Source organism: Strongylocentrotus purpuratus, unplaced genomic scaffold (genome assembly GCF_000002235.5).
Source record: "Strongylocentrotus purpuratus isolate Spur 01 unplaced genomic scaffold, Spur_5.0 spur5_scaffold_10, whole genome shotgun sequence".
In the NCBI taxonomy this organism is placed as follows: Eukaryota; Metazoa; Echinodermata; class Echinoidea; order Camarodonta; family Strongylocentrotidae; genus Strongylocentrotus; species Strongylocentrotus purpuratus.
This window is the reverse complement of record NW_022145595.1, coordinates 16,764,063-16,890,222: the sequence shown is the minus strand read 5'-3', so window position 1 is coordinate 16,890,222 and position 126,160 is coordinate 16,764,063. Positions and strand designations below refer to the sequence as shown.

General features: G+C 38.5%; 4 protein-coding genes and 4 non-coding genes across 10 annotated transcripts; 7 read left to right on the top strand and 1 right to left on the bottom strand.

Annotated features, from left to right (window-relative positions):
• Positions 1–5,722: 5,722 nt before the first annotated feature.
• LOC579423 (A disintegrin and metalloproteinase with thrombospondin motifs 3) lies at positions 5,723–73,211 on the top strand. Of its 3 annotated transcripts, none has more exons than XM_011679278.2 (23): positions 5,723–6,100; positions 24,795–24,837; positions 25,299–25,732; positions 46,378–46,534; positions 47,250–47,509; positions 53,151–53,234; positions 53,950–54,097; positions 55,820–55,925; positions 56,822–56,965; positions 58,568–58,700; positions 59,571–59,684; positions 62,185–62,321; positions 63,615–63,678; positions 64,063–64,174; positions 64,687–64,820; positions 65,564–65,690; positions 66,185–66,265; positions 66,649–66,812; positions 67,299–67,515; positions 68,144–68,564; positions 69,253–69,463; positions 70,076–70,217; positions 70,824–73,211. In XM_011679278.2, exons 1-23 carry the CDS (start codon positions 6,017–6,019, stop codon positions 70,985–70,987), a joined length of 3,681 nt encoding a protein of 1,226 aa, XP_011677580.2. In that variant the 5' UTR covers positions 5,723–6,016; the 3' UTR covers positions 70,988–73,211. The 3 variants fall into 3 exon arrangements, with proteins under 3 accessions (XP_011677580.2, XP_011677587.2, XP_030835503.1); XM_011679285.2 differs by lacking the exon at positions 56,822–56,965 and adding an exon at positions 57,051–57,194 and having other exon boundaries at positions 5,724–6,100; XM_030979643.1 differs by lacking the exons at positions 56,822–56,965; positions 59,571–59,684 and adding exons at positions 57,051–57,194; positions 59,133–59,240 and having other exon boundaries at positions 5,727–6,100.
• Positions 39,501–39,572, top strand: TRNAQ-CUG. The gene has a single exon. It is a non-coding gene; the product is annotated as a tRNA-Gln (tRNA).
• Positions 40,148–40,219, top strand: TRNAQ-CUG. Its single transcript has one exon. It is a non-coding gene; the product is annotated as a tRNA-Gln (tRNA).
• Positions 41,223–41,294, top strand: TRNAQ-CUG. Its single transcript has one exon. It is a non-coding gene; the product is annotated as a tRNA-Gln (tRNA).
• Positions 45,920–45,991, top strand: TRNAQ-CUG. The gene has a single exon. It is a non-coding gene; the product is annotated as a tRNA-Gln (tRNA).
• Positions 73,212–73,902: 691 nt separating the features above from the next.
• Positions 73,903–86,256, bottom strand: LOC576894 (guanine nucleotide-binding protein subunit beta-2-like 1). The gene is made up of 7 exons (XM_030979644.1): positions 86,022–86,256; positions 82,374–82,545; positions 81,560–81,707; positions 78,754–78,849; positions 77,570–77,680; positions 76,242–76,382; positions 73,903–74,771 (listed from the first exon to the last, which is right to left on the bottom strand). The coding sequence occupies exons 1-7, from the start codon at positions 86,137–86,139 to the stop codon at positions 74,601–74,603; spliced, it is 957 nt and encodes a 318-aa protein (XP_030835504.1). The 5' UTR covers positions 86,140–86,256; the 3' UTR covers positions 73,903–74,600.
• A 4,757-nt stretch (positions 86,257–91,013) lies between these two features.
• On the top strand, positions 91,014–125,390 carry LOC594520 (long-chain-fatty-acid--CoA ligase 5). Its single transcript, XM_030979642.1, has 19 exons — positions 91,014–91,235; positions 96,523–96,752; positions 97,232–97,349; positions 99,430–99,497; positions 99,953–100,048; positions 102,054–102,153; positions 113,909–114,123; positions 114,891–114,942; positions 115,497–115,570; positions 116,598–116,675; positions 118,086–118,220; positions 118,968–119,053; positions 120,260–120,314; positions 121,310–121,405; positions 121,843–122,004; positions 122,833–122,949; positions 123,620–123,763; positions 124,326–124,427; positions 124,958–125,390. Exons 2-19 carry the CDS (start codon positions 96,579–96,581, stop codon positions 125,165–125,167), a joined length of 2,082 nt encoding a protein of 693 aa, XP_030835502.1. The 5' UTR covers positions 91,014–91,235; positions 96,523–96,578; the 3' UTR covers positions 125,168–125,390.
• On the top strand, positions 105,738–112,304 carry LOC584331 (tubulin alpha-1 chain). The gene is made up of 4 exons (XM_784192.5): positions 105,738–105,875; positions 109,682–109,904; positions 110,345–110,493; positions 110,846–112,304. Exons 1-4 carry the CDS (start codon positions 105,873–105,875, stop codon positions 111,824–111,826), a joined length of 1,356 nt encoding a protein of 451 aa, XP_789285.1. The 5' UTR covers positions 105,738–105,872; the 3' UTR covers positions 111,827–112,304.
• Positions 125,391–126,160: the final 770 nt, after the last annotated feature.

Sequence of the window (126,160 nt, the reverse complement as noted above, 5' to 3'; positions counted from 1 at the left end):
GAGTTGTGCCCCTCCCCCGCTCACCCCCCCCCCCCCCCCCCCCCCCCCTGAGCGACTTTTCGGCCGGCACGATTTTCAAATTTTCGGGAGCAAAACAAAAAGCAAAAATGGGCCCCCTCCCCTAACAAATCCTGGATCCTCGTCTGCTCTAGATGACATATCGTCCTTAATGGTTTGCGGTTCCATTAATATTCCATGTAGGGAAGACAATAATTAATGCTTAGCTCCCCATCCATCAACAGATGCTATATAACCATCTGATATCGGCTTCCCACTGTCTGTCTAGCTAAAAAGAGGTCAAACCAGAAATTTCCTATTAATCTACAACGGTTCCACTTTCTCTCCCCAATTTAGAACTGTTTCATCAGGTTCTCTTTAAATCCATTTAAATGGAAATTAAAGATCAATCGGGCTGCTGGTCATACATTGTAAAGGTTGGTCAAGGTTGATTGTGTAGTACATCATTTATGATGCCAGGCTTTAGGAAGATCAAAATGAAAAGAGATTGACTAGTAAAGTCAACCTGAAGATCAGATGCACTGCAATTCGAGTTAGGTATATCATACATATTTTTGGTCCATTAAAAATTTCAGCTATATCTTGTCATATTTCAAATATGAGGGCATTTGAAGACGAATGTTTTCCAGAGAATTTTTTCCTTTTCGATACCGTTACGAACCTTATGCATATTCATGTATCATGATGTATGGTAATATTAATTATGCGCATGGGCAGAGGACTCTCTTGTGAAGCGGAGGATTTTTGATGAAAACTTATGACCTTATTAATTTTGTCACATGTTTTGTATTAATTTGTTTTGTTTTAATAATGTTGCTACTGTTGTGTTGAAAGATACCGAAAGATATACTAGTATAATTTAGTGTCACCTTTTTGTGACAAAATTCTTTCGCACTGTCATAAATAGAATTAAAAAGCTCACAAACTATTTTCACCTTTCCAGAACTCGCATCCATTCACTCAGACAAATATAAATTAAGCCCTTGATCTTTAAAACGTCAAGGTCATACCTGGAAGGATGTTGGAAACCATGCGAATAATTATATCCTTAGACGTATCAAGAAAGGAGTGGGCACATTTGTCTTCGAATTAGACTGGCAAAAAGTGGCATTAATGCGTAAATGGATCCAGTGGGCTGTGGGAGACGCACCAATTTGAGACAAAGATATTGAAATAGTATTCTGCAATGGTATTAAACAAAGTCCGCCCCTCCCCCTTTTCCGTTATCGTCTGAGTGGAGATGAGCCGTTAGAGGTTTGAAAATTGGCCGTGAAACATTCTGAGAGCATTTTTTTTTTTTTTTTTTTTTTTTTGGGGGGGGGGGGGATATTGTCACCTTAAGTTGTCAGAATCGTTTTTCCTACTGATTCCAATTGGAGATGGTCGGTGGGTGTATTCCTTGAGGGAGATCCCACCCCCCCCACCCCTCCCCCCCTCCCTCCCTCGAAACGGATTCACTTTTGTTATTGGATAGGAAGTTGGTACTATCTCTAGGACGTGTCTGACCGCGCATTGTAATGGAAAAGAGTGATCATGGTGATGGAGGTTTTATCGTTTAATTTCGGTCATGACTGATGCTTCGATTTCGCGGAAAGTCTTTTTCATTCGTTCTAGACCTACGAAGAATTCAACTTTTATGCTGAATTCATATATCATAGGTAGAATATTCTCTTGACGATTGATCTATAGCAGCCTTTTTGCTTTCCCTTCCATATTTTGTCACAAAGGCACAAAGAATATTCGTGTAATATTTCTACCCTTTCCATTCCATCCCCTTCCTCTCTCTCTCTCTCTCTCTCTCTCTCTCTCTCTCTCTCTCTCTCCCTTTCCCCTCCTTCACCCTCCCCTCTCTCTTCCTTCCCTTTATCATAAGTTGTCCCAATCAGTGGCTAGATCAGTGGTTTAGGAGCCGAGTGGTCACCGGTTCGAAACTAGGTTGCATGGACAGTGCTTTAAAATTAGAATTCATTCATGATATATTTCCAGTGACCCTAAATTAGTAAAGATAAAGTTGAGTTTTGACCATGCGATTGCACTGTAAGAAGAACTGCCTTGAGGCAACTGGAAAAGGTTGATACGGTAGGGTCTTAAATAAGAAGAAATTATTAGATCATGCTGACATTCAAATGCACTATACACAGAAATATGCTAATGGGATTACACAAATATGTGGAATGAAAATTTGTTCCAAGCATTTTTGATATTTCTTGACATATATCAAATATGAAAGCACTTGAAGATCCACTTTTTTCATGAGACATTTTTGGTATGATTTTCTTCCACACTAGCATAAAAAGAATGCAAAAACTAACGAACTATTTTTGTTTTCACTTTTCCAAATACTCGATCGAAAAAACATCTCTTTAAATCTCTTCATTCTAAATTAGCTCGATGTCAGGGTGGACTTCCCCTTTAATTGTTTAATCAATGCAGAGCTATATGCCTAAAACCTATTAATGCTTGGCACTATATTGATGGCATTGTAATTTGTAGGATGATGGTACATATAGCTTCGAGATGACAAACTTAAAGGGAACAAGATGCGTTGGTGGGGGGGTTTGTTTAGTGGGGTAAACAGTATATGTCTGTCTGTTATATTGTATATAGTAATAGTTTAACGATTTCATTGATAATAATTCATTTTATCTTGTTTGATTTATGTCAGACCTTCGGTAGAAACAACAGCTATCATGTAATGACACGACTGAACAGGGCTATTGTCATTTAGGTCATTATCTATATTTTCATGGGTGATTATGTTCAAATTAAATCAAATCAAAGTTTGGGAAGACTGGAAAGCTCTTCCTTCCATGAGGATTACGGGCTTGAGAGGCCCTTTAACTCCCTGACCCATCAAGAGGATAGTACCATTAGTAGGTCCATGGTAATCCATGTGAAAAGGGGGCTTTCTTACTTCTTGTGAACAAGTCAAGAACCCAAAGATTATGAAGAAGAGAGCGAGAGCCCTTCATTCGATCAAGATCACAGGCTGAAGAGAACCTTTAACCGCATGATCCTTTAAAGGGTTACTACTTGACACTACACTGATGGCATTAACATTTGTATGATATAGCTTCGAGGTAATGTATGTGAACAATAGCATAAAGTGGTGGTGTCGTGGTATTGTGGTTCATTCAATTGACTCTCCTGAATTAAATGGTTGAAAATTCAGTCCCAGCCTGGCACTTACTTAACATCCTTTGGCAAGACACTAATTCATATTAGCCGCTCTCCACCTATGTGTTCGCCGCTCTCTACCTATATGTGAAAATTATTTCCTGGCAATTCCTGGGGTAATAATAATAATTGCAGGGGCCCTCAGGAAGAACGGCTGATGAAGCTTCCCCTGGTATTATTAAAATTATTACCATATATTAAAGTGACTCGGTAACATTGCCTCAGATTCTGAAACAAAATCCTGGATTTAGCTCATGCTGCAATCATAATTATAAACCTTTAGGGCAGTCAGGAATCCCATGACTTTTACAAGCCGATCGCCTGTCTGATTATCAAGATATTTATGATTGGAAATCGAAATCAAATTGAGTTTTCCTAACGGTTTTAAAACACTACAGTCTATTGGGGAAATGAGCATGGTAAAACCGGTCACTCAAATATTTTCTACATTTTTTGAGGCACTTCATGGTAATTTTGAAGCGCGATTTTTACGGGCTTTAGTATTAAACCATATCACAGACACTTATAACAAGTAAGGCCATGCATCTCAGATTTAACAGTGTTAAATGATGCCTTTCTGGCAAGAATGGGAATGGGACCTCTTCCTTCGATCCAGATCATGGGCTGAACTGGACCTTTAACTCCATGATCCATGGTGAGGTTAATACTTGACACTTCATTGATGGCATTGTCATTTGTCTGATACATAGCTTCGAGATGACAAACTTGGCTTGCCGTTGTTAAAGTCGTCACTCGTTTTATTTAAAGAAGTTGTAAGGAAAGTGCCCTATCGGGGAAATTTGATTAGATAGTTCGGTTTGAATTCCAGAGAATTCAATCAGGATAACAACATTATGTCGAACATGTTTTTTTTTTCTTTCCTTTGTTTCTTTCTGTTTTCTTTATTGGGGAGGGGATGTCTTGTTGGTTGATTTGTCTTTGTTGTGTCATTATTGTTAAACATGTAAAAGAAGTGTCAATGTAGTTCAGGGGCAAGATAATGTAGTCACTGTTTGTGGCTTTTCAATGAGAGTTTTAAAGATATTTCTGATAATTGCTGACAAATACTAAATCAATTGATCTATAAATGAAATCAATATATTTTGTTCGAATTTGAGACAACGTTAGTGTTAAATATTATTCAATTGGTAAATTAAGGGCTATGTGATCGTTTTTTATCACAAAACCATTAAAGTGTAATCAAATGTGTCCAATTTAGCCGAAATAAATGAAATGATAACAAAGAAGAAGAAAGAATGATACAGAGATTATAATATATATTATATATATATTAAACATCAAAATGGTTTATTACCCGAATAACCGCTTCTCGAATTTTGTTTCGAAATTTGTATTTATCCAGTTTTACTTACTTTCCGTTGCCATAATATTTTCCCAAAGGTAGTTCTAACTTCTAATCTCATTTAATCAGATATTTATGAAATAAACAATTTAGAATAGGATTTCATTATTTGTCTTTCTTTTTCTCATCAACGATACCATTTTACTGAACTCCATCTCAAGGACAAAGGTTATCGTAATGGGAATGCCAGATTAAAGTTTACGAATTATATTTTGATTGGTGTTTATGCTGATGAAAACGAGATAATCGAATAGACGTGTGAGATGTAAAAAAGTTGGTTAGGGTGTCTTTAAGTGGGGTCATACATGAGGTAGAAACTAGAAAGTCACTTCATAGTTTTAAAACAGGTTGATTATGAGTAAAATACAATAAAATTACACGCAACAAACTCAGCTTTTAAGTAGGCTCATTTTTTTCATTTCCGGATTTAATAATTTAGAGAATCTGCTTTCATGTCATCAATTACTATGATTCAGGATTAAATACTTCCATATAAATTAAAGATTTGTTATTATTTAGCAGAACATATCATGCTTTGTTAATTTTGCATGGGATATGTTTGTTTTTTTTAATCAATATCCCCCCCCCTCCCCTTCCCACACACAAACGTACACACCCACACAAGCACACACAGATTGTACAATCTGTATTTTGTTTGACAGCGAGAGGAGAGAGTCAGAAGGGAGAGAAAGAGAAAGAGGGAGAGAGAGAGAGAGAGAGAGAAAGAGAGAGGAGAGAGAGAGAGAGAGAGAAGGGGTACATGAGATATCGGATGGGCCAGGGAGAGATGAAAGGCAGAGAAAGGAATTTACGAAGAATAAATCAACAGGATTAGAGGGGAGAGGGGTGCAAGAGAACTTTTGGGGAAAACTACCTGTTTTCCCTAATTCTCCACAAATTCTCTCTCAAAGTTATCCTCAAAGTGTACTAGAATGACGGTGGATAAAAGAGGAAAATAGAAAATAGGAACGTACAGGAGAGAGAGAGAGAAAGGAGAGAAGGGGATCATAAGAAAAGATGTTCATGCCGTTGCCATCTGGTCTACTCATGCTGACTCTGCGTGAATTCTAATTCACTTTTTTCCCTTATGCCCTCCAAAAGTTTTTTCCTTCTTTCATCCGATCGCTCACCCTCGCACTGCGGACGAGCGAGCATGGATGGCGGTAACGCATCGGTCTCACGCATATGCGCTCTCCCCGAACGCTGGAACAGTACTCAATAGCGGACTATCGTGAGCGCATCAGTGGTCGAACCGGTGCTGCACCTGACAACATAAAAACCTCTGACATACGGAAGTTAACATCATTATAACAAAATACATCAGACAGGTTCGAGCTCGGGAAATCCTAATTGTGGACTATACCTGCCGGAATCTTTTTCATCTGGATTTTTACTCAATTTTTCACATCAAGGGGAACATAATACGCTGACTATTTTTTTGTTGATCGTGCATTTACCATGCCGGGCACGATGGGAACTTTCGGCCGTCTGTTCATTATATGTATGACTGTGGGATTCACATTAGTGAATGTCAACTCGGTGGTAAGTATTGGCAGATTGTCAACGAACTTCAATATATTGCTCTCGGCTGTATTGCTGAATAGACATGTGGCATAATGTCAGTAGTGATTTGTGTAATCTTTCAATTTCACGTACAGCTAGTGTGATCTTGAGAAAGTGTGCAGAAAGAGTCCTCACTTGTATGGGTCAGTGTCAAATCACATCTCCCTGGAATACATGGCACACACTATTACAAATCCTCTTCTCAAGTTTCTTCCCAGAGTCTCTCTCTGCTCAGTGTCGCTGCTCTGTAGGGTTTCGTCTGCGACTTGTGTATCAAAACTTCGATTTTCATCCTGTTAAAGTTTATGATTGTTGTCTCTCGATTAATATATTCTTTAGGGACATTATCCGACATGCTTCTGTTGAACATGCTTAAGGTATTATTACATGTTATTATTGTTAATGTTATGTTACAGTGTAATTATCCAGAAGCCACATAAACCATGTAGGGCCTAAGCTATGGCTATACCCATCTGAGTCATCTGCAAAGCAAAGCATTTTACCAATAATGAGTACGAATTCCCTGCTCATAGCCATTTGTTATTCAGCAAAATGTCGTGTTTCTACCTTAGACCACAAATAGTAAGTGTAGTGGTAATAAAAATAACTTCAGTGGTGGTTTAGTGTTGCCCCAACCCCGGTCTCACTCAGCCATGTCCCCCCCCCCCCCCCCAGAAAAAAGAGTGGAAAATGAAGAGGTAAAAAAAGAGGAACAAAATCTTTGTGTGTGTGTGTGGGGGGGGGGGGGTGGTATCTTTTAAAGAAAAAGTTGGAACCCCATTTCAGCATCTTCCCTTGAGTCCCTTAGCTCTATGGCCCTGTTCATGTTTATCCTCCATTTAATAATCCACATAATAACGGTGCCCCCCCCCCCTCATCCTCCTCGCATTATATCAGTGTTCCTCGATTTCTGAATCCACGCCACTGTTTGGCACCACGGCTCTCGCCTTGGTTAGTGGTTTAATTTTGTCCTTGGCTTTCATGTTATTTGTTACGGATGTTCAAGTTCATGTGTCTGCCATTTTAACGCATGATACGTGACATTTGTACCAGGGAACAATACTATAAAAAGAATTTCCTGCTTATTCTGTGACATTGCCGGCTATGGTCGGTATATATATATATATATATATATATCAGACCTGTCTGTTGTCATATCCAGCTTAAGTTTCGAACCCGGGACCTCGCGGTAACGAGACGGAGACCACTGAGCCATCGCGCATGTTTAACTCGTGATAAGTCGCGCAGGCCTACTTTCCTTACATGTGTTGAAAAACCCATTTCCACAAAGACACGATAGGTGATGCGACTTGATAATCTGTCATTATGTTTGTTCTGAAATAACAGAATAATTGAGTAATGGCCAGGAAACAGATAATCCTTGCACCCATTATGACAAAACGAAATCTCCTCGCTGAAAGTGTTCCTTGTCAAGAATCGACGGATATCCGTTTACGTAATAAAATTAAGTTCACTCTCTCGAACCGTGGGGCTTTTCATTTCCTTTTCATGATAGTGTTAATTATCAGAACTCACATAGATGGTCAAAATTGGTACCTTGCTCAACAATGTTCGATGACAGATTTTAACACCTGACTGCCCTTTTTAGTTCTTACAATTGACAAAGCAAAGGAAATAGGTACCTCTCGGGTAGAGGGAATGAACTTAAAGTATTGATTTTATTACGTAAACGGATATCCGTCTATTCTTGACTGTAGGCATGTAATTATGTCAACGAATCTGAATGAAACGTAACATCCGAGCGAAAGTTGTTTCATCGAGTCTTAAACCCATGGCAGCAGGTCGTACAGTTTTTACAGCACAATACAAACAAAAAATGAACCTCTATGTGATATACTTTGAAGTTCTGTGACAGTTATTAGGATTAGGACAATGGATTGGGTTCAATTTAGTCAATATGTTTATGCACTGGATGCTTACATGTTGGGTCCTGAAGTCGAATTTCGAAGGTTTGATTCATTTCAAATTCAAAGTGACATTCATTTTATTTTGTTCCAATTCTGTATACAACAGTCAAGTATTAAATTGCACATAAATAATGCCGTACTAAGCAACTTGATAAGAATGTCAGAAAGGTCATACACTTGACATGTATGCAGGATGGTGTTCTGTAGTCTTATTACGGAGGGGAAAAATGTTACTCCAAACACCATAGAATATATGATTGTATTTTATTTTATCTTTACGGTATGCGTTTTATTCAACGTTATGGATGGTGTTGAAATATGATCTTGTTCATGCATTTAGATGATCTAATAGAAGATAAATTATTCCCAAAACTAAAAGAACACAGATGACTGGTTCTTGTTCCAAACAGGCAACTCAGGTCGGGGAGGGGTTGGAAAGTGGATGGGATTAATGGGATCAGAATCACAAAATTGGATCCCTCCATTTCTACAAATTTTACTGACACAATATAGATTGAAGCATAACCTTCAGCAAATGTATACATGTACATTCTCTTTTGTAGTTTAATTAATTATTTGCAACATACATTATATTAAATTACATTGATTTCAGTGATTGATTTCTTGTCATAATCGTAATACTGAACGTTCTGTCGGAATTGAAAATAAGACTGAAACTTTAAAAAAATAAGTTTCAAGTGCAATGCCCGTATACGGGTCCTGTAAAATTTAGACATGACTGTGATTAAATCACCTAAAATAATTCTCGTTCAGCTTGATCAAGGCATATGTCTCACCTCCCTGATCTAGGTGATAATTGAGGGGTCATGCTATTTTGGGTGACACTTGTCAACCGATTATTCTTGGTCATGAGCTCGGGGATTAGATCAATTTTCTCAGCCAGGCGGATAACTACTCAATTGATAAACGTGGTTTTTGTTTTCAGGCTTGGTGCTGAAGTTGATGCACTCTGCGGAGATTTCTGTTGTCTTTTCAAGTTTTCAAGATTATCCAGTTTCTTTTTCTGTTTGTTTGTTGGCTCTGCTGGATGTTGACCAAAGAAATCAGTCAAAAAGCAAACGTGTTTTCATGAATTACATATGTATTAAACTAAATCGAAGTCAAACCATTACCTCCCATATAAATAAAACTGCCTTGCCATAATGACTTCTACCTTGCTCGTTCTACTTTTAATTAAAAGTTTACGCTTTCTCTATTCTTTTATAATCATTTTGACGAGTCCTATAGATCTATTAACTTTGTATTAAGTGTTTGTAATTGTATGCACTTCATAATCAGCCTTGCCACATGGCACAATGACTTCCAGAAAGTTTTCTGTCACAATGCAATCGCATGACCAGAATCCCACTTTCTATGCTTGTGATAAGATTTTGGGTCGCATGGAGATCTGTAAACTATCTGAATAAACTGGGTTTGGAATATATTATTGCTTCGTAAAGTTTAATAATGAATACCTCAACCTGACTTCCCCGGTATTTTAGTGGATTGATTGAAGCATTTCCCGGGCCCCTGTTCTGTTTGATTGGTGATTTTTAATGAAGCTTTTTAAGTTGTAGGAAAAAGAGGCATTTTTTAAGTTCCACCCACTTAGTTCAAGTCATATTTTGAAGGACCTTTTTTAAAGGTGAAGCAGAAGTTTTAAAAAAATGTGAAAAAAAAAACTCTAGCGAGTTGAAATATTAAACTGTTCATTTTATCAATATCCAAGACAATGATGATGGTATATAGTGTAGATGGTAGATATACTAAGTGTAATATATCGACAGTATCATGTGTTTTAGACAGTCAATACATGTATTAACGTTATGCTCTCTGACGTCAGAAAGTATAACTGGTTAGGGTCACCATGTGATTAAAATTCCCTGGAGCGAATGAAAATTGTCTAACTGCTATAAAAAGTCTTGATGTACATGTAGTAACGATTTGACAACAAACGACATACTTCAGCGTGTATACTCTAGGTGATTGGTAGCTTAGCAACGCGTAAAGCGTCTCAATATCGGCGATCGGAAATTTGGCCTAGATTTGAATTAGAAGAATAAACTTCGTTATGCCCATTTCCGTATTACATATTCTCTTCCTCCGTTTTTAGGGGAAAATCCAACCTTAATAGTTAATAGACAACTACTCTAGGTCTAAAAGAGAGCACAGAAGTCAGAGATGCAGACTTTTGTAAAAAAAAATATAGACATGTCAAGCTGTGAACATTCTGTTTTGCTTTTTTTCAACTGTAAGTATAGTTTCAAAAATTATTCGAAACAGATTTAATCTGCTTGACTGTGCGGGGATCATTACAAAAGGGCGTGGGTCTTTAGCTATTATTCGTCATTTCGTCCCACTAAACACAATAAGCCTCTTTATTTTACAGATTGTCTTTTCATCCGTCTTTTAATGTTTGAAAAAAGTAACATGTCAAGTTGTCAACATTTTGATTTTTGCAATTGTTTGTATGCGTATCTAAAACTACATAGTCACTTGAAAAGATTTAAGGATGCTTTATTGTACGGCTTAAAAGGACCATTATATCTAGCATATAAGTATTCGTGTGTATTGCAAGGTTCTGGAATCATCTAAATGATAAACATTCGGCCAAGTCTTGGTAAAGTTACAAACACTGTACACAGACAGATGTATATGGGACTACACGAACACGTGGCGTAAATATCCGTCCCGATTTTTACGATGTTACATGACAATTTAGAATATGAAGGCATTTTGAAGAGTCATGCTTTTCAGGGATCATGTTTTATCTAATGTTCTTCCACACTTGAATAATAACAATGATAACGCTCACAAATTATTTTTCACCTCTTACCTGAACTCAACCCTCTCTTTAAGTAAAGTATATCGTGATTTCTGTATTTTTTTGAAAACTGCAACCGATGAAATTTCACTTTGACGTAATTAAGACAAAGGTATGACCAACCAACAAACAATGAATGATGAGAGGAGTTAATGGGGGTGGAGGATTAACATTTGGGGGATAGTTTGCCTAGCAACGGACCAAACATCCATTCCCACCTTTAGTTACGAGAAATTATCGGAAGTCTGGTCTGAAATTTCAAGTAGTTTTGTGGGCAGTGAGGGACGCAGATTTTGATGATTTCCTGTTATTTTATCATTATGATCATGAATTCCTGATAACTAAATGAAGAAGAAGAAAATTGAGAAACGCATATAGTTTTGGGGGGATTCTTTAGTTTCGAACAGGTATTTTCAAAAGACAATCAGTTAGGTCGCTAAGATAAACAGTGTACATGCGGAATCAATAAATGTGATTACAAAATCTAGATTTTAAGACGCGTAGCATGTCAAGTAGCTGTGACATACCTCAGTTTCCACATATTGTTTTGTATTTAATACAAATTACACGAGTTAATTAGCCAGACGTGACAGCGATAATCCAATATAACCCACTTGTTGATGTGATTTGTAGACATGACATTGCTCAGTTGGGCAATAAAATACCTCAATTCCACAACCTTTGTTAAGTTTGTTTTTATTTCAGCATTTGTTTTGATATCGTTGCTGTTTAGTTGGGGCAATTAAAAATACTTGAACCTTTCTTTCCTTCAAATGTATTATTGGGAGTGTTGTTGTTTAGTTGTGCAATCATAAACGGTATTCATGACTACGGTATCCCGATCGGCACATGACTACACAGATATTTCAAGTTCAATAATTGGCAATTGTGAAAATGTGGAGCGGACAAGTTACTGCTCTATTTTCAAATAGATTAATAAAATTTGCTGCTAAGTTTTAAAAAAAGACTTAACAGAATAGAATGAAGTCATTAAGAAGTTACCTCATAATTATAACAAAACAAAACCTGAAATATTATTTTGTCTTACTGTCATTGCTGGGTAGTGGCATATTGGTTAGAGGGTGCCAAATGCAATTACTTGAATATAAGAAAACAATGAAATCAAAAGAAATTCAATTCTCTTTCAATTTCAGAACGTAATCAGTTCCCCAGAATTTTCAATTAAGGCTTGGGTTTCAAAGCAGTTCAAATTCTTCCTCATTCACCCAATAGCCATTCACGAATCAAATCGGTTTCGGGTAAAATAATATAACTCTATTGCATGGACCCTTTAGCATGTAATTTGTGTAACATGAATATGGCTGTAGATTTTTTTTTTGCCCGTTGTGCAATATAATATAGGCGAATCAGTTTACTTTCCCAAAAATATTTGTATTATTTGTTGTATGTATTAAAATTGATCATGATTGTAAAGCGCATAGAGAAATTTTCAATTTATTATGCGCTTAATAAATATGCTCTATTGTTATTATTATAATCACCCATTAAACCTTCCCATAAAACCCATGGCCATGTTGTTATGGTAGCTTTCAGTGTCCAAATGTATTTTCTTCCATGACCTATATCGCTATCATCTGTACCTCACCGGGAAACGCGCTTTCGATTGATCTCCGGCTCCCAACCGAATGTTTCCGGAAATTCCGTTTTACTTCGGAAATGATCGTGGTCGATAGCACGAGTTCAACCGAAGGTTGAATTTTGTTGCTATATCTGATCATGATCTATGCCTGTAGAACTTGATACTATATTGTAAGCTCACTAATATTTGTGTTTCAGTCAGCAACTATGCTTTGGTACTATATTTAGAACAATCGGAACTGAAGTTACTTTGTTTACCTGTGACAGTTTAACTAAAGAGTAATTAGGCTGAATACTAACACAATAGAGTGAATATATAGGTTAGATTAGAAAGGAAACAAATGAATAATACCAGATATTTCCAGTTATTCCAAATTTTGATTGAAAAATCCTTGTCTCATAGACTCTATATAGACTATATAGAGAGTTAGTGTTACTGTGTCTCGACTTAGGCCTACTAGAACTCTTGTAAGCCTGGTTAGATGACAAAGAAAAAACGACAAGCAAGCACTTTTGAGAAGAGGATCATAAAATCGTTTAGATATCATAATTTCACCACAACGACAGTAACGTTTTGGCTACTAACGCGATGATGAGTACGTGGAACAATGAATAGCTTACCAGTGATGTATCGCGTTATGTGATGGGAACTGATGTGGCCTGCTGTCCCCCTGCCAGGGCCTTGTCACCTCTGGTTACGCTCCTCTTTCTTCCGATGCCCCTTACATCTGGTTCTCTACCAGGGGGTACGTAACCAAGGATGGTTGTCACGGTCTAGGTGTGATCGCGAAATAGGTCATCGTTTTCATGGTTCTATTGGAGTTGTGAATGAATACTATGTCCTCTTTGTGTAGAAATTGTGCTTTTCTGGTTGTTTCACAGCTGTAGAGAGAATAGATCCACTTCTTTGGTTGTCCTGTTTCATAAAGCATGTTGTCAATTACAAGTTACAATATCTGTTATAAGCTACTGAAATTGCGGCATTTGATTTGCTGAGAGCTAATTTGTCATAGAATTTTCGTATTTTTAAATGAAGGAGAGAAACTATTTTTTTTCAGAGAGAAATCAGAGGACTTACTTACAGATGAGAAGAAATGAGAAGAATTGGAAGAAGAAGATAGGGAAATCGAAAGCGAAAGAAAAGGAGGATGAAATTCAAATGAATTAAACAATAAGATCAGTATTGATACATGTATATCAAATACGTGAACAACAGAATCAAGACACAGAGAAACAGGACTAAAGAACTAATAATGACAGTATGAAACCTGAGGGTAAAATAGGTCACTGGAGTGAGGAATGTGTCCTCCTTATTCTAGAGTTTAAAAAATTGTGCTTTATTATAGTTTGTCTCAGAACAGTATATGTAGAAATCTGAGAAGGTTAAGAGTACGATTAAACATTTTCTAGTTGAAATCGCTATTTATTTTACTACAGAAAGGTCAAACTGTGTTTATAATAAAGTTATGATTTGATATGAAATATATTGTATTGGTCACCCAGGGCCAATTAAGGATCACTTTGAACTTGACAGGAATTCTGTGTCGCCGTTATAAAAAAAGAGAAGACAAGAAAATTTACGACACGACAAATTCATTTGTGTTTCTTTTCATACTGCCGTAACTCGTAAATCATTGCGATATAACGCGTTTATTACCCGACTTGTTTTGTGATTTCTTCTCGAATAACTACTCTAGTTCTCTGATGTTCTTTTTTTTTACGGGTTTCATTTAGATGTTCTTGACTTCAGATATATACTAACTAGATTATTTGTGTATTTTTTATTTCCTTCAAAAAATCAACTCAAGATTGATTCCATCATGTCTATTAGCATAGTGTTTACATGTAGGTATGGTATAGGATAGGGCAATACATCGTAATGTCCGCAAATTTCACAGGCTGATGAAAAAGGCTCTTGAAATTGCCTTTGATCGATTTTTCGAAAGTCTTCACGATCGTTCTGTAGCATTTTTTAAGGTACAAATTTAATTGCGTTTGTTTACTTTTAATGTAACAAACTTAAAATGTTATTGTTTACATGGACTTTCAAAAAGTTTAAATTTTCTTTGAAACCATGAGTACTTTTTAGATATAATTTTTAATTTGCTTGGGTCAGGGGAGATTTCAATCAGTTTTCATTTTGATACACTGTCCTTGAAGGAATATTGAGGGTGAACGCTCGGACTGACTTTAAATCACCCACAGATATAACATACATGTAAGTGCAGTACGTGTATAACCATACATTGTACGTCACATGTTCACCGGCAGAACCGTATTTTAGACCAGCCTGTAGGCCTACATGCATGGAGCTGTAAGCTATGAACACAACTGTCAGTGATTGTCGCTTCCAGCATCTGTTCTGATTTGTATATGTATTTACGATGTTCGCTATATGAATAACCAAGGAGTTACTAGCACTAGACATGACACAGAAGAGAGAGAGGGATGTCAGTTCATATTATCTTTTAACGGCCCGGGTCCGTTTACATATGGATAAAAGCTCTAGCTAGAAACGAGTACTGAATTCCCCAGGACCAACATTTTACAGCGTTGGTAATGTTGAATGTCAGGAGCAGACCTACGTTTCTACTTCTAGTTTAAAATTCTATAATTTAAATTTGTGAGGGAATGATTTATTTTATTTTCGTTTTTTTTCTCTCTTTTTTTTCCTTTCTTTTCTTTCAAATACAATATCCTGGATCTTCCCCTTGTGCATTAGTCGCTGGAAACCTTTCATATTTACAGTCGTCCCTGTATTAAATCTGTTTGAAAATTTTACAAAAACAAATCCACAAAGATTGAAACAGGACCTATGTGTGAACTACCCGTTTCATGGAGGAAATAATGATACAGCTGTGAATATAAGTGCCCTCCGTCAGTGATGTGGGTCATGTGAAGCCCATGACGGTGGGTCAGCATGAAGTGGATGGGTTTTACATTCCATTAGTATCACTGTGCATAGGCCTACTGTTTGCACGAAGAAAAAGTATAGCCCTATATCTGCATATACTAGTCATTGCCTACCAATTCAGACAGATTAACAGTGGCGGATCTAGTATTCTTTGACGGTGGGAGTACAGGGCACAGGTATACCTCTCGCAAGCAAAATTAACCCCACATTGGCCCGGCGTTGACTCATGTCCCTATACAATGAAGGTGTTACCCTGGTGTTTATACCTCAGTACCTTTTTTCAGATGCCCCTGCCCTGCCAATACAACCCCCCCCCCCCCCCAATCCCCACACACACGCGCAAGAAAAGTTGCTCCCACCCCTGTACGGTTACCATGGTCGGAAGGGGACAGGGTTGCAATGCCTAACGCCTGTCCACCCCTGCGCGTCCTACCAAAGAGATAACAGCACTTGGTCCTACTAGACATGGTGTATTTGCCATTTGGGACATCTAATCATGGACCTACTAGTCATGATCGAAATAACTAATAAATCGAGTCATATACAACCAGCAATGAATGGTAGGCTTCACCCTTCGTATACCTGGTGTAAGGTATACAGAGTTTACACCTTAATCGGAGGTGTAGAGCAATATTGGAAAGCTCGATGAAGTTAGCCTGTTAGGGGGTTATCTTTCCCCAGCTTCTCGCCCCCCCCCCCCCCTCCTCCTTCACACGGAAAATAGGTTTACAAATCGCTTCCACCCCAATACCAATATAGAGGTGCAATAACTTCACCCCTCTTGCACCTATCTTGTGTACCTGTCGTTTGGCATATAGAATTAACACCTTGATCTGAGTCAAGGTGAGACCGTATTCCTCACATGACCCCGCCCCCTCCTCCCCCCCCCCCTCCTCCTCCAAACGAAAATGGGTTTACAAATCGCTTCCACCCCAATACCAGCAGAGGTGCAGTGACTTCACCCCTCTTGCACCTATCTTGTGTACCTGTCGTTTGGCATATAGAATTAACACCTTGATCTGAGTCAAGGTGAGACCGTATTCCTCACCTGACCCCGCCCCCCCCCCCGCCCCCCCCCCCCCCTCCTCCTCCAAACGAAAATTGGTTTACAAATCGCTTCCACCCCAATACCAGTAGAGGTGCAGTGACTTCACCCCTCTTGCACCTATCTTGTGTACCTGTCGTTTGGCATATAGAATTAACACCTTGATCTGAGTCAAGGTGAGACCGTATTCCTCACATGACCCCGCCCCCCCCTTCCCCTTCCAAACGAAAATGGGTTTACAAATCGCTTCCACCCCAATACCAATATAGAGGTGCAATGACTTCACCCCCCTTGCACTCATCTGGTGTACCTGTCGTTTGGCATATAGAATTAACACCTTAACTACGTGATAAAACCAAATTTAATTTTGCATTGATTACGCCCATATTAAAGTATGAACAATGCTTAATTTTACCTGCGCTGGAAATTTTTGTTTGTCCGAATGCAGGGTTCTACGTTACCTTTTCTTAGGGATGATTACGATCTGATTATTTTCTTTATATTTTCATAATGTTTAATATTATAAGGGCACCGCAAACCGTAGGATGAGCATATATCATGTTACAAACAGACGAATTCTCTTAAACGTTTAGATACTTTTCTTTTCATTACTATCAAAAATTTCACCCCTCAGACAGACTGTCTTCATCATAGATCTGATTTGCTAACTATGTCAAACACGTTACGCCAATTTATTGTCACTATAGGTGTATGTAAACATTAAAGTTCAGTTCAGGGTCTCGTATAGGAAGTATAACCAACTATTCAAACTTTACCTAAACTGCCTAAACAGCTACTTTCGAATGGTGATACAACTATGACTCAAAACGTATAAATAAATTTACTGACTTGGCCACGGCGCATTGTACTACTGTGTCCAATGCCCATCGTATTTCCGGGAAATTGGTGTAATTTCCCAGCATTTGGTGACATAAGCATTGTTAAAATGGAGATATCACATTTAATTCTTTCCTTGTAGAAGACACATTTGTTATGTATTTTTGCAGTACGTGATAATGAAATACGGGCCGAGAAAATACTTTTACGTTTCCAGTTCACATTTTTGATACATTTTTATTTTTTTTATAAGGGGCCACAAGGGTGCAAACTACCTAAAACAATTGCTATTTTACAATGATAACGAAAAATACCAACTTGTAATGCCCCCTCATCCGGTTAAATTTATGATTTGTTTTACCCTTATCAGCAGTTAAAGAGCCAAGTTTCTACTCGCAACAAATGTTGAATCGGCCGATGATTCATGGGGATAGGAACAAAAATCCACTTTTAAGGAGTAAATTAGGGATCACTTCCTCTGGAATTGAATCAAATTCAAATTATAGTGGAATCCCCTCCAGACTCCAGACTTTAACAATTAATGATCTTTTGAGAATCGCTTCTACTATGTTGAGCGTGGATTACCACCTTAAGTGATTACTATATTTCCGTAATTGTTTGCTTAGCTTTTCTCGCGTCAAACCTGATGTTTATCAAGTAATTTCATGTACGAAGCGTTGAATTTGCAGAAAATTAAGTTGATGTGAGTCGTATAGATGTTATAGCTTATAAATGCTGTAGGCCATTTATATTTTCAAATTATGAAAGACTAAGCCTCAATGTTCGTAAAATCTTATATTCAAGAATTCATAGAAACATATCGGAAGTTATTAAAAAGTGCGAGGCACCACATTATAGAGGATGTAGGGAACGCATATCATAAAGGATTTTCCATTATCCGGCTCATACTTTGTCTACATTTAAGTTTTATTCATTTTGCAAGCGCCTATGTTTGACGCCAATAACTCAAAATATGATATCCGGTATATTATATGACAATATAGTGAGATCACATTTCTAAGAACGATCATCGTTTCGTGTCCAACTTATTCTTCGTTTGTTTTTTTCATTAATTATTTTTTAAAGTCCGGATTCTTAGGGTTCAAATCTCAATGAAGAAGGAATATATTGGTTACTTATTTGTTTTGCAACAGGTTGGGCGTCAGGATGATTTGTAGTTTCCATTTTGTACGTACCATGATTTATTTTAAGGTATATACCGAAGTTTCTATTACACTCTATGCTTTCCTTTAATTTAGGATAACTGCGATGGAATCACGAGAAAGTTTAAATCAGTTTTCTATCTTTGACGGATAATCTGAGATGCTAATAAAGAATTACATCATTTTTATTATGAAAGTCCGTCTTTTAGTGCTCAAATCAGTCTCCATTTGAAATAGAAAATATCGTAAATATACTAATGAAACAGGTGGAAAGCAGGATTAAATATTATGTGGGTAATTTCCTTTTGTATGTACTATCACTTATTTTATGTCATATTCCGGTATTTCTAGTTTGGGATCCGATAATAAATTGTGATGGATTCACGAGAAAGTTGAAAACGGTTTGATTTCATCTTTGACGGATAATGCGATTCCGGCGTGACATCATTTTGACTAAGTTTATTAAAAGATTTCGTCCTTTTAGGGATCATTATTTATCACTACTAAGTAAGAATATTGGAAATATATTGGTTACGTTTTATAATGAAACAGGTGGGGAGTCAGGATGTGACATTCTCTGTGATTGTAATTTCCTTTCTTAATGTACCATGACCATTCTTCCTTTTGGTTGGTGGAGGGGGGGGTATTCAGGAATTGCTACCACATTATACGTTATTCTCTAGTTTAGGATCCGATAATTGTGATAGATTCACGAGAAAGTTGAAAATGGTTTTCCGGCATCTTTGACGGATAATGTGATTCCGGCATGACATCATTTTGACTAAGTTTATTATAAGATTCCGTCCTTTTTGGGATCATTTATCTCCATTGAGTAAGAATATAGGAAATATATTGGTTATGTTTTATAATGAAACAGGTGGCGAGTCAGGATGGGGCATTTTCTGGGATTGCAATTTCCTTTTTGATGTTCCATGACTCATTTTTTTATGTGATATTCCGGTTTTTCCACCACATTTAACACGTTTTCTTGTAGCTAAAGATAACCGGGATCAATCCAGAAAAAAAGATGAACATGGTATTCAATCTTAGATGTTTAATGCGAAACCGACATGACATCATTTTCACTTTTAAAGATAATGTTGACGTTTTAGAAAAGGGGAATCATTTGTGGACCAAACTGTCCTGCCACATTTTGTGCAGCCCCTTATAATGTTTATAATACAGTGCATGTAGCTTTCAGGAAGACTGAATCAATGTCTTATCAATTTGAAGGGAAAATTGATTTCAAATTCTCCCAGGATACACCAAGTCATGTGTGCTACATGATCAAGCTTTACCAATGGCTTCTGAACACTTTAAATCGACCGCAAATGTGCGCTACGTGAGACTTTGTCATCTGACGAATCCAATATATCCATGACCTCATTTCGACGTCAGAACATTATATTGGAAGCATGATGTTCTCCCATTGTCATCTTCTCCATTCAAGGAAAGAGAAAAGTGCAAGCACATTTCTTAAAGGGAATCACGGCATGACTTGAGATTTAAATAAAGAAACTGTCGATTGCAGTCAATTAGATTTCACCTTATCTACAGATCGACTTGTAATAATCCTTGTTGCGAAGAAATTGAGTTCTCTTTTAAACCGCTATGAAGTTACTCCGAAATTGTTATTTTATTTCGTTCTTATTGTGGTTTATTATACTCTGATCAATTTATCATCGACGCTTGAGAAAGAAGGATATCAATCAATGCTAACAAGGTTTAGAGTAGAACAGAAAAGATAAGATTATTTGAACAATCCCACTTCTTAATTGATTAAATCTAAATATAGTGTTTTCCTGTTAACACCTGTTTCCTCTATTCGAGGCATGACAGCTTGAGAAGTGCAATAAATGTTGGATTTGAAGAAAATTCACCAAAACCAATCCGCGTCATGATAATGTAATCTTCATATTCTGAAGATGGGTATAATTTCTCTTATTGAGTAAAAGAGACTCGTCGGAAACGAATTATTTCATTCCTGACTTGAGTCGCAATAGTCAAGATGGCAACCGCTTTGCACAACATGATGCCAAATACAATCCGGGTTTCAGATTGTCTCGTCTTAACTTCAGGTGCCGTCTGGTTGACCACATTTCCCAAATCAACATTGATCTCGTTCTTCGCAGTTTACATGTATGAGTAATAGCGGATTTTAACAAGGGTACCTTTTATTTCGGCTAAATCTTCCTAGGGTCGAATTTCTCAGTAAAACCCATATTTTATGAGTTATCAATGAACAAAATTGTCATTTTGGGATAAGGAATGTGGAGTGAGTCAGAAGAAGGATGTGTGGACTCTTGTACAATGAATGAAATCATTATCATTCATGGAAAATAATAAGATAATTCTTGTTTGATATTATCGATGACGTATTTGCGTCATAAGCAAATTTGTAAAGAACCGGAGTTACCGTATTAGTGTCACCGCGAAAGTTAAGCAAGATAATAGTTGCAAATGTTCCGGGGGAACAATTTACCAGTAATTTATTTTCTAGCTATATAAGAATTAGGATGATTTCTTTTATCAAAGAAATGAGGAGTTGTATAATAGGTGCTACATGGAGCTTTCAGAGAACACGTTTTCGTGTCCAAGATTATCGATCACCTTCTTTTTAAAATAAATGTTAACGTTTGTGTTTGAAGAAATTTAGTATGAGCAACTCGCCCCCCCCCCTCCTTTCTCCTCTTTGTATAAAATCAACAAACTTCCAAAGATAATTCGAAAATTTTGCAAGTTACTTAAAAATGAGAAAACGTGATTTCCTTCAGCGAGCATCTGCAAAATTAGTTCAAAATTTGTTTTCTTCTTCTTCATTCGTGACTAAACTCTCGGTGGAGTTATACGGCCTTCAGCGATATCCCTTCTTCCATCTGGTTTTAGGATATTTTACCAAAAGATGTTATTCAAGATTATGTGGGTGGATGGTGTGGGATGCGGTGGTGTGGGAAATAAAGCGAGAGTTGACTCATGATACGTGACGGGGACCACACCCCTTCATTAAAGGGTCTCTCTTTTTTGCTTTTAGGTATGATAATGACGATGATGATGATAATAATAATGATAATGGCAACAATAATAGTAACAATGCTGATGCTAATAATGATCACGATAATGATAACAGCAACAACAGCAATAATAATGGTGGTGACACTGAAAATGGTTTTGTTAATGATGATGATGATGATGATAATGCGAAGAACAATAACTTTCGTGGTGGTATGGTGAGGTAATCTTGTTTGCAATCAACTTTCCGAATGATTTTTCAACAATATTTTCAAGAGTTGTATGTTGGACTTACAATATGAATATTTTTACAAAACAATTGAATACACGTATAGAAGGAATACCCGTATAAAAGCTCACCGCTGCCCATAATTATAGGACAAGGAGCTGTATATTTCATTCGAAATAAAGAAATAGAAGTATTATATATTTTAAAAAAATGAAGTAAAATGACGCCAGGCCACCATGAACAGATCATTTGGAAAGACTTTTTTTTGGGGGGTGGGGGTCTTGTTTTGTATTGTAGCTGATGTGCTTAGACATAGGACAATAAGAAAAGGGATACATTTTCGAAGATTTATTTTTTATTTCAATAGGATACGTGAACGATTTATATTCTCCTGTTCCAATCACATCTTTATAGTCGGTCAATTTCCACCGCTCGCTGGATTACCTTATGAAGAAATTGATGATGACGTGCGCTTGGAGCGATGCCATCGGCTCATCGCGACAGGTTACACAGACAAGTTGAAAATTTATGCAAGGAGTTATTATTGGTATCTCCATGGTTTGCGCATGCATATTGTTGAAGCAGTACCAGTCCTGAGAAGGCAGGAGCGGTGTAAGGGGCTGGGTCACCGGCCTTACAATGATTGTGGATGAAACGCGGTAATTAATTAGGTATTAGGTGTGAGGGGCGAATCGTCATGCCCCCACCCCTTTCGGGCTTCTTGATGAAAATAGATTGAGTTGTCAATGGCAGTTGTGGCGTTCTTGGGGGGGGGGGGGCACCTGATGCTTTCAGCAAAGTTAAAGGGCAATCGGCATATTTCAGGCTCAACGATTGGTAAATATTCGATTCGCCTTAAAAGAAAGATAGTTTCTCAACTTGGTTCAAGTCCGCAAAAAAAGAACTTTGACGTCTAGAGCACCATCCCATTATGGATAGGGTCTGGACTAGGAATGACAAACTTAATTGGACGTCTTGTCCAAAATGTCATGATGATTGTACTGCATGAACCGTGGCGAAGCGTGGGTCCAACCGTGAAGGGGTGTGGGGGTGATGTTGAGCACTAGAGCCGGGCGAACAGGGAGTGTCTGGGAGGGGGCCAGGGTAGAAATATTTATCTTCCTCTCGGATTCCTTTTGTCGTAATTTTGTCGTATTCTACTCTAATTCTCCCACTAACTCTGTCCCTCCTCTGTCTTTCACTTTATCCCCTGCCCTTCCACTTTCTCCTTTCCTTAATCTAAAATTCATTTGGCGGCAGGTACCCCCTTGCCGCCCCTCCACCTAAGCTTTGTCACTGCTCATCAGAAAATCTTCAGACAAGATACGAGAAAGGAGGAGCCTCCCAGTGACCCTCGGTTTGACAACAATACCACTGAGTGGGAATTGAGACGCCACTCGGCCTGAAAATTCAATTTGACGGCACAAACTTACAGGATAAATCTTGTTTAATCGTGTGTTTATCTTGGGTAACAGGCTCCTTTTCACATTCGAGGTTATGCTAATCCACAGGTGCAACATTGATTCGTAACTCGTGCATCACACGTTAAATATAGGCTTATAGATTTGCACTAAACTGTCAAAATGTCCAGTTCTACCCCCTTGGAACCTCAACTACACAGTTTTGTTTAAAACAGTCGAAGCTTATAGCCTCGGGCAATAAATTACAATTTAGAACAAAAAGTTTTCACATAATTTGGTAACATGTTATTAAAGCCAGACAAGAAAAGTTATATTAACAGCAAACTGATTTTTATTGCACGAGGTGTAATTTGCCTTATATAAGACTGCGTCAACGACTGGTGCGACAGTCGCGCTATTTGTTACTGACAGCGTTAACAAGTTATGGCAAACTTGGTAGTGATGGCAATCCAGTTCATAAACCGGCTAATCAGGGCAGTATTTGCATTGTTAATTTTGCATAGAGTATGTGTACGATGTCACCTTTCACATGGTGCGTCAAAGAGCATGTCAGTCACTGACGCAGTGCTACATCAGGGAAGGACTCCTCGTATGCAACAGGCATACAGGTGCTTCTCTGAACTGTGATTTTGTATACCCTGAAACGCACTGACCATGCATTGGGCTCCGTTGTTGCTTTGGCTCTGTTTGCAGGGAAATATTTTCACTAGGGTGAAGGGAAATAAAAATAGACGATGAAGGAAAACTATGGACCAAAATAAACCTAGGGTTTGATTAGAAATGTCCATTGTTTCCCTACTTTCGATGATCCTTCTCGTTGATCAATATCCGATATTGTTTTGCAGGTTCAATGGGCTAATCTTAGGAAATATGACTCACTCTTCTGTACAACAAACGTCATTCTTTGCACCCTCAGTCCCTGATATATAATATTTTGCTGGTGTAAGCATCATTTATACGGGCATAACCGCAGTGAAAATTAATATCGATGTTCCGGTCTAGTGGATTAATGATGATTTTTACGGCAGAGCTGCTAAGAATTGTGTCTTTGATTTTTTTTTTCTTGTTAAAGCTTTGTCATTAAACACTGTAACACTATGTTTGAGGAATAAAAAGTTTGCATTTATCATCAGAAACATTTCATTTGTCAATAAAAAGTTCCTCCCACTCCGTCTTTCTCCCCTATAGTTCTTTCGTTTCTGCTGTCGATCACCTTGATGATGACAATCATGTGCAAATTTTCTTGCAATGTACCTTTCATAATTATGATTAAGAACAAAATGTGTTTTTGATTTAATTTGAATTCATTGTGAGCCTTTACAGTACTGTTGCTCTATACTAGAGATTTGTGTTGTTTAAACAATTAACTTGTTAAGAATTGAGTTAACTCTTTTCTTTCACCTGCTCACTAACTTTTCAAATATAGATTACTCTTTCTTTTTCTCCAAGGTTTTTTCCATACCCTACCCCCCCCCCCCCTCATTATCATGATAATCGGGTTACTTTTGATGAAAGTAGTCATCTAATTTTTGATTTTTTTTCTTTTTCTTTATTCTTCAATCTCCTTTTCTTTTTTGTTTACATTTTTACGTATATTACTTTTCTTCCAATACTCCAGACCACCCACAAGCGTGTTAATCGGGTTATTTCTTAACGAAAGAACTCACATAAATTCATATTTTATTTCTCTTTCCGTTTTCACAGGTTGGTGCTGATATATTGATGCCAAATCTTCATCCAAAACATGGTAATATTTCTTGCTTTTAACATTAACATTTAATTAAATTCAAAGAAATTTTTTTTTTTTTTTTTTTTTTTTAATTGAACCAAGATTTAAAAAAAAAAATTACACTTACGACAAGTTAAACATGTTTTTGTTTTTATGTTAGTGTCGGGCTATTAAAATGATTGAAGATATCAAGAAATGATCCTGAAGGAACAGAGATTATTACTTTCGCGCTACAAATCGAACAACAGTGTGATATATTTTTCTAGAAAATTATTTCTTATAAATTATAGAATGTACTAATGTATAGGTTTCATACACGTCACGATGCCTTCATTGTTTGTTTTTTTCATTCTGTTTAAATTCACATAATGACAGATCCATAGAATTTGTTGAAATTTTAAACATGGACACCCAATGTGTACGGTGGAAATTACTTTTTTTTCTTCAAATTAACATATAATTCTTTTATATCTCTACAGAACATTTATTCTCAAAACTTGACGATTATCACTTAGTCCGACCGTATCGGTCGACCCCGGATGGAGAGTTTATAAGCCACGACCTTTCAACTGAAGCCGAAGAAAACGAACTGGATTATATACGTGTTAAAAGAGCAGACGAACTTCGGCGGCGGCGCAGACGACGTGACGTCGACGGCTTAAATGATGGCGTCGTCAATGACGCTGATGCCGACGTCGACTCGCAGTTTCACTTCGCAGTCGATGCTTTTGGAGCTCATATGATTTTAAATGTAACGAGGGATGCGCGTTTAGTAGCACCTCGGTTTAAAGTGGAACGATACTTGGACGATGGAACGATGGAATCGTTCACTCCGAGGACGAATTGTTTCTACAAAGGCGCGGTCTCACAATACAGCGAGTCACGGGTTGCTATTAGCAACTGCCAGGGAATGGTAAGAGCATTTTTCTTATTTATTTGAGTTTAAGATAATATAGCCTGTGATCACATTGACTGATTTACTAACAAGTAAGATGCAGGCGTTAAATACAGCTGCCCCCCCCCCCCCCCCCCTCGAAGGAAAACAATAATCGATGAGTATCAAAGAATCATTGAAAGAAATTGGGTGCTTCGTTTTGCAGAAAGTTGGCCTGAATATATCTCATTTTCTGGGAGCGGCATGCCCCTAGATCCCCTAGCATTTCTATAATGTCCTAATCCTACTTCTCAGATAGTTGATAACAGTGCAGATGCATATCACCCCCCCCCCCCCCCCCTCAATTCAATTTCAGGACACACCATCTTAATGAATATCGTAAGGCTTTTCTCTAAAACTTCAGCTTACCTTCTGGAACGTACTTAGCTAACATGAAAAAGTGCACACACCTATTATAATAATCAATGACATTAATAAGCGATCCCTCTTTATTTATACATGTACCAGACCAAAAGGTTTATTTTCATTTCTAAATGACACGTTTGTTACCCTTGTCCGAGCATATAAGAGGTCTGCAAAACGTCCTGACGATGTTTGAACGTTGAAGCAAAAAAGATTTACGTCAAAAGAACAGTTTGTGGTCCATTGGGTACGACTAGTACATAACTCATGCACAAACACGTTCTACTCTACAGGACTGAACGTAAAGGAGGGTGAAAATTATTTTTACCCTCAGTATTTTTTTAAACTTCATCCTCTCGGAAGCAATTATAGGGCAATATGTGCGAAGTTCGATCGCTTCCTCCTCTGATGTACAACATGTTGCACGGAAATTGAGAAGGGCAGCAATACAGGGCTTGATCGTCCTGCAGGAAACAAACTGTCAAATTCCATTCAGCCTGATGTAAGTTATGGAACCAAATGACCATAAGCAGGCCTGATAAAACCTGAGGATTGATAGTGAGTTTTGAAACGTAGGGTGGATTATGGTGAGACGGTCTATATGTTATATGCTGTGAATGTTCATTGTATAACGTGTAGACCTATTAGGTCAAATATTGGTCGGCGCGATTTTCAAATTTTGGGATCCTGGATTCGTCACTGGTTCAACCCCCCCCCCCCCCCCCCAGCAAAAAGCTAGATCCGCCCCTGCCTATGTTATGAATTATGAAAGTCCAAACTCCAAAGTGATGATGACGAAGATGGTGATGATGATGGTAATGATGATGACGATGATGCTGGTGATGATGCTGATTATGATGATGATGATGGAGATATTATTAATGATGACGAAGATTACGACGACGTTGAAACTAAAGTAATTCCGATAATCATGTACATTTCCAAGTTTCAGGCAGATTTGTTACCAATAACGATTTAGGGAGGTGAAATGAGAAAAGAAAACTTGTAAACCTCGATATCGAAAAGTCTGTACTGAGCCTACTAGTAGTGACAACAAGGGTACAACTGTTAACAATATTTAACAGAAGTCGATACAACATCATAGTAACTATATAGAAGACTCAATCTGAGTCACTGAAACTCTTGAAGTACAATGATAAAGGAGATATCTGCCGGGATTAATGATGTCAAAATATTATTGTCATCTTCATTACCATTAACTACAAGAACCAGAAGGAAAGGAAAATGTCAATTATATTATGTCACGACTGTTCTTCCCCTGATCCCTTATGTAATAAAGGAAATATATACAATTAGTACCAATTATTCTAGAAAATTAGTGGTTGTGATTCGATTTCGATCTTATCAAGGAAAATGTATGATTGGTAATTCGGTATGAGTACCGCCAATTGACAGTAACCCATATATAGGCGCAATTAAATCATATTTGGCAGCTGTTTTTCTTTATTATTTTGTTCAGTTGTTGTTCAGTTGTTTACATACATATGATATCTAATCGTCATATCTCATCAAAACTCTCAATAAATTTGAAGTTTCAGTTTTGACATGACTTGTCAGGAAACGCAATGAAAATGGGACCCTCGATACTGATTAATATTACATTTGGTTTATTCAATCATTTCTCAATTTTCACCAGTCGAATGTCTTGATTATGGTCGTATAACAGTTCTGTAACAGCAAGTATGTAATTGAGACTTTGATGTTTCCATAATAATTGTGTTTCGATTGAGATGTTTTTCTTCGGCTCCATTGTTTGACAGTGTATGAGTGACAGAAGCAGGTTAATGAGACAGAAATTTCCTGTTCGGCTTATGTTCCACCAAACAACATGACAGAAGTTCCGTTAGGTTATTTTAGCTGATGTTTGCATGACTGATGGCAATTAAAGATAAACTCCAGTACTGGTAAAAAAAAAAAAAATTCTCACAGAATCAAACAAAACTTACACTGAATGTTCAAGATTACAAATAAATGACATGTGCCAAACAATTTTGGAAGAAAATGTATACTGGCTGAGTAATGAGCATAGAAAGACAAGGAAATCAAGGTAGTACTAGCCCCGACATCATGTGTGTTGTCCCATATATAGCTTTCTATGTGAGTGCTTGTTACTTTACCAAGACTCGGTCAAATTTATTATGATTTTGATGACTCCAGAACCTTGCAGTGCACAGCAATACATACATGCTACATGATCAACTGTTTCTGATCCTTTCCACACCTTTTCTTTCACAATGCAATCGCATTACCAGTACTAAAGTTTATCTTTAACGAGAAGCAAAAAAAAAACATGAAAATTAAGCTGGGGCAACTCATAGGCTTCGCCTTCTCTCTTTAAAAATTCAAGTAGATTTGCTTCATGCGAATAGTTGAAGGCCCTTTTCTGCCTTTGCGCATCTTTGCTCACCTCATTCTTATGATCATCTTTGCTCTCCTCCCTCTCCTCCTTCTCCTCCACATCCTTGTGTCATCATTCTCCCCATCGTTTTTCATTCCAACACCTCTTCCATTTTTTATACCTTCGCTCCTCGCATACGCTATCTCTCATTTTCCATCCCCGTGTCTTCTTTTTCTCCTCTAATTCTTTTAAACATGTTTGACCTTGTCATATTTTTCTAGGATAAATTACGTAATATGTGCTTGACAGTCAGACAGAAAGGCCAAATTTTAGACCTTACATGTTTTCCTGTTGAGAGCTTCTCATAAATCTAATTTATGAAAATATATGTAATTTATGAAAATATATGTAATTTGACATTTCAAGATAACGGACATAATGCAAAGAATATTCTAGAACTAATTAAAAAGTGCCGAGGATACTCAATCGTTTTACAAAGTTGTAATTGTTAGCTTTGAGGTCAGACCCCTCAATCATCAATATTATGTCACTAATGACAGTTTGACAAGGAGTTCTTACAGACTTACACCAATAATATAATCAAGTCGCCAGAAACGACACGTGATAACAACAAAGTAAAAACGTGCCATGAGCAACCTCGCCAAACACAACTGTTACCAGAGCATTCGATGAAAGCTTACTCCAACAGAATATTCAAATGGAACAAACGATCTGGATTCGGGCCAGGATCGCTTAGATCTTTCCTTCGCGCACATCTGAAATACAATCCAACCTCGGAAAAAGACAACATTACGGAAAATATCCTAACCTAAATATTTACCCCTGCCGCACAAAACGAACCCATTATTTCTGCTTTTCTAACCGCAAATCGAACTCTTGGAGATTTACTGAAAATCTCCCGGACGACATCTAGGATATCAGTAGCTCGTTGGACGTCGCGATCGGAAATCTTCGGAGGAAAGGGCGTCGTTCGTATTTATGTTGATTTCCTGTGGATACAATCCTCTTTTTTTAAATCTAGGATGCACTAGGATAGTAAACGGTTCCTTCCTTGATCGCACTTGTAGTTGGCAAGTGATCTAAAATTCCAAAATGTAAGTGACCCGAAATGAACCTATCAGGGCAGACGATAACAATCCTGACAAATAGTGGAATGAAGGGTTTTTTTAAATCATTGTTTCGTGTTTAAAACCAACAAAAACAACGTCAAATCTACTCGGTAATTGCCCGAACATTCGTGTTGGACCCCATAGGAATAACTACATAATGCAAAAAAAGGTGTTAGATCTTTGAAAATTTCGGATATATAAGAATGATGAAACTTACAGAATTGTATGCCTTTGCAAATGTCAAACAGCATTTTCTAAACTTATTTCCGGCCGGAAGAACGTGTTATGTAATCCGTTGCTTTGTTTTCCATTGATTTTTAATTTTTAAAACAAATTCAACTAAAAAAAAAATATGCATTTCCAACAATCCAATGTGCGAATTATTAACATCATGAAATATAGTCTCACTATTTCAAAGATATTTCATTAAAACCTCAAATAAAACCTCAAATCAAATTTAGCCTCCATTTCAATTTGATCTGTTGAAGATCGACCAAATATGCTTATACGTTCAAATTTAATAGACATTGCAAAATATGAGATATACCTATAATCAGTTCACCCTCCGAACTATTTCTTTTTCTAGATAAAGGGGCCGTTTCAGATTTCAAAATAATCGTTTGTCTTCTATCCCCAGAGGCTCATTTTCTAAACGAGCACTCCCTCGTCGGGTAATTTTGACGAGCTCGTTGTGTTATTTCAGAACCAATTTGTCGGGATTATGGATGAGACTGACGATGAGTGATGGAATTCCGTGGTCTCGGGCGACGTCATAGATTGTTTGATGACGAAAGATGTAATTTACGAGGTCGCAACCTCTAGCGGACATATATCTTTGATAGAGGGATGTCGCTCGTATGATAGCGAAAAATTATGAAGTTTATTATCAATATCGTCTTGAATGATGACAAGTATATCAATAAAATTATTGCCACAGGTTTTTTCCGCGGCCATTTTCCTACGCCAGTCGAGTTTTAACAGCTTCAACACTAGATCTAACACTAAACCTAACACTGAATCTTAACGCGAAACCTAACCATAAACGTCATCTAAAGCCCAATCACAACCATAACCCTGCATCTTTGACGAAATGTAGCCAGGAGTAAAGTCGCCTGAGCAAATGTCGGATCGCCGTTTTACTTTTTGATTTCTCGAAACAAACAAGAAACACATAATTATACCTCTATTTTATGTTTCTTGAGTCCACTTGTGATTCTGGCGTTCATTTTTCACAGGATATCCAGGACGAACCATATTCGAAGCCCTGAAGCAGGACTCCCACTTAGCCGAGTTGGAACCTCGAGTTGTGGCGAGCTGGCGCGATCTTATGGCAAGCCGTTGTATTATTAATTGATATCAATAAATCAATTCTTGTTATCAAGAAATAATTTTATGTTGTAAAGCAATGGTAATTCTTGATATTAAGAATTCGATTTCGTGATATCAGGAATTCGATTTCTTGATATTAAGAATTGAATTCCTGATATCAGGAAATATGTTTAAATGATAAAACTGCTTGCCATAAGATCTTGCCAGCTCGCCACAACTCGAGGCTCCAACTCGGCTAAGTGAGAGCCCTGCTTTAGATACAAGGCCTACAATCCATGTTGTCAGTTAGGCATACTTGTTTATGAATGAGATGCCAGACTAGTTCCGGTTAATTAGCTTGTTCTGTTGACGTTTACCTTGCCACTAATTACCATCACATTCCGCGACTTGTGTATTTGCTTTTGATAAAATCAGAGACATAACACTAACCCCCCCCCCCCCCCAATATATTATTGAATGATGTTACACCAGCTATGGGGCATACGTGTGTGTGTGTTTCCAATTGTGTTTATACCATAAGGCCATAGTTGTAAGGTCCATGGTCATATGGCCAAATGCAATTTGGTTATTGGCTTCCATATCCGTCGCTTCTCTTCGTTGGTACCTTGACATAATCATGTATGGTTGCATTAGGAAATTCAATACTTGCAAATGATTCTGAAATTTGAATCTAAAATGGACAAGCCGCAAGCTTGTATGAGCATGGACGTTTAGAAACTAACCATCGAAAAGGGAAAAACATGGCTCCCGCCTGGACTTGATTGAACACATATAACTGGACAAATCCCAAATGCGTTTCCCTAATGACCATAACCATGGCAACAGCAGTGTGATGGTCAACATGGTCAAGTTTGAAGGCGGGGTTTACAGAGGGGTGAGGGGAAGGAGAGGGGTGTCTACGGGGAGCTATCGGCCTAGATGAGGGTAGATTGGAGAAGAGACTGGAGTCAGAAACAGGATGTCAACATGTCTTCCCTGCCTTCCCCTGTCTGATCAACACCTCGGATAGCAGACGATAAAAATAGATCTTTAAAGGGACTCAGAAGTTCAAGAAATTACGAAAAGTAAAATATTGAATTTTACAGAATCAAAATTCAGAAACGAAAATGTATAGTCGAGTCTATGACTAACATCTTTGTAACAAATTGTACAGAATATGTGAGAGAGCTGAGAGATATTCAAACAATAACGCCTGAGAATATCGCATCAAACGAGACTCATATTTAACAACATGGTCATATACGTACATATCTATGTTGGTAATGTTCAGTCTGTGCAGTTTAAAATTGAGCACGTTTTTTGCAAGTTTGCTCACATTTGCAAATTATTTAAAAAAAATTATTCTCAGCGAGTAATCACGTATTTTAGAATTGTTAAAAATATTTTTGATTAAATAAAATACATTATAATCTGCTGAGAATAAATTCAAGAAAGTTTCACTATCAACTCAATAGAATAATTAATATGCATTAGCCTATCACAACGTATTGTGAAATTCATAAGTTATTTCAGAATCTAAAAGTTTAGCCCCAAAGTCTCAAGTTGGATTTCCCTCTATACATTGATGTCCATGTTCTTCCCAACACGTCAACCTGGCTCTTCAATTTTTAGTCTTCCAATATGAAGACATTAGTAGCAGTTTTATGAATACCAATTTGGCGTAACTATTATTTGACCGACGATAGATCAATGCCGAATCAATTTAGTCATAAAGATGTATTGCTCTCTCAGATACAGCTCAAATTGGTGAAGTCATATGAGGGTTATAGTAGGGAGAAAGATGCGTTCTCAAGATAAAGTCTTTCTATCAATCTTGGAAGAAACACTTCAAGTAGCGGTTGACCATGCACTGTTAACCACTACTTGAACCTCTTCGCACTCCGGGAAGCGAGACTTTTCAACGCTCCCAGGTAAAGGCGTATCCAGGATTTCCCCAAGGAAAGGGGTTGAGTACTGTTTTGTTTAACTGTCTAGCAAACCCGTCTTTCGTGTATAGGTGTAGATGGGGGCATGTGTGGAGGGGGCTATGGGCTACGATAAAAAAAAAAAAGAGGAACAGAAGGGAAAAATACCGAAAGAGGTTATGACTCAGTGATATTTTAGTCATACAATGCAGCCCAATTAATTTGACATATTTTCATAACCAATATTTGAGGATATCAAAGAAGTTTATAAATTAATTCGAATCAAATCAAATCAAGGCTAACGCTTACCTGAGTATTTCGGCGTCCAGCGATTAAAATGTCTTGAAATATAATTTAGACCCACTACAGGTCATTTAGCAATCTTAATGTATTCGATAGAACTAATTCTAATTCACAAAACTAATGACCCTTTAATTTGATTTCACCAATTCTTTATAATAAAAAAAAAGGTTATCCTCGTTATGAATTTGATTTATTGTAAATATTGCATTTATGGAAAGTGTCCTTTAATTTGATTTCCCCTTTTCTCAGGCAGGTTTCTCCCTTTGTGAACTTGAATCGGTGTGTTCTCCTTGGTACTGGAGAAGAGGTGGTTAGTTATCGAGGGAACCTCAAATTCGATATCGGTTTATACTTTGTAGAGCCTTCTTGTTAACGTGATCAGTTGTGGCAAGAAGTGAACGAGGCAAGAGGGAGATGACGACGTGGAAAATTATTTAACTGTTAATCAGCATTTTTTAATGAAAACCTTCCTTTAATTTGATTTCCCTTTTTTTCAAGTAAGTTATCCCTCTTGTGAACTTGAATCGGTGTTTTCTCCCGGGTTCTGGAGAAGAGGTGGTTAATTTGATTTCCTCATATCTGATCCCGAAATATCCTCTCTTTCCGATGTGAGACGGGGATTTCTTTCAAAAGTGGGGGGGGGGGGGGGGGGGTCACTAGTCCAAATAAAGATTGCAGTGTCTTTTGAAAGTAAATTGTGAAAAACTTTTTAAAAAAATTATTTTTCTCCTTGTTGCATGCTCCAAGAAATGTTCAGACTATCACGAAATTCAGATGAAATATCAAGGATTTGAGCTACATTGTGGTGTGATTTTTTTTATGTTGTATATAGATGACCAAGGCCCCGTCTTACAAAGAGTTGATATCAATCGTAACTTATTTGCGATTGATATCAATCATAAATATGTACATAAGAGATAGGAGACTGCAAACTTGCGATTGATTGGAGGACTTACGATTGATTTGGATCGATCGTAACTCTTTGTAAGACGGGTCCACGGAACCCTGGTGTATGTAATGCTGCAATTCAGTATCAATGTTTGAACTTATTCATTATCTGTTTTTGATGTAAATCGAGGTGTAGTATCATTTACATTATGTGGAATGCATGTTGATGCCCAAAGTGGCAAAAAGGAAACCCCAAAAAATGAGAGGAAAATTCAGAACAATGTACGAAAATCATTTGGGGGATCAGTAAAACTTGGTTCATGTGCTAGAAAAAAAATAAAGGTCTGCAACAAGGTTAATACCCGCAATCCAAGTTTATACAAAATTGACTGATACAATGTGATGAAACTCGATATTTCTCTTGTCTAGAGAACTTCTAAAGACATGTCAGAACAGCTTAAATCGTCTAGAATGAAATCTAGCTCTCGACTCTTTATCCGTTCATGAATTGTTGATGGCGCACATGACGTTCTTGTCAAATCAAAGACAAATCACCCCATTAAAATCACTCATTCACACTCACTGAGGTCACGAGGTCAACTTGAGGTCAAGTTGAGGTCACGTTTTGATTTTAGGTCGTGAAGCAAGTAGCTTTTCTTTGTCATCACCCAATATTCGTTTTATAATAGTCTCTCCTCTATCATTTTTTTTTAATCCAACTCGAGAAGCAGAGATTAAATACTCAACAAGTATAGGCCTAAAAATTATATTCCTGAGCCCGTGTCAAAAAAGAGGGTGTTTGTTAATCACGTGGCTTTCAGTCGAGGTACTGGGAATCTGAATCTTCCCAATGGTAGACATCTTATCTGCATTTCTTCACTATACCCATGTCTGGTAACCGAGTATATATTGATGGTGGGCTTTGGTGGCAATGATGATGATGATGATGATGATGGGTTTGACGTAGACAGCAATAACCATCTGATTTGGGTCATTTCTTTAATAAAACTGACATTTGTTGTCATTCCCCAATACAGATGGCAACCCAGAGATCTCGTACCGTGGGGGTAGCTATAGCCAACAATGGCAGCTTTTTGTGTCAAAAAATTTTCTCCCCGATTTTCTTTATTTAGATCTAATTTTCTGATTTCTAAATCAGATGTAAATTAGGTCGGTATGTCATTTGTCCTAATTACAGTTATCAAAATTTGATAACTTAATATTAAATGTATAATTTACGGACTTACTTATGTGAATTATCCAATTTGTATTTCCGAACTGTGAAACGGTACGTTCATGCATTCGAAATATTACCCGGCGGCCGATATATTTCCGGGTCCACCTACCAAAACATAGCCAAATGGCCAATCAGAGCACTCGTTTCGTGGGAGTTCGTTGGTCAAGCTGGGCCGACTCGTACGTAGCTACGGTAGCTATTGGACGTTCGAAAAGAAAAAATGAATATTCATCAACTAAAACCAAGTCGGATAATGTTGACGATGAGACTTTCTCGGATTAATCATTAATTTAGGATCTAAATGAGCAAGCTATCGTAAGTCAAATAAGCTATATATAAGTTATTTTTAATTAGACTCTAAATTATTGTCATATTGCAGCATGTATGAGGATGTAAAGAGTGAAAATCTCGTTGCATATCTCATTCATCGCGGTCCGGTCGAACCGAACCATTTGTTCCGTACAGTGCCTCACAGAAAGAGGTCCCCAGACTTCAGTCTCTATAATCGGAGGTCTAGTGGAGCCAGACGTAGTCTCAGTGGAACAACCGACGATTAGAGAGACTGAAGCTTTCGGTCTAGGTTTGACGATGATATTGACGGTAGAGGTGGTGGTGGTGGTGGTGGTGGTGGTGGTGGTGATGGTGATGGTGATGGTGACGAAAGTGGTGATATGGCGGTGATGATGATGATGATGATGGTGATGAGTTTGACGATGATATTGACGGTAGAGTCGGTGGTGGTGGTGGTAATGGTGATGGTGACGAAAGTGATGATGTGGCGGTGATGATAATGATGAAGATGGCGATAATATGATGACGACGATGATGATGATGATGATGATAATGATAATGGTGACGATGGTAGAGGTGATGGGGGTGATGACGACGAAGATGTAAATGTCTGATTGTATAGATATGTTTATATTTTGTTTGTTGAATGACGCGAGGGTGTTTCTGTACTGAATCTTCAGTAAAATGCATGTTTCAAATATTTACTTGAACTATAATGGAATAACAAAGAGGACAAAGAAGGGGTCAACGGGAGAAAGAAGTCGATCAAACAGGGGTTATTAAAATGCCAAGCTATGACAGGCCTACGTGTTCAGGAGGTCAAAATGTGGGGAAGCAAATTATGAAAGGATGTTATGGATATATAATTTGGAAGGCGAACTGGTGATCTGCACATATATCTCATGACGCATGGTCCCACCGGGATTTGAACTCGGATCGTTTGATTCAGAGTCTCGAGTGCTAACCATTACACCATGGGACCGTCTTCAGATCCGTGGCGGTATTATTAATGGATACGCCAATGTTTGCAATTTTCATTTTCCATTCATTTTCGTACGGTATATTACCGTCATTCTCATTATGCATGGTGCGCCAAATGATGCGCTATTCGCTAACGCATCCCTGCGTTAGGCAAATGCCACCTCGTGTGCACCAAGCATCAATGGGAAAGCTATAAGGTTGAGCAAAGCACGATGAACAGTGGTATTTCGGTGATTGAATGTCGAATTCTTGACATAATCAGCATCTCTGTTTCTGGCTTCTTGAAGCTTGGGATGATGTCAGTTTCTCGCATCTAAATGTCAGCATGATGTGACATCTCCTCCCCGTGGGAAACCCGGGGTTACCGTGCACTTGTTAGCCCCGAAGTTCGTGACCTGCCCCATAGCAGCGGGGTACATTTCATAAATACTGACATCAATAATATTGCCCAAAACAATTGGGTCTTTTGCAGAATAATTGTATGTAAGGCTGATGACTGTATAGATTGCATTTTCCTGTTCGATTTGTGCATGTTGTTTTCTGGTTTATTTGGTTAAATTAATATTTGTATTGACCTCTTTTCGTGAACCTTTCCAGAATCCAGACAAACGCATCTCTAATGTTAATAACAGTAAAGCGCAAATTTAGCCGGGATAAATATACCCTCCTCTTGGGAAGGATGCAATAATATTGCGGAGCTATACCGGGTTAAATATAGAAGCAATATTGGCCCTGTGTATTAAACAAAGTGTTAAGGTCTCTCAATATAAAGCCTCGGTCACAAATGCCATTACGAACTGCTACGAACGCCGTACGAACGATTTTCAGACAATGGTAATTCGGGAGGACAATGGAAAAACAGTGAGATTCGTACGAAATAATCGTTCGTACGAACCTTTGTGACCGCTGCATGAGACAATTAAACTCATCCTTTATAGAGTTTACATATTACATGCAGACATACCTACCATCACTGCAGAGCAGTGGCGTAGCCTTCCGATACTGAGGGGGCTTTTGCATCAAGGAGGCCAGGGGGCGCCATCGGTCTCAACTGATGAATGAAATATGAATAAATATTCGGGCAGCCGATTATGAGAAGGGTTAGAGTCAGGGTCCTACAATCTTCATTAGTCATCCCTTTCATCCTCTCCCTTTTACTATTCTTTTTTCCCTTTTTTGCCCCCCGCCCCCCCCCCCACACACACACACCATGTCTACGCCAATGCTGATTGGTATGCAAGGCATGAATGATATATCTAGTTCACGACCCGCTGTCATGAATCCTTCGTGCTTTTTCATATCACAACCAGTCTGAAATGGATACGGTATCATAATTTAGAACGTATGCCTGAAGAGTTGTAATGGTATCATGAATCAGGACCCAAGATGCAATCCTAACCTTGGCTACCTGTATGTACTAGCGTGGCCAGCTTTGATGATGCCTAGCGGAGCAGGGGTCAGCTAAGGCAAATGGAACAGATTCAAATTATGAAACACTTTTATTTCCTTCTTATATCAATGAATGTGCACTCAATATTAACAAATTTGTCTGCCGTAGTTTTTTTGGTATGAGTGTATTACACTTGATTGTCATTGGATGAGAATAGGCTGTGATTCTTTTACTTAATAATGCCCTCCCTGCATTCATCCCAACCTCCTCTCCCCATCCCTTCTTCCCTTCCTCCAACCACCCCCCTTCCACTATATCTTAGTCTGGTCCCAACACAATCTTTAGTGCTGCATGATTTGAAGTCAATCTTACCAATCAACTATCTCCAATCCCCATTACATGCATGTATCTCGCAATGGTGTCCATTTGTATTAGTAACGTAAATACAAAATATGTAATACAGTTGTATCATCGTCATGAGTTTGTCGCACAGACCCTGTGGGCTTCCTTTTTCGAACCTGTCGTGGTTCCGCTCCTCTACGAATCTTCAGCAAGGACTTCAAAGACGCATATCAGTAGACTAGTTCTCAAGGGGAATTCGACACCATTCGGGTGTATACCCAATAAGTGGTGTCAATACCAGGATTAGCCTTCAGTTTTATGACCAATAGGCCTTATGCATGGACCTACTAAGATGCTCTGCATTTTCCACCTATCCCCCATATGGTCAAGGCATTATCTTACGGATCCCCCACCCGAAGACTCTCTGTGAGACTAGGGGTTATTTTTTGATGGGACTACGGGTGTGCTGTGCGCAGACTTGTACACCTGCCTTAATGGTATTTCCACCAAATCTGACTAAGGAATTAGTCTATAAAAGCATCTTGGTTTGACCAATTATGACCTTTTGTACATGGAAACTGAATACCCTGTCTCAGATTTTTAACAAAATCCTGGATTTAGCTCATGCTGCAATCATAATTATAAACCTTATAAACCCCAATCAGGAATCCCATGACGTTTACAAGCCGATCGCCCGTCTGATTATGAAGATATTTATGATTGGAATTGAAATGTCAAAAACCGTTTTCCCAAAGATTTTTACTTTTTTTGAGGCACTTGATCATTTTGAGCGCAATTTTTTTTCAGGGCTTCACTACTACACCATATCACAGACGCTGATAACATAGGGCCATGCATCTCAGATTTTGCAATGTTAAAAAATCCTTTTAAGTTATGTCGTCCCACATCATGGTCGATCACGAACGATCACGGTCTGACCATGACCTACATCATTACAGTCTGCATCTTTATTGGCAGACGCGTTTTTCGCGGAAGATGAGTTTGATCAGGAAGGCACGTTCAGCACACCTTGCTATGGATTCTAGTGAGGTCATCAACATATAATTGCATTCGATTCCTAATGACTTTGGATGTTGGATAGTTTCCAGGCAGTATGGGTTTTTGGTGCTCTCAGTCCCAATGGAATTTTGGATGTGCCGAGTCTCGAGCGAGTAGACTCAACTCTCCTATCTCCATCAAAGCGATATATGACCAAGAGATGAACAAGACGGCCCCATGGTGTAATGGTTAGCACTCGAGACTCTGAATCTCGCGATCCGAGTTCAAATCCCGGTGGGACCTCGCTCTTTTTTGTTACTCCAAATCTGCTTGTGGATCCAGGGGATTGAAGGCATCGTCCCCACCGGACACAATCTTGTCTAGCGTATCAGAAGTACATAATAAATAGGCCTACATGAATACGGTATGAAAGCGCATAAACTACCCCCCCCCCCCCCCCTAAAACAAAACAAAAATCTCGGAGCTTTATAAACTAGTTACATGAAAATGAACTCGCAATTCCACGGTCTTTTAATATACATGTATCTGTAAATCGTCTCCAATGGCATCATAACTCAATCAGTCTCACTTGGTGTGGACATTTTTTTCTTCTTCTTCATTTGTCTCACTTGGTCGCCTGGCTACACCACCAATGATCTCTTTCCCATTTCTTAAACTTTCAGACGGAGGTTAAGTTGTTGTAGGATCAGTCAGCTGAGTCAAGGATAAACGATTTACGGATGGTTTGTAGAAACCAACATTGAAACCAACAGGTTACTGGTCTAAGCGAGAAGTTACTTTTTTTTATTTACAATACAAACAATAGACTCACTTCTCCTACCTCCATCAAACCGATATAATGTATACCCCATGTAGACGGCCACATGGTGTAATGGTTAGCACTCGAGACTCTGAATCTCGCGATCCGAGTTCAAATCCCGGTGGGACCTCGCTCCTTTTGTTCAATACTTCAAATCTGCTGGTGGATCCAGGGGAGTGAAGGCATCGCCCCCAGAGGCATCGCCCCCAGAGCCATCTATACACAGAGTTTGACAAACTTGGTTTTTCTGGGTCACAACATGGCGTATGTTCTTTTGTTTTGTGCTTGCCCAACAAAGCGGTAGTCGCCACAGTGGCCCGAATTCACAAAGGAGGTTTGTCGACAAACCTCCTTTTGTTTCGACAAACCTTCTTTTGTTTTTTACAAACCAAGGTTTGTAAAAACGCGTCGAAACGCGTCGTATGACGCACATAAACCTCGGTTTCTCGACAAATCTCCTTTGTGAATTCGGGCCATTAATTGTGTCCAACTCCAACTCTAACCGGGTTGGCCAAACTCTGCGTATAGATGGCTCTGATCGCCTCTACCGGACATAATATAGCCTGGTGTACCATAAGTACATAATAAATACATGAATACGTGAATGAAAGTGCATAAACTGTCCCCCCCCCCCCCCCTATTTTTTTTGTTTTGTTAAATCGTTACTTTGTTGATATCATATTGGGAGGATGGGTAGTCTTTTAGATGCACATGACTGCACATGGGAATGAACTCACAATTCCATCCTTTTCTGATTTATCTGTAAACCGTCTCCAAAAGCTTCATAACTCAATCAGGTGGACTCGATGCGGAGATTTTTTTTTTTCTTATTTGAATTCTAAATGTTACTCTCACTTGGTCGCCTGGCTACGCCATCGATGATCTCTTTCCCATTTCTTAAATTTTCAGACGGAGGTTAAGTAGTTGTAGGATCGGCGAGCCGAGTCAAGGATAAACGATTTACGGATGGTTTGTAGATTATACATGTTATGTGTGATGATATAGTGGCGTTGTAACCATGCAACAGGTAACTAGTCTAAGCGAGAAGTTACTCTTTTTTTTACAATACAAACAATATAATAGACTCACCTCTCCTGCTTGTATCAAACCAATATATACCCTCAGATTAAGACGGTCCCATGGTGTAATGGTTAGCACTCGAGACTCTGAATCTCGCGATCCGAGTTCAAATCCCGGTGGGACCTCGCCCTTTTTGTTACTCCAAATCTGCTGGTGGATCCAGGGGAGTGAAGGCATCGCCCCTAAATCCGTTGGTATACTAGTTACTTATCTTTAAAATTTTACAAAAATTGCCTTTTAGCGGTGAGATAAAACAAGCAGCAATAATGTGTGTGTATAGCGCTTAGAGACTTCGGTGGTAAGCACTTTATAAGTAACGTTTTTATTATTATTATTATCATAATTATGTTTGTAAAACGGCAGAACTTTGTTGCGCTCAATGGAGACAAAAGTATCAAATCCTGGTGAGCTGCAGGGACGTCTTTCAAAACCAAGTCGGTTCGATTGCGCCCCTTGGAAAACATCAAACCTCATTCGTCAATTACCAGTCAATAATAAATAATTCGTCAATAATATTTATATATTATGTACCTACTTTGTAGATTACTTTGTTATTATGTTGAAAATGCAGAAATACAAGCAAACAAACAAACAAACTTTAAGTGGTAACCTCCTTGATTGAAATGTGTCCTACCTCCCCGATAAAATATGCCCCTCCTCCTTTCCCTTCCCCCCAGCTTGAGCATTGATTGACACCCCTGTCCTTAAATTCAGACTTTATAGCCCTTACACACCAATTATGACCCAAAATGTTCATGAAATACCTTATTTATTCATGAAGTATTAGGAGTCAAGCTAGAAATAGGATTAGACTGGAACAGAGACTGTCTCATTCCCTCCCACCCAGCCTGATGGGTATGTAATGAGCTTCGTCGTGAAGTTGATCGTTTGGTGGAAAAACACGAGCCACACATGGTCGAAGGAGTAAATGGCACTGACCTACAAAACTCGTAGAAGTGAAGAGACGCAGACGGCAGACATGACATTTAGGCCCTGGCATTATTATTTCATTAAACAAAGATTTAATCTGAAATTGACCATGGTCTCGATCAGAGAGCCCCCACCCCGCTCCCCACTATCGGAAATCCAGAGAGAGAGAGAGAGAGAGAGAAAGAAAGAGAAAGAGAGAGAAAGAAAGGGAGAGTGTGGAGATAGATAGGGGAGGGAGAGATGGGGAGGGGGAGGATGGACAGGCAACGATGCCCTTCCACACCCTTCCCTCTGTCCATGGCCGTATTCTCTTTGGATTGCATCCACCTGATACTTCTGGTCCCGCCCCCACCCCCCCCCCCTCTCAATGGTGAGACACATGCTCTGTTGTTTTTGTCACACATCTCACTGATTATCTTTTCACTTGAAATCATCAAACGATTCAGCTGTAACCCCACCCCCTCCCATCAGCTACACAATTCCAGACATCATCGAGGATAACTTTTGTCGGGAAATTGTTTCATGTGGTTATTTCCACCGGAAAGCCTTTTTTTCTTCTCTTTCTTCTTTTTTGTTGTTGGTACATGAATTTATCTCTCTCCCACGTGTCGGATGTTTTGATTTCTCCACGGACGATCTCATGCCCTTGACACTGTGGGGTAAAACAACCCAGTCTTGAAGAGAAATGATGAGACATGCAACGACTTAAATTTGTGGATGTTTCTCTCCCGCATTTTCTTGTCTTATGCGCTCGCATCTGTAGAATACATTGTGACGTCACAAATAACATATCTCGTCTTGTCTCATCCCACGTCGTGTTTGCCTTGAACCATGGACCTACTAAGTAGGCCCATGCTTGAACTCAAGAAATTGAGGACAGTCTAGCATCTTGTCGAGTGAGAAAGAGAAGAAAGAAAGAAAGGAAGACAAAAACATATATATAAATCATTGTTATGCTAAAAGGAAAGTAGTTAGAAAAGTATCGTGCTAACACGTTATAAATGAAATTTATACATCCGAGGGTGTTTTTAAAGGTTTAAATCCTGATGTGTTTTTTCTGTCCATGCTGTTCAAGTTCCTACGTCTTTGGGAATTGTTAATTCTAATCAATTCCAGGTCTTAACATTCGTATTAAAATCGATATCAATTTTAAGGCTTGATAAACCCCTCCCCCACTCCCACCCCACCCTACCGCGATGAACTCCTGCTGCGCTTTCAAAACGATGTTGACGATAAGCAGAGTACTCCTGACAGTTGGTCTGTTTCCATCACAATGACATCTGCAAATGAAGTTTCCTAACTATCTCTGACATTGATGTTATACGCATAATTTCTCAGAATTATGTATGATGTGTTTTAGATTTTGTAAACCAAGTTTGACAGATAATGGTATAATGGAGTAATGTAATCCTACGCCCCTGGCAATGGCTGGCATAATACTTGGCTAGATGTCAGATTGGGTGAAAGTTTTGTAACCAACAATCTGGTCATTGTGTTTTATTTTTTCGAATTAATATTCCTGTCTTTATGCGTGGCATGGTATATCTAGTGGCTTACGTGCGAGGGAGGGGCACTTGTCGCACCGTTCAATTGGAATCAAAACTTATTTAAAGAAAGGAAGATAGCTGGTGAAGGGGGAAAGAAAGGTTAGGGAATGAAAGGGGAGAAGGGGTGGGGAGAGATTGAGACAAAAGGAAAGTAGGCGACACGACACCAAACACTTCGAAACATACCCCACACGCTCTATCGCTTCGCTTCCTCGCTTATCGTCCTTTGTTTAATTCAGATGGACCGGTGCGACACCCTTCCCAAAGAGTTAATTAAATAGGCGTGGCAAGAGTGAGATGAAAATCGAACTTCCGGACATATTTCCCCAATACTTGATCGCTTCGCTTTCTCGCCGTCAATCCCGCAGTGAGACCAGGGACCCGTCTTAATATGACGAGTTGCGATTTATCCAAATCAATCGCAAGCTTACTGTCTCATATCTGTTATGTACATAGATACGATTGATATCAATCTCAAATAATTTTTTATTAGATGAGGCCCAGACACCCCCCCCCCCCCCCCCCCCCCCCCCCCCCCCCCTAGAAAAAAAAAAGCAGACTGGACTTACGCTCCGCCACTAATCATGTCAAGGAGACACAAGAATTTTGATATCATGTTTTCAGAACATTTTTCATCTTTGGCCTTTCAATAAAGTTCCCCGAGAGAATAAAAACATGATTGGGTCAAGGTGTGCATGACAGAAATTTGATTTCAACGAAATTGGATGTTTTGTAAAAATTTGCTGGAAGCAAATACAGATAAATAAAATGTTCAAAGGGAACAAAAAGAAATGTAATCGTTGGTTCCTTGGAATCCAGACATTGGAATCAGTTGAATGAGATATAGTGCTTTCTTGAGTCGATGTGATTTAGAAAAACCCTCTATCATTCCCCATCCCATTAAAAGATATAAAGGATTGAAAGGCAGATGGCGTTATCATCAAAATGGATTTATGAAATATGCTTGTGGTAGGAAGATCGCCAATAAAAGAGAGCCGAACTCATATCCAAAGAATTTGACGATTATAGTTTTAAGTTTTCTCTTTTTCTTGCTTACTTCCTTCTTAAAAAAATGCCCCCTCGCTCCCCACTTTCTCTCCTTCTCTCTCTCTCTCTCTCTCTCTCTCTCTCTGTTTCTCTCTTCCTCCGTCCCCTCCCCTCTCTCTTCATTCTTTCTCCCCTCACTTGTTCTTTCTCCTTCTCTACCCCCCCCCCCCCTCTCTCTCTCTCTCTCTCTCTCTCTCTCTTTCTCCCCACCACTCTCTTCCCTCCCTTTATCCAGCTACCACTCTCCTCATCCCACGCCCTTTTTTTTTCTTCCATTCACTACCTCTTCCTGTTACCTTTCTCCCAACCTTTATCTTCTTTCTTCCACCTTCTACCCTCTCTCGATTCTTTTGTATTATTAGTTTATTATATTATCTTAATATTCCAATGATGTGCACGTACATGTACGCACTGGAAATGATTCGTATTATATTATTTCTTTTCCTGGTATTTATTACAAGGACATGGGAGAACCTTAGCCGCTTATATAAAACAAAAAAAAACGAAACGAAACATATCCAAAGAAACCGCTTTGAGTCTTATATTTACAACATTTGTCATTTAAATTTCACATTTTTCATGGAAATGTTTTCATGTCCCTCACGTTTTTTCCGACTCCCAACCGAAAAAAAGATTTGAACTTGAGGGGCAGTCGCTGTGATGCACATGTTTGATTAATATTATAATTTGGATGCAACAAGGACGCAACGATTGACAAACTGAAAACTTTGAATTTATGGAGAAAATGGACAAAAACACACAATCGGATAGCTTAGACAGCTTAAAGGGATCGTTTAACAATGTTAAATCTGAGATAAACGGCCCTACGTGTTATCAGTGTCTGTGATATGATATAATATTGAAGCCCTAAAAAACTTGCGCTTCAAAAGGATCAAGAAGTGCCTCAAAAAAGTAAAAAATCTTTGAGTGACCGGTTTTACCATACTCGTTTTCCCCAATAGACTGTAGTGTTATGAAAACCGTCAGGCGAACGGTTTTCAAAATTTGTAATTCCAATCATAAATATCTTGATAATCAGACAGGCGATCGGCTTGTAAAAGTCACGGGGTTCCTGACTGACCTAAAGGTTTATAATTATCATTGCATCATGAGCTAAATCCAGAATATGTTTTCAGAATCTGAGACAAAGTTACCGGATCCCTTTAACAACTTGATTTTCAGTTCTCAATCAATCTTGCCCAAGATACCTAAAGGAAGATCAAGACGGTCCCATGGTGTAATGGTTAGCACTCGAGACTCTGAATCTCGCGATCCGAGTTCAAATCCCGGTGGGACCTCGCTCTTTTTGTTACTCCAAATATGCTAGTGGATCCAGTCATCGCCCCTACCGGACATAATCTAGTCTGGCGTAATCTAGTCTGCATCGCATCAATTGCAGAATAAAATATATCTTAAAAGATGGAAAAGGACCAAAGACTTACTACTCTTTACCAGATTCAGAGTCAAATACAAGGGTTTTCAATCCTATATCATTACTTTTCTTGAATACTACCAAAATGTATATATATTTTGGTAATGTTTATTTTTAAAGTATGTTCGCAATGTGTTATGCATACACCTTATTATGATGACAATAACTCACTTGAACTTCGTTAACGCTATTTATCATAATTATGATTCTCTCTCTCTCTCTCTCTCTCTCTCCCATTTATTGTGATCTTAGAGTGGGTGGATCCAAACAGATGACGAAGAATACATCATAGAACCTCTGGAAGCCGAGGACCAATCAGCGTACAACATGACTGATGGACACCTCCACGTCATGTACAGGAGGCGGGACTTCAGGTCAGACACGGTCGGATTGGGCGCCGCTAATGGAGGTAAAGATAGGCCCCGCCTACAGGTCAAGCCCCTCTCATTTAGTTATTTGTTTTTCCTAAGAAGTAATTTCTAGACAAACGGGACCACTCCCCCCCCCCCCCCCCCCATAAAAGATACGTTTCCTAGTAAAATGGAAGTGGTTGGATTGTTCACAATCTATCAAAAGCATTGGTTAAAGACATTTCATACGAAACTAATTTGCATCTTGCTTTTTCAGGTCGTTTATACATGAAAAAAGTAATTCATTAATTATTGTACCTTCATATTGATAGCAACTGTTTAAAATATTCTCATGCAGGTCTACTTTGCAGTCAGTTTAGAATTGTATTATTTCGGGATCGTTATAATGACATAACTTACTTTAAAAAAAACGATCAGTAGATGCAATCGTGAATTGAGAATAATAATGTTAGTATGTAGCCTTCATGATCATGGTTCTAGTGCCATAAGAAATAAAGGAAAATGAGTTTTTCAATGATGAAGGACACTCTGTTTTTTTCTTCCTTCTATCTATTTATTTAGCCAAGAAGCAATAATTATTCTTTCATACATTTTTCATTTTATTAAAATATTTGAGGAGTTATATTATAATGTGATGCGCGCTTTTCAAGAACGGCATATTATTATTTTTTTAATCATTATTATTATTATTATTGTTCTTTGTTTTTTGTTATTTTTTGTTATTGTTATCATCACTACAATCCCTCTCCACAAATTCAGCATCCTTCAGCACGAACCTCGTCAATGACACTACTGCTGACCTACCTTTCTTCGACGACGACGAGGAAGACGATCTCATGGACGACCAGGAGACCGACCCATCGACGTCGGCGCATCGGGCAAAGCGGCGAGCGAGTCGGTATGCGGCTGGGAGACAGAACTACGTGGAGACGATGATCACCGTGGACGCGGCCATGCACTCTTTTCACGGGGAGTCGTCGGTGAACATTTATGTCATCACGATGCTTCATATTGTAAGAATTTTTTTTAGATATTTTTTTTTTGTCGTTGCAATATGGGGGCAAATAAGCGCCAGGAAACAGCGCAGAAAAACATGAAAAAGGAGAGAGGGCTTTAATAAATGGTCAACTTTCTTGAGACAATATAATTGATTTAGCGTGTTTAGGCTCAAACGTTAACTAACCTTTTGTTATGTGCATGATTTTAAATGCAATATCAAAATCGGTGAGAGAAATTTAGCGACAACATTGCAGATCGAAGAAAGCAGATTTACTCTTTTTTTTGTGTAGTACTGGTAACTGGTAAATAATACCTTGTCCTTCAGTATGAAAGTTTTATCAGAGAATGTTTAAAGTTATGAATAATATATTTCCCTTGTCATGGCACTCCTGTTCATATTATGAATATTTATTTATTTGGATAATTTTTTTATAACTTGTTTTTTATTTTTATCATTGTTTTTATTTTGTTTGTGACCGTGTAATAAGAAAAGTTTCCTTTTAGTAACGAAGAGGTAGCTCTTTGGGTTTTAGATGGGATGGTAGCGCATTATAGCAGGGGCGGATCTAGCTTTTTGCTAAGGGGGGGGGGTTGACCAAAATAATGACGATGCAGAGCATCGTCCACGAGTCGCGTAGCGGCGAGCCGATTTTTTTTGGGGTGTTTATTTGAACCCCGTAAGTGATGTTTTCCTGGCATCTATTAACACAATGGAGACCATAAAAAGCAGTGCATGATAACGTCTTTTTAAATCAAGTAACAGCTTAATACACAGTTATATCCAGCCTTTTTATCATGTGTTTGGTTAAGTTACCAGATGAGTTGAATATCTTCTCACAATATTTGCACTTGAATGGGTTTCTCTCCAGCGTGCGTTCTTTTTTCTTTCTTTTTTTTTTTTTTTTTTTCTTTCTTTTTTTTTTTTTTTTTTTTTTGGGGGGGGGCCGCCCAAGGGGGGGGGGGGTTGAACCCCCTAAACCCCCCCCCCGTAGATCCGCGCCTGTATAGGGAGGTTAGCCAGAGTCCCTTTAAGTATGAAAAGGGACAGTAAGTACACGACACAACATGCAATTGGATTCTCCGAATACTTATAACTTAATCTGAAGATCCCCTCTTGTGAATCCCACTCATATGCATGAACATTCGGGAGAGAGACGAGTCGAACGGCTGCGAAGAAAGCCTCTCTCACACTGCGAATTTTCCCGAACTCCTTTTTGAGTTTTAGTGGATCAGCAAGAGACACATCGTTAAAATAGTTAACACGAGTTACACCGAGCTATGCCGAAGTTTATGAGTTTTTCACGAGGTAACTCGGTGCTTAGTTTTGATTGGGTGTAAATCTTCCTTAAGCTTCGGATGCCTTCAAGTTGAAGGCTCTCCGCACGAAACGCTTTACGTATTTTTTAACATGTTGCGAAATGCTCATTAAGATTCTTAGCGAGGTATGCCGAGTTCTTTCGGTAGTTCTTCATAGTGATCCCGAGTTGTTTCTCCGAAACCTTCTCAGGTTTTGAAGGGCAATTACGTGTTTCTTTAGTTCTTCATGAGCTATGACAAATAAATTCTGTCTTCTTTCCGAGGAGAGCCAAATTTTTCCGAGTTATTCCGACGCTCCCATTCTCTTTAAGCAGTGCCGAGCTATCCTGGGTTGTTTTGCGAGTTCTTCGGGAGTTTCGCCAACTTTTTTAGAGTCGCTCGAATTCTTTCCGTATTACAAGTAATGCCGAGCCATCCCGAGGCCATTTCCGAGGGGGGGGGGGGGTTCCGGAGTTATGCCGAGCGAGATCGTGGCTCATCTCGGCACTTCGAGTATGACAGGGGTTTGGAATTGGAGCGTCTTCGTGACGAGTGCCGTGACATAAATGTTCATCATTATCCTGTAATTTTGGAAGCAGGTGCTCCCGAAGGCTTCAATGAAACTGTTAATATATTGAATTTGTATACCACGGTGAACCTAATGACGAACTGCTATAGCTGCTGACCGAAATCCTCCCTAGCTCGTCTCTAACCGTCGCCAGGCGGTGCGGTGAACATGAGTAAAATATATATATAGATACCTACGATAGGTAATCTCCGTTTTCAAGGTTATCAAGACTCAAATAAAGCATGGAATGTATGTTGGAGCAGGGAGTTGAAATGGAAACAGTAAATTGATTGACGACAACATCAGGTTAAATAGACCCGCCGTGATGACCACAAACTGCTGCAAATTCGTAGAATATTATTTGTATTACGTATTATGTGCCTTCACTTTTATTTGTACACGGCCTATCACAAGCAAACATGAAGCAACTGTTCTGGGGAGGACGGTGTCTGTGTATACCCCCCCCCCCCCAACCCCGGTTGCCCCCGTCCAGTAGCGTATACGCAGGATTTTTTCAGGGGGGGGGTTAATTTTTTTTAATCGGGCCGAAAACGACTCAGCCAGCCGCTGAACAAGCGGCGGGGGGGGGGGGGGGGGGGGTAAAGAGGATTTTTTTTTTTTTTGTCTAAAAAAAATCGCAACGACTCAGCCAACCGCTGAATAAGCGGGGGGGGGGGGGATATAAGAGGACATTTTTTTTTTTTGGTCTCGAAATTTGAAAATTTGACATTTTGCTCCGTGGGGGGGGGGGGGGGAGGTCACCTTTTATAAGTCAGCCATTGGCACTTTTTTTTGTAATTATAAAAAATAATAAAAACAAATTAAAAAATCACAAAGGGGGGGGGGTTGCTCCAAGATACACACATAAACAAAAAAACTGAAGGGGTTAACCCCCCCCCCCCCCCTGCGTACGCGCCTGCCCCCGTCTTTGAACTTAAAACAGATTACGGCAGGGGTTTTGGAATCGACTTCTGATTCTCACAGACATGGACATGTCGACAATCATCTTATAATGTGATTTAGAAATCGGGTAGCCTCATTTTCTTTATATAATGGATGATGCGTTTTCCCCTTCGAAGGAAACGATTCATCTGAACATAAACGTTTATGATCTGAAGAAGAAAACATGTGCAGATGTGGTCGCTCCTGATGTAAAGGGCAAATGTTACTGGCTTTAAATTCATAATTAAGTTTTATGACTACAGTAATTTGAACAAACATTAAATGAGGGGTAAATTACTGATAATTGTAACAACTGCAACATTGCCAATTGAGATGGATGCTTAATTGACACATGAAGATACATGGTTTTTCATGATAGAACTCAAGAAGTTCGTTGATGCGGTTTAAAGCGTCCTCTGAAGAGTCTTAAAGTAGTCACCCGAAGAATCAAATGTGTTTTGAATTAGTGCAGAATTCATATCATTGCGAAGAGGAAGCCTTACTGATCAAATATAACAACTTCCCTTTTCAAAGTATGTTTGGGGCCCGCAGTAATCATCTCTCAAAATCATTAAATTTGAGATCCAGATTTTCTGCCTCCAGCCGTCCTCCGTAGAGCGTCAAGATTCGTGACGTCACATGCGAGACACAGCTAGCCACAAAATTGCATTTTACGCCTTTCCGTGATATCTATATGATTTTTCAGCAAATTATTCGTGTTTGTCAAGAGAAAATCTTTCTATCCATATATAATTCGTCCATAATTATCAGTTGTCGTGATTTTTTTTTTCGGTCACTACTTTAATTGACACATGAAGGTAGGTGGGTTTTTCATGATAGAACTCAAGAAGTTCGCTGATGCGGTTTGAAGCGTCCTCTGAAGAGTCATAACTGCCAAAAGGAGTTCTGATGCTCATCGCTCATTCTCGTCACTTCATTGATAATAGCTCGGTCGAATGTCTATCATCAACTCAAAAGTGGGTTCTTATCCATGTCATGATCATCTAATCACACTTGCAGTACAGAAGACGAAAGATTTTTAGGGAGACAGTGCTGGATAAGTTGAAGCAGTGGTCAGGTGTCTAGTTGTGTGAGAGTGTGGCAGGGGATGCAATCATCTTCTCGCCACCTTGCCTTTAAATTCTCTCTCTCTCTCTATATATATATATATATATATATATATATATATATATATATATATATATATATATATATATTGGATAAGGCAGACCAATGGAGCATGGTTGCAACTCCGAGTTTCACGCCTTGCGAGCGATCATCAGGCAACTGGTAGCATGCCTTATCCAATATATATTTTGCTCTGCCCATAAGCATTGAGCACTGTATGGAGGAATAGACCAAATCTAAGTATATATATTTATATATATATATATATATATATATATATATATATATATATATCTTTATTTATTTATTTCTCTGTCTATCTTTCTGTCTCTCCCTCGTTCCCCTTTTTTTTTTATCTCTCTATCTGTCTTTTCTCTATCTCTCTCTCCCTCTCTTTCTCTCTCTCTCTCTCTCTCTTTGTCTCCCTCTCTCTCTCTCTCTCTCTCTCTCTATCTCTCTCCCTCTCTCTGTCTCTTTCTCTCTCTCTCTCTCTCTATCTCTCTCTCTCTCTCTATTTGAGTAGGGGCACGTACTCTCTGTCTATACGCCACTGAGCACGAAATTCAATAGACTGAGCGAGGAGTGGGGCATGGATGGGGGGAGGGGGCGTCATAAGTCGGACAGTGAAGATGATCCATACCCCGCATTCCTGAAGGTTCTCAGTGGGTGATAACCGTATCAATCAACCGTCACAGACCTGCAGTGGCGTAGCCCCAAGGAGGGGATATGAGGGGGCACAAGGGACAAAAAAGGAAGAAAATACGATAGATTGGGAGGAGGGAGCTATAGAAGATACTGAGTGTACTGTAAACATGCACATTTTGGTTTAGCTGCAAAATACCCTACCAAATCTTATTAGTTCGAGTTTGGATTGGTTTTGGGTTAGGATTAAACTTCGGGTGTAAGATTAGGCCCTGAGGTGTCTCAGCGTTTGGGGTACTTGTATAGTGGGTTATTGTCCGGTTGTTCCTCAATGTTCACACTTTCCCCTTCGCCGTCGATGCTTTGATCGTTCACCCTTGCACCAAGTAAAATCAGCCCGCCTCTCCCCCAGCCCCCCCCCCCCCCCACCAAAAAAAAAAGAAGATCCACGCTTCGCCTCTGCAGACCTGCAGAACATACCACGAATGATATGCGAGGAAGGTCATGTCGTATGTTATGAGCCGATAATTGGACTCAGACGATTTAATTACCCCCTCTCTCTTACAACTATGTCAATCGCGAGAGGGAGGTTTGCATACCCTGTTAAGGAACGGCTGGTTGAAGATCGCGAACAGAGGAGCTGAGATGGGTGGTGGACTAGTGGTTGATTTTAATGCCGTCCTCCCGAACCCCCCCCCCCCCCCCCCCCGCCCTCAAAAAAAAATAACACAAATTGAAAATAAACTTTGTTCTTCATTCACAGACTTGTCCTGATTTTCTCTAAATATATTTTTCAAATATATTTTTCTATATATATATTATATATAATTTTTTATCGGGGGAGGGGGGTATGTGTCTGTGTGTATGTGCATGTACAATAACTATCCTTGCTTATACAACGCCTAACACTTACTTTATCAGAAGTCTCTAAGCGCTCTACAATAATGTAATATATATATATTGCATTGGAGATGTTGCAAAGCTTTTACAAGATTCAAGCTCATAATCATGTTATTGCATGACTATGGTTTTATTTTGATTCACAATTTACTGACTTAAATTGTTTTTTAACTCTTCAGGTAAACACAGCGTACGATCACCCTTCATTGGAAGCTAACATCCAGTTTGTTGTAGTCCGAATCGTTCTCCTAAACAGACAACAGGTGAGATCACCCCCCCCCCTCTTAACTATTTGTCCCCCCTTTACCCCACTCCCCTTCGCTCCCCTTTACCCCCTCCCCTCCTTCCACTCCACTTTCTACCTCTTCCCTCTCCCTTCTCTCCCCTTTCCCTGCCCATTTACTCTCACCCCTTTTCCCCTTCTAATTTTCAGGCAGGAAGCCTTGTCCCAATCAAAGAATGTAGTATACATAATTATTGTATTTAGTCGATAGCCCTACCCCCTCACCCCACTCCCCCCCCCCCCCCCCCCCCCCCCCCCCACCTCAAAAAAAAGAAAAGAAAAAGGAGTAGGCATATATAGAGAAGAATGTTTCATTATCATTTTTGGTGTTGTTAGTATTTCCAATGTACTTATAGTTCTTAACGTTGCGAATATAATGACGATTCTTCTTGGACTTGCCCCATTCATGTACAATCATATAATTATCTCATATTTATTTTTTTCATTTTCACCAACCGTCATATATTAACCTATTCCCACTGAAACAAGTGTAATGACGTATTGTTGCTTTTAATGATTACTGCTGCTGCTGATGCTGCTGATGATAATGATGATTATGATGATTACGATGATGATGATGATGATGATGATGGTGATGATGATGATGATGATTATGATGATGATGGTGATGATGATGAAGATGATGATGATGATGACGTTCAAAATATGATTATCCTCTCTCATTCCTTCCTCAGTCCAAATACATGGTAGTAGAGAACAACGCTCCGGCCAGCTTGACCAACGTGTGTCGATGGGCCGCTACCCAGACCACGCGTGATGACTCGGCCCCAGAGCATCACGACCATGCCATCTTCATCACCAAAGAAAACTTCGGTCCAGCCGGTAAGTGTCCTCAGGTTAATATCGAGATAGATGCAGATACGTGCGATGCAGATAAGTGCGCAGAGAGATTTCAAACGAAAAAATATTAGAGGAGTGTGGCTGTTTGAAGTACTTTTTTTCTTTGAACTTTGAACTCTTCCAACGTCATGACAATGTCATCTCCATCACCAAAATAAAAACTTCGCCCGGCTGGTAGATTTCAGTTGCCATGGTGGTAGCTGAAATGATAGGTGCAAAGATGTTTCAAAACGAACTTAAAAGGTTACAAGGATCGAATCGATGTTGGTCGGGAGTTGGGGATATTATATATATTGCATGTGCTGCATTGCAATGCGAAAGGTACCGGTGTTTTACTTCCGGACACGCCCCCATTTGTTATTATGAGCACACTACACCAACACACATCCAGGATTGGTGGCAGCAGAGGGATATCGAGGAGAGTATAATTTTGATACTATAAATAGATAGATCAGTCTTCAGGCTATCTCAGCTTATTGATAGCTGATTTCTAACGGAAAAAATAGCTGTTTTAAATTGATAATTGCTCACAAGATTATTTTAATAAGTAAGGATATAGAGGAATATCAAAATATGATTAAAAGATTTATGAATTTCAAGTAGGGGCGTATTCTTCAGGAAGTCTAGACAGATTGCGCCATATTCCACTTTTCAGAATCTTATGCTTACTTGATATTTCTAAAGAAAATTTAAACCTGTAGGTGTTTTAAAAATTCAGTTTCCATGAAAGCAAGAACAGTTCGAGAACTTAATGATCAATCAATCAATCGATTTGTAAGAAGAGCTATATTATCACCGTGAAGAAGAGACAGCTGCAATGTATCAGCCAATGAAATATGGTAACATCAAATGGCCTTGTTTATTATTACTTTTACGGGTAGCCGCAGGAATGAAATAAATATTATCTTGTCGTCAATGCGTAACTATTTTAACGTCATGATAGATTGACCACCCCCTACCAGCCTCAGTTTCTTTAATGTCGATGTTTACTTTCACAGCACGTTGAATGTTTCCCCAGTAAACATGCTCGCAAGATGGATAGCGGCTGCTGCAAGAAATGCTTTCCTTGTTAGCATTGTACAATGGTTGTACAAGATGTGACAGCATGGATTTTAAGTAGTTATTGAAGACGATTTATGTAGTTGTTGGGAAGAAGATTCCACTTCCATATAAGTGATTTACATTTGAACGATTCAAGAGAACGATTAAAAGTCCGGACGTCGATAATCTCTACACTTTCCAAACTTACTGTACGCCTAGCTTATTCATTTTTCTGCCCATTCTTCAAACTGCTCTTCTCCATTCTAAATTTGTTCTCACCTCAGTCTTCCACTTTTCCATTTTTACTGCTTTCTCTTCTTTCTCCTCGTGTTTTATATCTTTTGTCTTATTCTTTGTCATCATCTCCTCTGTACGTATTTATTTTGTCTTACCGTTTTATAATGTTCTCCGTCTTCTCGTCTCGCCTCTCTCATTTTTCTTTTGCATAATTATCTCCACTTTATTATTATTTCCTGTCATTATCCTTTTTCAGTTAATTGATTGATTGAATGTTGAATTACAGTGAATCAACATCATGAAAAGTACAAAATATAATAAAATGTTACCTGAAAGATTATCATAACCAACAAAAATAAAGGCTTCGATTACTTCTTATTATATTTTAATCATCACTTTTTCTGTCAATCTCTTAAATCTCCCCAGGCTATGCCCCTGTGACTGGTATGTGCGCCATTACGAGGAGCTGTTCTCTCAATAAAGATGAGGGTCTTTTATCATCCTTTGTGATCGCTCACGAGTCTGGTCACGTGTAAGCTTTTATCCTATAGTATTCCATTTTTAAATCAATTTGTAATATTTGAGAATTGTTTTAATTGTAAAATTATATGATAGTTTATCGAGTATTGAATACTATAGAAACCAAGATATTAGTTAATTTGCCCCTAAAATGTATGTGCTTCTTTAGTATAAATCTATCTACCTAATCAAACGTGGGGCATATTTACAAAGCCATCAGAGGCTTCTTTTTGTTTAGTTTTCTTTTTTCATTTATATGTAAATTGTAAAGTGAAACATTTATTTTGTATACATTACCGATGATATTGATTCCTCTGTATTTTCATTGTTTTGTTGTACAGTATGAACACTTGCTGGATATTAACTTTGATTTAATTTTTATGAAAATGAAATAAATAAACGATTGCTTTATTTACCAAACGTTATACAACTTTCGAAACGTCAAGTCAGGATAAAAAATAATCCACTTGAGACTACTAGATAAGTATTTTATTATAGTATTCATGCATAATGTATGTAACATTTTATTTCACTCTAAGGTAAATCAAAAGCAGTCGTTCATTTTTGTTTGGTGTTAACGCGATGCATTTTGTCCACAGATCTAATGATTTACCTTTGAAAGTTGAATGAAGGGGGTATTTACATACTAACAATAGAGTTCCTTCATCGCAGTGTTCCAAAGACATTTGAATAATTCGAAACCAAAACTCCACGATAAGGAAACATTTCTATTAAAGTGCGATGAGCACCTTTTTTTTTGTTAAGAAAGAATTCTATGTGAAGGGACTCTAAACAAAAATATCACTGAGTTTCAGAAACTTTTTTTCTATAATCAGTGACATTTTTGTCAGTGTAAGCACCACTTTCGTCACTTTCCCGCCATTTTCTGCCCTCAAATCTTTACAAAAGTTTTGGCATGGAGCACGACGGTCAAGGAAATACGTGCGAAGACGACGCGACGCGAGGCTCTATCATGGCCCCCGTAGTCATATCGACCTACATTCACTACTTCTGGTCGAAGTGTAGTCGGGGCGAGCTACAGCGGTACCTGTCGTGAGTATCTTCCTCCTTTTTTACCCCCTCTCTCTTCTTCCCTCCACTCCTCCACGGTCCGTCTTCTTCTTCTTGTAATCCGTAGTTTCGGGATGGAACACGATGGCGTGGGCAACTCCTGTAAGCGCGACCAGTTACGCGGCTCAATCATGTCGCCGGTTGTCCGGGCCACATACACCCGATACTTCTGGTCGGTTTGCAGCCAGTACGAGCTTCACCGGTATCTCCAGTGAGTAGGTTCGGCTTTGTAGATCCGGTTTGCCATGTGGATCCGGTTTACGTTTCATTCGGGTTTCGTCTCATCCGACTCACCCTCGCATCCGACTTATTCGCCCATCTGATTTTGTTTTTCTTTCGATTTTCTTTTGCATCCTTTCTTGTTTCCTTCATTTTTTTTATTCATTATTAAACATTTCTTTTGAGCATGTTGACTGGTGCTGTTGATTTCTTTAATTGATTAATATCTAGTGATTCCTGATTTCTTTGTGTTGAATGAGTCTGTTTGTCCCTGTTTGTGGCTCCTTCTATCCGTCTCTCTGTCTCGTTTTGTTTTTTAAACCTTTTTATTATATTAGAATTTAGTTTTTTTTTTTTTTTTGGGGGGGGGCATTTTGTGAAAGTTATTTTCAGCACTTGTATTGTTCATTTTATTCTTTGTTGATCAGTTATCTTGTTCTTCGTGTCGTGTTCAATTGTGAAGTTCGATTGATTGACATTGTTGTCGTAGTTGTAAAAATTTTCACATTTCTTTCTGAAACCACTAATTTGTTTGTTGATCTGTTTCCATTCTCCATGGTCACTTCATGTTTATAAATGTGTAGTTTGATTAATACCTGGCATTCTTGTAAGTTGTCTTTTATAGTCATGATTTTTATACTTTTGATTTCGTTTGTGTGGGTCATATTAATTCGGTTTCTGTGACTCTTATTCCGTAATGATATTCGTCATCGTCGTCACTGTCATTCTCGTGCACCGTCATCATCTTTTCTGTTTCTGTCTTGTTCTCGTCTTATATTTTTGGGTGATTTGTTTTTCTTTCCTGTTCCATTTTCCCTTCTTAATCTAACATCTGTATGAGTATGCATGAATATGGATATATTTTTAACATTTAACAGGAGAACGTTATATAATAATAATAATTTTACATTAAAGGGATAACTCTTAAGTCTACTCATAATGAATAAACCACGACATGGTAACATTTTAAATCACATACTTCATTTCTCGAAAAATAATTTCACGGTAAAAGCATGAAAATATATTAAATAACCCAATGATTTATTTTACCGAATGTAAATCGTATCTTGTCATTGATTCTTTAAAAAACATATCATATAAACGTAATTTCTTGTAAAAATATGTAAACCACACACATTCTCTCATCATTAAGTAATCAAGCAAAGATATCTTTGTATTTCTTTCAGTTCAGCAACATGAATTACCCACCAATTTTAAGATGTTATGCTGAAAAGTAACACACATAGTAAAAGCATTGATACAACAAAGTTGAATGTTTTGTTATGTGGCTTAAACACTCATTTTGAACGCTCTCACTATCCACTATCTTTACATCGGATATCCATACTCGATTCCCTTTTCTAGTCGGTACTACTGCTTGTGGGATGATCCATTCGACGGTGGATATCCGGAGGTTCGGCAATATCCCGGTCAGCGTTATACAATGGACGAACAATGTCGGTTTGATTTCGGGTACGGTTACCGCACGTGTACCGCGGTAAGTGATAGTCCTTAGATGCAGTATTCATTTACCCTTTAACTTGGTGGGTTTGCTTTGTTATTGTATTTTATTGTGATTGGAAGTATAGAGGGTTCATTGATAGAGTTGAGACGTTCGTTACAGTTTTCTTCAAAAATTTAAGAATAGGTGTCGAAACGAAGATTCAGATTCAGATCATGAAATTGCATAATCAAGTGCACAAGAATTGTGCGTATATTTCTATGAATGCATCAAATCCGTGAGGAAAATTTTTGAAATAATGAAAAAGTCAAGTGCATGTCCTATGAAAGAAAAGTTAAAGAAGTATAATGGATGACTGTCAAAGAAATTGATATGTTTTGGTACAATATTTTGTTTTATTTTTCAAACTGCATGGATTTTTATGTTAATTGTTTTACCTTTTCTCCATTGTAATACAATTCGATGCAGTTTTATTACAATCCTTGTCAAGAGTTATGGTGCATGCATCCAACAAGTTACAACTGCCGTACTCGAAACGGTCCTCCGCTTGACGGGACCGCCTGTGGTCCGGGCATGGTAAGGAGTAGTGTACCGTCTAATAGGGGACATTTCCAAAAGGAGATAGGGTTTGTTTTTCTTTCCTTAAAAAAAAGCTTTGAAACTGAATGATAAGTGAAATTATTGATTTGGGAGTGGGGGGTTAACTTTCAATTGACTTTCCATCAGAATTGAAATAGTGAGCTACGTGGGCTCGCTAGGCATTGCCATGTCTGCGTTTATTCATTCACGAATTAAAGGAAAACATATCCTATCTCCATTAAGGGGTTCACTCTGTCAACTAACCCACTTTCCACTTTCCTCATCTTTCATTCCAGCTTTAACATTCTCTCTATCATTTCAAAACAGTTCGACGATTACGACAAATGCGATCAACTGTGGTGTATGCACTACCGCAAAAGATATGTATGTCGGACTAAGAAAGGTCCGCCGTTAGACGGCACAGAATGTGGGCCGGGGATGGTAAGAATAGAGCGGGGTTTCCCGACTAGCTCGAGGGGGCGCCCAATATCCGGTGACGATGTGGTTTTCAGAGAAGCTTTTAATATAATAACGCCTCGTGCGCTCTGCAATCCGATTACGAATTTAGCTGAAGCGAAATATATTTCAGGTACAGCTGATTGACAGCGTCAAATCTTTACGGACCTGTATGATGCCTTAAATCGGATCTTAAGTTGGGTATCAAGAAGTATGTCAGGGTTTCTTTCATGCATCCGATGAGCGTTAAGCACCGTTTCAAAACGCCAAGATAGTAAAGTTATTAGGTAGGCGTGTTATTGTTAGAACGTGGGTTGCTAGAACAGTTTAAAGAAGGATCTTCAACACCAACAGCAAATGATATATTCCGACAATCAAAAGGAACAGGGCCTATTTTTTCAAAATATTTGCCGATAAGGTTAAGATCGGGCCCATCGAAACTGTGGATAAAACCATAGAAACGAAATTGATAGTAAAAATTGTAGTCAAAGTCATTTTCAGACAAGAGATTGGACAATTTTGAGGTATAAATCTGAAAGTGGAGGCCACTAAAAGTAAAACTGCAAGGTCAATATCAGCACTGTCTTACAGTAAATCTCGTCACAAAACCGTTACAAAATTTGGTTTTTACATAATCTCTTTATTTGCCTTTTATCACGTTCTGTAAAATAATATTATCTTTCCAATAAATGCTAAGAGGGGCGATTACTTACCAGCGTAAGTAGATAAATCGGTGGAGCGAAATGAATAAATCGGATGCGTTCATAATGGCTTCTGAAGTCCACATTGTCTCCGAGTGGTCCGTTTCTTGCACGTGTGACTCTTGCACGTGTGGTTCTTGCACGCGTGGTTCTTGCACGTGTGGTCCTTGCACCTTGAAACCGCTTTACACGTGACTTATCATCTTGAGAACTCTCCTTAGAGGCACACAGGGTGAAGAATGCAAAATTCAATTGTCTCAAATTTGTTATCACTCACATCTATTTAAAGAGGATGTAGTTAAAAACAAATAGCATGGATATGATGACATTTTTAAAATGGTAAATGAATTCTTATAAATCACAGTAGATATTTGTTCGTGCATGTTGTACAAATCTTGCATTTTTGATGAATTATGCATGTTTCTGGAGACTTTTGTCTTCGTGAAGTTCTAAATGATATAATTTGCTCGTGGGGTAGGCTTTTTTATTTCAAATAAACAACTCTACATTTTGTTTTCTTTTTTGTTACCACCAAAAGAATGCAAATCAACATAAAAATAAATGAGTGATCTTACAAGTAGCCAAAATCAACTTTCTTATGGCGATGGTTTCTGTTGTGGCTTGATGAAACGCAGACTCTGATTGGCTAGTCAGTAGTATGATAGGAGACATGCGATTGGCTGTAACTTTCAACCAATCGCATCTATCACTCACCGGGGTCCGTGTGAATGGTTTTACGAATGCGCATCAGCGGTATTCTTGTTTTGTATTGTCTGTTTAAAGTTGCTGCTGCACTTTACAAGAATCTAAGCTTTGAACTGTGTCTTTCTTTTCTTCTTACTAACCCTGAAATGTAGCCGTTTTGTTTCATCCATTCCACTTTTGAATTACATTACCAATGCGGACAAGTTTTGTAGATCTATTTACGTAAGACTTTGAACGTGCCAATTGTATTACTCACTTTGTAGGTGTAATAGTTTTTATAGTTAGTATTGCACTTTGTATTCAATAAAGACTAAATATGTTTTTATAGTTTTTTGAGTGTTTTTGCATCGTTCTATTTCTTTTTTTCGCCGAGTTTAAGAAAAATTGTATCTTATTCTTTTGGGATGATAAAAGTCCAGTGCGGAATGTAACTTGCAAATGTAGGCCAATAACATATGATTAGTGTTTGTTTTAAAGATTTGTATATCAGTCCAATTCTAAGCGTTACGTGGGAGAACCGTGAAAACTGATAATCCCCAACGTCATATATGGGAATTGGGAAAGGAAGAAACAAAATCCTCTTGTTTGTCGAATGCCTTTGAAGCTTACATTCTTACGGCTTACAATCAGATGACGAAAATATAATTTTGGCTATTCAAATCTGGCTGGGACAACAGAATTCTAATAAAGGCGGATCCAGGCCTATCAGAAAAGGGGTACAACATTTTTATCAGGCTAATTTCACCTCTGAGATCTCTCTCGCTATCTCTCTCTCTCTCTTTCTCTCTCTCTCTCTCTCTCTCTCTCTTCCTCTCTCTCTCTCTCTCTTTCTCTTTCTCTCTCTTCTCAGCGATCCGAAAGGGGGGCGCCAGCCATACTTACCGTTAAAAAATGCTGGTTTTATTTTATTCTCTCTTTTTTGTTTCCTTTCCTCAAAGGAAGGGATGGCGATCCCCTCGTTCTAACTTCTTTGCCTTATTTCTAACTTTGTCTCTAGAATTTATAGTTAAAATCAAACGTTTGACACCTTCTGCATCTCAAATCTTTTCCTTTTACCTTCCTTTCCACTCCCTGTATAGTGGTGTGTGCAGGGTACATGTAGGTATTCGCAGAATCAAATAGACGGACATTGGAACGCCTGGAGCGGATGGTCAGAGTGCTCGTATAGCTGCGGTAGAGGCACCCAGTACAGGACTAGACAATGCGACAACCCAAGGTAAATTGATTTATTGATTGTTTAACTAAATTGAATATTGGATGTTTGATTGATTGATTGATTGATTGATTGCTAAAATTTGATTATAATTGAAGGGTGGATGATTGGTTCAGTGACTGATTTATTGATGATAATAATTTGCTTGCTTGATCGACTGATTGAGTGGTCGGTCGATCGAGTGATTCCTCAATTGATCAACGATTGGGTGGTCGATGATTGATTTATCGATTGTTTAGTTGAATGGTTGAATGATTGTTCATTTGATTGATTGATTGAATGATTGATTGATCGTAAGAATTAATGATTGAGTTATGATTTAGCTGTGATTTAGTAGTTTAATAATTGATAATTGATTATTACTGATGGATGGCTGATTGGTTCAGTGAATGATTGATGATGATGATTGATTGATTGCTTGCTTGAGTGATTGGTCGGTTGATTATCGATATTATTGGATCAATGATTGTATAAATTAATGATCGAGTGATGATTTAATAGTTTATTAATTGATAATTGAATATAATTGAAGGGTGGATGATTGGTTCAGTGACTGATTTATTTATTGATAATGATTGATTGCTTGATATGATTGATTGATTGGTTGGTTGATCGAGTGATTCTTCGGTTGATTAACGATAGGTTGGTTGATTATTGATTTATTTGAATGATTAATAATTGATTAATTGTTGGAATTAATAATTGAGTGATGATTTAGCAATTAATTAATTGATAATTGATTATTATTGATGGATGGCTGATTGATTTAGTGATTGATTGATTTATTGATGATGATTGATTGGGTTGATGATTGATTTATTTGACTGATTGATGATTGGTTGATTGATTGATGATTGATTGGTAGATTGATTAATTGGTTATTTGATTTATTGATGGGTCAGATGATTCATGATTTGTTAGTTGATTGATTGTTTGATTGATTGATTGGTCATTTGACTGACGATTGACTAGTTAATGATTGATTGATTGTTTGATTGGTCAGTTGACTCACGATTGTACATTTGCTGATTGATTGATTGATTGGTCGGCCCGACTAACGATTGTTTGATTGATTGATCGAATTCTTTGGTCGGTTGACTGACGATTGATCGGTTGATGATTGACTGATTGATAGAGTGAGTGATTGATGATTGATTAATTGATGATCGATGATCCAGCAATCGTAGATGACACCCTCCACCAACGGAATCATCCATTTTATTAGTCAATTATTTTACAGGAATAGCCGAAATGGACTTAATGACTATTTTATCTTTTTTTAAATTTCTTATTTAGACCGCAATATGGAGGACGAGACTGTTCGGGAAAAGGCGAAGGCGTTAGGCTATGCAACACACAGGTACTATAAAGCTACTTTTTTTTTCTTTCCGTGAAGTTTCTCAATGTATTATGAACAAAATATATAGTTTCACCCACTATATACTTACGTATCCATATTAAGGTAGATATTAATGGTAGATGTATGAAATTGCTATTTGTATGTCATCTTTATCATTCTCAGTTTAGAAAACGATCCTTCGTCTGAAGAAGAAGAAAAATCGCCTATCGTGCAGTCCCGTGCACAATTTTTTTTTTTTTTTTTTTTTTGGGGGGGGGTGGTTACGAAATTGCAATCCCGATGTATGAAATCTTTTGTGATCAAAATGGAAAAGCATTACATTGATGCCGAAAATGTGATCAATTATTTGTTCTGTTCATCTCTTTCTTACGTGATTCGCATCAGGAATGCTCCAATGGACCCTTCGACAAGCGAGCCGAGCAGTGTACAAACTTTTTCAGCAATTGGAACTTCATGAACCAGAGACACACTTGGTTACCTTACGAGAACAGAAACAGTGAGTGTTGTACCATTTACTGATATCACGTTCATTTTAATTTTTGATGAGTTTTTGACAGGAGTTAAACAAATAATGTCTTTCGGAAATGTTTTATAGTATTAACCACATTTCTCTGTTTTGTATGTTTTACAAAGTATTTTTAGTCTACATTAACATGTATGCCCATGTTATCTATCTAGACTAGAGGGTGACAATGTCCAAGAAAGAACAGTTATATTCTTTCTGTGGACTCTTCGACTTTATATCTCACTTCACGACTTTATATCTCACTTCACGACTTTATATCTCACTTCACGACTTTACATCTCACTTCACGACTTTACATCTCACTTCACGACTTTACATCTCACTTCACGACTTTATATCTCACTTCACGACTTTATATCTCACTTCACTTTACATCTCACTTCACGACTTTATATCTCACTTCACGACTTTATATCTCACTTCACGACTTTATATTTCGCTTCACGATTAAAAAGTCTGACTTTCTCCTCCCAACCTTTCAGGAACATTACGTTGCCGGTTAACCTGTGTATCAGAGGAAACCAATGAAGTAGCGATGTCCGACTATAACGTGACGGACGGGACACCAGCCTCTTACGATAACCCGGAAGAAATCTGTGTCAATGGAAAGAAAATTGTAAGTTGCAATTATAACAGAAACTATATAGAAAAATAGGGTGGCGAGAGGGGGTGACAGGAACAAAAAGAAGAGAGAAATTTGTTTTCCATACCTTATTCATTATTATAGTTAATAAGAAGTGGCAACCCTGAGGCCAAAAGGGAGCTCCACTTAAAGACATCATATGATTAAGGTGTAGGTATCCTACCAGAAAAGGGGTCACTGTGATTTAAGAGAAATAATCTCCTGCCTCGAGAAAGTCCCGGGAAAGGTTGTAAGCTTGCCTATATTAGCGGAGTCAGTAACTGACAATGGTGATGAAATTAATGATTCAAATGATTTTATTTCTCATGCAAAACATAATACAATGAATTAGTTTATATCAAAAAAAATACACTGAAGCAACAAATATAATGGTAATAGCACGAGAAAAGAGGAACTAACTAGGAGCAGAGCTTGTTGAAGTATTAGTTCCTCAGAGGCTGTTTTACAATATACTTAGAAAATCAATCAATTTAAAAAATATGTAGCAAAGAAATTATGATTTCTTTGGGGGAATGAAGGAAAATAGTAGAAGGCAAAAAAGAAAGAAAGGTAGAAGAGGAAAATTAATGATTGCAAAAGCTCTAGCAAAAGGAGGTTAGATCAAGTCATTTTTTCATACCAAAATGTATTTCACAAAATATGTGATATATCAAGCCTATTTGTTTTGATAAATATGAAGACTCCTCTTATTCGTATTTCTCCGTTTTGTCTTGAAGCCGATAGGTTGTAACGAGGTGATATCATCGAAGCTTCAATGGGATAGGTGCGGGGTGTGCGGCGGTGACGCGTCAACCTGCAAGCGAGTCACCTTCGATATCAACGATGACGCTTCCAGCAAGAAAAGTAAGTCGTCGTCGGCTTCGTGGCAAGTGTTCCCTTCCCCGAAAATTATGGGGCAACCATCAGCTCATAACCAGGCAACAAGCAATTATATTTATGATTTGTATATCTTATATGATATATTTTTGATGACGGGTAAAATTGTCCCAATTATGAATGTCTATATTTTCGCTCACTTGCAAAATTGAACAATTTGAAATAACAGGCAACAAATTGAGGCAACCGTCACATTGTATTCGAGTATAGCAACCTGTGTTTTTGTGTAATTTTTACATCTTATCTGATATTTTTTGAACAACGGAATTACAATACCACCATCATTAACTTTTGGGCGTCTCCTTCCCAAGCGAAATCATGCCCCTAAATTCAAGGAGAAACTGATAGATCCTCAATGTGCCTGAAGACTATCGGATTTATTAAGTTCCTCAAAATTATCCATACAAAGACGTTTTAACTTTTTATCTCTTTGTGCCCTCTCCTATTTTATCTCGTAACAGGATACAAAAAGGTTTTAACACTCTCCCCGGCTTTACGAAAATTGGATGTAAAGAAAACAGTGGCTTCTACCCATTTTCTAGGTAAGTAATGGTCTGAACTATAGTGTCATGAGAATGCGAACAAAATAATAACGCAACATGAAGCCATGATATTCATTTCCGTTTTTAATTTCCTACGGTATTAGTTGAACGTTTTTTTTATTGTTTTTTACTTCAAAATAGAAACCGAGTTGTTGATGTTGTTGTTGGTTTTAATGGCGTTTCCATCGTTGTTGTTGGATGATTTTCGCCATATTATTATATTGAGTTTTGTTTTGAATTGTTATGTTGAGTGTTCTTTGTGGATGTACCGGTGTATGAATTAGGAAGGGAGAGTCTGTGACGTTTTAATAACATGTCTGCTGTTAACAGTTACATTATACGAAGAGTAATTGTTCTATATTATTATTCTATTCCCCCCACAGCATTAAAAAGCGCGGAAACGGGAAAATATATATTGAACCCCGGGAGGCGGCGCTCTGAACCGCATGATTTTATCGTCGACGGTGCAAGGTTTACATATGATATCAGCGGTAGTCGTGAGAGGCTTGTTAGTAAAGGACCAATAGGAAAGGAGCTTCATTTGATGGTATGTAAATAATGTACTAAGCGTGTCACATAAGTTAATTTATCTCAGTGCTCATTGGCTAATCAGAAATGTGTGTACGATCTTATGCAACATTGCATCAACATGCTGAATAGTGATTGTGATTATGATGAAGGCGGTTCACATTATTATGCCAAAAACTGAAATGATTGGATTTATTCCCCGCCATGTGTCCTGTATGTTACGTCGTTTATCTGATTATTTAATTTTTTTTCAAGGTAACTTTTGATGTGACAATTTTTCAATGGTAGTGAATCAAGAAAGAATCATTTTGAATCAAATTTGAAAGGTTTCTTTTTATTTTGAATGTTCCTCTTTACATGCTTTCTTTTGTTATATTAGTATGTGACAATTTTTTTTAATAGTAAAAGACTTTTGTTACCGGACATTGTGCAGAATCGCCAAAATGATGATAATAATTATTTGAAAAGGTTTAAGAAGGAATAAAACATTTCTCGTTCGTTATAGGTTTACATCACGCGAGACGACAGTACATTAAACTACACGGCGTCTTATTACGAAACGATACCGTCAACGACCATGGCGCCGACCACAGCGATCACGACACGACCAGTGACGACCCCGCGGGAGAATAACCATATCGCTCAAGTGGTTACGGAGGCCGATCCCACCTATGAATGGAGAGAGATTGGATGGACCAAGTGCAACAGGAAGTGTGGAGGAGGTAAGGGATTGTGATGATGATGACGATGATGATGATAGTGGTGGTGATGATGAAAATGATAGTGGTTATAGTGGTGATGGTAATGGTGATGGTGATGATGATGATGGCGATAATAATATTGTTAATGGTAGTGGTAATGATGATAAGGCATAAAAAGAGGTTGTATTGCCCTTTGCGACCGACCCAAAAATTTTGAAATCTACGGTTGGCTTTAAAAAATAAAAACGAAATATTACCGATTTTAGAACAAAAATATTTAATGAATTAAAAAAAACGAGAAATATCAGTCCAAAGAGGGAGAACAAAAAATATTCCGACCGACCGACCCTTCTTTTGGCACCTAAAGGGCGATACAACATTTTTTTTGTTTTAGGCCTAATGATGATGGTGTTAGTGGTGGTAATGATGAGAATGATGATAATGATGGTGTTGGTGGTGGTGATAATAATTCTGGTGGTGATGGTGGTGATGATGATGGTGTGAATATGTTGATAATATCGAGCAAAGACGAGACCGAGGAGAAAAAGAATGCTGTGTTGATGGCAATGATGACAATAATTGAAATGATGATGCGCTTGATGATGACGATGATGAAAAATAAGTGAATTCCCTTTTCTTTTGTCGTCAGGTTACACCTTCTTCAGACATCAATGTTATGTTGGTGGCACCGAAGAAACAGTGAAGAAGGATAAATGTGGCAAGGAAAGCTATAATCCGAAAGGGAAACGCAAGCGATGTAATACCCATGAATGCGGGACGATCCCGGGTGCCGAGACGAACGTTGATATATCCACGGAAAGGGAGACAACTACACATAGAGAAACAACGACGGTCGTAGCCACAACACCACCTACCACTACCACACCGCCAACAACTACACCACCCACGACAACAGCACCTACCACAACAGCACCTACCACAACCCGTCCCACTACAACACAGCCCACTACCACTCAAGCAACAACCACGGAACCTACAACAACGCGCCCTACCACTACACTGCCTCCCACAACTACACCGCCTCCCACAACTACACCAGTACCAGCAAGGTATTGATATAGTTATATTTTGTTGTAATAATTGTTTGCCATCATTGTTGCTCTCGGGATGATAAGGGTTTTGTGGTATAAGTTTTGGTGTATGTTTTGTCTGACTATATTACGATCACACCGTTTTCCTACCAAGCCTAAGTGATACTTGATACTTGATGAGGTAATCCCTGCAGCAGCTTTTCTAAGCTATACTGGGATGGGATGTGTTGTGACAGCAGGTGAAGGTGCAGACAACAAAAAAGTGTACAATTTTTTTATACAGTAAAATAGTGACGTGCAAGTAAAAAAATCATGCTGCTATATGATGATGATGATGATGATGATGATGATGGTGATGATAGTGGTGATGCAGATGATATTAAAGAAGATGATGTTGATGACTATAATAGAGGATGATGACAGTAGTGGTGATGATGATGCTTATGATGGTGGTTATGATGACAAATTAACAGTACAGTTGATACGAACATGCAGTAAACACGTTTCACTCCGTCTCCGACCTAAAGACGACAAAATCAGTTTGAAATTAATGAAAGTATTATCATTTAATAATGCGATAGTATGTTTTTAATATTAATAATATTCAGCTTTTATATAGCGCTTAATACAATCATCTCGGACGTCTCTAAGCGCTTTTACAGAAATATTATATATCTAATGTCTCCTTCCGATGTTTCCTTCCCAGTTATGAATGGAAGATTCGAGAATGGGAAAACTGTTCCGAAGCTTGTGGCATCAACGGTTTCCGAAGACGAGACATCCACTGTATTCAGACATTAGCTGGCGCGAGGAGCAAAGTGGACCCCTCATTGTGCCCCTCCCCGCAACCAGTGGACCATGAGGAGTGCAATCGGGAGGCCTGCCCGGCTAGATGGATCACAGAGTCGTGGTCAGAGGTGAGTAGGGAGAAGATGGAATTAGAAAGTAATGCCTGTTTCGTACGCGGCGTGTTTTCAGTTGCGTTATTTCCTGTGCTAATCAAGCTTTTGAAGAAAAGGACCACAAACCCACATTTGCCTGTCATTTAAGGCAAGGCTTGCGTCTTTAATTTTGCCACTATTTTATGTATGTCACTCTTACATGGCAAGTCCAAAACAAAACCGCTCAAGTCACTGACGCAGTCCCAATGAAATGACGCCGCTTGTATGCAATGGGCCTTACTGATTGTTGCACACGAGGCGTTATTTGTTGACTAGGATTACGTCAGCGTCTAGCACCATCTTTGATGCGCCATGAATAAAGGTGACTTTGTACATGCTGATCGCTGCCATAGCTAGGCTTGATTATATAGCGCAGGTAATAATGCAATAAAAACGATAACCCACTATGCAAAGGACATTACTTTTTGTACAATTCGACCAGCGCCATTTCGCCAAGAAAAGGTTGAATAATTCATGAATAATATATGCAAAATCCTGAACTATATAATTAGCAGAATCTAAACACGTCATTGCGTATATATGAAACAAACTTTTGAATATTGAAATTTTATTTTTACCCATTTCCAGTGCTCGGCGAGCTGCGGTACCGGTACGAAGACACGCGCTGTGACCTGCGAGTCACTGGATGGTGAAGGGATGCCGGGAACGTTCCATTGCTTCGACGAAAGACCGCCCACATCAAAGTCATGCTCGATCCAAGATTGTGACCGTAAGTTGAAATTGGAAATGCATACTTGGAAAATGAAATTCTAAAGTTAGAATTTATATTCATAGGAAAATTGCATTGTGCAAATGAAAATGTGATATAAAAAGTTAAATTTAAAAATTGTAGTTGAAATTTGGAAATAGACAGTGATATATCAATGTCGATTTCCAATGAAACCGAAACTGAAATAGATAGTAGAAATGAAATTGGAATTAAACTGAAATAGTGAATTGGAAATTCAGTGAAACTGAATTTGAAAGTGTGAATTTGAAATGTATATATAAATTCAAAAGATGTATCTATTATCCATGTAGAAATTTGAAATGATGTACATAAAGACCACCCAAGGGGCAGAGAAAGCCGATATTTTTAAAGGTTGGTGACGTTTTCCAATAAGTGGGATCTCGATAATAGGAATATAGATAGTGGATTCTTGAGTTGTAGCGCTCATATCTGTCATATTTGACACTCGTGGCGCTCAAGCATTTCAAGGAACTAATTCCTACCGGGCAGTTGACAGTTGATCGTACAGGTGTTCACTAAAGTAGGTTTAACTGTATTTATATTATGTGCTTCATCTATTTTATTTGCTTCATATCTTATCCTCAGCTGGAAGCTGTGTTGCCATGGACTCGGTTATCTGCAAGCGTAAGAATTACCGTACCTACTGTAAGATGCCACGATACGAAGAACTTTGTTGTACCACGTGTGGCGAACAGAAGAAATTATTCCAACAGCAACGAGCACGTAACGCACGTCGACCACGGAACTAAACATCAATTGCCGGTTCAAACCAGGGGCACTTCACTTCACATGCGGGGGATCGTAGCGACTTAGCAGCGAAACGGCTGTGAGGAGTGGGGGTACACCCTACCCTAGTCCCGAAAAAAAAATGTTTTGTACCTTTGCAGTATTACCAAAAAAAGGCATTTTTATCAATATCTCTTGATTGGCAATTTCCTTAATTTGGGGAAAGAGAGGGGGAGAAACCATCCCTCATTGAACATTTCCTAATGAATGTGTCTCCCCCTCCCCTGTATCACCGCCCCTGGTTCGAACTCTGGCATAAACACTGGAAGATGTCATATTTTTTATGATACAGTGACTGGACGATATACTTGGATGTATTTATTGTACGAATCATTATGGGGAGTTCTCAAATTCCGGAATAGATGATTATAAGTATTATTAGATCATATGAGTACAATGAATTTTGATGGTACTTAAAGCTTGTTGATTTATGGCGATGACTGTGAATACATGTACTTACAGTAAAACAATGGTTATGTGTAGATAATAAAAATCAATTTTGCAAGAATGTAAAAACAGAGAGTGAGTAAGAGAGAGAGAGAGAGAGAGAGAGAGAGAGAGAGAGAGAGAGCAGGGAATGAAATGTGAGAGAAAAAGAGAGACATTGAGAAATTGCGAGGATTGCGAGGAAAACGTGATGAAGTGAAAGAGAAAGAGAGAGGGAGAGAGTGTGTGCTAGAGATAGGAAAAATGATACAAAATAAAAGACATATTAAAGTGTAAAATACTCGTTACCCTTATATCATTGGATCATAAAGTTAATACATTTAGAAATCTAACATAAAAAAAACGGGGAATATCGGAATATGTTTACATGGAGGAAAATGTGCACATCATCTATTTTGTTTATATGTCAAATCTTGTTCTTTTTATATCGTCGGGATGGAATTTGAATGCTGTAACATAGAACTCTCAAATTTGCTATGCCTTTTATGTCTGCATTTCAATCTTGTGTAGTCGGCCCACGTCTTACTTTTCCTTATTTTCAGGGAAATTGTTTGCTTCTTTCATTGAAATTCACTTCTAGTGTATATATGTACATACATGTATATAATTATTCTAAAGAAGCCTATCGGTTTTCATGTACTTAAAATATGAGACTCCTGTGGTGCTCTGTTTTTTATCATGGTCATGTGTGTGGTTTAGTATGTGTACCTTTAGTTGCCTCATTTAATATCACTCGGGTTTTTTAAATCAGGTCGATTTAAGGGTTTGCAACAGTAAAGCCTTTTCTTATCATCTGCCTATTTAAAAAAAGTAATGAGCCATTATTGTAATTTAACCAGATTTAAACTTAATAAAATGCCTTGATACAAAATTATTTCATTCACTCATGAGGAATAAATGTATGTCAATAGTCAGAATTCAAATTGCATATACATTTATCATGTGTTGCTAGGTAGGGCAAGCCTCAATTTTTTTCCTACCTAGCAACAACTTATTTGAGCAATTTGAATTCAGACTATTGAAATATATTTATTTGTAAAAGGCGAATGAAATAAGGCACTTTTCAAAAGCATATGCATTAAATTTGGTTACATTACAAAAATGGTCCATTACATGAGATTCAAGTAAACTATGTCAATTGACCTCTAAGCATGCTGAACAGTTGTAGTGCCTTTTCAAGGGATTTGAACCCGTACCTTATTATCAAGTCTGGTGACTAATACGCAAAAGACCACAAAACCTGTATGTGATCTTCAAAAATGATAAAGTCAAATTTCCAGATCGGATTCAGAAGAATTTGCGGGTAACCCTGCCAGCACGATTTACAGTTGAAGGTTCGTGGCTGGGATTTGAGCCCTGAATCCCATGATCCATAGTCAGATCAAAGTAATGACCAATTTTCTTAATTCTTTTTGTATGCATATCCGTGTAGTGTAAATTACAAACTTTTCTGGTGCTGGAATGGATGTTATATATTTATTATGAGATTACTGAATATTCTTCATATTACCAGAGAAATCTATTTTATAGCTCGTTCTAGAGCATGTATTTGTATCTCGTGCGTTAATTTTACTTCGCCTAAAACATCTTACTCTGCTATAGATAACAAAGCCAGGAAAAGTAAATGCTCCGGCAATAATAATACAAAAGTCCTGCCTTGTGATATGTGCTATGCCTTATATGCATGCAACCATCCTTTTGTACTAGAAAATGTAAATAAAGACAATGCTATTACATGTATATTTACGAGTCTCTGTAGCAATCTGTGATCTGGTTTCATTTTATCTCTACGTTATTTCCGGAATTACTTTACATTATATTGGGACAGTTATCTCCAGATTAAAGTTAAATTGCTTAATTATTTGCTTTTTATTCTTTTTTTTAAAAAGCATTAAGTAAAATCATCAGGTGAAAATGTAGACATACATGTAGTACAAAACCCATCCCCAATTCACATTGCATACAGCACAAACACCATCATCATTTCTGCTTGCAAACATAAATCTCAAACTCAACCAACAATCGTGTTCCTTTCACATGTTAGGGATGTATAGCTGAAGAATTTTTCCCTTACTTTGTGTTTGTTAACGTTTTCGGTTTGTTTAAGGTGTGGGGGGGGGAGTAGGGGGGTCGTCTAGTTTTTCCTCTCTTATCGATTCTCTACTCTGGCATTCTGTCTCGTTAAGACACAAGTATACTCATACTGTTGTCATGAAAACATTATTTTGAAATAATTAACCTCCGTTACTCCAGTGGTAAAAGAACTACAGTGGGTCCTCGAACTCTCATTTTAACACAAAATATTTTCTATGATTGAATATAAAGGCAACAGATTTTACTCCACATCCACGTTTAACAGCATTTACAAATTCATCTTCTCACTACACCCAGAACAAAACATACACATGACAACAACCAGCAATTATGAGCGTATGTTTTCAAGGAATCATTCCTCGTTTATTTCTCTGACGACTTTGACACAAGATTTTCGGAATTGTACAATGCACTATACATCATTTGCCTCAAAATAACATGTGTCGGTAAAAACAGCCAAGCAGGCATAGCCAACGTTCAGCTTCAAAATGTTATTTTAACGTTATTCTGCCCAACACAATGCACAAAAAATTAGGAAAGCTGGCCTTCGATGTGAACTTTATCATCGATATAGCATGATAAATTAATTCTCTATGTTGCGGATCGCTAAAATATTGGACATGATACGTTGCAAGGGCTTGTGAACTGGGAATATGCAAATTACGTGACCCCCCTCGTCCAGGGCATGGCTAAAAATCTTATATTTCACTGTGATGATTATAAGCAGTCTAGCTTCCTTAGGTTTGTGATGATGATAACATAATTTACTTGTGGAGATATGCTCTTGTAAAACTCCTGGACACATCGGGTAATTGTGCACCAATCCCTTTCAATTGATACAATCCAGTCCTTTAATCCTATGATTAATACTGCATGAAAGGGAATGATTCATATGTCAGCTGCCTGCAATAAGGCCATTCCTGCCACTGAAAACACGTAGCTCTCTCGGCCTTCTTGCAGGCAGCCAACGATGTACCCAATGTGCCCCAAGGGTCTTACAAGGGGGGAATCTTTAAAAAGTTTGTAACACTTTGTCTATGAGCTTGCAATGGAGACCTGCCAGACGCGGATCAGGTTGTCGGTGTATCCAGCGAAGAGTGTCTGACCGTCAGCTGACCAGGCCAAGCTTATGCATTCCGTCTTGCGGTTTGAGTTTCCAACGACCTCGGGACGTAGCTCGTCCACGGTGGACTTGGTCTCCAGATCCTGCATTGTGCACAGAAAAAAAAGAGTAAAATAAACATCCAAGTCGAGCGTTCAGTGACACAATGACGTAACTCTATGTTTTGACAAATTGAGTATTTGATATCAAAATGTTCAGAAAAATGTGGGCTTTCCAGGAAACACAAAGACTTAACTCCACCCAACACCCCATTGAGGTCAATGGCTGGTAAAACATACGTAACTCCTTAAGGCCTAAGTGCTCAGTGACACAACCAATTTTTCTCAAAATGGCCAAAATTGAGTTACGTCTTTGTGTCACTGACCCCTCGAAATATAACTAAATTTCATCCAAGACACTTAAGAAGCAGCAAATAAATGTACAAAGAATTTAATGCACGATAATGTTCTTGGTCATGCTACGATGTGTAATCAAGACATACTGTCTAATGTTATTACGTTTTTTAATACATCGTCAAACAGTGTTATTGCGAAAGATGATACAGTAACCAAAAAATATTTCACCTATTTTCTAAATTTGTAGTGTAAATGTGAGAAGTATGTAGGTGTACGTTTCACGCGCTACTACCACTTAACTCCTGGGGACCCCAGGAAACAATGTAGTAGCATGCAGACAGACACCAATCGTTCTATGCCCATTACAGCCCCAAGACTACACAGAAACAGTAGCTTTAGGAACGCCTCAATGAGCAATGACTTTCAGTTTTCTTTCCTTCTCTTATCATACACCTTTCTCTACTTCACGTCTTCATTAGGTTTATCTTTGTAAATCAACAAAACTTTGCTTTACTAATATTTGCTATGATGCATCAAGATACATAGAGGATTAGAGGTGCTGTGGTCCAATGAATAAGTCTCCGGACTGTGAACCACAAGGTACAGGATTCAGATCCCTGTTGCAGCACTAATGTCCTTTTGGAAGACATTAATCTACATGTGCCATACTCCACCCAGGTGAAGTAAATGGGTACCTGGCAAGAATTAATTCCTTATAAGGTTCAAGGGCTGCAAAAGCAGCGGTGCTGAAGCAGGGGGATAACAATGGAGTGGCAATGTGCCAGACACAAGCCCTACACAAGACTCCACGATCTTCATTTATCATTATCAAGAAGCCAGATGTTTGGAGGCCACTTTTGGGCATCCAAACCAGTGTAAGTTACTGGTTCCACATTTCCCAGTTCAGACCATTCTCCTTCATCAGAGACACGTACCCTGAGACAACACACAGGGGTGTACAACAGTGAAAAAATAAACAGGGGCTCAGGGCGAAATAGCCCCCGAAATGCCTAAAAGTGCCCCCGAAAATCAGAAAAAAGCCCCCTTGAATTTGCATAAAATTTCAATGCAAAACAAATTTTAGAATGATATTTTCATGCAGGCAAGGTTGAAAAGTAGCCCCCCAAAAATAAATATTAATTTTTTCCTCTGGTGTACAACTGCCCCCTCTCAAGGATCACTACTAGCACACACACACACACACACGCACATACTTACCCAGATCTTGATGGTGGGTCCAGCAGCGGCACAGAGCCAGTACCTGTTGGGGCTGAAGCAGAGGGCATTGATACCTTCTTGGCTGTCCAGGGTGTATAGATGCTTGCCCTCGTTCAAATCCCACAGCATGGACAGACCGTCCTGTAGAGAAAACCGCAAAGGAAAAATGGTTATTCATTTGTACAGCAGTGGAAATAAACCAATGAAAACAAAAACAAAAAGATGAGGGGTTGAGCTATTAACATCCTCCCCCCCCCCCCCCCTCCATATTTTAAAACTGTCACCCAGCAATCAGAAAAGTGAAGTATTCTATCAAAGGGCAATCCAACCCCTAAAAATGAGTAATTTTTATTCAAGCAGAAAAATTTTATATTCAGAATGGCAAAAGATTGAATTAAATCAGGCCGATAAGAAGGTAGTGAATGTTTGAATTATATAAGATCACTAAGTCTAAACGAATCTCAAATTGGCAATTTTGGTAGGTGGATGTGCCTTAGTTGCATATAATTCTCTTTTTATTTAATAATATCATTCTCTTGTTTGTCGCCTACAAGTGTGTCATTAATTTCTGTGTTTCTCTCAAGTGCCTTCTCCCCTGGGGCACTACTATCTTATTGGCAGCATATCATTATAGGTTCTCTAAAGAGTAGAAACTCTCCAGAGTCATACATGTTTGAAAATTGTTAGTATTAGTCATTTTGTGTGTTGGAACAAATGGGAAAGTTGTCCACCACTACATAACAGAGACATCACTGATTCCACCGATGTAAAGAGCCTATATCTGCAGTAAGTACATGTAGGTGTGCGTTTCACGCGCCACTACCACGTAACTCCTGGGGACCCCAGGAAACAATGTAGTAGCATGCAGACAGACACCAATCTTTCTATGCCCATTACAGCCCCAAGACTACACAGAAACAGTAGCTTTAGGAACGCCTCAATGAGCAATAACTTCAATCTTCTTTCCTTCACTCTATGCTTAAAAGTTTTCCTCTCTGACAGTTCTTCCAAACACAATACATTAAAATCCATCTCATTTGCTGATAGCAACTGTTACGAGGATATGATTTAATGCCATTGGAACACTTCTTAAAAAATGTTAAGGATCGCATATTGTCATAGGTCCTCAAAAAGAGTATAATTGATATGAATCATTCTGCTAATAGCAAATTCCAGGGCCCAGTTTCTCAAAACTCTCCGAAGTCTAACTCTCAAACATCCCATTGCATCATGCGTTATATCATTGTAACACGTTTCTATGGGATGTCCACGAAAATAGACTTCTGATGGTTTCAAAACAGTGGCCCCAGGGCTCCCCAAATTCTTACCTTGCCACCTGATGCACAGAGGGAACCATCTGGTGATACAGTCACGCAGTTCAGGAAGCAATGATGTCCGAAATGGTTGGTCTTCAGACGGCAGTTGGTAAGGTTCCATACCTACAGGAAAAAATCAAGGATGATAGAGGATTAGATAGAGAGAGAGAGGTGTTCTGGTCTAGAGGATAAGCCACCAGACTACAAATCACAAGGTATAGGGATCAAGTCCCTACCCCCATGAGATGAATGAGTTTGCATAAATTCTTGCATTGAGAATTATGTAGGTGTGCGTTTCACGCGCTACTACCACTTAACTCCTGGGGACCCCAGGAAACAATGTAGTAGCATGCAGACAGACACCAATTTTTCTATGCCCATTACAGCCCCAAGACTACACAGAAACAGTAGCTTTAGGAACGCCTCAATGAGCAATGACTTTCAATTTTTCCCTCTTCCCTCTATGCATTAAACTTTGAACTTTCCTTCTCTGCCTATTCATATTAAATACCATATCATATGCTGCTAGCCAGAAGGGCAATAACTGTAAAAAAAGATATGATTTCATGCCACTCTTGGCTCTCGGCAGAACATACATATTTTCCACTTCTGTTCTAGGGGTAAAATCTTTAAGGGTACCAACCACAAACAAAATATTTTGCTCTGTATGATACAGATTCCACAATGCTATACCATACTTAAAATATGAGCATCAAACAATACTATACAAGAAATATTAGATGTTTAAATAAACTCTGATTTAACTTTAACACAACTTGAGACTATGACTAAATTACTCTAAGCACCCATATAGACGAGGGTCCGCACACAACAAAAGTCCGATTTTGGTTCTTTAGTCAGGGTTTTAGTTTATCCTTTATTTTCTGGATAATCCTTACCTGTTAACCCATAGAATACCTGGTATATTTTTCAGGTTGATTTCAGGCCGATTTTAACATTCTAAATTTACACAAATTATTTGTTGTTTGATAAGTATACTTAACATTATGCCTTTTGAGAACCAACCAGGCAGTATTATTCTTTCTCCACTCAAAATGTATGAACTGTATTGATTTCACAACAATGAAATAAAAATGTGTCAGTAACCCAATGACTACTGAAATCTCTCGTTTCTGTAGGCTTAACACATGGACCAATTGGTTCCGGTAGGCAATGAGTTAAAACGAGTGTCATACCTTGACGACCTTGTCCCATCCGCCGGAGACGATGATAGGGTTCTGTGCGTTAGGTGAGAACCTCACACAGGAAACCCATTCAGAGTGGCAGTCGTCCTGTCAAAACAAAAACAAAACATAAACAAAATAATGAACGGTCTCTATGAGCTGGACTTTAAAACTGACCAGATATTTTCTCCAACTTCATTGTGGGTATGTTAAAATATTTTGAAGTCAACAAAAGCTGTGATAAAAACTGCCGATCAGTATTAAAGATTAATAAATCATTTATTGCACACAGTTTGCATTAATTTACGGACTGAGGTTGGTTGATAGTGAAAATTATGTAGGTGTACGTTTCACGCGCTACTACCACTAAACTCCTGGGGACCCCAGGCAACGAAAAAAATACACGGTGGCGACGGGCGATTCGCCCTCTAAACCTCTGAAATCGCCACGGTAAAAATCAAGACGAGGGCGAAAAAAAATCAATATATCTTGAAAAATCGCCCCCGCCATAAATTGATATTCCCTATGAATTAATAAACCAATTTATTGATGTGTCTGAGTGAAATCTCCGTTCCAACTACCAACTCCAAAACTAGAAACTTCCATCAACATTTTAAAAGTTTTGTGAGTTGCAGCGGATCGGCGGTCGTACCTACTGTAGCTAGATCTACAGCGGTATCCGCCTGCCTGCGCCTAATATAAGCTCCCGGCGGCCGGACAGGCCACCGGCCCCGATGTAGTTTCGTGCACAGCATGAATGCATACGCAGTTCGCACACGTTCACAATACACAGAAACGTACTAACTCAGCTCCAGCGCGCGCCCGCACGCTCCTTGTATGAAGCAAATAAGTATTTGCGAGTGACGAGAGCTCAACTGCTAGCGACCAAATTGGTACGTAATATGTTTATTTAGTCTTTTTTCTGGCCCTAATTTTTATCATGGACAATGCAATCCCATTAAAAAAAATGTTATTCCGTCTAAAATTGTGTTATTTATAAGTTAAAACCATTAAATGCGAGTATATTTTTACTGTTGTCCCACATACCAGGGCTTGTCTCACCTCCCTGCACATACTGATATATTTGTAATAACGAAACGTGCAAAATCAATGCCGGATTTTTTCCTGTAAAATCGGTATAAAGCAAGTTTCGTTCACAGAAATTGAATTTTGTTATAAAAAACCCCGTAAATAAATATATAAAGGATGTTCCTACTCCTCAGAATCTTTCTTACAACTGTTTAATTAAATTAAATTATTTATATACGATCGATGCCAGGCCAATTGTCATGAGTGATGATGACATCAGTTTCTGTCTACGAAATGAAACTAGCTTTGGCTTGGCCTTAAGAATTAGAGTCTATAAAAAAAAATAATAAGGCATTGATTTTGCATGTTTCGGCATAACAAATAGACCCTACATCGGTATGTGGGACAACAGTAAAAATATTTACTCACATTTAATGGTTATAAATGGTCTAAATAACACAATTTTAAAGGGAGTTGGTCTACATTTTTTTTTTAATGGGATTGCATTGTCCATGATAACAATTAAATTTGGGACAGAAAAAAAGACTAAATAACATATTACCTACCAATTTGGTTGCTAGTAGTATGATGGCTAAGGAAAAACACAACTTATTGTTACAGCTTACAATATGGCTTTAAGGAAGTAGCCCCTTGGTTTTTTTTTAGGCAATGGGGAAAAGTAGCCCCCATAAAAAAATTAATTCCTAGCCCGCGTGTCAGTGATATTTTCTTAGGATATGAAAAACGAACAGTTAAACAAAACACTCCTTTTGACAAGTTTTAGTTACATGTATGTAAATCATAAAGCCACACGTTTAACACAAAGTGAATAAATCATGGGTATCTGAATGTCTGCAATACTCTACATGACATATGTACGCTACAATTGTATCTATATTTGCCTTTGCTTGGAATTTAATTATGTAAACCGCGTTTTAAAAAAATACAACCTTTAAAAAAAAAGCCCCCCTGAGCTCCAAAATAGCCACCGCAAAATAATTAAGGGGGGCTATTTTTTAAGGGAAAATCTGAAAAGAGCCCTCGTAAAAAAAAAAGTAATTTTTTGGTTGACCCCAGGAAACAATGTAGTAGCATGCAGACAGACACCAATCTCTCTATGCCCATTACAGCCCCACGACTACACAGAAACAGTAGCTTTGGGAACGCCTCAATGAGCGATGACTTCTCTACACAATAATCTTGAACTTTTCATACTTTGCCTGTTCTTCCACACACATGCATTAAATACAATATCATTTGCTGATAGCCACAAGGGCAATGAGGGTATGATTTAATGCCCCCTCTGGCTCTCTGCAGAACACACATATTTCCCATTTTCTACTTCTGTCCGAGGGATCTTTAAGGGTACCAATCACACAAAAAATTGCTCTGTTGAACACAATTTTTTTTTGTATAAGATTAGGGTATAAGAATAGGGTTCAGGGAAAAATTAATATTTATTTTTCGGGGGATACTTTTCAAGCTTGCCTGCATGAATATAAAATTCTAAAATTTGTTTTGCTTTGAACTCTATGCAAATTTACAGGGCTCTTTTCTGATTTTCGGGGCTCTTTTGGGTATTTTGGGGCTGCTTCGCCCCGAGCCCCGTGTAATTTTTTCAATGTAAGGGTTAGGGATGGGGTTGCAATAGGGTTTTAGGTTAGGTTTAGGGTTAGGGTTAGATATAGTTAGGGGTCTAGGGTTGAAGTTAAGAAGTCAGTCGGTGTATGAAATTGACACAGAGCAATTGTTGCAGGAGCAAGTGTCCTAAACCCTGATAAATAGTTACCTGGATGGTGTACTTGCACACTCCAAGGGTGTTCCAGAGCTTGATGGTGCGGTCCCTTGAGCCAGATACGATCTGACGGTTGTCAGCAGAGAAGGCAACACTGAGGACATCCTTCTTGTGACCGACAAACGTACGTGTAGTCTTGCCGCTGTAGGGGAATTCAAAGGTAGGAAGATGTTTTTAGTGCATCTCTAAGGAAAAGCTCGTCTGGAAATGACTTTCAAGCTGTGGATTGTTGTTAAGGATTAGGCAAGAATCTCTTTGCCAATGATGGTTTCTTTGTAATAAATCTGTGCTATCTAGTCATACATTCTAATATACACGGGGTTAGTTGATGGCGAGAATTAAATGTAGGTGTTCGTTTCACGCGCTACTACCACTAAACTCCAGGGGACCCCAGGAAACAATGTAGTAGCATGCAGACAGACACCAATCTCTCTATGCCCATTACAGCCCCAAGACTACACAGAAGCAGTAGCTTTAGGAACGCCTCAATGAGCAATGATTACTCTACATATTAAATTTTGAACTTTCCTTCTCTGCCTGTTCTTCCACACACATACATTAAATACCATATTATTTGCTGATAGCCACAAGGGCAATGAGGGTATGATTTAATGCCCCTTTTGCTCTCTACAGAATATATATATTTCCTGTTTACCATTTCTGTTCTAGGAGTCAAGTCATGAAGGGTACCAATCACCAAAATTAAAAAATTCTCTATATGTTTTATGCTTTTTGCATTCCTTGTTTTTGATAACTTGTTTCATGAAACGGGTTCCTGCTCAGAATAAAAGATGGGATGTGAACTTACGTATTGATATCCCACAATCGCAGGGTCTTGTCCCAGGAACCGGTCAGGGCAAACTGACCATCGGATGACATGACAACATCAGACACGAAGTGGATGTGTCCAGTCAAACTTTTCCTGGGTGTTCCATAGCTGGTCTCGTTACGTGGCAAGTCCCAGACGATCACAGTCTTGTCTGCCAAAGAAAAACAGACGAAAAATAATGTATATTGAAGTTGAACTATTCACTTAAAAAGTTCTTGTCACAATGGTACAATAATCATAATTTCTTTACCCAAGGAAGACTCGTCACCACTCACCATCAATGCTATTTTTCCTGGATGCACTGCAATCATTATTACACAAGCAATGGTACCCTTTAGGACTAGGTGTAGAGTGGAAAATATGGATAAAGACTTGCCAAAGGATTGCCCCCCCCCCCCCTCCCCACCCCGATATTCTATCCCTCAACCCTTGGATTGTTTGATGAGAATTATGTAGGTGTGCGTTTCACGCGCTACTACCACTAAACTCCTGGGGACCCCAGGAAACAGTGTAGTAGCATGCAGACAGACACCAATTTTTCTATGCCCATTACAGCCCCAAGACTACACAGAAACAGTAGCTTTAGGAACGCCTCAATGAGCAATGAATTTTCTACGCATTAAACTTTGAACTTTCCTTCTCTGCCTAAGTTCTTCCAAGTTCCAAAACATATTGAATACCATATTTACTGCTGAAAGCCAGAAGGTCAATAACTGTATTTATCATTAGTAATTTAACAGCAATACATTAGATACAATCAAATTGGGTGATTAATTTACATGAAAAAATATGACTTCTTACGAGAGTTTGATGCAAATTCATGGGGTAGACACAAGAAAAATATTTTCGGAATTGCCAATTTGATACTTACTTTGCAATAACGATTGATTAGTTGAGTATACTAAGGCGCAAGCACTGAGTTAGCAAAATTTAGCAAACTTCCTGCACATGCGCCTTTTCACACTTTTATCGCTATTAGTATTAGCATTAAATGGGAAGTCCACTCTGATATTAAATTGGTTTTAATAGAAGCAGACAAATTAGAGAAACAATTCAGGGAAAGTATGACTTTGAGGAAAATCGGACAACCAATAATATAGTTATGAATCATTCAAAATCATAAAAACTATGGAATCACAAATTGGCAATGCGGTCAGAAATTGTAATGTCATTCCCTCACAATTCACCACTGAATAACAGAATGACCCAAAATCTCCATTTGTCCGAATTTTAATGGAAGAAGTAGACCCATATTATAAGGGGGTGCATAAAAGTATGTTATATCCATGATATATGATGGAGATAGGCAATGGCATGAAGAAAATATATCTTTTGATCAAAATGGAATTAAATGACGTTTCTTGCATTCAACAGAAGATAAAATCTGAGGGTGTCAAGTTTGGACATTGGAGACCACATTGCCAATTTGACTCACAGATTTGAAGTATTGTCATGAAAAGTTATGGTTTTTAAAATCCATATTAACTTTCTTATTCATTGTCAGAATTGTTTCTATCCTTCACTGATCCGTTCTTCTCACTTGTTTCTCCTTGTACACAGTGAGAGGTCGCTTTGTATTCTTCATGTGCATTTGTTGGTTGCCACACGCATGACCACGTGCTAAATTTCGTTGTAAACTGGCTTTACACAAATTCGGTCTTAAAAAATTGATCCATACCTTAATAGTCAATACCAGTAGGGGCGCTGGTCCAAGAATAAGGATCATCCGAGGATCGTCTTCATCATCACGTCCTCAAAAAAATAAGGATCATCTGCATTTTCGCAGACGATTCTTATTTCCGATTTTCGTGTTGCGAGATGCGATAAACGGATTCCGCGATGATTTTCTTGATGCATTTCACATAGATTTTGTACAGAAACTTTCACATTACGAATGTGAGCGATAAATCCTTGGGAAGACAGACAACCCATACAAAAGAAGACAGTGAACTGGGGTATTTTATTATACGGAAACCGTTTTTTTCGCATTGCCAATGCCAGCACGCGGATCAGGAACCCTACACGGTACACCCACAGATCACCAAAGAAAAAAAAGTCTGCAAAAATGCAGAAAATCCTTATTTTTTAGGACGCGATTTCTCCGCATTTCCTAGGGCTAGGATATCCTCATTTATTAGGGTGTCTGAACGATTTTTCAATTTTCAATTTGGGATCGTTTTTCACCATTTTTGTTTGATATTTGAATAAAAAATGTTATCAGAATAATACATTTCAAATTTCAAGTCTCACCGATGTTTCTATCAAAAGTTACAGCCCCTCCAACACGCTGGTATATTCATATCATTTTAGTCAAAATCGACGAAAAAGACGTCCACGCAGAGTGATGTTGTTTTGCTAAATTTAGCCAAACAGCTGTATCGCGCGATATGCAAGCGTATGCATATCGTACGCATGCTGCTAAGCCAATCCGCGACTTGCAGCTTGAGCTACGCTGTCTCCGCGACATGTGCGATTGACTAGTATGGTTGGCGTTCGTCGCACAATAAACCCGGAAGTGAATGCACGTTATAGTCAATGGCAATATCGCGGAGACAACGCACGTTGTCTCCGCGATATTGCCATTGACTATAACGTGTATTCACTTCCGGGTTTATCGAGGGAATTGCCAACCATAATTTCAGTCACTATAATGTGTAATTGAATTTGGGGTTTCGTTCGTGCGCGGAGATGTTACGCGATGTAACCATGGTTTGGACTGAGCGGAGCGCACGCCTCCTAATTAGCTGATCCACCAAATAGCGAGAAGGGTATTTTTAAACTGTTATCAGTTGTGATCCCTGGGGGCTAGCGAAAATATAATCACATAGAATTGTTCCTTAGGACTGGGACTACTTATCGATCGGGGCGTCATATCTCAAAAGTGACAAACCTCAGAGTTAGCCAGGACACAATGTTTAAATTGCTGTTTTGACCAAGATATTTTTAGAATTTCGGGGGCTACGCCCCTTTGGAAATATTGGAATTCACCTGCTCTTTCATATGACACCTCATTCATTGATTATCACCTTCAGGATCACAACTGATAAAGGTTTGAATCTCGATTTGAAAAAAAAAAATTGACTTTTTTTGCATGGTCGCGCAATGCACGTAGGCTGCATAGGGATGCGTGTAATCTCTATGGGAAGAATTTTAGCACACAACATCGGGTGCGCGATCAGACACCCTACATTTATTCTCGGACCATCACCCCTACTGGTAACAGTTTGATTTTGGAGCATCATATTCAAAAGTAAGCATTCAACATTAATCTTTATTTTCTTCCATTTGTTTTCTACATGTGTGCGAAAAGTCTGTGCTATTTTTAGCACTGCACGTATTGACGTAATGTGGGTAGGACTCGGAGGTCCATCCCGTTTACCGTCACTTTGGAATGGGCAGTACGGAAGTGGGAGAATCAGAATAGAGAGCGATGACAATAGAATGTACATGTGATAGATAGAGTACATTGTTGACTTTGATAAATCTGACCTGGACTACGAATCAGTAACAGTAGTGGATTTAGAATATTTCAATATGGCATCGCATTCTTTCATTCATTCTCACACACAGTTTACACGTAGACTGGCAATCGGCCATTTAGTTTACGTGTGTTACAGAGGGTCTCACCTCGGGACGATGACAAAATCATGTCAGGAACCATCGGAGTTGTAGCAATCTGGGTAACCCAGTCGCTGTGCCCTTTAAGGGTACCTTGAAGACGCAGTTGTTCAGTACCTCCCGACATTTTGGCTGTTTTACTAACAGATGAGGATGGATTTAAGGAAGGGCCCGTTTGGCCTTTCGTATTGCCAGTGCAGGCTTAGGAAAAAAAGACCGAGCCAGGTTGACTGTTTGTTAGCGTAAAATAATTCCTCCACTGATTGGCTATGGTACCTTTAATGTGAAAATCGAAAAAAAACGAATCACTCGAAGTTGAAGACAAGTTTACAATTACGATATAATATAATTATAATATATTTTAAACATACTGGCTTCAAATCAAATGTTTGCCGTAAAAAGCTGTAAATGGCAGTTTTTATGTTTTTTTTATCATTTTATCGATAAAAGACTTATTCTTAATTGTTTTTAATTCGTTTCTCAGAAGCAGGCAGAAAAGTCCGATGGGAATATATCAAGCTAGATTAGACTTTCAACTTCAGTAACAAAGACACAATGTGCCTCTTAACGACAAGGGAGCGAGGAACAGCCTTGCCCCCCCCCCCCCCCCCCTCATCAGAAAGTAAGCTTTTTGTTAGTTTTGTGGTGGGAGTTATGGAAAAAATTCCTTTCACCTCTTTATGCATTTTCATACTGTCTTGGTAAAGACTGCGGATATCGATAAAAGTGTTCATAGGATGACAAGAATTTAACTTCACCAACGAGATGTTTCCTAGTATCGAGTCTTTAACAGTAATTTGTCTGTATTCCTTTTTATTAGGTATTCAGCCGCGCAGTTTGGGATTGGGAGGCAAATATTCTAGGGGGCTCACCTTTCAGGGGCAGTGGCGTAATGAGCAAAAACGTTTGGGGCAGAAGAAAATCTTTATGACCACCACTCTTACATGTTACAACTTACATGCAGGCCCCGCGGACCGTTTTCAAAGTGGAGTATTAGGGACTTTTAGATTTGCACAACGACAACGTGGATTGCTACGATCGACGCCCTTTTAATACACTGCCTTGAATGGACGTCACACGTATCAGTCCACGCAAATCTAAAAGTCCCTAACGATCAGGTATAGAGCGTAGCGAGCGAAGCAAGTGGAGCATAAATTGGCGTGGGGTCCACGGGCTTTAGCAACGGCGGGCAGGGGGTCAAGTTGCGGAGCCCCCCCCCCCCCCCCCAAAGCTCAAGGGTTTTAGGCATTATGGTCAGATAGCCACATTATATATCTTGTTTGTGACACTGGTAGGTTACTAATTGGCGTGGGGTCCAGGGGACTGAGCCCCATGAAGCTCAGGGGTTTTAGGTATTTAATTAAGGTCAGACGAGCACCCGGAGGCCCTCCTTAGGACCCTTGGTTTGGTCCAAGGGACAGAACCCCAGGAAGCTCAGGGTTTTAGGCATTTAATTACGGTCATAATATTATGAGCATATTTTTAAACCTCATTTGTGACACTAGCTGACAGGTCACTAATTCTTTCCTTCTCTCTTTCTTTCCTTTTCTCTTCAACATACTTTTTCAAAAAGTGAGGTGGGGCTCGAGTCCCCGGCCCCGCCATTCTACAGGCGCTGACATGAATGCTTCTAAATAAGCATATTTTTTGCCAGACTGTAGATTCGGGAATTTGTAATTTTCCAACAATCGCATACAAAAGTATAAATTCCCCAACATGAGAAAAAAATCCAGGAAAATCATGTTATTTCAGCAACAATTGTAAATCACCGGTATCGAATTAGAAATAAACCACGTTTGAATTTTTTTGGGGGATCACCCCCCCCCCCCCCCCCCCCCCATCAGTACGCCAGTGTTCAGGGACTCATGTCTTCTCGCCCGTATAATCAAAAAAAAAACACGCTTTCCCATCCTCTCACAATATTTCCGCGATATGCGCGTATATTATAAAATCCTCCATTGATAAAAAAAAAAAAAAAAAAAAAAAAAAAAAAAATACAGGGACATTAAAATGTGTAGGTAATTTTAAATCCTGCACTCTCCTTTCCTTTGAATAGAATATATTTGTATGTGATTCAATTCTTTTGTATATAACAGTGAGGATGATGATAATTATTGTAAGAGTAATAATTTCTTGTATCTAGGAATTGGAGACACATCTACAAGTTCCAATACAAACTTGCACCACTTCCCAGAAAAGAAAAGAAACCGAAGTTCATTAGTTGAGTGAACTGCAGTTGAATAGCTCCATCTACGACAGGAAACAATGAAAATAGAGATCGAGGCACAATCTTCACAGTCACGTAGGCCTATCCGGAGGCCTATGCCTCTTTTCTTTCTTTATTTGTTAACTCTCCTCCTTCATTCCTCTATTTTCACTGATTTCTTCTTTACTTTACTATGTCATGTACTTCATCGTCTTCTCATGTCCCTCGTATTGTTCATCTTTCTTTTTCTTTGAGTTCTTCTGTTTTTATTTATTTTTTACCTCTTCATACCAGTCTTCATCTTCTTCCTCTTTTTCTTCCACTTCTTTGTCCTTTTCTACTCCATCTTGCCCTTCTTTTGTTCTTTTCCTTATTGTTTGTCTTCGTCTGTTGGCTTCTCTTTTTTTTTCTTATTTGCGGTCTTCTTTGTAAATGTCCTTCTTCTTTCACTTCTCATCTCATTCATCTCTTTCTTCCTTGTCTTTATTATCTATTCTTTCATCCGTTGTTCTTCTTCTCGAGTCCTTCTCTTTCTTCGTCTTCTTCTTCTCCTTCTTGTTGTTCTTCTTATTTTTTTTTCTCCTACCTCTCCATATTCCTTCAAGTCCTTTTTCTTTTTCTTCGTCTTGTACTTTAAAAAAAATTCATGTCTTCTTAATTATTTTGGTCAGTCTTCCTCTTTGAATCTTTTCCTATTCCTTTCTTTTTCTTCCTTTCTTTTTTTCTTCTTCTTCTTCTTCTTTTTTTTCTTCTTCTTCTTCTTCTTCTTCTTCTTCTTTTTCTTCTTCTTCTTCTTCTTCTTTTTCTTTTTCTTCTACTTCTTCTACTTCTTCTCTTCCTCTTCATAGCTTTCCTCCTCCTTTTTCTTAATTTCTTCTTCTTCGTCTTCTTCCTCTTCCTCATCTTCCATTCTGTCATACACGATTTTTCATTTCTGCTAATCAGAATCCCGCATTGTGCTTGACCTCTAAAAGAGAGGGAGAATTTGACCGTCATGTCCATTTCCCCGTTCCGAACCCTGGACGAGTGCCCTACATTATCGAATAGTCTCCGTTGCAGCCACATACTGGAGCATTTGAGGTACATTATCATTAAAGATAAACTTTAGTACTGGTAATGCAATTGTATTGTGAAAGAAAAGGTGTGGAAAGGATCAGAAACAGTTGATCAAGTAGCATGTAAGTATTGGTATGCACTGCAAGGTTCTGGAGTCATCAAAATCATAATAAATTTGACCGAGTCTTGGTAAAGTAACAAGCATTGTACACAGAAAGCTATATATGGGACAACACACATGGTGTCGGGGCTAGTACTACCTTGATTTCCTTGTCTTTCTATGCTCATTACTCAGCCAGTATACAATTTCTTCAAAAATTGTTTGGCACATGTCATTTATTTGTAATCTTTAACATTCAGTGTAAGTTTCGTTTGATTCTGTGAGAATTAATTTTCTTTTTTTTACCAGAACTGGAGTTTATCTTTAACTCGGTTTATTGCCGTTGGTCTACAACTAGTTCGTCTACAACCCGTTTGGTCTATCGCTTATCTGGTCTAATTGCTAGACGGTCTAATTTCCAATTTATCTAATGCCTATTTCGCCTATCATCCACAAGCTCTAACAATCTGATTTGATGATTATTATTTGTGATTGAATGATTATTAGACCATTATGGCTACTATACGAAATGATAAAAGCCAAATTTAGATGATCCCGACAGCTCGACCCTATTCCTATTCCAAACTCGTGGGAGACGGTGAGCATGGGAATAAACAATGCCTTTTACAATACTTAATTACATCGAGATTAAAGGTATTACAAAGTTTTGGGAAATTTTGAAATATGGGTGGATAGTGATTCTTTACAATTCTAATATATTTGGATGCCCCTGTGGATGTATTAAAAACACCAGTAATTTTAGCCCCTAAAACACTTTCGCTTTCGAGAAAAATTGAATATAAAGATTTACCGGTGCTCCCGGTAAATTTTGATAAATTTCAAACAGCTCCTACGGCCGTACAATGGTAGCTGCGACCATGAAAATCTCAGAGTATGTAGTTGTGGTATATACTTTCCGAACGAGAATAGCTAATCGGTCGATTTTAGTCAAAAAACATTGTTTTATATATTAATTAAAATCTTGACCTTGAGAGGGAGCTATTCATCATAAAGTGTTTATTATTTAGAATTTCATAACTTTAGAGTCGATTTCGACCGCGACACTGATCACTGAATATTTTAGGATATTCCAATATGTTCATTTGAACCAAATTCATGACCGCATACCAAAACTTTGTATTACCTTTATATAATGGTAAAAAAACAATCAACGATCTACTAAATTCGTATATGGTCGTATTTCTATCACATAATAGACAATCAAAATATACTAATGGTACATGTATAAAGATAAACAGGAATGTAAATAACAGGACAATTATCCCCTGGGCAATCATCCCCGGAAAGTAACCTTTGAAAAAATAATGTCAGTATGGCACCGAGTTTTGTTGTACTAGCATTGAGTCTTAAATTAACTTGAAGAGCTATAAATTCTTATACTGATGTATTATCGGTCGCCTTCAAAAACTGTAAAATTGGAAAGTTAACACTCGGCCAAGAGATAACAGTGCCCTGTGCCCCCCCCCCCCCCCCCCCCCCCCCCGCCGGTGGAAAATGCCCATAAGCAAATGGCTTCATCAAGCATAAAATGGTCTGAAATCTTAGACTAAACAAAGAGGCTTGGCGGAGGCTCGGTCGATACACAATACACGTACACGATGTACACACGTAGACACGTGTAACGCGCGCGTTAAAGCTCGCCTGTATATCGTGTTTATTTACGTTTTCAGATTTGTGGTCGAGGTCACACATGTTTATAAATGGCCATCAGTTCTCAACATTATAGTTGCTCTTGAATTTTTCAAGTTTACGACACTCGATTAACAGTGCAGTCTACGTCACCCATACCTCAAGCAAGGCACGTCTTAGTGATTAAGGCTTCCATCCAAACAGAAACAAGGTGAGTGTATCAATTCAGTTTGTGCGAGAGTGAAATTTGTAGTTTTAATTTTAAGAACAAATACCAGTCCACCACCAGATTCCTCTAGAGTATTAGAGGCCGGTATGTCTTAAAATCCTGCTGTTGATTTCTTTTTAATGTCGTATGGAATCTCACAAAGAAAATTTTACCCGTAATCCGACGTATAACTACAAGATTTTAGGCTTATGGGTCTACCGTCTAGTCGAAAATGCAATTGTGAATTAATGTTACTAGAGAGAGAGTCTAGTAGAGACGAACGAGTCCAGAGTAGACTTCGCTGTTTTACTTTTACTTTGAGATTTTAGTGTAGTGTAAGAAGAGACAGAGTGAAAAATAGTGTGCTTGTGTAACTGAGAGAGATTATCAACTAGAGTCTGATTTACAACGTTGAGTATAGTATATTAATGTTGCTGTTTTCATATACGCCATAATGTATGCATTGCAATTTGCATCGATATTGATTCTCATCTCGAACATAAAAACGATGCATTCAAATCGGCTTCACGTACGTACGTCCGCCGACTGAACTTGAAGGTGATCTTCAGGACGCTTTTTGTGTACAGCTAGCTCGTGCAGTGCAGATAGCTAGAGGTCGACTGCCTGTGAAGCCAAGTTGTCTGTTTTCGTTGTGTGTCCTTCATTTCAAATGACCGTGGCATAGTTTATAGAGGGTATTTTGCTTGATGATGTGTATCCACTGGTCAATTAAACATGTTGAATGGTCTATTTGATGACCATCACGAGCAATTTAAAGCCATTCCTGATACAATCAGAATGATTTGAATACAGGCTTTTAAAAAAAGGATGTCACGCGTGTAGAGCTATACGAAATCCATGAGCCCCCCCCCCCCCCTTCTCTCCACATGCAATCTCTCTTTACTTTACTTGTACACAATACGTAACATCAGAGGTCCTGTAATAGTTTGAGATTCTGTGCAATGTGTCCTGAAAGACATATGACTTTCAGTTTCATCCCTAAAATATCTCTTGATCGACACGACCATTGACCATAAATATAATCTCTATTTCTGGTACCACTACCGGTGACCACTGTCGTTATTATATGGTCCGATTACGTTATTTTAACGTTAAGGAAGAAATAAATGTAAAAGAGGCATAATGCATTGTCGTATGGGACACATTGCAAGTGATCTCCCTAATGATGAGTTTATAGCTTGTACATAAGCATGATTTTTCTGGTTGCGACAGTGCACACAATTATGATTGAGAAACAAAATATTCAAGAAAATATTGTTGATGTTGTTTATTGATGATAAACTGATGAATTCATCGTATCAGTTCCATCATTTGGATTGGAGGAAAGGAGCCTCTTGTCATTTAATTGTATCTCTGGAATTCAAAACAGCTTGACTTAGCATATACTACCGAAACATCATCTACTGAAACATAAACATTTTCTAAGACTTGCAATATCTTATTTAATAATCATCCTTTTTTTTTCTGGAGGGGGGGGGGTTATATCGACCCTATTTTTGTTTCCTCACACTCCCGTCTATCTCTCCCACCTTCTCTGCCCATCTCAGCTGGCCCTCTCTATCTTCCTTTCACCCCCCCCCCCACCTCCTTCATCTCCCTTTCCCTTTCCCGCTTCCTCTCACTATCACTCTTACCCCCCCCCCCCCCTCTCTCTCTCTCTCTCCCTCTTTTTCTCCCTCTCCCTGTCCCTCTTCCTGTCCCTCTTCCTCTCACCTTTCATATTATACACCGTTTTCCTTTCTCTGTTTTTTTCTGTCTTTTCCTCCCTTTACGCCCCGGATCTGCAGTCCGGATTCTAATCTACAGAGTCATTAGAAAGTTATATAAACCTTACAAAAAGCTGACCTCCTCTTATAAGGTATAAGGAACGAAAGCACGCAAATTCGTAATCACGTGAAAGGTAAACACTCTCATTTTCAACAAGGCAAACAACAAAGAAAAAGTGAGTCGGAAAATATTCTACAAAGGACAGGGGTGCATGCATAAAAGTGTAATATCTTTATAATTTTAGTGTGGAATAAAATGAAAAACAACATACTAAGGGCGGATAGGATGAGCAAAATGTATGCGCAGTAGGTAGCATGGAAGGGCGGCGATTGGAAGGGGGGCATGTATATATCCACACAAAAAATCAAAGGGGATCGTCCCCTACAAATTATCTTGTTAATTACAGAGAAGCACTTTAAAGCGTATATTCTTTAGTACTCCAAAGCCAAACGTCTTCTCTGTCAGTCGCTGCACTCTCTCGCAAAATGAACCCGCCATTTACGCTAATATAATAAATAAGTCCAGGTTTTATGCTGTAAGCACATCGTGCTGTTCAATGTCACTTTCATAAAAGCTCAGATAACAATAACATGAGGAGACGAACCAAAAATAAAAACAGTGGACGGAGCACTTCGCAGTTATTACCACTCGTCATTTGCTCGTCGATTAGGGGGGAATGGATGCTGAAGGGCACTTTGAAGAACGATATGAAGTAAAGGAAAACAAGATCATCTATCATTAAGATTTTACATATTTGAATGTTCATATAAAATGCTGGTGTCATTCTTCCGAAATCGGATCGCAGTTGGATCGTGTAGTGCCCTGGGCCTTTAGTCTCTAATTCAATAACATTTTTGATGATGAACCCTTCCATGAACTTTACGCAATATTTATTTGTAATAATGTGCATTATCTTCACACAATGGAACCCTTGACATTGTATGTCCTTCTAACCATGTTCTAACTCAAAGTAGACGCAAAAGTTTGTTCTCAAGACATGTAGAGGTGTTAAGTGTGGTCTAGTGGAAAAGTGTGCGGGGTTCAAATCCTTGCCGCATCAGTAACCACCTTTGACATTAAGATGCATTTGCCACACACGACCTAGTCCCCCTTGGGGGTGTTCCACAAAGATTATAAGTCGAACTTAACTCTAAGTTGGACTTTATGGAGAGCCATTTGTAGCCTTATAAGGAAATATATTCAAAAGCCAAAATTCGATCGTATCAGATTTTTCATAAATTCCACATCAAGAATATGAAATCACCCATGATAATAGAAAATATGAATGATTTGAATTAACATTTTATGCCTTTAAAATAACTTTTATAAAAAAATTTCAGGGATGCTAATGGCTTTCCATAATTGTTAGGTCCAACTTAGAGATAAGTTCAACTCAGGATCTTTGTGAAACACCCCCCAGATGCAGTAAGTTGATAACTGTTAAAAAATTAATTCCTTGAAGGCACTTGGCTACTAATATTCAAATTTCTTTGGAAGAGATGATATAATCTTCGTGATAATATGCGCTACAGAATAACATATCAATATCATCTGTTATCTCAGTTTGTAGAAGGAAATCAATATGTGAAACAGAAAACATGATAAATGTATATTTTTAACACGAGTGTGACCTAATTTTTTTATTGGATGGAAAGACAAATATGTATTTTAGATAAGTAGATGGATAGAATTAGAAAGATAGATACTGATAGGAAGATTAAAAAAAATAGAGTGATAGAGAGAGAGAGAGATATGGGGGGGGGGCAAGGAGGTATGTAAAGAGGGAGATATTAAATGTCAAATAGGTAGACAGCTTCTTTCGCAAATGTAGGTCGAATGATAATCAATGTGGTGATCGAGTGATGACATTCATTGATTCTTTTCTTCGTTTACGCCTACAGTGTATACGTATTCAACGTTGACCTCAGCGGCGTCGCTAGAACATAGGGGTTGTGGGGATGTGTGACCCCCCCCCCCCCCTTCTGAAAGTTTGCTGTCGGCGAACTTGTGTTTTGCATAACCTGTCTGCAAATCCCCAAATTGAATTGATGACCCTTTTCATTCCTACATTTAGTTAACCCCACCCCTCCCCCCCCCCCAACAAAAAAACGTCCTAGCTTGTTTTTTTTTTTTAATTGATAAAACCTAAAGTAGAATGTCAAAAACAAAATTTGAGAACTCACGAATTCACGTCAAAACAACTGAGCTCGCACCGTAAAGTGCATTCTTTTCCCCTTTTACTTCTACTATACAATGTTAATTCAGTTCAAGCTGTTCATGTTTTATTGACCATTCCAGAGATCAAACATTTTTTTAATGTGTTTGTAAACTCTTTGACCGACTTGTGAACTGCAAATTCTGCCAATAAACCGACGTCCAATATTTTTAGATCGAGGAGAAGATAAGGAAATTCAATTTACGCTCCAGAACGCTATCGTTATGTCTTCCGCTCATCTAAATTAACCTTGAAATGACTTTCAGGCAAAAGTTTAGGCTTCTTTGCGGGGTTATTGTGCATATTTTAAACCATAATCTGCGACGATGCTTTAATCTGTCAAGTATAGGAATGTATGGTTAATATCTTCTTTGAGTAAATATAAGGCCAGACTACGCGTATTGATTACCGAGTGTAAGGCGTTTATTACTAGTAACTCTCAACAAACCTTTCGGTATTTCGAAAATCATAATTTATTTCTAATTCCACGTTCTTCCATCAATTTAAATAGCGAACATTGAGCATCGATGTACTAAGGAATGTTAGAGAAGTCGCCACGACCCCCCCCCCCCCCAATAAAGAGGAAACATTGAGGGTAAGGGGTTACGAAAAGAGGGAATGGAAAATATTCGATGAGCATTATTATGATGATTCGAAGACGTGTAGTTAGTGACAGAGCAAAGAGTGTTGTGAGGGCTTTTCGATGGGAATGGCAAACGGACAAAATGGCGATAACAAAAAATACAAAGCGAATGAGAGGGGGTGGGTGGAGAGAGAGGGGGAAGAAAGAGGGGGAGAGTAGAGCTCTAGAGAGGGAGGGTAGAACTTGAGAGGATGTGCTTGTTGGGATACAGACATCTTAAGACATTCTCGGAGTATGCCTCAAGCCAGGGCACAACTAAATCATTATGACACATTTCCTCCTTTTGTGAAATTAAAGAGACACTTTCATTATTTCAAATTTTCGATCACTTCTTTTTTATTTTCCTCTTTTCTCGATAATGTCTTCTGCCTTTTTTTAAAACCAAAGAGGAACCCGATGAGACTGAATAATTTCACTTGATGCGCCTGTAATATTATTACCGTGTCTTTCTTTTCTATTTCTTTTATTTATTCATCGGGCTTACAATTGATGAATGGTTGCTTGTCTCAATTTTTAGAATTTTCTGAAAGTTTGTGCATTAAAACAAGCAAAAGAATTAAAATAAATGAATTAAAATAATTATTAAAATATCGTATAAACGTGATAAACACAGATATCATCTTTTATTCATTGTTTGCACACAGGACTTTTAACCAACTTTACCATCCGAGGTATTGAAGCTGGGGAGCTTTTCGACGTCATGTCTCGATCTCCTATCCTTCTGTATGCCCTACGCCACAGCGGTAAGCATGCCGCGGTTCCAACCGCCTTGAAACACTTACCGCGTCGGGCTGCTTCTAGCGGCGTAACCGCGTTCAAGACCAGACCGGAAGGAAATACCGTGGATCTCACGCAGCAGTCTATTGTGTTGCCGGTAAGTTACAAATTTCCCGCAATGATGACGATATCTTTAACAGTGCTTTGATGGTTTGTTTTTACCTGACTGCTAAGAAACCATGTGTATGCTAATAAGTAAGCAACTATTGGACCAATAGCTTTAAGTCCTCTCCGAGGGACTTTGTAATGAGGATTAATGCCGACTTGGTTAGTAGTCTGTCAGTCACCTTGACAGTAGGCCTGTCTATCATTACTTGTGTCCACTTGATTTTGTTATCTCGTTGTGTGCACAATGTAATTTGAAGAAGATTAAAAATTAGGTTAATCGAAGCGCCCTGTTTTTAAAAATCTTTCTCTCACTCTCTCTATCTCTCTCTCTCTTTTTCTCTCTCCCTCTCTCTCTCTCTCTCTTCCTCTCCCTCTCCCTCTTTTCCCGATGTGGTCTCCCCTCATTCCAAGCCCCGTTATAATACACTATAATTATTTCATCTTTCATCTTTTTCTTTTTTTTAACAGGGACCTGAGAAAATTCGTGTAGCTTCTTACATGAACGAGGCATGCTACAAACCAAGCCAGTTCTTCAGTGAGGTCTCCACAGTGTATGAGGCGTTCAAGAGAGGACAGAAAGTATCAAGTAAGTCAACATAAGAGTGCAAATGGTATACAGCCTAGCAGGCAGTGGCGTAGCCAAGAGGGGGTACAAGGGAGGCACCCGCCCCGATCGAATGGCAAAAAAGGGGAGAAACGAACATCAATGGAGAAAAGGGAAGAAAAGGAAAGGGATGGGGAAGAAAAGACACATACACTCCTCCCAATCGATAAGTCACATTTCCATCAACTTCATGAGACCTGCCCCCCCCTCCCATGTTTGGACCCATGCAATGCCACTGATATTTTCCAAGAAGCCAACAAAATCATTGCAAATGTACAGTATGTGAAATATGAAATAATAAGCTGAAACTGAAACTGACACTTTTCACTTCATGTGCGGTCAGATAAATAAAAAATATTTGTCAGCAGCACCATCAACATCATAATCATCACCATGCGACTATCATCGGCATTTTGTTTTAATAATTATAGTAAGGCTAAACTTCATACATTGGTCAGATATACTATAATCTTAGATGTGGTCTGTGACTTATGCGACAAAATAGCTCTAACTTGCCCTACTTTTTGCTAATCTACAGATATTCCTCTTTTCTTTTCTGTTTGCGCTGTTGCTCTTAATTTCTATTTGACTAGTATTATCTCTCCTCTTTTCTTGTCAAGTTCCTGATAGGAAAAATGTGATCAATCAGAGTATATCTGTACTAAAGGGATAAAACCTCGTCAGTTATCTGAATTATCTTCTGGTTTGTTTGAAATTCTGCAGACGTGTATGCAGCGCAAACAATCCAAGTGTCGTAAACCTGCAGTGCCAGTTGTGAACTTTCCAAATTCATTTCTATGTACCTGGTATAACCGGGTGCGTATATGAATGGCGGTCAGATCCGAAAAAAAAGTTCGCCGTTTGTTTGCATGTGTACTACGCTCTGCTCTAAATATAAATATGAAATTCAATAGTTTGCAAACATTTGACGTCATCATCTTTTCATCATTCACCCGGTCTAGACACAAAGAAGAAGCGAATACATTTACATGGTTGTGTTTGGTATTGCATGCTATGTGGATTTTCCGTGTGTTTAAAAATGCTTTTTACAGCTGTATAATATTATTTCGGCAATTAAAGGACCAGTATTTTCCATAGTAATAGAACAAAATAATAAATTGTTAATCGATGCCTGATGTCATTTTGAGAGAGATTGCTGTGTCTACTTATATTCATGAACGATTTCTCGATATATTTTATACTCGTCATAATTTTCGTCCCATGTTAAAAGTTTGTCCATGAAATCTATCTATCTATCTATCTATCAGGCTATAGTTCATCCAGACGTTGGACAAAGCCCTCCTCATGAAATTTCCATTCTCTTCTGTCTCTAGCTGTCCTAGTCCAAGCGGCCGTTCCCATGTATGATGTTAGGTCATCTCTCCATCTTCTCTTCTGCCTTCCTCTTCTTCTCTTTCCCACCCTTGGTTGCCATTGTGTTAAACGATTTGTCCATCTATTGTCCTGAAGTCTTGCTACATGCCCAGCCCATCTCCACTTTGATTCTCTGACTTTCTCCATGATGTCTTTAACCTTTGTTTTCTGGCGTACGACTTTGTCCATGATATAATATCTATGAAATAGGTATTTTTTGTCTCATAATATGGAAAGATGACCCATCTGTATGATCTTAATAATCGAATCGCCCCCCCCCCCCCCCCAATCCAAGAAAGCTCAGACGGTAAAAGAAGATACTGTCTCAACACTTTCGTCTACACTGTCTCAAAACGTGTTTCTACTGTCTAAAAACTTTTTTTGGGGTCTAGTTTGGGAAGTCCTCATATACCTTTACCCATAACGGTAAGTGATATACATGTTAAGGAATTTATCATGACCACTACTCCCAGACTATCAAATCCAATCCGGACAACTGCTAACTTCTCATTAACACTTGGTGTTATTTTACAAGGGTGGGGCAAATATTTGCCCAAAATATCTAGTAAAGCACCCCTCAACCGGGGTTACTTGCCCCCTGTGGGACCTCTTACTTCCCCCGCATCCGCCAATAATTCATTTATTATGCAATGATGGTATCAATTGTTCTCATTTATAAATGTTTTAGATGATGGCAACTTTCTGGGAGCTCGCACCGGTCCCAATAGATCCTACGAATGGATGTCGTATTCACAGGTACAAGTATTGAAGTGTCTTGTCAAATGAATCAACATATTATCTCTATAACCCCGTCGGAAATGAATAAATGGAATGAATAAAAAAGAAAAATCAGTAAGTCATTTTACGTCGGGATATGTGAATTGCTTAACACGGTTCGTGTAAACGACCCCTCGAACACCGCTATTAAAACAATTATAGTAATACAAACAATTAATTTTTTTAAGAGAAAGAGAAAGAGATTGGGGCAAAACAGAAAGAGAGAAGAAGAAATAAGATCGTTCATAAATGTGAACTCTCGTCTAATGAAGGTTTTTGGTGGTTATTAAAGTGTATTTGAATTTACTCAACGGCAACAGTTTATTCCCTTTCACTTTCCTTTATCAAGCACATGATGTAATATGTTTGAAAGAATATTACTTTTGATCTAGTCCAAAATTACTGTTACTTACTTACTTCGTCGTTACTTGTAGGCGGAAGAGAAAGCTCGACTGCTGGGATCGGGACTGATGGCCCACGGGAACCAACCAGGATCGTGCGTTGGTATCTTCTCTCAAAATAGACCAGAGGTAAGGAATTATCATTGGTAGTGGTAGTAGTGGTGGTGGTGGTGGTGGTGGTGGTGGTGGTAGGTGTGGTGGTGGAGAAGACGATAATGCTGATTATGATGAGGATGATAATGATGATGGTGAATGCTAGCTTTGACAATGATAAAAGGAGGATGATGGCGATGGCGATACTTGTAATGATGGTGGTGATAATGCCGGTGATTGTGATGATGATAATGGTAACAATACTGGTGATGGTTATGACAATGGTGGTGATGATGGTTACGATCACGTTTGTAATGACGGAGGCGACGATGATAATGAAGTTGCTGATTATATATCAATCGCCCATAGCCCTTGATTTTGAAGAAAAATTAACAATCTCATTAAAAACAACGAGAGTTGAGGGTCCTTAATCTTTGCAGTACATGTGTATCTTAAACGCTTGCACGGGTTTCTTTTATTGATGAAAAGTTTTGGACTACGCGGTCTTTCATATAACATACATGTATTTGTTAATGTCGAAGGACTTTGCAAAAGTCATCGGCAGAATAAGAATTTTTTTAATGAAGTACATTTACAATATCAATATTTCCAAGCATCACGAGAGAAAAGTAGGCTGCCGGTTTCCCAAGACGACTGGGAAAGCAATTAGATCCGAGCAGGGGCGTACGCAGGATTTTTTCAAGGGGGGGGTTTTAAAATATTTGCTCCCGAAAATTTGAAAATCGCGCCGGCCGAAAAGTCGCTCAGTGGGGGGGGGGGGGGGGGGGGGGGGGGGGGGGGGGGGGGGGGGGGGGGGGGGGGGGGGGGGGGGGGGGGGGGGGGGGGTAAGCGGACACTTTTTTTTTTTTTTGGTCTCAAAATTTCAAAATTTGACATTTTTTACGTATGGGGGGGGGGTAAGGTCACCTTATTTAAAGCCAAAGGGGGGGGGGGGGGGTTTTAGGTTTTTTTAGGGGGGTTTACATACATTAAAATACCAAAGGGGGGGGGGGGGTTTGAACCCCCAAAACACCCCCCCTGCGTACGCCCCTGGATCCGAGAACCAAAAGTAAATCCCAATACCTGTATGGTTTTCGATGATGATTGAAATTTTGAAGTGAACGGAGAAGATATGAAACTGCCTCAATTATCATAATTATGGCGAACCCATCGCGAACTGTGTATGATCGAATCTCTTCGATCGCGAAGAGAAACTACCCCATCTACGACAAGTACATGTGCATTGTATGAATGGTTTGCATCACCAATGAAGCCTGTTTCAAATCGGGCAGATTAAACTTTAAAAAAAAAGCAGAAACATGAAGTTGCAAACCATCCAGAGACTCCTAATAAATTGCGTTACCTGTTAATTAATTATTTCATTACAAATCTTTTATCTCAGTTTTCTTATGAAGACTATAACTGATTTTCTTATAAAATTGAAGATATTTATGGCGTATATATTCAATACTGAATGAACGCCATAAAACATTTACCAACAACAACAACAACCAATTTTCGCACACATTTGTATTTCTGAAAAAGAAATAAGAATGACTGAATAAATGATTAGATTAATGAAGGGACGAACGAATTAATGAATAGATGGATAAATGAGTTAATTAGTTGATAAATTAATTAATTAATAGTTACATGTAGCCAGTTCTTTATTCCCATGGATGAATGGATCCGAGTCAAGTAATTTTATGGAGAGTATAACGATGAACGAATTACGTAATTTGTAAATCGAAGAAGACCTGAATGGTTAGATAAATGGATGGATGGATTAAAGGGATACATTGTTTGATGGTTGTACATTTCTTTATTATCAGTTATCAACAGTGGATTATAATTACAATGTTATAACTATTATTTGATTTGTCTAGATGCATTTCTTATATGTCTCGTAATTGTATGTTCTTAATCTACCGAATAAAAGAATATAAAAAGGATGATAATGCTAATGATATTAGATGAATACGAATATGACTGGATTTTTCGAATGAATTGATTATCATATATGCACTTTTTGTGATTCTAGTGGACTATTTCAGACCTAGCGTGCGTCCATTATTCCATGATATCAGTGCCTCTATACAACAGTCTGGGATGGAAATCGTGCAGATACATCGTCAACAAAAGTAAGTTAACCATTTATTAAATCCAAAAGTTTTGTGACCGAAAAAGCTAGTTCTGTTGTTTACATTGCAATGTAAGGTAAAAATGTACACACACATTGTGGTATACACATTTTGGTATGTATTCAAATGTGTTCCAATATTGTTTTCGAGATGTTTATCGGATTGATAAATGATTATGTGGTGGTATGCAAATTAATGATTATTAGAATGAGCTCACGTGGAGATTGGAAATAATTCTTCACCTAATGATGATGACGATGATGATGATGGTGATAGTGATTGTAGCGGTGATGATGATGGTAATATAGTGATGATGGTAGTATTTATGATGATGGTAATAATGTTGATGATGGTGATGATGATGGTGTTACTGGCAATGGTTATTGTGACTGTGATGTTAATTTCAATGATGATTATGATGATGATGATGATGATTACCAAACAGGGCTTCATGGAAGACCACCATAATTGGTGAAATGTGCCACCTTGTATAATTATCAGAAGTAAATAAATATATAAATAAACATGGTCTTGATGGTGATGGTGAGGAGGAGGAGGAGGACAATGGCGGTAAATATTATGATGATGTATAACGATCGCGCCTCGGAATGACGAAATTTAAAAGGCAAGATAAGAAAAGCCGCGCGCAGCACTCGACAGAAAATTGTGTTGCAGATAGACGTAGATGGCGCAATAGCACGACTCTCCCACCGACGGCTATCAGATGATTTTTGCATGTATTGTAATGGTGCATTTGATATCAAGCGTGATCAAAAGAGAAATCTTATATTTTAATCATGAAAATGTCATATAGTTTCTCTAATTTATAATCTTCGCACTTGACAACATCTGCAGTACATGTTGCAGGAATTTAATTTCCTTCTTCTTCTTCTTCTTCTTCTTCTTCTTCTTATTTTTCTTCATTCTTCTTCTTATATTTCTTTTTCTCATTCTTCTTTTCTTTCTCATCCTTCCATTTTCTTCTGCATATAGTTTTTGTTCTCCCTTTCTTTTTCTCACTCCTAATTATTCTCCACCTCCTATTTTTTTTAAATTCTTTTATTGGGCAGAAAACACTTGGTATCACAATACAGAATTGGAAATAAGTAATCAATAGCAAATCACACACAAATACATGGACACTGGGTGCACCCGGCTGTGCTGCCACGCCTTGATTCACCTACCAAATAACTGTAGTCCGCAGACCGCCCCACCTATATCCCATCCATAAGTTACCAGTGGTGCAGATTTATGTGACAAGGACAATAAGAGATACATGTACCACATTCACATAATTAAAATGCGTCAAGAGAAACCCTACAAATTTCCAACAGATGTTGAATCACACGCTGGAGACCCACGACCACTCCAGCAGAAAAAAGGGGCACAATTATGATCATTGAGTTAACCTTCATTAGGGAAAATGTTGTATCCGGAGTGTGATTCATTTACCTTTAACAAAAACTATAGGCCTATACGTGTATTAAATATAATATGTATATAGAAACATATGAAATTACAACAGTGATAACATTGCACAGATAAATTTCTTCTTCTTCTCCTCCTCCTCCACTTCTTCTCCTTATTTCTTTTTCATCTTCTCCTCATTCTCTTTCTTCTTCTCCTTCTTTGTTTCCTTCTCATCCTTCTATTTTCTTCAGCATCTAAATAATTTTCTCCCTCTCCCGCTTCTTCTTCTTATTTTCTCCTCCTCCGAGCTTCTTCATCTTCTTCTTCTCCTCATCTTCTTCTTCTCCTCTTATTCCCACTTCTTCTCGTATTCTCCTCATTCTCCTTCTTACCCTCTTCTTCTTCTGATCCTCCTTCCCCTTCCTATTCATAAATACAAATCAACTACCCGTGTATGCAATATGCCACACACAACTAGTGAAGGTTCATGTGCATATAGAGGTCTCATATGGTGTCCCATTTTCAAGCCATTTTATTATATACACGATGAGTCACGATGAAGGAGGTATATTCTTCGTGTCAATTCTACTGTGGTATTTACGTCATAGCTTATTTTTAGATGGAAGCTATTGAAGAACGGTTGAAGAATGAGGAAATTAAATGTCTGCAGCAAGATGCACAAGAGAATTCATTTCTATTGCATTTCATCCGATTTGGGATTAAGAGCATTTTTTTTTACAATAGACATGGCAGAGGAGAAAAGAAAGAAAGATATAGAAGACACTATTTTATAGATGATGACATGAATGAAAAATGAAAAAGAAAAATAATTCACAACCAGGCCGAGCCCCCCCCCCCCAATAATAAAACACCGAATACCTTTACTTGTATTCTATCCCTATATTGCGTCCCATTCATATTTTCAGACACAAAAGGCTCCTGACAAAGTGTGAACTTGAAATTTGTTGTATTTTGTGTAAATAGATTGCATTGTTGTTTTTAAATCTCAGCTCATGCAGCCATGCATGCACTAATCAGAACTCGAGCATGAAGTATAACGTCTGAAATTACCCGTGAAAATTGCTTTTGTTACCATTTCCTGCTTTTTTCGCGCCAATGACTATACTGTACTTACAATGGGTCTGTGTGTCGATCCTGTGTATACGGTATAATATGTACATGTATTTATGAAGTTCATTCACACTCGTTGCAAAATTATGCACCGTTATATTCTGCACTCAATGTATACACACGCATTGTGTGAATAATATTAATACTAATATATAGTTGTGCAGTATGATGGATGGTAAAATATACACTTCAGGATTGCCACTCCAAATATAATTCTCCAGCTTTCTCCCTTTCTTGATGCAACGAAAGTGCTTGATATCCAGTAACGGTTTCGGGGGGGGGGGGCTTTGTGGCTCAGGGGCTCAATCCCCCATCCCGAGTTTTCATGATTATAAAATGAGGCACACGTAAAAAAGGAGAGCAAAGACCCAAGCCCACCACACCCACAAATTGTTTCATTTTATAGAACTGTGAACTGCCTGTTCATATCAATGTATATACCCCTCCGAAGGTTACAACATTGTGGACCGCATATAAGCCCCAGCGCCCCCCCCCCCCCCCTCCCCTCCCGTCCCTCTCTCTCTCCTCCCTCTCCTCCCTCTCTCCCTCTCTCTCTCCCTCTCTCTCTCTCTCTCTCTCTTCTCTCCCCTCTCTCTCTTCCCCTCCCCCTCCCCATTGCTTTGTACCCCTCTTTATCTCTTCCCGCCCATTTTTCAAATCCAGCCTTTATTTACTTCCTCGACTTGAAATAAACGTGGTATAACTGTCATCATAAGTATAGAGGTCCGTTTCTGAGATTAGGGCATTGTAGACGCATAATTATATTACCAGCAGGTGGTCTGTAATATCATTATTAGTCGTTGTCTGCAGACCTTGTATCTGTTAAGCCATGTCCCCTAAGTCGATAACTGTGTTTAATCCTCAATGACGTGAACTAAATTCAAGTATTTTGAAATGCGTAACTAATCACTCGCATGACTGCTAATAAATTATCTTCATGCAATATGCAACTTGAGTCCGATGTTACTTCCTCAACCTCAAGCTGCCAAAATGATTGACGTTGGATAAGTGCGGTTTCGTCGATAGACTAGTTTAAAAAAAAGGCGCGGGCGGACGAATCTGAGAGTGAAGAAATTTATTCAAAAGCGGGAGTGATTCATACATCGATATCATACGACGTCTGCAAGCTCACCTTACGACACTGCAGTTGTCCAATTTGCTCTCAAAAATCTACCAAAATGGTAAGTAATTTTCACATTATGTTCTCTTAATATCACATTAATACCGTTTGATAGTCATGTGTATGATATTTTCAAAAGCTAATTCGTATCTGGGTTAGGGAAATCGTGATTTTAAGACATTTTTGTCAGCCAGATTTTGAATGATTGCGCAGCGATCGTGTGCGACGAAGAGAGATGATTTGGGTGTGTCCGTTGATTGCTTTTCTATAGATGGAGAATGAATGGAACACGTGTAGGAGAATATGGGAGGATGGATGGATGAGAGAGCAAGATTTGTTTTAAATACCAATACTCTGCATCTTGCATGCCTTTTGCATGTTAGTGATATAATCACGCATTCGTTCTCCTTGAACAGTTGATGAAAATGGTTATGTAGATGTGATCATTGTGATACTGTATTTGCATCAATGCTAAAAGAATGATTGTGAAAAGAGATGTCTTTAAATTCTTTAATGAATTTAAAGGTTCGACAATATACTCTGGCAGCTCTAACTACCCATTAATTATCAATTTGCATTATTAGTTAGTGTTTGAACGCATGTATACTACACGTAAACCGACATAGTCACAGGCCTATCATAAATAATAAAGATTTAATATTCCGATCAATGAGAATAACTTATCGTTGATATTTTTGACGATAATCTCCCGAGATTAAGAGTTTTTAAGACAATTACAATTCGTCCGTGAAAAGCTTTAGAAGCTCCACTACGATTTATGCCTATGCTATGGTACTTCTACATTTACCACAAATCTCCAACACGCTGAACAATTCAATATTTCCATGTCGCTATAAATATAATCTGACGATGATAAATATAATTGTAGTCAGATAATTTAATACTTGCCATGCTTCAAGGTTTTCACAAACAATGACTGCATGCACATTAGCATTAAATCCTTGATTTAAAAAAGAGGGAGTGAAAGAGAGAGAGAGAAAAGAAAATCAATGGTTTCTCACCACTTTTGCTTCATGTTACTTGTAGACGAAAAATAAATGTTATCTTGTTTGGAGAGAATGGAGAGTGTTACTATCCTATGCCACGTTTTTCAATTCATGCAAGGCAACGCAGTTCGGTAAAGTTAATTGAATTTAGTTTAAATGCCAACTGCCAAGCAGAGCAAAACAGGCGGAAAACTCATTGGAAGGTGAAGAAACTACTCAAATTCAAATCCAAATATGGTGTTGGGGTCTCTTTATCTCCTTCATCTCTCTCTCTCTCTCTCTCTCTCTCTCTCTCTCTCCCTCTCTCCCTCTCTCACACACACACACACACACACACACACACACACAATTTCGACGACGGCGGTTATTTTCTTCTCACTCACAATGCCAAGGGCAAAGGCACACAATAGGAAAAACACGTAGAAAGGTGGACAATCAAACAAGCATGAAACCGCAACTGAATATTTCTATAGATCCCTTTCCAATCAGTTTATTCAATTCAAGGGCGCAAAGTGTATAATTATGAAGGACTCCAATTATGATGTGATTTAATGGAAGAAATTGAATGTTTATATACTACCTCAGCGCATGGACCTAACACAAATGCCCAGAGCCTGCATGTGCCTCACAATAATATTTTTTTTTTAATGATTATTCGTTTTACTGGTATTTCCTCTAGTCTACATTTTCATACGGTTCTAGAAACGATCCCGTCTTGTTGCCCATAGGCATATCTTCCACATTATATTAGCAGTGCATGGTAAATGTGAATTTCGAATGAACGAGAAACTCAACCGCTTTTATCGCCTTCACAAGAAAGAGATTAATATTTTAGAAAGTAAAGTGAGAATTGTTTTTGTTATATTCCCTAAACGAATGCAGGCCCTGCGTCTTAGTTGTAACACTCAGATGAGAGGATTAAAACAAATATGTTAATGTTATTCATGATGCTGCATTGTAATATGTTATTGTCAGATCATACACCGCAATGATAAGGAAATGATCAACGCTCTCTATATTAAAAGGGCGGCATTTCCTTGTGAACAAGAAGTAAATCCATCAACAGTCTATATTTCACTTTCATGCCATTGAACACGGAAACCATGTAATTAATGTCAGACACAGGAAGTATCGGTATGAACAAATTTTCTTCCCAGGAAATAAGAATTTTCACAAGGCATGCACGCGGTCAAAATCGGTTGTAAATTTCGCGCCAAAAATAATATCCCTTTGCCGCAGTGCAGGCGGCAAGGTTGTCTGTATTGTAATGTACAGCAGAAGTTAATATGTATGCGGGTATTAGGATGTTTATGTCTTGCCATAAAATCGAGTTTTCGCTCTTATGTAAGAGTTAGAGTACAGTCCGGGCATTTATGACTATTGTACGAGTCGAATCATATGGTACATTGCATTATATTTTACTTACGCCTAACATGACGTGAATAAAAATATGTAGTGCAGTAGAAAAATATGCCCAATGAAAAAACTGACAGTCGGCATTAGATATCAGATTCTGTGAGTCAAATTTCAGACCTGCCTGAATAAATTAAGTTTGATTTTTCACTTGTGCGCAAGACCTGAGTCAGAATAACCCCCCCCCCCTAATAAAAAAAAAAATGAAAATATGAGGCAAAATGACATTGCTGTTACGAAAATGTTTTTTATTTTAAGTTTGAGGGATAGGGAAGGAGGACCATCTACTTCGCATTTTCTATGGGGCATCACTAACATTTATACTTGTGTGTATAGTATGTACAGAAGCATCGATCTGTTCACTATGTTATAAACGATGTAGTTGGTGCTTCTAATTAGTCAATAGTGTGTAGAATACCATAGCTCGTATATTACAGTAATCTACTACAATGGAATGTAAAAACTGGTCGATGGCAAACATCTGCTTCCTGTATTGTACATTTCAAGCTGAAATTGAACCATGTGTATTGTGTAATTTACTCAGTCACGCTGTGATTGTCTTTGCTCTTACGGAATCGAAAACAAAACAATCAATTGATTATACTGGCAATTTATGGCAGTTATGCTCTATTCAAGCTAAGTAATAAATCTACATTTAGCCTTGTTCCAAAGATGTAGGCTTTATTTAAGGTTTTTTTCAGTGATAGATCAAGAATAATTTTATGTGACAGGGTTGTAACATAATGTTTGTTTAGGAGATGTGACATTTGGGGTGGTGCAAGCAAATAGCTTTCCTTTTGTCCAATCATAGGCAGATATGTATGGCAAATTTCATTGGTTGACGGCGGAGGGGGTGCCCAATTCCCACATCCCTGCCACCTTAAGTGGTATAAAGTGGTAGCAACGTTGAGCATTACTCCAGGCTTTTCTCCTAATATGCAAAATAATAATATATAATATAAAATAAAAATAATTTTTGATCAATTTTGCCATTTTATTTTTTTCAACACGGCGCGGTAGATATAGTAGTAGTAGCCTCTTCAATAAGCGAATTACAAATTCACCTTGCTTTTGTTTGGATATTTTTTTTTTAGTTCTATGATTCATTTTTATCAAGCATGAGATAATTTTGCTCCGCTTCCTCTAAAAACCTTTTTATTTCCTGTAAAATGAGAGAAACAGGCCAGTGAAAGTTTGAGCAAAAACTGATTGATGTTGCTGTTGCCAATTTGTCTTTTACTGAGGAGTGACGGAAACTTAAAAAATCTATAATTTAATTAACTTTTCTATATCTTTTTCCGGATATTGCTCAAACTTTCATTAATTTGTTTCTCTCATATGTCACCTTTTATTAAAATTGAATTATCAGGGTGTACATCTCCTTTAAAAATTGTTGTGATGTGTGGCGTTGTTTCATGTTTTTTTCTTCTCCATCTCTCTTTTACAGCGGGAATGTATCTCAGTCCATGTCGGCCAAGCCGGAGTCCAGATGGGCAATGCCTGCTGGGAGTTGTACTGCCTGGAGCACGGCATCCAGCCTGATGGCCAGATGCCCTCAGACAAGACCATCGGAGGTGGTGACGACTCCTTCAACACCTTCTTCAGTGAGACTGGAGCTGGCAAGCACGTTCCTCGGGCCGTGTTCATCGATCTCGAGCCTACCGTAGTCGGTATGTTCAGATCAAAAATCCTGTTATTTTGGTTGCTATTAATTCAAGGAAACATAAACAGAGAATAGGTGATTATACATCATTGAAAGACGTCAGCAATTTCGTTTTCCTCTATCCTTGCGAGTTGTGATGACAAAATGCCAAAGACAAAGAAAAGCACATTATGATGGAGGAAATCAAAAGATATTCGCTTGATAAATGTTATTCACTGGTAATATCGTCTTCTGCCCGCAAGAATGCTCTTAATACCATTGACAAATGATAATGCATAGCTCTTAGTCTATACGGCTTCCTGACAGACAGCCGACGTTTTCTCAAGGATATGTTTTCCTCCTTTCCATCTATCTCTTTTTATCTTTCTTTCTTTTCTAAACAATATATCTATTTCTTTACATGTCAAACAGTTCCGTTTCCAACTTTTTTTTCTTTCTTTTTTGTAGATGAGATCCGTACCGGTACCTACCGACAGCTCTTCCACCCCGAGCAGCTCATCACCGGCAAGGAGGATGCTGCCAACAACTACGCCCGTGGTCACTACACAATCGGCAAAGAACAGATCGATAACTGTCTGGATAGGATCAGGAAACTGGTAAGTTTGACGACGATAGAGGGCGACAGAGCATCCCAACTTGAGACTTGCTGAATTCAATTCACTTCAATTTATTTCATGTTTCCAACAAAATATTACAAATCAATAATAAACATTTACAACAATTTAGGGATATATTTTGGAAACAGAGGGTCCACTGAACTTAGATATCGTTGTGAAATAAAGATAATACAAAATGAAATAAGTCTGCAATCTGTATTGAATGATTAAGGAGTGAGTGACAAAATGCTCCAGAATTATTTTGTCTCGTGTTGAAAGGTTTTATTTAAATACTAAATGTGTCCTGGTAAAAGAAATATTAACCTTCTAATTGATCTTTCTTCCATTGCAGGCTGACCAATGCACGGGTCTTCAGGGATTCCTCATCTTCCACAGCTTCGGGGGCGGCACCGGCTCCGGGTTCACCTCCCTGCTCATGGAGCGTCTCTCTGTCGACTACGGAAAGAAGTCCAAACTAGAGTTCGCCATCTACCCGGCTCCTCATATCGCAACCGCCGTGGTGGAACCTTACAACGCCATTCTCACAACCCACACCACCCTGGAGCATTCCGACTGCGCCTTCATGGTCGACAACGAGGCCATCTACGACATCTGCCGTCGCAATATGGATATCGACCGCCCTTCCTACACCAACTTGAACCGTCTCATCGGCCAGATTGTTTCCTCCATCACCGCTTCTCTGCGGTTCGACGGCGCCCTCAATGTTGATCTGACGGAATTCCAGACCAACTTGGTGCCATACCCACGCATCCATTTCCCTCTTGCCACCTACGCTCCGGTCATCTCTGCCGAGAAGGCCTACCACGAGCAACTGACCGTCGCAGAGATCACCAACGCCTGCTTCGAGCCAGCCAACCAGATGGTGAAGTGCGATCCTCGTCATGGCAAGTACATGGCGTGTTGTCTCCTGTTCCGTGGTGATGTTGTCCCCAAGGATGTCAACGCTGCCATCGCTCACATCAAGACCAAGCGCACCATCCAGTTTGTCGACTGGTGCCCCACCGGCTTCAAAGTCGGTATCAACTACCAGCCACCAACCGTTGTGCCCGGTGGCGACTTGGCCAAGGTCCAGCGTGCCGTCTGCATGTTGAGCAACACTACAGCCATCGCTGAGGCTTGGGCCCGTCTAGACCACAAGTTCGATCTCATGTACGCCAAGCGCGCCTTCGTCCACTGGTACGTCGGAGAGGGTATGGAGGAAGGAGAGTTCTCCGAGGCACGTGAAGACTTAGCCGCCCTTGAGAAGGACTACGAAGAAGTTGGTGTCGACTCCGTTGACGAACAAGCTGAAGATGATGACGAGGAATATTAAACATTTCGGCGATTTTAGACGTCGGCCATGAGAGTCGATGCTAAAAAAGTCAGTCTACCGAACAACTCATCTAATACAAAATTTTGTTTCACATGAACGCCTTGCACAATCTTCTTTTAACCAAATTTAAGCAAGCAACAAAATATCCTGAAGCAAATCTTTCCGATGATAAAAAAGAAGAAACGCCCTGTTTTATTGGAACAAAAAAGTACATGTACATCGAACAAAACACTTTTTATTAAAAAGAGCTTTATAAAGTTTTTCCACTATATTTTGCCTTTTAGCGAGCAATGTGCAAATTGTACTTTTTATACGAAAACAAGTACATGTACATCTATCTGCAATATTTGTTTGTTACTTGTTAGCTGCAATATGAATTTTTAATGGAATCATTATACGTTTTACAAAAGAGCAAACAGTAATGTACTTGTATTAAACCTCATCGAACAAAGAAACGGCATTACATTCTCAAGAAAAATGTGTCCGAGTCTCTTTTTTAAAGTGCATTTTTATGTTTTGTTGTGATTGAAGTGTGTGTATGTTTTGTTTGGGATTTGTTTCTTCTGCAAGAAAAGGCTGAAGAGAGGGGTAAGGGCTTAGTGTAGAAAATGAACTGCGGAGCGATTGTCGATTGAGTATGTGTCGTGTTTATGTCTGTGCGTTTGATCAGTTGATGGCCAATATCTTGGGCTATGTTAATTGGTATTGAAGAAGACGAATGTGGTGCAATTGGTATAAAACAAAGAACTGATGGTTTTTGTTCGATGAGTTTGTAGAAAAGTGAGATTCGGATGTTTTGCAGTTGAAGATGGTGGTATGAATGTTACGATGATTTGGGTGCAAATGATGAGACGTTATATGGGAGTGTGAAAGACTGGAAGTGATTTTTTTCTAATGAATGCATTTAAGTTCGGTCCTCTGTTCTGCTCTTTCACATTATCTCTCTCTCTCCTCTCTCTCTCTCTCTCTGTCTCCTTCCCTCGGTTCTTTCTCTTCTTATTTTGCCTTCTGTATCACACCCGGGGGGGGGGGGGGGGGGGTCACTCTCATACACTATTGCTACCCACCCGTGTCCCATCAACCACGGAAATAGATCCTAATGGCGTATCGCACCTTTTCTGAAATGGACCCTAATGGCATATAGCACATTTTTTAAATGACCCGAATGGCGTTTGTATCGCACATTTTTCTGAAATCGATACTAATGATACCGTGTGAACCTTAAAAGGTACCCTTTTTATGATTTTTGTGCGATCAGTGCCTCAAAAACACCTTTTTGGAAAGCGTTGACGACGCCGTATAACCGAAAAAGACACTCATCGACGAGTTTTCTGGGGGCAGGTTGGGAGTGACCCCCCCCCCCCCCTCCCGGATTGAATGCGCGGTGTATGAGCGTCGTTTTATATAAGCCCATCCTACCAACTCTGGGATGCTCATGATGTTATGTGCGTCAGTTCGATATTTGAATTTCCAATTACGGTCTTATTTTAACCAAAAAATGCACAGGCAAAAATATCATAGTTGTAACTTGAAGAAACCCATGCCGAATTCGGAGAACCCGCTTACTATTATCTGTGTTGCCGAAGGCGGATATACTTTTGAAATAGCTTCTCAATCAAGTCGGGAAAGTGATAATCTTACAAATCGGCTCGGTTACACAGCTTCCAAATCGTTTCTTTTTTATTTCTGGTAAAACAAAAAAAGAGAGATAAAGTCATTCCTTTTCGTGTAGTTGTGTCTCGTTTTCGTTAGTCGTGTTTAATATACCTGTCATGTGATTTATATTTGTGTAGATGCTGTATTTCCATTGTGCCGATGTGGTATTTTTTATATTTCCTATCTAATTTTAATTCCTACTCGCTTTCCTATTTTCTTCTTCTTCTTCTCCTTCTTCTTCATCTTTATCTTCTTCTTCTTCTTCTTCTTCTTTTCTTCTTCTTCTTCTTCTCTTCCTATCTTTCTTCCCTGACAAAACTTTTTCAGTCAACCTCGTATATACTCTCGGCCAATTAACTTAAAAGTGTTTGATAATATCGGCAGGTCGTATGCACACACTTTCAACATTCTGCCTTTTCCCCACAGCGTTAATGTCGACCCTCATCGTCGATACCGTCGAAAAAGCGACGTCGATCATCGACCACGCCGATGCGATGCCCTCGTTGAGAGTCGTGGTCGTTATGGACCTCCCTGACGAGGGCACAAGTGACCTCAGACAACGGTACACGGCGCAGGGAATCGAGTTGTGCACCTTCGAGGAGGTGTTACGTCACGGTGCGCAAAAGCAAGCCGATCTCGTCGTAAGTGGCAGTGTGACCTCGTGTTTGCCAGAGCCATCGATACACAGAGTTTGGCAAACCCGGTTCGAGTTGGACACAATATGGCGACTACTGCTGTGTTGGGCAAGCACAACACAAAAGAATATACGCCATGTTGTGACCCAGTGAAACCTAGTTGGCCAAACTTTGTATATAGATGGCTCTGGTGTTTGCAAATATACACTCAGCAAAAAAAGAAGAGTGGACAATATTTACAGATTAAATTGTCTTTTATATTTCAAAATGATCATCTATTAATCTTCTTTGAAATTATATGCAATAGGTCGGAATCTGGAGTGAGCATAACCATTTAGTAATAAATGGGTCTTTTAAAAATCTAACCATGCGATTTATATGAAAATTTGAACAATAACGAGTGTGTACTTTCTTCTTTTGCTGAGTGTATCGAAAGAAAGAAATTAATTTAAGGGAGTTTCAGTACCGTACAGAAATCGTGATCAGTTTATGTTTTTCTTTTTTCTTTCTGTTTTACTGTGGGCAGAGAAAATTATCGGGAAAATTAAGATAAATAGGAAGATTGAGATTCAGGGAGAGGGGGGAGGGAGAAACTCGGAGTAAAGAGTGAGAGGAGAGGGGAAATAGAGAGATAGACAGCATGAGAACGAAAGAGGGAGAACCGGAGATAAACGGAGAGATCGAGAGATGGATGGCTGAATTACAGCAAACAAGATGAGGTACACGGAAGTTAGGGGCGGCTTCATGATATTCTCAAATTTTCTCATGTCTAGCTACCGTCGCCAAATGATATCAACACAATCTGCTTCACAAGCGGGACCACAGGTGAGATTGATTTATTTTAGAATGAAAATGATTTTTGTTTTCATAAATATGAACCTTTCATTTTCTCCTAACATAAAAGACGCGAACAACTTGAACATTGGAGAAGCTTTGAATTCTCTTCTGTCCTTTGCTTATATGGTTTTCTACAAATGATGCCACAGTCCTTGTTCAACTTACTATGATCGTCAAGGAATATACTAATAAAGTCCATCGCACACTATACGATCTGACTACGATCCGATTGTGGAAGAATTTGCAATATCAATTGATATGAATATTCAAACATGTAAAAGTTTAATGACCGAGGATTTGAATAGCCATATGGTTAATAATTAATATATAGGTTTCAAAGAAATGTCAAGCTTCCTCACACCAAAACATGTAAGTATAAAAATAAAGATAAATATACTTTGCGCACATAATTAAAGGAAACCGCAAATAAGTGTAAGACAAAGTAATAATTACACCATATTTTCAGGACAACTTTGATTTGTTTTAAAAAAAAAGAATTATTATTTAATCTATTTTAATCCGTTTATCTGTATGATTATTAGGTTTGCCGAAGGGTGTCCCACTCAAACACAAGAATCACATCGCCAACCACTCAGCTATATTTGCTACATACCAGGTAAATGATCGGAATTTAAACTTCTTTCTAGAAAGATTGAGGTAGAGCTATAGTATTAATGATTCCATAGACTCTCAAAATCGTGCATGTTCGTCAAATATTACAAATTTTTATTTTGTTTTTAAATATATATATATATATTTTTTTTTTTTAAATATTTATAATAAAACAGCTATTCATTAAATGTTGAAGATTCACCTTTAACTATCGTAGATTCAAACTGTCAAAAATATGTATTCAAACATATATTCTCGTAAGTGTCCTTCGTAACAAATTGTTTAGATTTTATTCATATATGAATAGACACTTTTGAGAGGGGAGGATGACAATTGTTTAAAGATTAGAAGAATATATGTATGCAAAAGCCAGTGTAATATTGTTCAATGTTCAACTGATAACGCAGTGACGAAGTGCGCCTTATACAAACGAATTTTAATCATTACTGTCAGTGGTATTATTATCATTTTTTATATCATCTTTGTTATCAGTTTTGTTATCATTTAAATCCAACCGCTTAGTGGCTTGGACCATTTCAGATTTCAGACTACTCATTGCAAAAAGAAACATCATTGACATAACATATGGTCAGGCGCGTACGCAGGGGGGGGGGGGGGGTGTGTTTTGTTTTGTTTTTTTTTTTTTTTTTTTAATAATAAAAAAAAAAATATATATATATATATATATATATTCCCATGGCTGACCTAAAAAAGGAGCAAAATGTCAAATTTTCAAATTTCGAGACCAAAAAAAAAAAAAAAGTGTCCTCTTACCCCCCCCCCCCCCCCCCCCCCCCCCCCCCCGCTTATTCAGCGGCTGGCTGAGTCGATACGAAATTTTCGGCCCGATATAAAAATGTTAACCCCCCCCCCCTTGAAAAAATTCTGCGTACGCGCCTGTATATGGTAGTGCAAAATACCCAGCACAAGCAACATGATACATCATTTAACAAAATTTAACTATGATTAGAGTCGATGATGATTTTATGATATTATTCACACCCTATTACTTTGCTAAATTATCTGAATAGGACAGTGAAATGATGGATCATGCCGATGTTCACCTATCCCTCTTGCCCTGTCCTCATGTCTACGAGAGGGGCAATATCGTAAGTATATCTTCTATTTCCCTATTTCCTAAATTTGATGCTTAATTTTTGTTTGATATAGATCAGTTTCATCCAGTATTTTTACTTTAAAGCCCCACTGTACTACTTACATGTAGCAAACAATGCCTAATCGGTGCCTGTTGGTCCCCCATGATCCCCTTTTCTTATGTTAATTGAGAGCTGATTTGATTAGATAACCACCTGTCAGTGACCTTGCAGGGTGGTCAAATCCCCCCTGGCCAAACTAGTACAGACGGGCTTTAAAGACGCATAGTAGTGGGCTCTCATGGGGATTTCGACACCATTTGGGTGTTTACCCAGTAATAGGTGTTGTCAATCACCAGGATAAGCCTTCAGTTTTATGACCATCAGGCCTAATGTAATGCTTTGTATTTTCCACCGATTCCCTCATATGGTAGAGTCCTTGTCTTACGTTTTCTTCACCAGAAAACTCTCCGAGAGACTAGGAGTTATTTTTTTTAATTGGACTTCGGGTTTGTTGTGTGCAGACTTGTACATCCATTAAAGGCATAATTGATTAACAATGTTAAATCTGAGATGCTCGGCCCTACGTGTTATCAGTGTCTGTGGTATGGTGTAATATTGAAGCCCTAAACGAATTGCGCTTCAAAATGATCAAGAAGTGCCTCAAAAAAGTAAAAAATCTTTGAGTGACCGGTTTTACCATACTCGTTTTCCCCAATAGACTGTAGTGTTCTGAAAACCGTTAGGAAAACAAAAAATGAAATTTCCATTTTCATTTTTTTTTTCAATCATAAATATCTTGATAATCAGACAGGCGATCGGCTTGTAGAAGTCATGGGGTTCCTGACTAAATCCAAGATTATGTTTCAGAATCTGAGACAAAGTTACCCAATCCCTTTAAAGGTAAAGACCAGTTATGGTCATGTGATTGCATTGTGAAAGAAACGTTATGGAATCGATCAAAAAAGGTTGATCATCTAGCATCTAGCGTCTGCAAGGTTCTGGAATCATCAAAATGATAAGAAATTTGGCCCATTCTTCGTAAAGTTACAAGCACTATACACAGAAAGATGTATATGGGACTACCCTATATCTCTCACAGACCATGAGAGAAACAAATTTACCAAATATATGAATTAGTAGGCGGTTTCCCGGCAAATTTTGTATCATCATGTATTAGTCAAAACATATTCTTTCACATGATTGGTAATGAGAGCTTCCATTTCATTTTTGAAATTGGGGCGTTTCCAATACTGGTCTTTACCTTTAAAGGTATTTCCACTAGGTCTGATGTTAGCGAATTATTGCCTTCTGCACATGGAAACCAACGACCCGCTCCCTTTAAAATTACATCTTTCCACATCTATTAGAGTACTCATACTATTTGATAATGTGCTCACAATTTGATCTTCTTATTTGTTGCAGTACAATGTCATGACAATGGGTCTCCAGGTCGGTTTCTTCAGCGGTGATATATTAAAACTCATCGATGACGCACAGGAACTCAAACCAACAATCTTCGCAGCAGTGCCGAGATTATACAATCGACTCTTCGATAGAGTAAGCTAAATTTGTCATAGAGGTCCACTCACGTTAAAAACAAAATAAAGAGCTACTATCACAGAAAACGAAAAAATTATGTTTTATTAATTTTTAATATCATATACTATGAATCGTGCTTTAAGAAATTTCCAACTTTCCAATTTTTTATTTCAATTATCCTTATTTTCTTTTCTTTTTTTAACTTTAAAATGGTATGAATATTTAGCAGATGTTAATAGCCTTCAAGTTTATGCCAAGTGGATGCCGAGAGGACTCGGGGGGGGGGGGGATTCCGAGTGGACGCAGGGAGGGTTCCGAGAGGATTCCGAGTGGAATCCGAGTGGATGTCGGGAGGGTTCCGAGAGTATTCCGGCAGGATTCCTAGAGGATTCCGGGAGGGTTCTGGGAGGATTCCGGGAGGGTTCTGGGAGGATTCCGGGAGGGCTCTGGGTGGATTCCGGGAGGATTCAGGGAGGGTTCTGGGAGGATTCCTAGAGGATTCCGGGAGGGTTCTGGGAGTGTTCCGAGTGGATTCCGGGAGGATTCCGACAAGATTCTGGGGGGATTCCGAGTGAATTCCGGGAGAATGCCGAGATGATGCCGAGTTTACACGGATCTAGGTAGAAATACCATTAAAGATGCACATACTGGTTCGAAATTTAGAAAAAAAAGTGTTTATATAAAGTGTTCTATACAACAGTGCATCACTTGATCAAAATGATATCAATATTTGTAATTAGACTTGTAATGCCCCTTCTGTTTCAGATTCGGACAACTGTAGATAGCGGCAGCACCATCAAAAAAGCAATATTCAACCATGCTCTCAATCAGAAAATGAAAGATCTCGAACAGTGAGTGCAGTTCCATTATTAACCCTTTCGAGCCCAAGCCAAATGGGGTTCTAAAATCCTTAGATAGACAAAGTCAAAATCCCGATTTTATCCAATTAAGTCATTTGTATTGAAATGGTAGATTGTTATTTTTCTAATCGCCCGCTTTTACAGTATCACAGACGGATCCAAGTGGGCGAGACAGCCGAGGCAAACTGAGAGAGATAGCGAGAGAGAGAGAGAGAGAGAGAGAGAGCAGGGGGAGGGGAGAAAATGAAAAACAATGATTGATGAAAGAAAAATAATGACTACCTCCTTTCGGGGCCGGCGAGTTTCCTGCAGTAAAAATTAACAATTTCTTTTCGGGAAATGATTTTGTTGCTTGCTAAAAAAGTTAAGGAAATCCAACCTTCGTTAAACTACTCTAAATGAAAGCAAACAAATCTGAGAAACATATTGGTGAAAGTTTGAATGAAATCTGACCATAAATGAGAAAGGTATGATTTTTTTAAAAATTGTAATGACTGAACGTATTGGCGATTCAAATTGGCAGAATCAGTAATGTCACTTTGTAGTGCCGTAAAACTGTCCTTTTTTTATTTTTTCCAACAAATAAATTGACTAAAATTTCAATTTTTCCAAATGTTTGACTCAGAGGGGTCTTTTCTCTTTAGAGAACCTGATATGCTACAAACAATATATTTCGAGACGCGGCCAAGGGAGAAGGTTCATTAGGAGAACAAACGAAATTGATGATATTTTTGTACATGACAAACAACGGTAGATTTTATCAGTGAACACGAAGCAATCCACTGACCAAATTGACAATTTGCGATTCGCATAGATTCTGTGATCTCATATTTCAAACACTCATTACTTTCTTATTATAAGTTCGATTTATACCAAACTTTTGCCATTGTGTTTCTCTTTAATTTTCCGCTTGGCATTCGAATGAGATTATTACAAGGGATGGATTGTCCTTTAAAGTAAATCTTAAGCCAACCTGTGCTAGTGTACAGGAGGGAATATACCACCCTGCAAGGTCACTGGACAGGTGGCTATCTCATCAAATCAGCTCTCAATTAACATAAGAAAAAGAGGATCATGGGGGACCAATGGTCACCGATTAGGCATTGTTTGCTATATAGAGGGCGCAAGTAGATAAAAGTAGTACAGTGGGGCTTTAACTCATATACTAAGACTGTGTTTCCTCTATCACTATACTAGGGGTACACTGAGTCGAGATACAGTTTGGGACAAGCTAGTCTTCAAGAAGGTTCAGGTGAGATCCAATTACGGTGTGAAATCTCATTAAGCAAATAAGAATAAAATAGATACATAGATTCTACCAGGGCCGTGTCTTATAGAGAGTTTCAATTAAATTCAATTTCAATTTAATTCATTTATTGTTCATCAAAAACAAAGTGAACACAAGAGCATAATAAAGCAATGAAATCAAAATATAAAATGGTGGGATACTCTTAAAAGCGGCAGGGTCGCAGTCTTTACACAAATGATAATTAACAATATTACCTAGAGCCAGAGTAATTTTAAGTTGCGGTTCATTTATTTGATTGCTACTTAACATAAGAAAGATGATATCTGTCGCATCTCTTTACATAAAATAAAAGAGGAGATTGTGTCATTGTGAACGATATGGATCAATGGAAACCATTATGACCCTGTCCTAATCCGTTTTTGGTTTAACATTTTCTTTTAAATGCTGTCTTGTAACGGGCAAGACTCTTCAGAATTGAAGGAGGCAGACAAGCAAGCAGATGAGGGCTTAGAGCCTTGTTTCACAAAACCAGTTATCAATAACAACAGATCTATAACAAATCTGTTCATATATAGCCAATCAAATTAAAGGATTTCAATAGCTTATAACAATACTAGAGCGCTGTAATGGCCCCTTGCTAAAGCCAGGGTAATAATCGGGGCAGCGCTAGGAGCGTCACGACGTGACGGACATGTGCGCTATATAAGAAGCCGCCATTAATATTGTTATTATAATTATTGTAATTGATAACAATTTTTATGAAACAGGGCGCTGTGGTTGCAGATTCGAATCCAATCCAGTGCTTATTCTTTCCATTCTTTTCTTAAGTTCATACCTTATTTCTGCTTGCATCAGCTTAGATACTTTTTGTTGACTAAAATTACCAAAGAACACTCCCTTTTAATTCTAGTATCTTTTACTGTTGATAAAACTTAGGCTTGAATTGAATTTGTTGTCCGGTATTGTCACCGAAAGCACTATATATTTTGGATGTTTAGGAGATTCTCGGCGGAAGGTTACGGTACATGTACACGGGTGGCGCCCCGATCTCTGGCGAGGTGATCACATTTCTCCGGTGTGTATTCGGCTGCTCGGTAAGTTTGTAAAATAATGCGATTCATATACTTTTGATTTATTTGTTTGTTTGTTGTAGAGTTTTTTATGAAAAGAAAAAGGGGAAAGCGTTTTGTCATGAAATAATGTTCTTTTCTTTGAAGATGCATTTTACATGCTCTATAGAGAGAGATGAATAATATTCAAAATCCTTGTGGAAAAACTCTTGTCCACTTTGTACTTATAAAAAGATGCAATCAAACGTTTCTCGAAAATTAGAAGACCCAATAGCAAGTTTGAGGTGCGTTATGGGGTAACGTTGAACTATTCTGCAAGAATCCCTGAGAAATATGGTATTTGGTACTTAGTATATTTCATAGTCATAAATTGAAGTAAAATTGAGATGACGATTTAAGGTTTATTTTATTAATACCGCGTACATGAGCCTTCACAACGCCTTAAATTGACGTTTTCACAGTTTGTGCAAGCCTACGGTCAGACAGAGACAACAAGCTGCATGACACACACGCTGCCGTCTGATACGACAAACGGTCACATCGGGCCTCCCGGGGGTGGGGTGGAGATCAAGCTGATCGATGTGCCGGAGTTGGACTACTATGCCGACAACAACCAAGGAGAGGTATTGTGATGGAAACAATCGTTCATAATGATGATGTCGTTCGCTCAGTGGGGGGGGGGGGGGGGGGGGGGTAGTGAGCACTTTTTTTTTTTTTGGTCCCCGAAAATTTTAAAATTTGCACCCCCCAAAAAGGTAAAAATCACGTGTTTTTACATTATTTTTTTCTCAAGGGGGGGAGCCCGGGCCACCCGCCCCCCCCCCCCCCCCTGGATCCGCCACTGTCGTTGCTTATGTTGGAGATGATGATGCTGATCCTGATGTTGATAATGAAATAATGAAGAGGAGGAGGATGATAACAATAGTGATGGTGATGACGATGTTGATGGAAATGATTATCGGATGCTGTTAATAATGATGACATCGACTGTGATAATGATGATGACGGTGTTAATGATGGTGATAACGATGATGATGGTGATGTTGATGATAGTGATGATGATGATGATGATGATGATGATGATGATGATGATGAAAATGATGATGGTGGTCGTGGTGGTGATGGGATGATGATGTAGAGGAGGAAGAGTTTGATTGTAACAGTGATGATTGCAACAATGATATAGACATAACAATTTCCGATTCTTACTCTAACATCTCACTCAATTTTGGGTCTTTTACTCTTGTAAGGTGTAACTAATCTATTCATAAAGTCTCTTTATAAACCATATCATTCGAGATATCCTTTCATATCCTCAAACTTTAATAGACAGTGAAAGTGGGAAATGATACCGTTCCTCATATTCTACGTATATATGTATAAAAACAAAAGAAGGAAAAATACCAAACTGATGTGTTTTCTCTAATTGTGCAAATGATTCTTTTCATTAGATCTGTGTCAAAGCAGCGAATGTATTTGAGGGTTACCTTGACAACCCCGAGTTGACAGCTGAAGCATTGGATGAGGATGGCTGGGTGCACTCAGGAGATATTGGAGAGTGGACAGAGGTATAGCTTCAGAAACTTCCTTCTTTCTTTCCTTACTTTCCTTATCTTTTTTTATAATTTTCTTCTTTGCATTTTTCCTTATACTTTCTTCCACTTTTCTTTTATTCTTTCATTTTTTCATTTTCTTTCTTTCTTTTTCACTTTCTTCCTTACTTTCTTCCTTATACTTTCTTTCATTTTTTTCCTTTTATATCTCCTTTCTTTATTCTTTCTCTCTTTCTCACTTTTCTATCCCTTTCTTCTTCTTTTTTTTTCTTCTTTCTTTCTCTCTTTCTTTCATAATCATCATTCTAATATGAATTTATTTTCTTCTTTTTATCTTAAGATTTACTCTCTCCAAAATGGCATATTTTTAAGATATATTTGATTTATGTAATCTGTGTAATATAATTAAGTAAATCATAGGCCCGCCCCCCCCCCCCCTTCCACTCCAGGAACGAAGGGACCGCATTCATATTCCCAAAATGTCTGGTAAAGGGGTACTTTTCAAGCAGCAAAGTCCGGCTCGTAATGCACAAAAAATCGGCCCTATTGACTTTACACACCAGACTTAAGGGGGTGTTTTCAAAAGGAGGGAACAAGAATATTGTCAAAAGAATATTGTCAAGTCTGCCGGTGGCTTCCAATATATAGGAAACTCAACGCACATATACTTCTTTTTATGTAATAGACTGGGACACTGAAACTGATCGACAGGAAGAAACACATCTTCAAGATGTCTCAAGGTGTTTACATCGCTCCAGAGAAGATTGAGAATACATTAGTGAGGAACCCACTCATTCAGCAAGTCTTTGTCTATGGAGACAGCACCAAGGTGAGATGTGATGGTTTCATTCGTAGATGATGGTGATGATGATGATGAGGAGGAGCAGGAGCAGGAGGAGAGGAGAAGCAGGAGCAGGAGCAGGAGGAGAGGAGGAGGAGCAGGAGAAGGAGCAGGAGCAGGAGGAGCAGGAGGAGGAGGAAAGGAGGAGGAAGAAGAGGAGGAGGAGGAGGAGGAGGAGGGGAGGAGGAGGGGCGGTGGAGGAGGAGGAAGAAAAAAAGGAAGAAGAAGAAGAAAATTAATAACAAAAGATGGGAAGATGATGATGGTGATGATGATGATAACTATGGTGATAGTGATGATGATGAGGATGCTGATGACAGTAATGTTGATGATGATGCCAATAAGGATGATGATAATAAAGATGGTGAATATTCAAGATATTGACGATCTTGAATGATCACCATTAATAAATTCCATGGAGCATTACAAATGGTCTTTGTCATATTGGAAATTATTTCTATAAGGTTCTTATTACTATTTATAAAGACAGATATTTCATTAGAGTATCAGTTGATTAATTCATTTCAAATCCTCTCTCTTTCCTCTTTAGGCCAATCTTGTTGGTATTGTGGTGCCTGACCCGGAATCATTTCCTGCATTTGCAGCCAAGTCTGGGGTTAAGGGGTCACTCCGTGAAATTTGTCAAGACAAGGTAAACAAAAAAACAAAACTCAGATTGCTACTTGTGATATGACTGTGGGATATATCTCATTCTGTTATTGGTAATTATTAAGATATTTTGCAGATGATGATGATAACAATGATTCATCAACTGATCAATTCAAACAATAACATTTCTTTTGAACCAATTTGTTTAATTACTTTAGATTGTGTATTATATGCTCTTGCTCAAAATCTAAATGTTACTAGAAAAGGGAATGAAATACTTTGTCCATTCTCTCTTTTTTATCTTCTTTTTTTTCCCACTCATCCATGTATGTAAATTCGATTTATTTTATGTAAGATGTGCAATATATTGAAGTTTCCATTATTATTATTGTTAATTTGTTCCTTGAACTAATTTTTGATTGTTTTCCATATTGATGTATTTTGTAGTTTTTCTTTATTTCTTTGAACTTTGTAATCTTTGTTTGTATCAGTCTCTCTGCTGTTTTAACATGGAATTTTGACTCAATAAACCGAAATGAAATTAAATGAAAAATGAAATTTCCTTCTTAACAGAAGGCAAAAGATGCACTCCTGGCAAGGCTCCAGGAGTACGGAAGGAGAAAGGACCTCCTTGGCTTCGAGGAGATGAAGGATATCCGGCTCCACGATGAACCCTTCAGTGAACAGAATGGTCTCCTAACCCCCTCTCTCAAGAACAAGAGACCCGACATTGCAAAGGAGTTTGAGGAAGAGATCCGAGATATGTACACCACTCTGGATTAAATGGTGGAAGTTGTTTGTTGTTTAGTATAGGTGCTCGAGTTGAATGGCTAGGGAGAGAAAGAGAATTTTTGAAATAGAAAGTGAATGAGGGAGAGAGAGAGAGATAGAGAGAGATAGAGAAGGGGGAGGGAGAGAGAGAGTGTGTGATTGTGTATGTTTGTAGGAGAAAATATATTGAGTGTATGAGAGAGAGAGAGAGAGAGAGAGAGAGAGAGAGAGAGAGGGGGGGGGGAGGGAGAGAAAAAGGGAGAACAGAGGTGGCTGGTGAGAGAGAAAGAGACAGACAGTCAGGAAAATAAAAAAAATGTGAGCAAGAGATTTTATGTGTATGTGTGTGTGTCAGAGAGGGAGAGAGAAGATTAACAAGAAATAGTGTTATGAAAATGCTGCTTTAAATGTGTACAAATGTATATATGAAGTATAACAAAGGAATGAAATATCCAGTGTACAAGTGAGAAGGCAATGACTTATAGAATAGAGATGGCTGATAGAGAAAGAGACAGAAAGACAGACAGACAGAGAAGGAGAAGAGAGAACAAAGAAGATATCAAATGAAAGTTGAAAGCAAATTGAAAAAGGTGCAAAGATGAAATACACAAAGTAATGATCAGCGTTATTCTTGGTGGTGCTTATTCTTGGTGCTGCCGGGTGTTTTTCTGGTTGTTTATGTTCTGCAATTTGGGGATAGTATATACATGTATTTGGAATTGAAATAACGTATATTATGTCCAGTACCAATTCATACTGAAGTCACCACGTAAAGAAGAAGAATGGTGTTCCAGAAGAGTGTACAAATTAGTATCAAAGTATTGAGGAGGACTTTAGATGAAAAAGATTATAAGGAAGACGAAAAACCTGCTACATATTAAGGACCAATTACAGTTTTGTATTCATCTTTCCTTCCTATACAATTTTGAATATACCTGTATAACTACAGACGTTCTACTTCTTCTAGCAATCGTCATAATATGTACGTGGAATAAATATTTTCTG

What these genes read in the sequence shown, in the direction of transcription:
- LOC579423 (XM_011679278.2), top strand. Translation starts at nt 6,017, where the DNA reads ATGCCGGGCACGATGGGAACTTTCGGCCGTCTGTTCATTATATGTATG. An exon ending in ATTGGGCGCCGCTAATGGAG is followed by an intron (nt 46,535 to 47,249) that starts GTAAAGATAGGC and finishes CCCTCTCCACAA; the next exon opens with ATTCAGCATCCTTCAGCACG. An exon ending in GTTACCGCACGTGTACCGCG is followed by an intron (nt 58,701 to 59,570) that starts GTAAGTGATAGT and finishes ATTTCAAAACAG; the next exon opens with TTCGACGATTACGACAAATG.
- LOC576894 (XM_030979644.1), bottom strand. Translation starts at nt 86,139, where the DNA reads ATGTCGGGAGGTACTGAACAACTGCGTCTTCAAGGTACCCTTAAAGGG. An exon ending in GATTTTGTCATCGTCCCGAG is followed by an intron (nt 82,546 to 86,021) that starts GTGAGACCCTCT and finishes TTTCTTTGGCAG; the next exon opens with ACAAGACTGTGATCGTCTGG. An exon ending in GACCCACCATCAAGATCTGG is followed by an intron (nt 74,772 to 76,241) that starts GTAAGTATGTGC and finishes TGCACAATGCAG; the next exon opens with GATCTGGAGACCAAGTCCAC.
- LOC594520 (XM_030979642.1), top strand. Translation starts at nt 96,579, where the DNA reads ATGTCTCGATCTCCTATCCTTCTGTATGCCCTACGCCACAGCGGTAAG. An exon ending in CAGATACATCGTCAACAAAA is followed by an intron (nt 102,154 to 113,908) that starts GTAAGTTAACCA and finishes TTTTCCCCACAG; the next exon opens with CGTTAATGTCGACCCTCATC. An exon ending in GGTGTGTATTCGGCTGCTCG is followed by an intron (nt 121,406 to 121,842) that starts GTAAGTTTGTAA and finishes ACGTTTTCACAG; the next exon opens with TTTGTGCAAGCCTACGGTCA.
- LOC584331 (XM_784192.5), top strand. An exon ending in TCTCGAGCCTACCGTAGTCG is followed by an intron (nt 109,905 to 110,344) that starts GTATGTTCAGAT and finishes TCTTTTTTGTAG; the next exon opens with ATGAGATCCGTACCGGTACC. An exon ending in TGGATAGGATCAGGAAACTG is followed by an intron (nt 110,494 to 110,845) that starts GTAAGTTTGACG and finishes CTTCCATTGCAG; the next exon opens with GCTGACCAATGCACGGGTCT.